At 44.3% G+C, this 115,177-nt stretch overlaps 2 protein-coding genes and 1 long non-coding RNA gene across 4 annotated transcripts; 2 read left to right on the forward strand and 1 right to left on the reverse strand.

Moving 5' to 3' along the window:
- Window positions 1–2,448: 2,448 nt before the first annotated feature.
- Window positions 2,449–43,505, forward strand: LOC143836538 (two pore calcium channel protein 1-like). Its single transcript, XM_077335953.1, has 19 exons — window positions 2,449–2,666; window positions 14,024–14,106; window positions 15,928–16,042; window positions 17,731–17,859; window positions 21,383–21,499; window positions 22,719–22,837; window positions 25,088–25,189; window positions 27,183–27,309; window positions 28,997–29,198; window positions 30,111–30,255; window positions 30,458–30,643; window positions 33,214–33,278; window positions 34,253–34,340; window positions 34,636–34,705; window positions 36,027–36,246; window positions 36,446–36,536; window positions 37,716–37,829; window positions 38,062–38,186; window positions 42,991–43,505. Exons 1-19 carry the CDS (start codon window positions 2,550–2,552, stop codon window positions 43,134–43,136), a joined length of 2,361 nt encoding a protein of 786 aa, XP_077192068.1. The 5' UTR covers window positions 2,449–2,549; the 3' UTR covers window positions 43,137–43,505.
- A 581-nt stretch (window positions 43,506–44,086) lies between these two features.
- Window positions 44,087–74,954, reverse strand: BUB1 (BUB1 mitotic checkpoint serine/threonine kinase). The gene is made up of 23 exons (XM_077335939.1): window positions 74,735–74,954; window positions 71,349–71,408; window positions 71,122–71,266; window positions 69,034–69,230; window positions 68,376–68,419; window positions 67,597–67,694; window positions 65,648–65,697; window positions 63,204–63,400; window positions 61,000–61,157; window positions 59,972–60,333; window positions 58,957–59,009; window positions 57,585–57,713; window positions 56,960–57,058; window positions 55,157–55,238; window positions 54,405–54,483; window positions 52,888–53,065; window positions 51,389–51,526; window positions 49,671–49,786; window positions 48,057–48,218; window positions 47,076–47,233; window positions 46,809–46,986; window positions 46,332–46,438; window positions 44,087–44,454 (listed from the first exon to the last, which is right to left on the reverse strand). Exons 1-23 carry the CDS (start codon window positions 74,773–74,775, stop codon window positions 44,259–44,261), a joined length of 3,027 nt encoding a protein of 1,008 aa, XP_077192054.1. The 5' UTR covers window positions 74,776–74,954; the 3' UTR covers window positions 44,087–44,258.
- Window positions 74,955–74,961: 7 nt separating this feature from the next.
- On the forward strand, window positions 74,962–84,681 carry LOC143836549 (uncharacterized). Of its 2 annotated transcripts, XR_013230646.1 has the most exons (4): window positions 74,962–75,408; window positions 77,431–77,499; window positions 78,256–84,077; window positions 84,159–84,681. It is a non-coding gene; the product is annotated as an uncharacterized LOC143836549 (long non-coding RNA). The 2 variants fall into 2 exon arrangements; XR_013230645.1 differs by having other exon boundaries at window positions 74,976–75,408; window positions 78,256–84,681.
- Window positions 84,682–115,177: the final 30,496 nt, after the last annotated feature.

A 115,177-nucleotide genomic window follows, 5' to 3' on the forward strand; every position in this document is an offset into this window, starting at 1 on the left:
TTGGCAAACTATCTTATAGTATGTTTACCATCTTGTCTCAGGATCAGTCTTAATGATTCCTCTCCCCCCCCCCAATTCCATCTTTGGTGTCCATTATCTCTAGATTTAAGGATTGTAATCTTGAAGATCCAATGGTGCTGCCTGTTTATATAAAATAGTATTTGGGAGCGCAAGACCTCCACTTTTTTTCATTTTCTAATACCTTTTCCCCTTCCATAAAAATTTGCTAACTGCTATTTGCTCGGATTTAATAACTGTGTCTTCAATATATATATTGGTAACATTTGAACCAAAAAGTTCAGTTTAGGTAATATATACATTTTAACTGTTGATATCCTTCCTAGCCAAGAGATTTTTAGTTTTTCCCATCTTTATCCAGGTTTTCTGATAATTTTCTTTATACTGTATATCACTTTGCTGTATGAAATTCACACTCACGTCTTTGATTGGATTTTTAAACTGTTATGCATCCTGTTGATTTTTCTATTTGGTCTTCTTCCTTTGTAATGTTTACTGACATTATCTTAGTCTTGTTTTTGCTTATTTTGTATCCAGAATATATATTCCAAATCTACAAATTTGATCAATTATGCATTTCATTGAATTATCAGGATCAGTTACTGAAATAACCATGTCATCCGCATAACTTCTCTATCTACAGTATGTCTTTTTTGAACTGCAAACAGTACTCCAGGTAGGGCAGGGGTAGTCAAACTGTGGCCCTCCAGTTGTCCATAGACTACAATTCCCAGGAGCCCCTGCCAGCATTCGCTGGCAGGGGCTCCTGGGAATTGTAGTCCATGGACATCTGGAGGGCCACAGTTTGACTACCCCTGCCCTACCCCTGCATTCGCTGGCAGGGGCTCCTGGGAATTGTAGTCCATGGACATCTGGAGGGCCACAGTTTGACTACCCCTGAGGTAGGGTCTGACAAATGAGGTATACAGCAGGACTATGACTATGATGTCACCTCTCTCTCTCTCTCTCTCTCTCTCCTTGTTGCTTCAAATTTCTGCTTCAGAACTTTCCTCTGGTATCTTGGGTTAACCCTATGTGACAGTATCCTGTGCATATTTACTCCAATGTCCTAAAGAGTTTCCAAGCTGGGGTTTTTTGTACCCTGCTTTTCACTACCCAAAGGAGTCTCAAAGCATCTCACCCTTCCTCTTCCAACAACTGACATCCTGAGAGGTAGGAGAGACAGAGAGATTTGAGAGAACTGCTACTGGCCCAAGATCACCCAGCTGGCTGCATCTAGAAGAGAGAGTTCTTCATGATCACAGGCCACTGCTCTTAACCTACACCAAGCTGGCTCTCTCCACCGCAAAAAACAGACATGTCACAATAGAAATTGATGGTTAGATACGATCAAAATGGACACTGGCCAGAGTATTATTCAACTAAAAGAAGTGGTGCAAGACTGAAAATGCAGTGACAGTTGAGTCATAGGATCGCCAAAAGTCGGGCAAGACTGAATGGCTAACATGATCATCAGCATAAGTCATAGTCCTTGGTGAAGAACATCCATGTTGAGAGGCAGTCTACCTTATAAGACCAGAGGGTGGTGAACAAACAAGAGGGGAGAGCTCTTGCCTTGGACTACCTGCACGGATGCTTTCAGGAACAGGATGCCCCACTTCGATCTCACACAGCAGGACTCTTCTTATGATCTGTAGTTTTAACAGGCACTAAACAATAACACCAAAAACCATTTCCATTCCAAGCAGCTGAAAAGGTCCAGCTCCTCTGTTTAGGAGAGCAAATGAATAAATCGAAGACTGAATGTAGAGCTGGGAGAAATAGGTCAAGTCTACATTTTTCATCAGCAATCCTAAAAGCTTTTCCTTGAAAATAAACTTTCTTGAAAACCAGGCTTGCCATACTTTAAAAAGCAGGGGGGAAACATATTTCCCAACTGACAACTTCAAATGACTGATTACTATGAAAAATCTAATTTTAAATGTCCCTACCACTTAAGCTGAGGCTTGTCAACCGGGGGGGGGGGGCAGGGACTATAAAGTAAATCGGATTGAGGCTCCCAACCCCAAAAGAGAATCCTAAAGAGAACAGGCATTTTTAAAAAGGAGGACACCTCCTCTAAACAGTGGCTTCTGGTACACCGTCGGGGGGGGGGGGGGGACACACGACCATGCATAGAATCGGAGCACCGCTCCTTGGGAAGCGCCCCAGTCCATCTACCTCAGCGGCGGGAGTCCTGACTTCCGAGTCCCATAGAGGATCGCGCTGCAGGACTGCTACAACTCTGCGCGCCTTTGCGTGAATAGGATCGGAACGCACGGTTTAACCCTACGTGGTTGGGGCAGTCTGTCCCATGGAAGTTAATCCTCACTCCGCACGCCTCTCCCGCAGGCTCTCGGACGCTCCAGGGGGGGGGGGCGTGGGCGTGGGGGCGTCGCCCTGCCTGCCTGCCCGCCTGCCTCTCGAGCCCCCCATCCGCCCCGTTCTCCTCGGCCGGCCCGCGCGCCGTTTCCGCTGCCCGGGTCACGTGCGGGCGGGGATTAAAGCTGGGCGGCAGGGCTGGTGCGGGGATGGAGTCTCCACGCCGAAGCCCAGCGGGGACCCAGCCGGAGGAGCTGCCAGCCAGCGCTGCTGAGGCGCTTCCGCCGGCCCCCCCAGCCGTGGCCATGGGCGACCCCCTGCAGGAGGTGACTGGAGGGGGGCGAGGGCCCTGCCCAGGGGAGGGGGCTGCCGCTGCCGCTGCCGCTGCGTCCACGTTGCTCGGCTGTCCCGCTCGGGCTTGGGCGCGCGTCTTGCTCCCTTGGCTCGCCGCTTCTGCTTCGCTCCTTTCTCCCTTCTTTGGACTGCGGGGGGGGGGGGGGGGTTCCGCGGAGGCCCTGCTGCAGGGCTGGCCGGCCAGAGTCGGACGGGATGGGGCGACTTTGGACGGGGGCGGGGAGTCGCTTTCCTGCCAGCCCTGAAAGAGCTGAGCAAAGCGTTTCAGTGCATTCCTTGGCAAGCTCCGGCGCGACCCTCCGGGCAGGCTGGGCAGCTGCAGAAGGAGCCAGTGGGGCGCTGGAAACGTGTGGGCAAGGCTAGGCTTTAGCGCGTCTCCCGCGGGGCCCAGCGTCTCGTACACGTGAAGTGTGTCTTGCAGATGTCTAGGCGGGGAGGGGGCTGCTGGAAGAAGGGGGCCGGGTCAGCGGGGGGGGGAGAGCAGTATTTCAGAGTTCCCCTCACTCCATGATGTGACTCGTTTTCGTAAAATAATTGGGCTTTGGGTCATGGGAGGGAGGCTCAGAGGCAGTCCAGGGCCCTATGGAAGTGCTAAAAATTCCTCCGAACATAGGCATCATTCAGCTTGCCCTCTTCATTCATCCCATGGCCCACCCAGAAGGATAAAAAGAGTGAGCCAGGCCTGTTGCAGGACAGCCCTGGAGCACAACTGGTGGACGTTCTACTCCTGCCCTATGTGATCCTCACTTGTGTTGCGGTCCCTGCTCTCGATCTCTCTTGGGTGGAGGTACCGCACAGTGCATGGTTCCCAAGGAATAGAGGAAACACATTCATGATGGAAAGAGGAAGTGTGTGTATAAAACTGGGTTGACTTCTCAGCCCTGCTTTCCTCTTGTAAAAGAATGTGGCTTAGCTTGGCTCTTTTTCGTTCTGAGATGGGGTAAGGAATCCTGGCTCCCTCAAACCCTGCGAATGGGTGTTTCCTATGATCACTCCAGGGATCAGATGTGTTTGTCCACTTGATACACTGTTCCCTGGACATTGTAGATGCTGTGATGTGGGTCTGTTGCTTACACTGCATATGAGCTTCACTGGGTGGCAGGTGGAGCAATTCCATTTTAAGGTGTTCCCACATGTTAAACCTGGAACTCTTTCTTTATAGAATCATAGAATAATAGTTGGAAGGGACATCCTGGGTCATCTAGTCCAACCCCGTGCCCTATGCAGGACATTCACAACCCTATCACTCATCTACTATAATCTGGCCCCCCTTTAGCCTTCACAGAATCAACCTCTAACTAGCCTCTGTTTAAAATTTTCCAAGGATGGAGAACCCACCTGTTCCACTGAGAAACCACTCTAACTGTCAGGAACTTCTTCCGGATGTTTAGATGGAATTTCTTTTGAATTAACTGAATTAATTTCAACCCATTGGTTCTGGTCTATCCCTCCGGGACAAGAAAGCACAACTCTGCTCCATCCTCTATATGGCATCTTGGAAGGGAACTCATGGGTCATCTAGTCCAACCCCCTGCACTATGCAGGACATTCACAACCCTATCATCTACTGTTACCTGCCTCCCCCTTGAGCCTTCACAGAATCAGCCTCTCTGTCAGATGGCTATCTAGCCTCTGTTTAAAGATTCCCAAAGATGGAGAACCCACCACCTCCTGAGGAACCTGTTCCACTGAGAAACCACTCTGTCAGGAACTTCTTCTAGATGTTTAGAAGGAATTTCTTTTGAATTAATTTCATCCCATTGGTTCTGGTCCGTCCCTCTGGGGCAAGAGAGAACAACTCTGCTCCATCCTCTATATGACACCCTTTTAAATACTTGAAGATGGTTATCAAATCCCCTCTCAGTCATCTTCTCTCCAGGCTAAACAGACCTATAATGTACTGCCTCTTGGGTGGAGAGGAGTAAGTGTATAATAGTTTATGTTTACAGCCTTGATTCGACTGAGTGTGCTGCTCAGGTCACGTCAGTGGGGTCGCTGGAGCACTATGGATACTGTGAATGGACACAGCATTGCTGACCTTTTTGAACCTGGACTCATTCTGCACATGGAGAATAAGGCACTTTCAATGTGCTTTTGCTGCTTGATTTTCCTGTGTAGAACAGGAAAATCTACTTCTATGGTTCATTGAAGGTGCATTAACCCTTGGGTGCAGAATGGGCCCAGCTCTGCTGTTCTGTTTCCAGTGTGGATTTTCCATGACAAACCAAGAATGTGGACAGATCTGTTAGAAAGTGCAAGCAGACCACCTGTGGCAAAACTCATTCCACGGTTTTCTCCATTAAAACTCTTGGCAAGCACAGAAAGGAAGTCTCTGTACCCAAGAAGACTACAATCTGTGTTTTGACAGGAAGGAAGAGAATTGCCGACAGTGGCATTTGCTTTTACTCTAGTCTTCATTTCACTTGGCAACAAGGATTGAAGGTGCTAAGCTGTAGACTTTGCAGCAACTGTGAGTTTAGAAACAGAGAAGCTGCAGCACCGACTGAGCATTCTGGGTTGTCATATCCAGTGTCACTGGCAGGCACAGTAAGGAAACCATTGTGTCAGGAATGAAATCAGGGAGCATAGTTAGCAAAGAAGTCTGTGACACCCAAGGCACTCTTGCATTGTGATGGCTGGGGTTTGAGCCACACAGTGTCCAAGAAATGAGCAGGCTATTTAGCTTGTCTGTAGTGTGCGTGGCTGCATAATGGGCAACCTTTGTGTCCTGGACAGGCATAAAGCATGACTTGTCTGTCTCTGCCCACTAGCACTTGGAGCATGTCGGGACACATGAAGTGGCGCTTTGTTGCGATGTTGTCGTCTCATCCTGTGGCTGTTCCAAGAAGTGGCATTTTGGGTACTTGTTCATAACAATGTTGTGTGCCTTCAAGTAACATCCAAATTTGTTGGGTAGCCAAGGGCGCAGCAGCAGCAGCAGGAGCAGCAAAGCTCTTCTGTGGAAGTCCTACTGTTTCCATCTGCTTCTCTTAGTGGCAAGCTGCTGTGGATGTAGAGGAGGAGATGCTCTCAGCCGGGCTCTCTAGGATTATGCACAGCAGGGGAGGAGGAGGGACTGGCTGTCTAGCAAGCTGTTTCCTTCAGTTTCTCTCAAGGATCTAGTCACAAAATCCTTGCAAAAATATTGATAGCAACCGGTGCTGTTCTAAGCATAGAAGTAAAATTCTGTCTAAAAGGACTTCTGCCTAGTTTGTCCACCGATTATCCTTTCTAACTGGCTTGCTTGTTAAGCAATAAATCGAAGTTTGAGTCCAGTGGCACCTGGATACCTGGATCAACACAGCTTTATTCAAGACATCAGTTTTCATGATATCTGAAGAAGTGTGCTTGCACACGAAAACGTATCATATCACAGAAAATGTGTAGCGTGCTTCTAGAATCATAGAATCATAGAGTTGAAAGGGATCTCATGGGTCATCTAGTCCAACCCCCTGCACTATGCAGGGCATTTACAACCCTATCACTCATCTACTGTAACCTGCCACCCTCTTGAGCCTTCACAGAATCAGCCTCTGTTTAAAAATTTCCAAAGATGGAGAACCCACCACCTTCCGAGGAAGCCTGTTCCACTGAGAAACTGCTCTAACTTTCAGGAACTTCTTCCGGATGTTTAGACGGAATTTCTTTTGAATTGATTTCATCCCATTAGTTCTGGTCCATCCCTCCACGGTAAGAGAGAACTTTACATTTGTCCCTATTGAACTTCATTTTATTCAGTTTAGCCCACTTCTCAAGTCTATCAAGATCATTCTGTATTTTGTTTCTGTCTTCAGTTGTGTTTGCTACCCCTCCCAGTTTAGTATCGTCTGCAAATTTAATAAGTATCCCCTCTAAACCCTCATCCAAATCATTTATAAATATGTTGAACAACACAGGCTCCAGGACAGATCCCTGGGGAACTCCACTTGTCACTCTTCTCCAAGAGGATGCTGAATGACATGCTGGCCCTCTGAGTGTCCCACAAGGGCCAATCAGATGCTGGCACCTTGCAGAGGCCATACCCACCTCCTTGCTGCTGCTGGGGACTGGGAAGTCTGCCTGCCTCCTCCCTGGAAGCGACACTATTGACACCTTCCCCGTTGGCGCTAATGAGAGCTGAGAAGCCCATCTACCTTCTCCGCGCAGGCCACACCACTGCCACCTGCCCTCTTGCTGTGGATGGGGGCTGCAATCCCCACAAAGCTTTCCTGACCATCAGAGGCAGTGAGGGGGCTGGAGAAGTCAACAGGGCCTCCACAAATGAGATGGCCACTTACCTCTTGGCCACCACAGAGGGTAGAGGAGGCTGAGTGGGCATGCTCCAAGCTGGCCCTGCTGCTCATGCCTTCCTCCTGACCACCAAAGGAGGGAACAGAGACTGAACAGGCCACTGGGGGGAGGGATTAGAGACCAGGTGGATGGTTCATGCCAGCCTCACCATTCTTGCAGCTTTTTTAGCCACCGGAAGGGAAGCAGGAGGATCAGTCCCGCTCTGCCCTGTCTGCTGCTCTCACTGGTATACTAGACACCAGGAGAGCTTGGGGGGGCACCAAGGCCCCCAGCCTGTTTTTAAAACGAGCTTCCCTACTAGTCTTGAATAAAACTTTGTTGATCTCAAAGATGCTGCTGGACTCTAACTTTGTTCTGCTGCTTCAGACTAGCACAGATATCTGCCTGAAACTGCTTGTTAAACAGAACAAGCTAAAAATCAAAAGTAGCAATAAAAGAGAATCAGGAAGTGGCTAAAAATTTCATCTTATATCCCATTGAAAGCTTTTTGGGGGGCGGGGGGGGGGGGGGCAGGACAGACTTAAAGACTTAACATGACTCCTAAAGAGCAGGTCCTATTTAGCTGTGTTTGGAGAGGATGTTTTTGGCAATTAGCCTTTTAATCTCTGGGTGTGGAATATACAGAATGGCTCAAGCACCTTAACCAACAGGTATAGAGGAGTATGTAGTCCTTCACACAGATGGGTTAGGACCCATCAGTGGAACCAGCACTTAAAACTGTGCCCACAAATAAATCTTCAATTTTGATGTGCCTTTTTAAGATTTCACAAAAATGCCTTTTCTTTGTTTTCCCTTCCTTTGCTATTGCTCTTCTAAAAGTTCTCTCTCACAGTTATATCCTTTATTCATTGACTTTGTAACGGCTTTGTAACAGCTTTGGCATCTAAAGCAGGGTGTGTTTGTTGAACTGACAGATGGCTTCTTCTCTGCCCCGCCCCCTTTTTATGTGGCTCTTTAATCTTGGGGAGGATCTGGATGCAACTTTTTTGTAGTGGTTACTGCTCCAAACCCATCCAGGAACACTGGGGGACAGCAGAGGAAATCATGCAATGGAAATTCTTTACTTGGGCAGCCAAAAAACCATTGGCGTAGTCACAGTTCTGGCTCTAGAATCTCAAAGCAAAGAGTGTGCCTTGTTCTTTGTTGCTGAAAGTGATTCTTGAAAAAGATGTGATTCCCGCCGCCCTCTTCTCAGCTACACCATTATGAAATGATGGATTGTTCCCTCAATGGTGATTTAGTATTCACATGCCTGTGTTTACCGCTGTGACTTTTGTGTGCAAAGCTGAGGGGCAATTGTGATCTTTTTCGAATGAGAAAAGGCTGAAATGGGAAGAAAGCTGATTCCAGAATAGAAATTTGTTTGTTTGTTTGTTTGTTTGTTTATTGGACTTGTATACTGCCATTCCTAGCAAGCTGGCTCACTGCAGTTCACAAAAAAGAGACAATGTACAGCAAGTCACATCTAAAACATAACTTAAAACAATCCCCAATAACCTTAAAAAAATCCTCAACATCATAAAAGGCGGTATACTCTATATACTAATAAAACCTCTGCTCACATATTGGACCATCGGGCCGGTGATAATGGTAATACTGACAGGCAATACAAACAGATGACACAGGATCCCTAATGCTGCCTAATACCGTGCATAGGGACCGAAAGGGGGGGGGACCAGATTGTACACCCCCGTGTTACCACCCTACCTTAACCAAACGCCTGGTATAAGAGCTCTCTTTTACAGGACCTGCAGCACTCAAGGGGTGCCGACAGGGCCCGCAGCTCACTCAGGAGCTCATTCCACCAGGTAGGGGCCAGGACTGAAAAGGCCCTGATCCCAGGGGCCCAGGATTTCCAGCAAATTCATACCTATGGGGGCATAAGGAGGTAGGCGATCCCGTAGATAAGCAGGGCCCAAGCCACGTAAAGACTTAAAGGTCAAAACTAATATCTTGAACTTGATCTGGTAGCAAACTGGCAGCCAATGGAGATGTTTCAGCAAAGACTGAACATGGGCCCTCCAGGGTGACCTGGGTTTAGTCTGCACTGAGCTTTTATTCCAATCCCAGGTAGATTCAATCCCTGCCATCTCCACTGAATGCGATTTCCATTTTGATTTTGTCCGATTTAAATTTTCCCTCTGCAACAAGCATTATTGATCCAGAGTGACTCAACCTTTATCCTGCAATATCCTAGAGTGGATATAAACCTCAATATTTGAAGAATCAAATTGAGAAAGCTTGAGGAGCTCTGGCTGTTTTGAATTTTTTTCCTGAACTCCATGGTAGAGAAGCCCTGATTGGCCAGGGCGTCAGTTCCTGGTTTCCAGGCTTCAAAGGGGAAGCTCTAACTTGCCTTAAGGGGGGAGCCCTAACTTTTCTCAGCAGAAGCTCCAGAAGCCTAAACTTCTCTCAGTAGAGATTTGCCTCTTGTGTTTTTCTCCCTCCTCTGCTGTCTCCAATTCCCCCCCCCCTCGATCAAGAAAAGAAAGAAAGAGGCTCCTGCTGTACATGGCTCCCTCCCCTTCTAAGCTTCCCTAACCACTTTTCTGTTTCAATGGGGAGCGGGAGGGAAGTGGAAGACCCGAGTTTAAATCAATCTGGATTCAGCAGGATCCACAACGGAATCAACAAAGTAAGTGTAGACTCTGCCCTGGTCAGGACCTGCACAGCCGTATTCTGCACTAGTTGTAATTTCCAGGTCAGAGACAAGGGTAGGCCCGCGTAGAGCCAGTTACAGAAGTCTAATCTGGAAGTGACCATTGCATGGATCACGGTGGCCAAGTGTTCTGGGGACAGGTAGGACACTGGTAGCCAGGCCTGGCTTAGATGGAGAAACGCCGTCCAAACTACCTTAGTGACTTGAGTCTCCATAGAAAGGGCGGCATCAAAAGTCACTCCCAAATTCCTGGCTTGTGGTACAGATATCAGTTGCATCCCATTCAGGCAGGGAAGACATGCTTCCTGCTCCTGTTCCCTTTGACCCAGCCACACAACCTCTGTTTTGGTGCGGTTGAGTTTCTGGTGACTCTTCCTGATCCATCCGGCTACCGCTTCCAAAGAAATGGTGAATGTCTCCGGGGGGGGGGGGAATATCCAGCCGGTCATCCATCAGGAGATAGAGCTGGGATAGCTGCTTTTGCTGTCCCTGTCATAGTAGGTTACAAGCTTGATTACTACAATGCATTTCTTTGGGGCTGCATTTGAAGACTGGACATATGAGCTGGTACAAAATTTGATAGCTGGATGGTTAGGCTGTCTGAGGGACAGAAGTTATAGAATGACTCTACTGACATGTAAGCCCCATGCCATTTGGCCTCTTCAAGGTGTCAAGGCCATCAGCAGTCTTCCTGCGTCTCAACTGAGCAATGCACTGCTCTCCCGAGTTCACCCAGCTCTCAGGAGGAGTTTCTAGCACTAGATCTTCAGTGCCTTGCCACCTGCTGGTCCATGTCAGCTGCTCAAGAGGGCCGGCACTCCTAACTTCCCTTCCATTTGTCTAAATGACAAGGAGAGTCTTTAAATTTTGTGCCCACATCTCTGGCTGCCTAATGATGGTTTTATTGTATTTTTACTGATTTTGAGATTTTAGTGTTTATTAATTGTTGTTACCTGCCCTGAGCGTAGAAAGGGTGGGCTAAAAAAATAAAGGTGATGATGATTCCTGCACTACCACCATCTTCCTTGTCATGGCCAGCCTGTTTGACCCATGCAGAGAACTGAGGGGCTTTAGAGCTTTTTAAAAACTGGCAGTTAACAAATTATTGTAGACTGAGAATGCAACCATTTATCTACTAGGTCACTCAATCCCCAGGGTTTTTTTGATTTTAAAAGGTAAGGCATTGGATCCTCTCATTGCAGAGATAAGGGGAAATGAGTTGGGAAAGGGGCTGGGGGCAGATGATCTGGTTGCCTTCTGATCATACAGGGTCTGAGCACCTTGTTTTAAATCCAACCATTAGCACAAAATGTCTTTCTGGGCTCCAGTTATCATGTTCAGGGTCTCATAAATCCACCCAGACAGAAATAAAGTGAAAAAGAACATGGTGTGTGTGTGTGTTGTATCGTTCTGGCAGTTCTCTATAGCAATGGGGCAGTGTTGATTTTTATTAAAAATACATCTGTGTTGTGGCATTACCGCACAGCAACGTGGAAGTGCTTTTAAAAAAAAAAGAATTTCGGGGCTGAGGGGGGAATTTTTCAGTCCACAAGAGAACTGCTGTGTTGTGATTTGTGTGGAGAAGTTCATGTTGCTTTTCCTTGTAGGCTAGTCAGGAGGCAAAAAGCCGCAATGGGGCAGAGGAAAAATGTGAGAAGGGTCTCCCTGTGAGGGCTGCAACTGTGAGATTTACCATCCCATGTTTGTAAGCAGGAAGCCACTTGCAGTTTACCCTTCCATGCAGAAATGGGCTAGGTTTTCCAGGCCAAATTTTCATTTCTGTCACCACAGTGAAACGGGTTCTTATCTATAGCTGCCTCCCTTGTGTTCTGGGTTAACTGTAGCTCAGCAGATAGATGCTGCAGAAAAGGCCTTCTAGGCCTATGGTGGCTTAGTTGTATGTGCTCCATATAGATCTGATAAAAGGGCTGGAGGTATTTGCTTGCCCAGAGGCGTGTGGTAGAATTATGGTCCAAGTTAGCCTGCTGGTGGTCCCAAATAAAGCCCCATATCAGAAGTGCAAACGTTGGCTTAGTGGGAACAGTTCCGTCCCTGCAGCTGTGATACCTTGCACAAAGACTTGGCACAGTACATTTGGAAAGTTGGGCATTACCCATGTGAAATCTGCTGCTCATACTGTGCTTTGTTAACACTGCCCCCTCCACTCCTCCTATGAAGTCAACAATATAAACAATTGCCTCGAGATCATGTTGTGACTATAAAACATAAAAGTAGGGTTGTGCTAGATTGGTTCCCATTGTTCTTTGTTTCTGTGAGTTCATGAGAGATGATCGCTTCATCATAATATCTCAAGTGCCAGGAAAAAGGCTCTCCTGCAAAACCTCATAAGTAAAAAGTTAACCATTACATGAATAACTAAACAGTGCCCTTAGAATAATCCTCTGACTCGCATACTGCATGGAGCCTGCTGGCATGCACATTGAGAAGCCCTCCTGGCTTGGGAAGTGCATCTTATTTCTGGGCAATTTTCTAAAGTACTTTGGTGATGGATCGCAATATATCTACTAAATCAGTGGGTCAAGGAATAGAGAGGCACTGCATTCTTACAGCTCTTTATTGGTGATCAGCTCATAGTAGAAGGGAGTACCAAAATGACACAAGAAAACCCACAAACAACCCCCCCCTAATATAGACACACATGGGTCTGCCCACAGCTGCAGGTGATTGGATATGCAGCAGTTTGAACTGATTGGATCCACAGAGGATCCTGCCACAAGTCAAGCAGTCAGGCAGCGGCTACTAGATATGAATCTACTGGCTCCTGTGGGGAAGCCAGCCAGCCACAAGCCAATCAGTGGCTCCGAATTTCAATCCTGCCTTGGTACTCAAACTCGGTCCTTGGCATGAATGCATGCCCAACAATATATGCCCAACAATATATTTCTCCTTATGCACTGAGAGCCAGTACAGTGCAGTGGTTAAGAGTGTTGGAAGACCCAGAATGAATTCTACACTTGTGCTATGGAAACTCACTGGGTGACCCTAGCTAATTGGGTCATGATTGAAGGTAAAATGGAGAATAGGAGAATGATATAAACTATGTTGAGTCCCCATTGGAGAGATAGATGAGGTACAAATGAATTAAATAAATGCCTTTTTGAAGAAAAGAAGTTCTTACCACCAGGGATGACTTATCCATTAAGCACATTGCCTAGGACCTATGGTACTTATAAGGGCCCACAAAAATGCTTTAATTTCTTATAAAATCAGAAGGAAAAACTGAGCTTTTAAAGTTGAAGAAAAATTTTAAATGTTTAATTTTTCTTACATCAGAAAAAATGAAATTTTAGAGCCCGTGGAAATCTATTTAATTTTGCCAAAAATAGGGGGGGGGGAGTTGAAGTATTTAAAGTTATATCAAACTTTTAAATATTGATATTATTATGGTGGGAGGTAGGGATGCCAAGGAGGACCTGAGGATCATTTGGAATTACAGCTCATCTCTAGACTTCAGAGATCATTTCCCCTAGATTAAAATGGATGTTTTGGAGAGAGGACTTCATGGCCTTGTACCCCACTGAGATCCCTGTCCTCCCAGGGCTCCGCCCACAAATCTCTAGGAGTTTCCTAACCTGAATCTACTAACCTTACCTCCCCATCCCCCACCAGTGGCCAGGGGGGACCTGTCAACCCTAGGACCCACAAAAGTCATAATTGGAATTGTCATGCCAGTCAAGCAGGCTGATCCCATATATGTTGATTTAGAAGTAGGTCATGCTGAGTTTCATGCTTGAATAGACAGAGTGATGTAGTATCTGAACTGCTGGTCTGGGGGACCCAGGCTCAAATCCTCAGTCAGCCATAAAGCTCACTATGTGATCTTGAGCTAGTCTCTCCTCAACCTAAGCCTACCTCTCAAAGTCCTTTGTGAAGATGAAATAAGGGAAAGGGCTTTCTTGTATTTCCTCGTGCTCCTTAGAGCAGAAAGGAGATAAAAATACAATAAGTAACAGGACTCTCTAAACAGCACACACAGGATTGCTGTGATGTGTTTAGAAATTTTTCACAGTGAACAGTGACATCCATTATGAATTTGGGAACAGTTGTCCAGAAGGGCCAGAGTTGGATTCTGGTTTGGGGGGGGGGACATCATCTGGGCAGGAATTGGGGTCACTGTGATGGGCAGTTATGAATTTCTTGCATTCTGCAGGTTGGGCTCGATGACCCTGGAGGTCCCTTCCAACTCTGTGATTCTATGATCCCATTCAAGTTGACCCCTTCAATAACCCAGGAATGTCTCTAATGGAAGAGAGACCATAGAAAATAGAAATATACCCAGTAGGGGGGTTGCTGAGGTAAGTGAAGGGTAATTTACCCTATAACTTTACTGAAAATGATCTTGTTCTTCTTTATCAACAGAACCTTCTCCTGGCGGCAGCTTATGTCTATGATGCTCAGTATAACAGAAATATACCCTTTGAGACCTCATCACAAGCCGTCAGGTAAATGCATGTTTGAGTTTTGTTGGCTACACTGATGTGTGGTGAAAAATGTGCAAGAACTATGACCCAAAGACTGCCTTTTTCCCACACTGCCCCATTCATGCCTCATGCAAGGTGCCACACTTCCAACGGGATTTGATTCTGACACAAGAAGTATGGAACTGCAATAAGCTTTCGGTGCTGTGTCTGAAGAAGCAGCACGTTCATACCCAGTTGTGACTAATCTAGGATTGTGCACTTTTTAAAGTGGCTGATAAATCAGTTGTGGTTCGAGGGTTTAGTTCTGCTTTCAGTAGGAAGCTGTATGATAGCATGTAGGTATCCTGTTGGAAGAGGGATGGAAGAGTATATTTCTGGATGCATCTCTACATCATTGGATATTGTGCTTCTGTTAATCTGCAGCAATTAATCACCACCTTGGTTGTCATCACAGGGAAAACCCAGTTACCATTTCTGTTGCTGCTGTGCAGTATCCAAAAATACGTTGATTCAGCCCTGTTGGGGTACTAGGTATTGGATGATGGCAGAGGAGAAGGCCAAACAAAAGCCAAAATTTCTTGTTTCCCACCCCACAGAGTTGAATCCAAGCAAATGATAAGCTTGCAAACTTAGCTTATTATTTGTCCTTGAATCTGTTAAACATCTTCATTATACTTTTTGCTAATTGATTGCTTACCTTCTGCCTACATGTATGGACTGGTAAATTCCCATTTTATTCAGTCTGAGGAAATGTGCCTGCACTTTGAATAAAACTTTGTTGGTCTTAAAGGTGCCCCTGGACTCAAACTTTGTTCCTCTGCTTCAGACCAGCACAACTTCCCACCTGAATATATCATTATGACATTATGTTCATGCATTTAAAAAAATGTATTAATAATTTCAATACAGATTTTTTTAAAGAAAAAAGATAAAACAGAGATAGAAAGAATAAAAGCACAAAGAATTGACATACCAGACTAATTACAGTAAATTTTGAATTTCTAGCCTTCCATGCTGCTTATTAATTCAGATTTATCTTTTATACTAAATAGCTTTGTGATTCTTACAGCAACTATCATTCTTAATCTCTAAAACCATAAATTATCAAATCATTGTTATCTCTATGTTGCAAGAAGTCCATAAGAGGTTTTCAATTAGGAAGGTATTGTTTTTTCTCTGATCAACGAGGTAAGTTTAGCAAGTTCTGCAAGTTCTCTCGTTTTCATCAGCCATTCTTCTAAAGTAGGAATATTTGCAGCTTTCCAGTTCTGAGCATACAATATTCTCACTGCTGTTCTCATATATAAGAACAAAGTTCCGTGTTTTTTTCTATCAAACAAACCTAGCAAAAATATTTCTGGTTTCGTTTGAAGGTTAGTCTTTTAGATCTTTTTTTTTTTTTTTTTGGGGGGGGGGTTGGCCTCCCTAACGCTATTGTTCATATATTGGGGAAAACTGGCTTGCTAATGGTCTTTTCAGGAACCTGAAATTCCTGGTTCTATAGCAGAGTGGGGAGGAAGCCTTCAGGGGTCCTCTAATGCAGGGGTAGTCAACCTGTGGTCCTCCAGATGTTCATGGACTACAATTTCCACGAGCCCCTGCCAGCAAATGCTGGCAGGGGCTCATGGGAATTGTAGTCCATGAACATCTGGAGGACCACAGGTTGACTACCCCTGCTCTAAGGGAGGTGCCTTGAGACCGCACACTTCTACAGCTTCCAGATTCTTAGAATGGTCATTTAGAGTGGGTCAGGTGTCATCTCCACCAACCTTATGACATGTGCTTGAACTAAGTTGCTGTCCTATTGATATTTTGAACCACCTCTATGGCATCTCTTCCCAGGCTTTACTATTTCTATAACCACTGGGCTATGCAAGCGGCCACCTACTTCTTTATTTTTGTTGACCTCTCTCTTGCCCTGTTTGAAGAACCGGCAGCATACCCACTTCCTTTCTTGGTAAGTGCGTGGACATGACCCAGTCAGTAATAACTGCATCCTGATGTTGGAGCTACATTGTGTGCATGTAACCTAAAACTTTGAGTTCAAAATGCAGTATATTGAACAGAAACACTTTTTAGTTTTCTTTGGCACCATTGCAGTGTCTTGCAACCTGAACCCATATTCATATTTTCCTGGAAGCAAAGCCCTCTAAAATAACCACATGTAAAGTTAGTTGCTTGCAGTTACTGGAATTTGACATAATGTCACACCTTACGCTGTCCCAGTTTCAGATTTCCAACTGCTTTTTTTCTTGGGTGAGGGACAACAAAGGAAATTTCTGGTGCAGCCTCTCTCAGCCTTTATAGAATTGAGAAACCCCTGAAACATTATTTAGGCTTCAAAAAACTCTAGACATGATGTCAGCAGGATAACCTCCCTGCCATGCCCCTGGAAGTCACATGTTGCTAGAAGTGACATCACCAAGACACTCCCACTGGGTGTGACTTCATGCTCTGTCACCACCCCCCAATGCTGGATATGGCTCAGTTGCCTACTCTGCTGGGCCGGGAAAAGGGCTGGGGCAGGCCTCTGCTGCCTTCCACCCTCAATGAAGGGCTTCTCTCTCTGGGGTGCCCTTCCTGGCCTTGGCACTTGCCTGCCTGTCTGCCAAGCTCCAGGCACACTGGCGAGAAAGGCAACTGTTGCACGCAACCCAGCTGGCTGCTGTGGTCTCTGAGCTTACCTAGGCTGTCTCACACAGGGCAGCCATGAACAGTGCTGCACTTCTCTCGGCTTGCCCAGGGGTGGCCAGCTCCAGCTCAGAGGGAAAAGCAGAAATCAGGCTGTGGGGGCAGGAATTCGGACCCCCTTTCTTGCAGGGAGCTTCCTCTGCTTTCAGGACAAAAGCTGCAGCGATGCCCCCATCCCCCCCGGGTGCTGCCCCCCCCCACTTCTCTTTCCTCCCCTGCAACGAATGAAAAAAAGGAGGGCCAGGCTCCATGAACAAAAGTCAGCCAGGCTTGTCACAAATAACTACCTGCCTAGCATGGCTCTTAATTTTTTTAAAATGCAGGCTCACGACGGAACATGCCAGGAAAGGGCAGCTGCAGTGCTCCCCCTTTCACTCACCCCAAGAGGGGCTGGAAGGGGGCAGGATTGTGCCCAAGTAGGCACAGCTCTCCATCCTCACCCAAAAGTGGACGGATGCAGTGTGGGAGGGGCCCGTCACCACCCACACACATGCTAAAAACAGTCCAGTGGCCTCCACTGCTGGTCTGGGAACAGGACGTGGGTTGGTATCCACTACTTCATTGCCCCCTGCTACCCCCTCAACACAGCTAGGTTACGATGAGAGTACTTCCCTCTCTGGCCCCTCTCCTTTCCACCCCCTCCGGACCCATCATTAGCCGTTGAGGGGGGCATGTTGACATATGGTCATTTCACTTGATACATTTTCTTTAAAATGTATTTATAAACATTAACTCCCACCCAATCGGGAAGCTCTGACTGCAGGCTTGCTGTGGCAATTGGCGTGTTTGTCGGTACTGCCTGTTTCTCCTTATCAGACATAAGGAGTTTATCCACCCGAAAGGAGTTTATCTGGCTGCAGTTGGGGAATGTTTTGATATCCTGCAAGCAGGACAGCCCGGATGTCAGCTCCCACTCCTTAATCTGACGCTCCTTTGTTTTTTCCGCTTCCACAGGCTACCTCATTGGTCGAAGTCATGTGCCTTTTGGCGTTTTTCGGACGACTCTTCCACTTCGCAAAAGTTACCCCTCGCAATGTGTTTTGGAAGGATGCAAAGAACATCTGCATCATGATCGCCATCCTGGTCAGTTGCAACTCAAAGCTTTCCTCTCAAGCTTCCATTGCATGAATGGCGATAGAGCAGCCAAACACTCTGGTTGCACACACACACACACACACCCCGGTGCTCCAACCTCTTGCTCGCCAGGTCACTGGGTGCGGGTCCTGCTTGGCGGCCCAGTGCAAACCGTGTGTGTATTCAAACCATGTGTGTGAAACTAACGAATCATTTAAAAATTACAGTGAAATACCAATTTCCTTGGTGCTTCATAGAAGGGGAGGCAGGTTGTAGTCTAGGGTAGGGTACCGTTCCATTTGCACATGTGGTCTCTGCCTTAATGACCAGGTCACCTTGGCGTAGGAAGGCCATGGGCCTTATGTATTGTATTGTGTGTATTGTATTCACTCCATATCAGTTCCACAGTCACTCCAGGGGATTTGGCTGTTCCCATACACATGGATTACTCCCCTTTGGTTTCCCTACTGCAGTGCTCTTTTCGGGAACAGCCACATGATAAGAGTTTCAGTTCATCCTGCTTCTGGGTTTTCTCCCTGTTTATTATATTCTTTCTGAAATCCGGATGGTACAATGTTTTTGGAAAGATTGTCAAACTGACTGAAGAAATTCCTCTGGTGTGTGTATGTGTGTGTGTGTGGGGGGGGGGAGGCAGGGTGTGTGCCTGAGGCAGTGGGGAGGGATGGTCTCCATCTCTTGGTGTTTTCAGTGGTGATGAAAGCTATGTAAAGAGTCTGGAAGCAACCTTGGAGCATCTAGTGGGGGCACGTATTAATTAGCCCCTGTGGGAAGCCTGACCTGGTTACCCAATCTCACCACATCTCAGAAGCCAAGCTGGGTCACCCAGGATAGTACTTGGGTGGAGATTGCCAGGGAATGCCTGTGCTGTGAGGCAGAGGCAGGCAGTGCCTTGAAAACCTCACGGGTTAACCATCAGTCAGCAAGAGGCGCCCAGGAAACAGTCTTGCCTATCTCACACATACTCTGGATCGAAAAGTGCTTGATTTGCTGTTAGACTTTTCCGTAAACAGCAGCAGCTCTCCCCCTTCCCTTTTTTTACCCATTAGCCACTGTGATCTTTTTATATCTCCAATTGTAGAGCTGTTTGCGTGGCAAAGCATTTTCCCCTGACATCTCACGTTTACTGTCTCTAATTTAGTGTCTTCCTCTTATTTCTCTTTTTGTGTGTGTGGGGGGAGCCCCTTTCTTTTGCTTAATTGTATGACTGGCCCTCAGATATTGTAATGTCAGGCCTCACTTGGGAGCAAGTTAATATGGGTTAACTCCACATATCCAAGTGGGTACTTGATGAGTCTGGTCTTAGATTAAAAAAAACAAAACATTTCTTTCACATCTGTTTTCAGGCAGGCTAGTAAATCAGACAGTTCTGTCCACCCAGGACGTTGTGCTCCCATCTGTTAAGCATGCTGTATGCCAGACAGCAACGAGAAGCTTTAGCCTGCAACCTTAAACAAGGTTTGCTTTTGAGAAAACGTGGCCCTGATTGCATTTTGTCTCTAGTATCCTTCAGGGCAGTGGTTCTCCTGACAGGACTGCTCAGTCAGAACAGCACTATCAGGGCTGTGAATAGCCCAAGGTCACCCAGCTGGCTTCATGTGGAGGAGCGGGGAATCAGAGCTGGCTTGCCAGGTTAGAAGCTGCTGCTCTGAACCACAACACCACACTGGCTCTCATTAAAAGACTCTAGTGGGGGGGGGGGATGTGCAAGACCTCAGGCTGAGACCCTGCAGCAGGGGTGCCAGGCCCATCCCAGCTACCAGCTAGGCTTGTCAGATCCAAGTTAGGAAACTTTATATTTATAAATATTGAATGTGAGAAAAACAAAAAAAATTGTTAACTAATTTTGGAACTTTTTTTTTTGGGGGGGGGGGATAGACGAAAGGGAAAGATGGGGCCTGGGGAGGACAGAGACCTCATTGTGGTACAAAGCCATACAGTCCCCTCTCCAAGGCGTTCATTTTCCGCAGGGGATCTCTGTAGTCTAGAGATCTGTTGTAATTCCAGGGGAACCCCAGATGCTAGCTGGAGGCTGGCATCCCTACCCGAGAGCCCTTGCCAGACTGAGTAGGAAAAACCATTGGTCAGATTTCCTATAAAGCAGCTTCATATTGTATGGTAGTTTCAGAAGGGGCAGCAATGCTGGTCTGCACAGTAGACGGGCTAGATTTGAGTCCAGCCCACGACCACACAGCCTGGAGAACCCACAGCAGCCCATTTCACAAAGTTACTTGGATAAACTACTAGGGACTAGGGCCGATACTTTTGTGTATGGTGGCTGAACCCAGGGTCCTGCTGTGTGATTTCTGCATTGTTTAATGGATCGTCGTGTTAAGACTTACACTCTGGGCCAGGTCTGTTCTTAAACATCTGGTTAGTTCTACACCTCTAACCCCTAATGCATTGGTCACTGAATGTCTCTTCATTGTATTGTATTGACTCACTCTGTTCACCTCCAAATGAGAAAGATAGACTATAAACAGCCTATGTAATTTTTGACTGGTTGAGTCACCAGAGAAAGGACCGGTAAGAAATGCATTATTATTATTATTATTATTATTATTATTATTATTATTATTATTATTATTATTATTATTATACAATAAAATAAATACATCATCACCATCATAACCGAAGAAAATAATGAGGAGTTGTTTTTTATACTTTGCTTTTCACTACCAGGTGGAGTCTCAAAGTGGCTTACAATCACCTTCCCTTCCTCTCCTTCACAACAGATGCCCTGTGAGGTAGGTAGGGCTGACGGAACCCTAAGAGAACTGCTCTGTGGAAACAGCTCTAACAGGACTGTGACTGGCTCAAGGTCACCCAGCGGGCGGCTGCATATGGAGGAACAGGGAATTCAAACCCAACTCGCCAGAATAGAGGCTGCTGCCTTAAGCACCTTAACTGCTCTTAACCACCATGCCACACTAGTGTTTGACGGGGATAAGCTTTCCAGATTCAAAGCTCCCTTATCTGACAAAGGGAGCTCTGCCTCTTAAAAGCTTATTCCTGGAAAGTCTTGGCCTCAAAGGTGTTACTGGACTCAAATCTAATGCCTGTATTGTATGAGCATTCAGTGGTCCTCCAGATGTCTATGGACTACAATTCCCATGATCCCCTGCCAGCATTTGCTGGCAGGGACTCATGGGATTTGTAGTCCATGAACATCTGGAGGACCACAGGTTGACTACCCCTATAGACCATTGTCATCTGATTTGGAAAAGCAGGAGATAGATGTGTTTACATAGTAACTTTGGGGATGAGAGCACTTCCAGGCTATAGGTTGAATGTCTGACAATCAGGACGGGTAGCTGAGGTCCTTGAACTGCATTGCGACTTCAGACATTGAAATCCTGCAACTGATTGGCTAACAGCCCAGCCATGTGAGCGCAGTCCATGGATGTAGCTTGTCATCTGCTTGTCAGGAAAACTAGATTATGCTGTCTCTCGGCTCTTTCCAGAGTATGGTGCCTTTATTTTCCTGGTTTACAATCTGTCTTTTTTTCACCAGATGACCTTGGTTGATCTAATTATCTATGGATCTCTTAGGATTTTGAACATTCAGAGTGTCAGATGGTCAAGACCTATGCGGCCCATCTTCTTAATAAACTTTGCAGAAAGTCGACAGGTAAAAAAAATGGCCTGTATTTAGGGTTGCCAACTCCAGCCTAGGAAATCCCTGGAGGTTCGGGGCAGTCTGTGGAAGGGGGAATTTGGGAAGGGATCTTTACTACACTGTAGACAGTGGTCCCCAACCTTTTTATCACCGGGGACTGGTCATCACTTGACAATTTTACTGAGGCCCGGATGGGGGGGTTAGTCTTTTGCTGAGGCATGTCACCGCCGCCTGAGCCCCTCCTTCACTTGCTTTCCCGCCGGTGCCCCTGACTTCCCGCTGCCCGCTGGGGGATGCTGCTAGCAGCAGCTGTACAGTGCCATGCCAAGGGGGAGCCCCTGGCGGCCACTGGAGAGCACCAAAGGTCAGCTGGCGGCAGAGCGGCAGGAGATCAGTTGTAATTCTGAGATCTCCCAACCCCTGAAGGCAGGCAGTCAACTTGTATTTTTGAATTAAGCATGCTTGTCAAATTAATTGGCAGCTGGTCAGTGGACATTCTTTATGAAGTGAAAAGGGCCTAGCTTTAGCTTTGTATTATGTTTTTTCCAAAGATCTCTCTCTCACTCTGAAATTGCTTTCTACTTTTTCTTCTCTCTCTCTCTCTCTCTCTCTCTGCAAACCTGCAGGCTTTAGCCTGATCTAGCTTGAGGAAGCTAAAAGCATGAGGTAAGGTATCATTAGGTCCCTGGAAGTAGGAGAACGTAACTTCTGTTTACAGGGGAACATCTGGGAGTTCTGCACGTAATAAAGATAGTAGATTCTGGGTTTAACTAGATCAGTGGTTCTCAACCTTCCTAATGCTGTGGCTTTTTAATACAGTTCCTCATGTTGTGGTGACCCCCAACCATAAAATTATGCAAGTGTTCTTTCACATAAATTAAACTGAAACTGACCAGTGGTGTGAAGATCCATTGTTCATGATTGTATATAATTTTTTCCCCCAGGGTTTCTCAGTTCGGTTCATACCGATCTCGCTCTTTTCCACTGCTCCAGACAGACGAACGCTCTATCTCGACCACCCAGGTTGAGAACCACTGAACTAGATAACCTAACAAGATACTGGGGGCATGTGTCCAAAATCAGACCTGCCCTGAGGTTTTAAAAATGGAATCACTGTGGCCACATACAGCTGCACACAATAGAGCCACACCAGGGGGGAGAAGAATTTAACTCTGACCCCTGCACAGTTTGCTCTTCCTTCTCCTGACGAGTAGCCACTGCTTCTTGACAGATCCGAAGAGCATTTCGTAGCATCCGTAACACCCTGCCTGAGATCACTTATGTCTTTCTGCTGTTCATGTTCAGCGTCCTGATGTTTTCTCTTATGGCCTTGAAACTCTTCGGAGACAGGTAAGATTTATTTCTTTCATGTCCCACTTTTTCTTTCCCACTGATTGTTTTTGGTCCAAGGGAGGGAAAGTGGTAATGCTTTCTAACACAGGTAAGACAGTTAAGGGGGTTCCTTTTAGAGTCGCTTCCTTCCTTGTGTTCCTCTCTGACTTCCTGGATGATTGGCTAGGGCCCCCTTGTGACTGTGGAGGCTCAGTGAGTTGGGGATGGATGATGTTGGTGGCCCTGAGGGTCATGCCGTCCCTTCCCATGTGAAATCTCCCTTTCCTCTCCATCGCTTGACTTCAGTGGAAGCCTGGCTTGTGGGGGGGGGGGCAAGCTTACACGTGATGCTGGAAATCTTGAGAAGAGCCTCCCAGGTGAAGCATAGATACAAAAAGCAGCGTCAGCATCAGCAATTGCTGTGTTTGTGTTGAGACTACAGTTTGGGACTGCAGTTCTTGATAAGGGCATTAACCTTTTCTCATTCCCCATTTTCTCCAGTTGAACATGGCCCACCATCAGTATTTGACAAGGCTGCCTTGTTTGTCTTCTCTTTCTTCCTCCCCTCCCAGCTAAAAGCAGCCAGGGGAGGGCATTTTAGCTTGGAGAAGTTGTGCATAGGAGGAAATAAACTCTGACCCTCAGCACCATGGCCACACTGTGTGGCGGGCATTGCTTGTTTTTGTAGCCAAAACGCATGCTGGGGATCCAAATCCCCAGTATTGGACTCTCAGAAGGAGCAGTCTTCAGCTTTGGCAGAGATGTCTATTTTCTGAGGTCTGACATTTTTTTCATGATTTTAGTTGACTGCTGTGGTTTAGTTTAGTTTAATTATGTTTGTCAGGTTTATGTGGTATTTGATTTTTTAAAAAATTGAACATCTATTTGCTGTGAAAAAGAAGAGTTGGTTCTTATATGCCGCTTTTCTCTACCCAAAGGAGGCTCAAAGCGTCTTACATTCTCCTTCCTTTTCCTCTCCCCACAACAGACACCCGGTGAGGCAGGTGAGGCAGAGAGAGCCCTGATATTACTGCTCGGTCAGAACAGCTTTATCAGGTCACCCAGCTGGCTGCATGTGGGGGAACGCGGAATCAAACCCAGCTCACCAGGCACTCCTAACCATTACACCAAGCTGTGCTCTGGTGTTCTTTAGTACAGGGGTAGTCAACCTGTGGTCCTCCAGATGGCAGGGGCTCATGGGAATTGTAGTCCATGAGCATCTGGAGGACCAGAGGTTGACTACCCCTGCTTTAGTAGGTGGGATAAAAATATTTTAGACTATCCCATCAACGTCCATTTTATTACGTAATGCTACTCATGAAATATGAACAACCATTTGGCAATAAATAATATAGAGGGAGAAACAGGAGCTCTGTATGATAGAGCACTGTAGCCAGGGCAACTAAAGTGCTTACTCTTCTCCTTAGTGTAGCTCAGAGTTGGTTGCAAAGGGTTATGTAATTTCTCAGCCCAGATGTTGAGAGAGTAGCTGGTCAAATAAAATGGCCTTTCTGTCTTCTCATCAGCCTAACACAAGAACTCTTATCTGGGAATTTGGGAAGTCTGGAGACAGAGAATTCTTTGGCCGGCTGTTGAGTAGCTCGTTGGTGATCTTTCTGAATGGTGAGAAAGAGGGGCATCCAAGTGCTAGGCCAGGGGTGGCTAAACTGTGGCTCTCCAGGGGCTGGCAGGGTTTCATGGTAATTGTAGTCCATGAACATCTGGAGAGCCACAATTTGGCCATCCTTGTGATAGGCTCTTTTCTATGGGCTCTTTTCTTTCTGGGATGCTGTTTGAAGAAGAAGAAGAAGAAGAAGAAGAAGAGTTGGTTCTTATATGCCGCTTTTCCCTACCCGAAGGAGGCTCAAAGCGGCTTACAGTCGCCTTCCCATTCCTCCCCCCACAACAGACACCCTGTGGGGTGGGTGAGGCTGAGAGAGCACTGATATCACTGCCCGGTCAGAACAGTTTTATCAGTGCCGTGGCGAGCCCAAGGTCACCCAGCTGGTTGCATGTGGGGGAGCGCAGAATCGAACCTGGCATGCCAGATTACAAGTCCGCACTCCTAACCACTACACCAAACTGGCTCTTGCAGGTATAGGGTAATGTATGCTGCCTCTTCCATGGCTGTCATCTCTGCAGCACACTACAGAAGAGGGACAAAGAGCCAAAAGTTTATGTGGAAAGTCAGCTTTGGGAATAGCTCCAAACAGACTGTTATGCGGTTTGCCTTGACACCTTTTGGCATTTGTTTCCTTTGGCATTTAGGAATCTGAAGACGGTGGAAGGCTTGCCATATTTTACAGATTACCTCAGCATTGTTTTTGATATGTATGTGCTGGTGACCACGGCAAATAGCCCTGATGTCATGTATGTATATCCTCTCTTCAGGCTCTATATTCTTCCTTCTAGTATAAACTGATCAAATGTCGATTTCTTTTCAAGCCCATGAATAGCTCTTTCCCCTTGTTTACCTGGCCATCTAAGGGTGCCGTTATCATTTGGTTGGCTCTCTGCAATGCCATACTCTGCCTCGTTAAACTCTAGCTGGCATGCAGAAGGGCCCACATTCAGTCCCAGGCATCTCCAACTAGAAAAGTTTCAGGAGGTAGTTGCTGTGAAAGATCACAGCGTGAAATAGGAGCCTCTGACAATCTGAGTTTTCCCTGTTGTAACTGGAAAGTGGCAATGCTAGTGTCGCGACATACTGTGCTCAGCCATGACTCTGACAAGCTGATGAGTTGTGAAATAAGAGAGCTCAGAAGGAAGGATTAATTTTCCCTTGGTTTCTTTGAGGTAATTATTGTTCAGGCGTTTTGAGGTATCGCTGAATGCTCAAAGAAACACAGCAACCCTTATTCCTGAGGGAGTTATTTAAGGCAAAAAGTAGAAAGGCACAGATGAAGTCTGGAATAAGTTCCTCTGACTCAGGTAAAGCAAAATTTTTATGCCTAAGGTAAATCAGTTTCCTATAATAACATAATATATATCATAGAATCATAGAGTTGGAAGGGACCTCTTGGGCCATCTAGTCCAACCCCCTACACTATGCAGGACACTCACAACCCTATTGCTCATCCACTGTAACCTGCCACCCCTTTGAGCCTTCACAGAATCGGCCTCTCTGTCAGATGGCTATCTAGCCTCTGTTTAAAAAATTCTGAAGTTAGAGAACCCACCACCTCCCAAGGAAGCTCATATGCATTGTAAGCAACAGACCCACATCACAGCATCTATAATGTCCAGGGAACAGTATATCGAGTGGACTAACACATCTGATCCCTGGAGCGATCATAGGAAACACACATTGTGCAGGGTTTGAGGGAGCCAGGATTCCTTACCCCATCTCAGGACGAAAAAGAGCCAAGCTAAGCCACATTCTTTTACAAGAGGAAAGCAGGGCTGAGAAGTCAACCCAGTTTTATACACACACTTCCTCTTTCCATCATGAATGTGTTTCCTCTATTCCTTGGGAACCGTGCACTGTGCGGTACCTCCACCCAAGAGAGATCGAGAGCAGGGACCGCAACACAAGTGAGGACCACATAGGGCAGGGGTAGAACGTCCACCAGTTGTGCTCCAGGGCTGTCCTGCAACAGGCCTGGCTCACTCTTTTCATCCCTCTGGGTGGGCCATGGGATGAATGAAGAGGGCAAGCTGAATGATGCCTATCTTCGGAGGAATTTTTAGCACTTCCATAGGGCCCTGGACTGCCTCTGAGCCTCCCTCCCATGACCCAAAGCCCAATTATTTTACAAAAACGAGTCACATCATGGAGTGAGCGGAACTCTGAAATAGTGCTCCCCCACCCTCTTCTTCCCGCAATCCCCTCCCTGCCCAAGCATCTGCAAGACACACTTGATGTGTATGAGGTGCTGGACTCCACGGGAGACACGCAAAAGCCTTGCCTTGCCCACCTGTTTCCAGTGTCCCACTGGCTCCTTCTGCAGCTGCCCAGCCTTCCTGGAGGGTCATGCCAGCGCTTGCCAAGAATGTAAAGCCCTGAGGGGAGCATAAGGCAATAGGTAGTCCCTAAGTTAGGTGGGTCCCAGACCACAAAGGGCCTTAAAGCTCAAGACCAAAACCTTGAACTTTATCTGGGCTGCAACTGGCAGCCAATGCAGCTGCCTCAGCACCAGCTGGATATGGGCCCTCTAATGTGTTCCTGTTAGGACCCTAGCTGCTGCATTTCGTACCAGCTGCAATTTCCAGGTCAAGGACAAGTGAAGGCCCATGTAGAGTGAGTTACAGCTCATCCTCTTGGTCACTACTCTAGGGAAATCCTTGCCTGGAATTCAGTAGTGCCTTGAGCACCAAAGCATTTTCAGGAGTCCTTGTCTTAACTGCCACTTCTGTCCTGCAGGATGCCAGCTTATAATTTCAGCGGGTGGTACTGCTTGTTTTTCATAACCTATGTGGTTATCAACACCTACATCTTTATGTCCGTCTTCCTGGCTGTGGTGTACAACAACTACAGGAAGCACTTAAAAGTAAGTTCTGCCAGAGGAAAAGAAACAACTTCTGGGTTCACTTCATGGCTTTATGGCAATGGTGTCAGCCAGTCACTGTCTAGATATGGAAATCTCATGGACGGGGCCCTGTGATATGCTTCCTTTACCTCCTGATTATTGCACCATCAGGAAGCAGTGAAAGGGGGAAGAGCCATGCATTTTGGTCCTACCTCACAGCTCCTCCACTTGAGTGATGCCATAGTGGGGGGAAGGGGGGCTGAGTCAATGGCTCTTAGCTATATCACACCTGGGAATATCCAAACTGGGGCATATTGCTTTTCAGCTTTGTTAACTATTTTTCTTGGTCCCGTTCAAACTAGTCCCTTGGTCTGGAATTGCCCTAGCCCATTGATTTATGAAACTTCTGTGGAGACTACTGATAAGGTTGCTGCCAGATCTTGACTGGGCAAACTTAAAAGCCAGTGTGGCATGTTGGCTAGGCTCCTGGGAGACTTCGGTTCAAATCCCCACTCTGCCATGGAAGCATGCTGGGGGTCTGTGAGCTAGTCATTCTCAGCCTAACCTTCCTCACAGGGTGGAGATTAAAAAGCTGAGGAGGAGAAAACAATCTTCTAAGGTGTTTTGGGTCCCCATTGGGGAGAAAGGTAGGATATAACTAAATGGAAACTTTACCGCTTTTAAAAACAAAAGTGTTAGTTCATCTTGGGGGTTTTCACCCTTTGAATGGAATCTCACCTGCCAGATTAGAATGACACAGCATTTTTGATGCAATAGTAGGTGAACTGAAGGAGTGTCTCAGCGTTGGAGCATCTGCTTGGCAAGCAGAAGGTCTCAGGCTTTGTCCCCAGCATCTCCAGATGATAAGGACTGGGCAGTAGGTGACTTGAAATTAGAAAACAGCTGCCGGTTATAATAGAAGTACCGATGAACCAATGCTCTGATTCATGTGGGCATGCAATAACAATTCTGTGATCCCTGGACTCCCAGTGCGAGGATAATCAGCCTTGGATGCTGTTGTGAATCCTTTCAGAGATCTGAATGATGTTCTTCTTCCACCTTGTGTGGGCATGTAAACTCACTAGCCTTTTTAGAGTACAGGCGAGTTTGCAGGGTGGATATCTTCCTTGGTACCCCTGTAGAAAGACCTCAGCTCAGTAGATATCATGCTGTTTCCTTTAATTCTGGCCTTGCAAAACTATCCTACAACAGCGTGATACACCATTTTAAGATTTTACCATGGGGAAAGATTATATGTTGGAAAGCATTGCTAACTTTTCTTGTAAAGCCTCTTTGTGATGTCTGTGGTTCCCACACTAAGTGCTCGGGCATTTTGGTGAGTGACAAGAGGAGATGAAGAATGCCTCGAAAGATGAGACTCTATTATGTCACACTGTGTTTTTTTGTGGAATAGAGATGCCCCCTGCTCCTTGCAACCCAAAGACAAATATGGTTTGACCTCTAAGCCATAATTATTTGGCCTAGGGGAGGGAGCCACTATTAACTACCCTGCAGTTGCGAGAAGGATGCCAGCCAACTGTTTTGGAAGCCTCCCTAGGGAATGCCTCTTCTTCCACTTTTGATCTAGAAAAATATTTGCAACTTGTGTATCAGAGGTCCAGGCAATGTTGACCTATGTAGACCTCCTGAGAAACAGTCTCCCTTGGCTTCAAATCTCTTCTAAAGTGATGACTTTAATGTCCTCCAGAATGAGATCCGCAAACTAGTTTACATGAAACGCCGCAAGATGGTAGAAGCCTTCAACCTCTTGAAGGTCAAGGAGGGAACAGAGTTTGTTATCAAAGAGGACCAGTGGAAGAATCTGATCAAACTAGTGGCTCCTGATATCAGCACGTCTCACCGAGAACTTCTGTTAAGGATATCTGACGAAGAACAAAAAGGCCATGTGGGTAAGCAGCGCCAGACTGAGGCATCACCTGAGCCAGCTAGATAGAAGGTGGAGTTGCCAGGACTGAGGGGAAGCAGAAGGGAGACATGTCTCATTCAAGGAAAAACAAATCCTTGGAAGAGCTTCATATCCTAAAGGTAGTCCTGTGCTATTACCTGGCTGATCAAAAAAACTAAGCTCTGGAATCAGGAGTAAGGTAGAGGGGCAGGAGCAGAGGCCTCCCTCTGTGATACACCCAGGATGTGTACATAATCAGTTTGTCGGGACTGGTATGATGCAGGCAAAGTCCTGAGGTTTTAGCCTGGACTATAGCACTTAAAAATGTGGAACAGGATACTATCTCCCCTGCATGGGGGAGGGGGTAAAGCATCAGGCCCAGGAAAGAAGTAATAAACAAACAAACAAAGTTTTTAAAATATCTAGCCCTTCCACATTGCTCAGGGTGGGTAACAGTATTTAAAACATACAATTAAAAATTTAAAAATTTACAGATTCCTCATACCCCCAGCTAAAATTTCCCCAGACAGCTGTGTTTGTAAGTAGACGACCTTCCAACTCACTCCTCCTCCAGCAGTGAGGCCAGCCTTTACTGGTGAGTGTTATTTTAGGCCTCAAAAGCCAGGTAGCTCAGGCTTCTTTCTATTATACGAGGTTTTTTAGCTTGTGAAGCATATGTTGGTGACTGTTCAAAAATGTTTTTGCTTCCTACAGTCTGGAAAGCTCATTTTAATGAGGATACTACTTAATAAAACCCTGAATTATAACAGCAGCAAGCTGCAAGTCAGCTCTCCAGCTATAGCCATAGGTTATAATATTTTGCTGGATCTGGGCTACTGTTAGTCGAATCCTGCAAAAGGACTGGTCCCAAGATGCTTGGTAAGTTCTGTTTAACCTGTCTTTGTGTGCATTGCAGACAAAAAATCTTTTGTCCGCCTGGCTGATCTTCTGAATATACAGGTGATTACAATGAAGCTCCGTAGTCATCCCCTGGCGATCTGGTTCCCACATATGTACAACTCTGCTTTCAGCCTCTTCATCCGCAGTATAGTTCAACACAAGTAAGTTTGTCCCCATGTTCTGGCTTCCTTTTTGCAAATCGCTCTTGATGGTCTAGGGCAGATTTCTCCTCCCTGTTCATGTGAATGTTGGGATGGCAGAGAGCTGAGCAACTACTTGGATTTAAAAAAAAAAAAGACTAATGTTAAACATTGATAAAATATTTTGCAGGTTTTAACTCCAATCTCTCTCATTCTCTTGCAGAGGATTTGTTTGGATGTATGATGTAATCATACTTATCAATGCAGTCTTCATAGCTCTGGATGAGGAAAACCCACTTATCTCTTATGCAGAGTGGGTGTTCCTTTCTCTGTACATAGCTGAGATCCTCCTGAAGCTGTACACCTATGAACCCAGGACCTTTTTTGCAAGGAACCAGTTCTGGAACTGGTGAGTATAGCCTTCACCTGTCCAGCGGAGGTGCCATGGCTCAGTAGCAGAGAATCTGCTTGGCACTCAGAAGGCCCCAAGTTCAGTTCCTAGCATCTCCACTCAGAAGGACCAGGGATGCAGGTGATGAAAGACCTCTAGCCAAGACCCTGGAAAGCGATTCCAGTCAGACAAGACAAGACTGATATTGATAGACCAGAGGGCTGATCAGTGTAAGGCAGCTTTCATACCTGTTCATCGTTGGGAGGAACAGCATCCAGGTACTTAGATATTTACCCTGCATTCTTTGTGCATGTGCCAATGGACAAGGACCGTTTGGCCAGCCATGTTCCTCTATGGCACCAGCCATCTTGGGGCAGGCCATTGTGGACAGGAGGGGAAAGCTCTTCTTTCTCTTTCCAGTCTACTTGGAGGTGATGCCAACTTTAGGCACAGGTTAAATACATTGGTTCTTGTTTTTGTATAAATATATACTTTGTCTTAACTCCTCTGTCTGAAGAAAAGAACTCTTTCAAAGTAACTACACAATATAATTTGGCAACTCAGCCAAAGAAATGCTGCCTCTTTCTACTGCCAGTTGCAGGCTGGGTGAAAGTTGAGGCCTCTGCTTGGAGACGGGTGGGATTGGGCTTATTTCTCTCTTTTTTTACTGTCTCTAATGGAGGTCCCAAATCAACTTACTTTAGTCTCTGCTTTATTTTATCCTCACAACAATCCTTTGAGGAATGGTAGCCTGAGTGTGTCTAAGTGGTTGATGCCAGAGTGAGGATACAAGCCTGGGTCTCTCAGATCCTAGTCCAACACTCTAACAATGGCACCAGAATAATCTTCCCCATATAAAAATCTCCCAAAATGATTGACAAGTTAAAAATTGAACATAACATCTAAATAGAAACCCACACAAAGCTTAAAATAGCTGCTCTTTGTCTTATAACATGAAGAAGTCAGTACATCCCACAATCAAGGGGGGGAAATTGGAGGTCCAGGTTAAAATCCCTTGGAGAATATAATGTTGCAGAAGGATGATTTTTGAAGCTGGACGTGATGAGTGTTTTGAGCTGGAGGTAACCAAAACCAAAGCACCAGTGGGGTGCAGTGCTTCTTTTGAGAATCTGGTGTACGACTGTGGACTTTACGACTTGGCTTTTACTGCACTTGACAGTGTCATTCATTTTCAAATATTCAAGCAAAAACTCAGTTATCCAGTGTTTTTTCCCTCCAAGAGAAGGGTAAGTCTTTTTAGGCTGCCTCTGGAACTTCTCACTGCTCAAGGGATGCCTAGGAGTAGCGAAGAGTTCGCTGATTGGTCAGGAAGGGTCTCTGTGTCTGATGCAGCATTTTTTCTTGAAACCAAAGTGATCATGAATATCAGACTTTCTCCCCTATTGGCTGTACGTGGCCTTCCTTCCCCCTCCTGCCAGATGTTTTAAGGATTAAGTAACATTCCAACTCAATAAATAAACCTAGGCAGGAATCAACTAAACGTCTTGCAAAACTTCTAAAGCATAGGGATAAAAATGTGAATGTCACAACTGTTCTCCTGCAGAACTGTGTGGAACTTGTTGAATGTGGAATTTGAGTTTCTGATATGCAGAAGGGGAAATGGTTTGCCAGAAAAACGTTTTGTTTCTTCCCACCCACATCCAGCCCTGGAAAATCTTTCTCAATTAATCATCAGTATTTCAAGAGTAGACATAGTTAGTAACTTCCTTCCCCTCTTTTAAGTATAAGGGTTGGGGGGGGGTGGAGAAGGATATTTAATAGTTGGGTGTTTTGTTCTTTTGGGATACCCTTTTGCTAAAGGGCAGGGGAGAAGTGCAAGGGCAAGCCAAACAATTGTGAGGTGGTTACCCTTGTACATGGCCCAGGCAGGGACTGTGTTTGCACTCACTTGGAGCCACAAAACCAGGAGGGTTGTTGAGCACCAGGCCAGCTGCAGTCCAGGAGAAGCATCCTGCATTCACCCAGCTTGTCCTAAGTTAAGCAGGCACTTTGCTGAAGCTTGAACTCACTTGCCGGGAGGGTGGCATATAAGCCGAATAAATAAATAAAAATAAATGTTATGTGTGTCACTCAGGCTAGAATCACATTTCCCTAAATTGTCAGTTGCCATTTGTACTCTGCTAAGTAGCTTCAAGATGAGATGCTTTGTTGGGAAGAAAGGAGCCTCACCGTTTCCCTCACCTGTTGCTTTCCTAATCTTCACTGCACGAGCTCTGGGGTTCTAGACCCGTGTTTCCTCTCCAATACTGGTCTGGTACCTTAACTGAGAAAAAAGCAGCAGATGGGGGAGAATGTGGGGGATAATTGCGAACAGGGGAAGGATGGAGCACTGGCCCCTTGGAAATCATCAGCTCCACTTTGCAGCTAAGCACTGGCCAGGTAGCACAAGGGTGCAGCCTGACCAAGGGTCCCGCCCATGGAGCCAAGAGGAGTCTGACTTGAGACAACCTTCTTTCCCAGCCCTGCATCCCACTAGCTAGAAACATGGTTTTCCCTGGATTGCTCAGGCAAGGGCCTCAAAATAGTGTTGCCTTGTTTTCTCTAACATGTCATCCCCTCCTTCCTAGGTTTGATACTTTTATAATTATTGCTGCCTTGATAGCAACAGTGCTCAACACTACACTTAAATCTGGTAAGTCATGCATGTGCATCCAGATCCTTTCTGTGGGGAAGTGTGCAGTGAGCGAGCTGAAAACTCCCTCTGTTCCCAGTATGGTTGTGATCTCTTTGGCCTCCCCTGTTTCACCAAGGGCCCCAAAGTTTGAGCCATGTGTTTCCAACAATATCAAGATAGACTTAAATCTATGAAACCACCTTACACTGAGTCAGAGCACTGGTCAGTCTGGCCCAGATCAGACTCCTGGAACTGGCAGCAGCTCTCCATAGGCAGAAATACCTTTTTTGATTCCCCACTCCCTCCTCCACATGCAGCCAGTTGGGTGACCTTGGGCTAGTCACTGTTCTTAGAGTTCTCACTGAGCTCTCTCAGTCCCAACCTTCCATTGGCTCCCTTCTTCCCATGAAACCTTTTCCTTTATTCCTTCCCACCTGTTTCCTTTTCCATCTTGGTGATTGTACAGGCAAACCATTAACCAGCCTCTGAAGCAGCCTCTTACACAGTAGGGGTGAGACATTAGTATCCCAATAATATGCTTGGAATAATTTAAGAGCAGTTTTCCCCCAAAATTTATTTGTCACCAAATACAGTACAATCTAACATAACATAACAGACAGCTTAATATACCATGATTCCATCTGGGCCCCAGAGTGAATTAGAAAAGATGCTGGGAGCGGGATTGGTTAGGGAGCAGAGCAAGCGGGGCAAGGGATGTAGTGTCTCTGGACATCTGTCTGAGGGCGAGGAATCTTTGCTCTGGGGTCCTAGAAATCCTCTTCTAGAATATGCCAGGCATTTGAATAAGAACAGCCATTAAAATATGGCAAATTGCATGGAACACTTAAAATACGATAAATTAGAATGTCTAGCTATAAGGAAATGGGCCTCTTTCCATGAAACTTTTCTCACTGACATTGAGATAAGGTTGGTCAAATATGTGGGAGGACCTCACCTGGTGGCTAATGCCTTTTTTTCTTTTCCCTCCTCAGTCTCTGTATACAACAGCCAGCAAGTACTGGACATTGTGTTCATTCTGCGAGTTCTCAGGCTCATTCGGATTATCGACAGTATACAAAGGTAGCTGTTGGTTAGTTGGAAGCAAGAGCTGTGTGCAAACTCAGAGTGTCGTTAAATTGGGGCTGGGGCAAGCTTGGTAGGAATAACTGGATTAGTTACTTTTAATAAGACACAGCTGAATGAATAGTGGTAGGGGGATGATGTCAGCTAGAATTTTTTGCCATGTATTTCCTCTTGCTGTTTTCCCATTTAAATTGCCAACTGTACCTTTGCAACAGGAATTTACACCTGTGAGGTGTGTCTTTTCTGGGACAAAATACCCTGGGCACATCTTTTCCATTGTGTTTTCTTTTAGGTTCCGTGTCATCATGAACACACTCATCAACATTGTACCTACAATGCTGACCTTTGGTGGCTTGGCTTTGGTGAGCAGCTTATTTCTGTCCTTTCCAAACTTGCAGGTGCTTTGGACTCCATCCTTTTATGACTTCAACACATCATCTTAGTAAGCCCTCACTGTAACTCATGTATAAAAAGTTCACAGTTGTTTTGGTTTTATTTAAAGAAATGTGCTGGGCTTTCCAGAAAGCTGAATCTCCTCAGTACCGTTCTTTCCTCTTCTTGAAAGATAAATCTAAAATACTCCTTTCCCCTCTGAAGGGTCTTGCTGATTAAAGTCCTAGAGCTATATGAAGCCTTGACAGGGGGTGCTTCAATCAAGCATTCTCCAAGTGGCAATGGCTGTTTCCAGCCTCAACCAAGCAGCCCTCCTGTCCAATCCCTTTTCAAATTCAGATGCTGGGAACTGAGCCTCAAACTCTCTGCATGCAAAAACATTTGCTCTGCCACCAAGTTATATAGAAGACAAAGAAGGGTTGGTTCTTATATGCCACTTTTCTCTACCCGGAGTCTCAAAGTGGCTTACAATCCCCTTCCCTTTCCTCTCCCCACAACGGACACCCTGTGAGGTAGGTGAGGCTGAGAGAACTCCGATACCACTACTCAGTCAGAATAGCTTTATCAGTGATGTAGTGAGCCCAAGGTCACCCAGCTGGTTGCATGTGGGGGAGCACAGAATCAAACCTGGCTTGCCAGGCACTCCTAATCACTACACCAAGCTGGTTACACCCCCACATGCAACCAGCTGGGTGACCTTGGGCTCACTACATCACTGATAAAGCTATTCTGACTGAGTAGTGATATCAGAGTTCTCTCAGCCTCACCTACCTCACAGGGTGTCCGTTGTGGGGAGAGGTAAGGGGATTGTAAGCCACTTTGAGAGGTACCGTAGAACTATTCTTTCAGATTAGGAAGCAGAGACTTCTTCTCCCACGATGGATAGAAATACCTCAAGAAGGAAAAGGGCCATACATCCATAGAAAGTGCCCACCTCAATTTCTGTGACATTCACACAAAGAAACTGGGGAAAGTGGTGTGCTTCCCATAAAGTAAATATGCATTGCATGCAATGTGTGATTTTCAACACTGTAGCTGAAGCGACCAGCATCCTGAATTAGGATTGTATGCAGTTTTGTTGGTACCTAGAATGGTCTATGTGCAGATTGCTGGAGTGGCACCCTGGGTTGGTAGAAGCAGAGGGTGATCAGTGGTTGACTTCTTGGAGCAGATAATAAGAGAAGTGGCCAAATATAATGTGGACTTGCTTTAATAATTCTTGACTTATCTCCTGTATATTTAATAAGTCGTATGCCCCTGGTAAGCAGATGTCCTTCTCCTTTCTATTAGGTGGTATATTATATCTTTGCCATTGTTGGGATGGAAATTTTCCATGGGAAGGTCCAGTTCTTTGCCGGAAACACCACTGCACAGCATGCCTCATACTGTGGAAACCCCGCTCTGAAGGACTCTGTATTTGCCCATTCCAAATATTGCAAGAACAACTTCAACAATGTTGTGTCATCTTTCATTGTCCTAATGGAGCTCACTGTTGTCAACCAGTGGCATGATATCCTTTTTGTAAAAAAGGATTAGCAAAACTACACCCATCCACCCTCAGCCAAGCCACATGTGCTTGATCCACTGCTTTCCCAGAACAGGTGGGCTTTAGAAGTGCTGTTGGGGGAGAATGGGAGGCAGGTGAGAGTCTTTGTACCTTCATCCAAACAGCACCTGAACTTGTGTAGTACTTGACCTTGACTTTGTACTCCTTGCCAGTGGATTTGCCCTTGTGACTCATGAAGCTGCAAAGCTATACTTCATCACCTTTCATATTGTTGTGGTTATTATGATTATTAAGTAAGTCCTGTGCTGACTTTTTTTTTTCATTAGATGGCATGCGGTGTGTAATGCTGTGTATGTCCTAGTAGTTGCTGACTAGGGATCTGGCCAGGAGGGGGAGGGAGAGAAGCAGTGCTCTTTGCTTCCTTCACTCTGCCACATCTTGGGAGGAGAGGAACAGATCAGCCTCACTGCCCCATTTGCAGTACGGAGAATAGAAGCCGATCACTTCTGACAGCCATAAGAACATAAGAAGAGTGCTGCTGGATCAGACTAGTTGTCTACCTAGTCCAGCATCCTGTCCGACACAGTGGCCAACAGTTCCTTTGGAGGGGCAACAACGGGGCATAGAGGGAGGACAAGACCTTCCCCAGATATTGCCTCCTGGCTCTGGCATTGAGAGGTTTAGTACCTCTGAATGTGAAGGTGCCACTCAGTCACCCACCACTCCACTGATAGGCCTATCCTCCATGAATCTGTGTAATCCCCATGCTTGCTGGGGGCAGGGGAAAGGAGGCTGGGAGATGGAAATCTAGTTGCTTCTCATTATTTTGTCTAAACCCCTCTGTGTTTTGTAAACTTACTTGAATAAATGAATGAAGCTGAGCACTAATGGTCTATCCCCAGCCTTAGCTAAAAGAACAGAACCCATTAACTTCACCTGGGCATGGAATTGGAGTCCCCGTGGGTGGGTAGGTAGTTGTGAGTTTCCTGCATTGTGCAGGAGGTTGGGCTAGATGACCCCAGAAGTCCCTCCCCACTCCCTGATTCTGTGATTCTTTTCTCTTGACTCCAAACATCCTGTGTTCCAAGACAGGGACTTGGGGAGACTGATCAGCTGGGAATCAGCTTTTCTCCCCCACAAGCTTCTCCCTTTGTCTCTGGAAGGCTTAGGAAGCAGGCACAAGCAGCCAGTCAGAAAGCTGGTTCTCTGCTAGCTATTAGTTAACTGAATTGGTGGCTCTTTGAGCATCCCTTAATGTGCTTGGGGTTATGGTATCATGCAAACATAGGGCACCCGTATTCTGTTTTTTTCTTTTCTTCCTAATCTGAGGTTTTGATTTCTACTATGTGAGTGATATTAACTGTACGGGCTAGGAAATCTTTCATGCATTTACTGTGGGATTGGGGAAGGGAGGAAGTACAGGCGGATGTTAAATACTACGCAGTGTACCACATCTCGACTTGATTTTTCAGCATCTTTGTAGCATTTATTCTGGAAGCATTTTTTGTGGAATACTCGCTTGAAAAGAGTGAAGTAGAAACTGCCATCGAAAAGAAAATCCAAGAACTTGGTGTAGGAATCCAGGAGTAAGTAAACATCTAGTGATTGCTACTGATGGTTGAGGAATAGCATCTCAAAGAGCCAGGCATTATTTTTAAAAAATACTTCTGCTACTGACTTTGTTATGAGAGAAGAATGTGAATGGGAGAGTGGGTAACACCAAATGGCAAAAAAATAACCTGCAGTCTTTTGGGATGAATATGTCAACTAAGCTGGTATATGTGTCTCATACTTACTTGATGGATGGCTTCTTTTCAGGGAAGAACTACTGAATGGCAACCTGATAAACAACATGGAAACCAGTGAAAATGACCTTGGAGGTGAAGAAGGGACAGTAAGAAAGAAGAAACCTAAAGGGTTGATGTTCAAAATTGCTTCAAAAAGTGAGTGTATGCTGTCAAGAAGCCTTCTTTCCCATTCTGTAATTTTTAAAGAGAATATATCAAAAAGAACTACTTTCAAGTTGCTGATAAGCCAACATCTGGTAGCCATCTTTGATACAATGTCAGGATTTAAAAAAAATACAACTGTTACAGTAAGCCATCTGCTCAACTGGAGCCTTAATGCTCACCGTATTTGTTTCATACCCACATTTCTTTTTAGTGACCAATCCAACTTGGTGTATCTTCTGCAAGAATGGTTAAGGAGAGAGAGTAGCAACCTTCTTTTTATAGCATGGGGATTCATAACTGAGTCCTCCAGATAATAGTCTGATTCCCTAACTGACATTTTACACTTAGGGCTATATTTTTGGTGGCTCTATCTCCTTTTAACTACTACAAATAGGTGTAAGACATTCTCCTTTCCCCCACAATAAAAGAAAAGTAGACTCACTAAAAGGATATCAGGCAGCATAGATCTGCGTCTTGTACCTCCTTTCCCTCCCACTCTCTTTTGCAGTGCAGGCCTGTTGTGTGTCACTCTTGCGGTACTGCTGGGGCTGTCGACATCCACATTGTCGTGGATACCACTTTGTACTGGTAGTAGTAATTGTCATCTCTGCTTCCACAGATCTTACTTTTGCAGTGAAAGGATACACTTTAAGATAATAGTTATTTAGCTATTTATAGTCCACCTTTCTCACTGAGAAGACAGATTACAAGTCAAGAAGATGGGACATATGGGACAAGAAGATGGGACAGTGAATAGTAGAATAGGGCTTGAACTACAAGAATCTTGTACATAGCTGAAACAATATGTACATGAAGCTGCCTTACACTGAGTCAGGCCCTTGTTCCACCAAGTTCAGTATTATGTACTCAGACAGACAATGTGAAAGACCTCTCCCTGAGATCCTAGAAATCCATTATCCTTTTTACCTGATCTTTTTTACTACATACTATGGATTAAACATGAAATTTTCCACATGCCAAGCAGATGCTTTGCCTCTAAATCCAATCCCCATAAGCCTCTAAATGGCCTATTATGCACTGCTGCTGAAACAGCGGTTGGCGGTCGCATGGAAAATGCGGAGGAGGAAGTGAAGCAAACCGCAAACGTACAGGACGAACGCAACGGCGGCAAGACCCAGAGCAGCCGCTGACTGCGGCCGATGAGGCGATGATGTGGAGCAAACAGGAAGGGAGGCGAGCACGGTGCTGACCGAGGCTGGGACGCCAAGCAGGGCGCCCACGGCACACACAGGCGCAGGCCCTGCCGGCAGAACTGAAGGGCATGCAAGGGAAGAGAGCAAGCACACCCAGAAGCCCTGTACACCACGGGCCTCCCCGATTATGCATGCGGCCACTCCGGAGCCGCTTCTGGTTGCCTGGGAAGCTCCACTTTCTTCCACATCTCACTAACGCAGCTTTTTCAGTGGCATACATCAACTCTGCGGCCGGCTGCTGCCTGCGGCGTGCATTATTGGTGATTTTAGCCGCCATTCCACCTCGAATGTGGACCTTCCCCTCCGTGCATATAGGCCAATGTGATCCATTAAGTGGCTTAGAAACTACCTAGCCTAAAGCATACTTAGTGATAAATAGCAATATGAGGTATAAGTTAGTCACTATCCCTTTATCAATGCAACTTTCTATTTAATTACAGTACAGTTCTATTGACCTGTACAAAAACATTTCTTGAATAATTCTACTTTACATTGTGGAAAATCCAGGTGCCTTCCTAACCTCAGGAAGGCTGCAAGAGATGCAAAAATACAGGCAATTATCGAATTGCAGGATTTTACCTGCAGAAGGCTGTGCTGTGAGATGAGCGAAGCTGCTGTGATGAAGCACAGGGACAGAGGAGGTCATGCAGATAAGGAGGACTGATGCCATGAAGGGCTTCATGTGATAGCCCAGTGGTCCCCAACCTTTTTATCACCGGGGACCACTCAACGCCTTTTACTGAGGCCCGGGGGGGGGTAGTTTACTCCCCTACTCTCAACCACTGCCCTAACACTCTCTGATCGCTATGGTAATGTTTAAACATCCCTTCAAAATAAGATACAGACACGCCACAACAATGAACATAAGGAACATTTTATTTTCATGGAAATTTTAACTCATGACAATGACAAATCAATGGGAACCCTGAGCTTGTTTCTCTGCAACGAGATAATCTCATCTGGGAGTGATGGGAGACAGTGACACCCGAAGTGTGTTGTAAAGGGCCGGGGGGGGGGGGGAGAAGGCGTCCTTTGGGGCCCACCTCCAATTAGTAGAAGGTCCACATGTGGCCGGCGGCCCACAGGTTAGGGATCACTATGATAGCCAATACCTGGAACTGAGCTTGGTAATTAATGGGCAGCCAATGAACTGACCACAGAATGGGAGAGATGCATGTTCCAACTAGCTGCAGACCTCAAAGTTGACTTTGAGGGGACACTTACATAGGGTGCATTAAAGTAGCCTAATCTTGATGTTACCATGACATGGATCTAGAGCTGAATCTGCACTTGCTCTGTTGTTGCTCCTGCCGAAATCTGATCAATCAGAACTCGGATCTTCCAATAAATCTGCAACTTTCCTTTTTCCCTTCTCAAAACAGGTCTCACTAAGATGGTGCCTTGTGCATCTGAATTGTTCCAATTGTCAGTGTCTTCTCTCCTTCCTTCTTGATTAGGGAAGCTAGAGTGCAAGGGGGGGAGAAGTGGGGGTTGCATGAAGCTCCAAACAGCACTGAAGGAGCACAAGGCTGGAGAGGGCTTTATTTCCTGCCTTTTGTTTCTTGACTCTACAGCCAGACCAAGCCAGGGAATGGGCAAGTGGAGCATGAGGCTGCTTGTTTATTTTTCTTTCCCAAAGAAAAGTGGGATGGTTTGTAGTTATATACCAAGCAGAAAAGTAAACCTGTCCTTTAGTAACAATGTCAATATCTTGCAATAAGTAAAACTATACAAATTGAAAAACTTGTCTCTTTTTTCTTTTCATTTAATGTGAAGGTTCCAACCAAAACAGTCTCTAGATGTGTCCCGTTTTCAAACTTTTCCTCAATGGTTGTCCTGAATACAAATAATATGAATGTACCACTCAAAGTTAACAAGCTATATAACAATTATTAGATCAGTATAAGTGATTCCAAATAGTAATGTATAGCACCTGTAATTAAGTACATTCAATAAGCTTATGTGTAATTCAAAACTTAGAAGTTAACCAAGTACCAACCTTCACATTAAATGACAAGAAAAACAGGCAAGTTTTTCAATTTGTATAGCTTTACTTATTGCAAAATATTAACTATTACTTTATTGTAAGCTTTACTTTTCTACCTGCTGTATTTTTATTTTCCTGCAGCCTGAGTGAGTGGGAGGGAGTGGAGGCAGCAGCCTCAGAGAACAGAGGGAAATAAAATCCAAAAGGCAAATGTCTACATGTAGAAGAGTGGGCTTTTGGAGTGGTCACTTAAACTGATCCCAAAAATGAGGGCAAAAATGAAACTTGCGAGGGAATGGCGATGGTGAACCAGTTTTCCTAGTCTTTGAATTCCTAGTTTTTTAATTGACACCCTGACCAATCAGTGACAACCTACCACACTACATAAGCATTGAAGGCACAGAAAAGGGAATGGAAGTTAATCTATAAAAATACCAACACTCCCAATTATCCGGAAAAATGCCAACACTTGCAGTACTGGAGCTTTCAAAGTGCTTTTTTCAGGTGTAGTAATATCCACTCCTAGATATCCCGGAGGAAAGATGTCACCGCAGACTCAATCATGGACATTGCAGTGGGAAAATTTAAAGCTATCAATATCAAAATAGAAATTGAATAAGGTGCAGAATGATTTTTTAATTTGGGCTGAGAGTGGATAAAAAGGCCAGAGCAAATTCAGCCCAGGTTACCAGATTGGCCAATTCAAAGAAGGAACCATCTTGCAAGCTAGACTAAGTTGGAAGAAAGTGTTGTTGCTTTTTTGCTGCTGTATTAACTTGCTTCTCCAACAGCAATGTTGGATGCAATATAACGCCCCAAGGCTATTTACTGAATTTGCTGAACCCCATCTAAAGTGGGAAGCACAAGATCCTTTACGACAGTGATCCCCAACCTTTCTGAGGCTGGGGACCAGCAGGGCATCGGACCACGCCCGCGCATTGGGCCGCACCCGCGGGCCGCGCGGCCCGGCCCTGATTCCCTCTCCCCGCCCTCCCGCAGTAAGAAGCTTCCCGGGCCGCAAGCTTGCGGCCTGGGAAGTTTTTCACTGCAGGGGGGGGCAGGGAGAGGGAGCCGCGGCCCGGCACCAGGCCGCAGCCCGCAGGTTGGGGACCACTGCTTTACGACATCTGCCTTGTCAACTAGCATAACTTCTGTTGTGTCTGGGTTTAGATTTGCTTACAGTTGTTCAAACACAGCAGTCAAGCAGCAGCTCAAGACGTTTACTGTATCACCAGGGATTTTGATCTAGAGCTGTAAAGCCGGATGTTGTCTGCCTATTGATGACATCCAGTTCCAGGGCTATGAATGATTTCTCCTAAAAGCTTTACAGAGGTTGAATAACATGGAGAGCTAAAACTGCACCTTGTGGAACTTGACAAGAACTCCCAAACTAGGAGAAAGAATTAGACTTTTCTAGGCAGCTGAATCCTATATATTTCTTATCAACTTTGAAGCACAGCTTAAAGCTGAATCATGCTATATGCATGGTATTAGTGAAGACAGTGACTCCTTAAAGTGGGAGGCACATCACCCCCCATCAATTTACGGTTAGCCAAACAAAAAATGAGAAATTCATGTTGTTGTTCTTCCCCAGGATACAGGACAGTGGATGCTTTACTCCAGCGCATGTTTGAGGCTGAGATATCCCCAGAAGAAGAAGGTCCTTCACTCAATGCGATCTTAAACCTTTCTGCAGACGATATTTACCTGAAGAACCCTAACTTCAACAATGCTGCATAAACTAGAGAATGAAGGGAATTACCAGACATGGCTGGACCAGTTATCTAGGCTCCCTGGGTACAAGCTTCAAAATCTGCCACTTTCAGTGGAAAGAGGTACTGCTGCCCTGGTCCATGACCTCTCTCCCAAGAATCAAACATTCCAAAGTGATCAATTTTTTAAGTGTATAAATCATGGAAAATATGGTATTTTAATAAAGGGAAGCACATTGAATGTGTCTGAAATGCTTGACTATTTAGGCTGTTGGCATGAAACATAGCATTAACGTGTAAATGTTTTGTACTTTGTAACCTCATTGTAACCAGCAACTTTTTTGTGGAAACATTATGAAACAAGATGTGGGGAAATAATAAACGACATATGGATATAGTGCTGTGCATGTTTGCTTACTGATAGATGAATTGAACAGGAATAGGGTGCATATCTTTCTTCCTTGCTGGCATACACTACATATCCGTGTAATCAAGTGTATATGAGCTCAGCAGCTATGAGATGTTTATCAACTGCACGCTACAAGTTCCCTGCGGGGAAACTACTCTGCAGTGAACCAGCCTGAGAGGATGCAGTTGTTCCTGTCTTGCTGAAGAAACATATATACATATATATAGCCTCTGGGTACATGAGCTTGCAGCTCTCCTTCCCATGATGGAACCAATTCTCATTTGTGTTTATTTTTTAATGACCATGCAGGGTGGGATTAGCTGCCCCCACTCTGGCACATGGAGGGCTTTACTAACAATACATGGTTAGGTGGGTTCTTCAGTTTTGTTACTGTTTCCTTCATTTAGCTGTATCTTTCACAGCAATTGCCCTGGCTTCTGTTTATCCATTTCCTCACAACTCCCAAGTGGTAGTGAATCCAGAGGGGTAGTTTGATTAATCTGTAGTAGCAAAATTGAACAATTCCAATGGTATCTTAAAGACTACCAGCAAGATCTTTGAGTCAAAGCTCTTCAGAAGGTTGTTTTTATTTAAATGATGATGCACTTAATCTTTTGGATTTAGTCTTCACCAGTTTATACAATTTTTCAGATTTTATCCAAGCTGCAGCTTGGATAACATCTCTTCACAAGAAATGTACAAGACTTTGTTTCTCCAATGGGGGTCTGACAATATTGGAGATTATTTACGGGAACGTTTATTTTCCACAAGCAACACTGCAAGCCTGTTACGGAGCACCTTGACTTTGTTAGCATAGGTACTCAGAAATAAGTCTCTTAGTCTTGCCCGTAAAGCTCCCAAAGAAGGCAAATGGCTGCAATCTGGTATGTTCAGCAAAGTGTGGAAGAAGTCACTCCAAAATTCAGCATGTGGAACCCTGGATAAAAAAGCATAAGATTAAAAAGAGTCCACTTAATTACCTCTTAAAACAAAAATTTTGTTCCCACAATTAGCATATCTAGGGCAAGTGGTGGTCCCCCTCTCTCTGCGGTAGTACTTCCATGAGTAAGTCTGACTGCCTTCATCTATATGAGCCTACCTGTCAACCGCAAGTCTGCTGTTGAGGGCTTGCTTTGGGTGATCTTGCCACCTGAGGCTTAGATTGGTAACAGCCTGAGAACAGGCATTCTCTGCTGTGGCACAGAAACTTTGGACCCCCCTCCCCCTGGGAGATTTGTGTATCATCCTCTATTGTCCATTGCCTGTTTGGTTTGCCTCCATCCTGGTTTTGGACAGCTGTATGTATTCAACTAGTTTTAAACATTTTGATGTTTGCCACCTAAGGGAAACTATTGGGATAGAAAGGCAACATAGAAATGTTTTAAAGAAATATAATAGAAGGTAGTTACAAAGTTACACTCCCTTGAGCAAGTGTTTTATCCTGATTCTTCAAATGCTAGGCTCAGAGAGCAAAGCAGGGCTATCTGCTGTTCTGAGCCCCCCCCCCCCTCCTTTCTCAAAGAAAGCCTAAAAATCTGCTGCTACTGCTTTAGGAGAGGAACTAAAATTTCCTATGCAGGTTTTCACACCCCTAAATTGGAAAAGACGACTCACGAATTGGCAGATATAGTCCAGTTACTTCCTGATTCCAAAGTTTTAGTTGAAATTTGGCGTTAAAAGACTCATGAGGATGCCAGACTTGTATTCCTGGTAGCCTTGCAAATACACCCAAACAGTGAGATTCTCTAGTCTATACAATCCCCCCCCCCAAACCCAACTTCATGTGAAGACATGAAAATAAGGCTTAAAAGAAAAAGAAAAACCTTCCAGCTAACTAGGCTGACTAGAAGGCGTCTTGAGAATCCATCCTGCTCCAAAACGTAGCAGTTTAAATCCATGCATACAGCCTCATTTTCATCCAAAGAATAATTACACTGGAGTGAAATCTACCCAGGTGCCTATTTCCATCTGAAGTAATTCTTGATTCAGAGTTTCACTGCTGCAAGGCTAGTTGTGTGAGCAACCTGATGGAGAGTGGGCCCTCCCTTCCCTGGCTATTTCATTTTGGAACACTTGGGAAGTTGGTCCAAATGCTTTAATTTTATCATCCCATTAACACTTGGGAGATACAGGTGTTTTGTCACTACGCGTCTACTTTAGGCTCATGTAAATCACAGCATGGAGAATCACTCATTGGATTTTTAAGTATCTGGTTGTATAAATCTGGTTTGTATGTCCCACTTAGTATCTTTTTGCATCTGAACTGATAATTATAAATCGGAAACCCCAAATAGACACTACTGAGGTGCAAGAAGTAAGACCTTCCTTAAAATGGTTAAACCCATCCTACAGCCCACGTTTCTCAGTTAACGGGGTGAGGTCCAATGGCACTTAGCACCAGTGTTGTCAAAATGTTGGGAGGACAGGGAGTGCCAATTTCCCCTACCTGCTGGAGATCCCGACTTGACCCTGGTGGAGGTCATAACATTTCCCAGACTGCCAGGGGCAGAATACTTGAGTAGTTTGGTGAACTGCAGCTGGACAGTGGAGTAGGAAATCCTGTCTTATGAGATTTGCTCTGCTTGTACAATCTCTGCACCACTGTCAAGCTTCCTCTGATGTATGGAGATGCAAGAGAGTATGAGGTATGCTACAAATAGTGCTCTCACATTCACGTAGGTCAACTGAGGCTTGGCCAATACCTCGTAAACTCTACTTCATAATCTTCTGCAGTACTCAGGGAGTCTTCAGCAAAGACAGTGTTGAAAGTGTTACCAGAAGAGAAGAAAGATTAAAAAGCAGTTGTAAACCAACCTCCTGAAGATGCCCTCAGGCTTCCATACACCTTCCTCATTTCTGACTTTCATGTATGTGCCAAATAGCAGGCAGTACACTGTTCCAGCAATTCCAAAATAATCAGTCTAGAATAAATAAATGGGAAAAAGGGACAGCTGAAGAAAGCTTTACAGTTTGGAGAGAGGAATGAAACATTCGTTGTTGGGGCTCATACTCATGCATTTTAATTCCTTGTACAAAGCTTATCAGTGTCAAATATTAGTAGTGATCAGGCTCAACCGTGAGAAGTGAACCCTATTTTTCCACATGAAGTTTTAGCACTTTGACATGCCATCTCTCATAAGTGGACAGTAATAATCCCAATAGGAATTATTTTCCATAAAATTAATATTGAGGAAGTCAGTGTCATCACAGTCACAAAAATATTCTGCTAACAACCCAGTTTATATGAATTTATACACAGAAACAATCTTTGTACCCCACATGTATGAGTACCTGATAATTCCATGGCTTGCATGCCAACATTTCAACACACTGAAATCCAGACGTTTCACACTTTCCTGTGAATACAGTTCCTTCAGGAAACAGATTCATGTCTATACTTTGACCCAAGTCAATGATGGTCAAGCCATGAGACATGCTGTCGACATCACATGTGTCATCGTCCAAAAACCTGAGTTGGAAAGAAGGATGATTATTACCAAAAAGGGTAAAGCAACAAAACAAGATGTTATTTTCATTTTTTTACAATGAAATACTTACATTTCACCAAAAATAAAGTTGTCCGGCTTAACGTCACCATGAATTATTCTACACTTATGAAGCTCTTCAACCATATGGAGAATTTTTATGGCAAAGTAGATGACCAGTGCCTGGGGCATCACCTTCTCGGGCAGTTTTTTGTATATATTTACGGTGTTCTAAAAACAAAGATGGGGGGAAATTGCTTGGACAAAATGCAGCCACTGGACAAACATAAATATTTCTATATTCCAATTAGACACCTATTCTAGGAGTAATCCATTCAAAACAATGGCACTTTCTTAACAAATATGCATGGAATTCAGCTGCAGAAAAACAATTTATTAGGAAGTTCTCTTGCATCTAAACCCACTAAAATCCATGGAAGCTGTACATGAACACGATGTAAATATTTAAAACATTTTGAAGCCACCTTTCTACCCAATTTACAAGTTGGCAAACAATAAAAACATTAACCAAGAGTAAAACAAATATAAATAAATGCTATACAAAACACACAGCCAGGAGGACGGGTTAATGAGAATCAGTGAGGGAACACCAGACAAAGTCTTCAGCTACTAGTGGAAGGAAATGATAGATGGGGACAGAGGAATCTCCCAGGGAAGGGAAATAATTGGGTGGCTATGACTGAGAAGGTCCTTTCTCCGCTTCACATGCATCTAGATCAAGCTTTCTCAACCCTGGCTTCTTGACAGCTCTAGAAGGGTTTCCCAAATGAGTGGGAGGCCCCCAGGTGGGCATGTACAGAACTATGCTTCCCAACCATATTCTGCAGGAATGTGCCACTTCTGGGGCTTCTCGAAGCCTGAAGGATGCTCCAGGGGTTCCTCATTGGTAAAAAAAATTGAGAAAGGCTGACCTAGATTCAAACAACAAGGGCACTCAAAGCCAGCCCTCCAAAGTTGACTGCAGAGGTTGGATACATTCATATGCAAGTAGGCAGTCCTTTCAGACCCAGACCGGAAGTTCTTCTATACTTACCAGCAAAGTGCCATAACTGTAAAGTTCTCCAACTAAAATACTGCCATTTGGGAAGAAGTGAGCTGAATAGAAATGGATAAAAAGGTGACGCAGGCTTGGCTTAAGCCTTTCTGTCAGTTGAGTTGCTATGTAGAATTCCCAGGGGCTTGCAGGCTTCTGTACCTACAAAACAAAAAGTACACCTATGAACTCTAGAGGGTATCAGTCCTGCTGGGTTTGTACTGCCATGAGGGTGCTGGTTCTGCTGGGCATTCTGAACACTGCCTTTGGTTCTGATGAGTTTGAAAAAATGTCCTAGTTCCCCAGAAGAGCCTTATGCTTTGCCAATGCAAACAGGCTGGTGGTCCCTGGCCACAAAGAAATCAAGCTGGCCTTAACCTGGTGGCATGATCTCCCAAAAAACATCAGGGCCCTGCCAGAGATCACTGAGTTCTACAGGGCCAGTAAAACAGAGCTCTTCCACCAAGCTTATAGTCAAAGCCAGTAAAACAGTTCACATCTGTACCAATATCAAATTGGCCATCTTCTAGTACCGCATCCCACAGAGTTCTGGTCTATACTTTGGGGGTTGAATTATAGATTTTAGAATAATTTTAATCTTCTATCATAAGTATTATTATATATTGCTGATGGAGATGGAGGTTTATGAACTTAAAATTTAAAAAAAACACAGGTTCCACTGCAAAAATTCTCTAGTTTGATTTTGATTCTGTTTGGCTTGGCCTGTTGGCTTGTGGATCTACTGCAATTACTGGGTTCTGCAATGGTTCTGCTGGACTTGCTGTTGATTCTCAGTGACTGCTACTTGCAGACATGTTTTTTTGCCCTGGAAGCAGCTTGCAAGTTTTTTCTTTCAGCTGCATAGGAAATAATAGAGAACAGCTGGGGGAACCCTTTTTGGCAGTCCATCAAAGCAGACCTCTTGGTTCAATCCACTGAAAACTTGGGGGTTATTCAAAGGATAGACACCAGCAGCTCCACTGCAATTTTGGTGTTTGCATTTTTAAACAGACCCCTCAAACTTTCCCCATAGAGAATAAAGGACCCCAAAAATGCAGAACCCCCCCCCCCCAAAAAAAACCCAAATCCAAATACCACATGGTGTTCTTTTGCAATGGCATAGCATAGTTTTACCTTGGCCCTGGCCTGGCAAAACACTCTGTTTAATGAGATCAGGGCCTTCCGTGATTTTAAGCAATTCTGCAGGGCCTGTAAGACAGACCTGCCAGATCTACTGCTGAGGCCAGGAAATTAACACCCAACATAATACTGGCCTCCCTACCTGAAAGCGTTCCAGTTTAAAGAAACACACCAAGAGCCAACTGATCCCCCCCCCATTTCACCAAGATTTTTAACTATAGTGATGAGACAGCTTTTTAACCTAAATTACTTTTTTAAAACCTAATTTAGATTTAATTGATTTTATTGTTATAATTTATTTGAATCTATTGTCTAATTTGAATGTTACCTTCCCTGAGCCTATGGAGAAGGGTGGGCTATAAGGTTAAAGTTCATTAGTAGTAGTAGTAGTAGTAGTAGTAGTAGTAGTAGTGGTAGTGGTAGTAATAGTAGTTTTTAGGGAAATGGATCAAAATTAGAACCAGGCTCACTTACTTTCAATATCACTTTCTGATTATTTCTCGTATTGTTCATGTCAAGGATAGAGGCTTGATAGACATTTGCAAAAGCGCCTTCTCCAAGTAAACACTCAATGTGGAAAGATGTGGATCCTGATGCAGTTTAGGAAGAGGAGGAAGGCAAGTTATAGAATGTCTTAGAACACAGCAAAATTATTTACTTCAGCAAGGGGCAGGTGTTAACATTCCAGCCCTTCTCAAGTATTCTCAAAAGGAATTCCATGGAACACAGGCTAAATTGCTTCCAGATGCTCTGCCTTGGTTCATGTATTATAAAGTGTTTGTCAGACAGAGAGTATAGGGGGGAAGTGGTAGCCATCTACTTTATTTTTTTTAATCTAATATTACATCTAGTCTACACAAGCAACAGAAGGAGGTGGTAGAAAAGACTGCAGAAATTCAGACAAAGAATGAGGTAATTTTTTTAACATTCCCCATGTAAAACTTGCTACAAGTTTTTTTAAAAATGTAGCACATCACGGATCAATGGCCTCTTCTGAGTTACTAGTTTACTCTCTCTCTCTCTTTTGTTCTACTTGTTTTAATGTAGGAGGAACATTCCATATAGGGCAGGTGAAGCTTTTTAAGGCATAGAGGTAAATTATCACTTGGTGAAGGACATCTCATTAAACCTGTTTTAAATGTGACAAAACATTTTTCTCTAGGCCAATTAGCAACCATATTTCCGTAATGACATCCCCCCTTTTTCTGGAGTGGTATAGTCCATTCTACTCTTTTTAAGAACCTTCCAGATGGATAGTTATCCAACATCATGTCTTATGGAACTTCAGGCTTAGGTTTATCTCCTGGAAGCATAACAAGCTACTCACAAACAACATAAAATACATCCTTTACATATTCAGTAATAAAACATGAATGATAAAACCCTATATTCTAGCCAGGAGTGCATGAATTCAGTTCTTAAATGAAAATTCTGTGCCTGAGCAAGCCATATTCCATGCCAGGAAAAACTGAAGCTAACTAAATTATCATCACAATGGCCAAATTTGATTAACATCATAATTTATTATGCAATTTTTACTATTGTGCTAGTCTTGGGGTAGGGTAACAATGCTGAAGACCCAACAAATCTGTCTTTTGAGATTGCAGCAGGTAATGGCTATTTATTTTCAAACAGATCACCACAGCTGTAATGGTTAGAAACTTAGCTTTATACTTATGTTTCAGCAGTGATTCATCATATTTAGAATTCTCCACCCCTTACTACAGAGGTAGTCAACCTGTGGCCCTCCAGATGTCCATGGACTACAATTCCCATGAGCCCCTGCCAGCATTTTCTGGCAGGGGCTCATGGGAATTGTAGTCCATGGACATCTGGAGGGCCACAAGGTTGACTACCCCCTGCCTTACTATATTATATGTTCCTGCAGAGATCGCACAGCCCTGATGATAATTTCAGCATTGTGCAACACACGCAAATTGGTACATGCTAGGCCTTACCCCAGGCTGGGCCTAACTCTCATCAAATTTACTTTGGAGTAACACAAGCAAAAACTTTGCCAGCCTTACAGAACACAAACAAGAGCAATGTCGGACTTCAGTTGCACTCCCCTCCTGCCCCTTTGCACCTGGAACACATTCAAGGAACCCAAACAGATCAATTTTCATCTTTTGTATCGCCCACCAAAACAAGCTTATAAAAACAAAATGAGCAGGCACCATCATGCATCTTACCCAATCTGAGTTGAGCCTTAGGCTTCAGAATCGGCAGGTTTGGTTCCCATTCAAAAGTATTTGAGTAAGCACTTATTGGCTTAGGCACCTCAGACAGAAGTTGGCGGATTAAGCCTTCGTCCCAAGGGTTTTCAATTACTTCAGGCAAAAACAAATAGTAAATCAGAGACAAGAACCAGGGAGGAGGGGAAACAGCAAGATTTCACTGACAGGTATTTTCAATTGTTGAAAAATCAAGATTAACAAATTAGTTTAAGAATGGGCTGATTCTCAGCACATGATATGAATGGTCTGTAAAACTGGTTTCAGACTTAAAAAGCCAAACACACACACACACACACACACACACACACACACACTAGAATGGGGGTATGTAAAAATTTCAGCCTCCAGAATCATTGGACACTCATAATGATTATGTATTTAGTAGAATTTTACCAGTCTATAGTAGATCCCCTAGCTGGATGACATAATAGTGCTAGACTACAATATGCATCCCTGTATAAAACCAAACTTGACCCTGAAGCTCGCTGGGTAGCCCTGAACAAGTCACTCTCTCAGCCTTCCTCAGTTGTTGAGAGGATAAACTGATGGGGGAAAGACTACATAGGTTGCCCAGCATTCAGCTCTAATCACTATCCTTCCATACAAAATCATCTAGTTCTAGTGGAAGCTGGCATGATATTAAACAGAATCCAAGCATGTTTAGCTCATGAAATCTTCCTCAAGGGACAGGGGCTAGTGAGAATGGCCACTGCAAACATCCTTGCAATTTGGTGTAGTGGTTAGGAGTGCTGACTTCTAATCTGACGAGCCGGGTTCAATTCTGTGCTCCCCCACATGCAACCAGCTGGGTGGCCTTGGGCTTGCCACGGCACTGATAAAGCTGTTGCGAGCAGTAATATCAGAGCTCTCTCAGCCTCACCCACCTCACAGGGTGTCTGTTGTGGAGAGACTAAAGGGAAGGTGATTGTAAGCCGCTTTCAGACTCCTTCAGGTAGAGAAAAGTGGTATATAAGAACCAACTCTTCTTCTTCTAAATGCCTACTCTTGAAGAAAGTTTGGCTAATTTATTCACCTCACTGAATAAAACATTGCCCAGGCTCAAAAGGAATATCTGCCTGTTTAAAATAAAACAGTGGACATCCACCAGCATTTATTTTTACCTATTAATGTTGAATCCTCCATGACTGCATAACTGCAACAGTGTTGTATAGGAGGACAAGGACAGACAGAGCAGAGGGTACCCATGCTGGCTGGTTTCAAGGAAAGAATTTTGGGTGATGGGGTGGGTTGTCCTAGCCAGACTCTTCTCATTACAAGGGTCTCAAGACATCCTTGCAATCCTCTCTCTTCCTCCCCCCCATGTCCCCCCTTTTGATGTCTCAATGCTAAGTGCCCCAACATTTTAGTAACAGTTCCTATGGAGTCCTACAAGAGTCATTCCTTAAAACTATTTTGCAGTGCTGGACTACATATTTCCTGCTGCAACACTTCACCTTTGTCCCGTGTCACCCGGCAGGCATGTACTGGAACAGAGCCAAACGGCGTGGAGACGTATCGTGCCGCAATAGCGAAGTCTCTTGTATCGTTAGGATTGGGAGCCAGGGTTTTGTTGCAGTGATTAGCCCACACAGTACAGTCGCTGGTCAGGCACTCAGTTGGCGGACTCCCTTCCTAAAGAACACACACAGAGACACACTCAAGCAATGTCCATCTTTCGTGGGAGGGATTGAGGAGCCTAAAAGCAAATTTGGATTTCACCTATTCCATTTTGTTCAGCCTTGCCAAAGTTACTCCTCTCTGATGTAGGCTGTGTGCCCAGTTTAGATGCACGGCCAAGCCACGGTTTGACAATGGTGGAGCACAAATCACAAGACGCAACCCCAAAAAAAGGGGGGAAGAGGCAAATCTCGGGAAGGTTCTAGGGGTATTTTCTTTCACGCAAAATGTTCCAAATTCACTAGAAACCATTCTCTTTGGAACAAAATCAGCAACATGCTCTAACAAAGATTATCGACACCACAAATCACAACAATTGTTTTATTAAAAACAAGTTGGGAAGACCAGTGGCCTCAACAGGAAAGGAACAGCTCTTACAAACACGGAATGAGAATAGCTGCTCTCACTCTCATCGTGCTGCTTGCACAGAGGATCCCTCAATGAACCACAGTTATAGTTTAAGTGCAAGCCTGTTTTCAACACTGTGGTTTCTATGCAGCCCCACATTGGGAGACTGGCAAGCTCACCGAGGTGGGCGTGAAGCTCTCAAAGGTAAAGACTGTGGACTGGCAAGCGAGTCCAGAGCCTCTCCTGGGAAGAGAGAATGTCCTTGTTCTACATCCAGCTATGCCTCATTTCAGGAAGGCCTCAGTTGGGAAGATCACACAACCAGACGTGCACCATGAGAGTGAAGAGGCCTGAAGAAACAGCCCTCAGTGCAGAAGTTGCTCACCACATCAGTCTTGCACTAATCTGGCCTCACCTGATGAATGTTGGGACTTTTTGGCCCGCCCACCCACAACCCAGTATTCAAAAGCCATTTCTATCAATTGCTACACCTTATTTTTATAGTGTACAGATTGCATAGAGAGGGAAGCTGCCTTATACGGAGTCAGACTTCTGATGTGTCAAGGCCAGTGAGGTCTGAGTGCCACTGGTTCCCCCCCCCCCCCTGGCTCTCAGACAGAGGTCTTGTATCATCTAAAACCTGATCCTTCTCTAACTACTGACACTTGGGATTTAAACCGGACCATCTGCATGCAAAGCAGGCACAGCTGCTGAACCACACACAGACCTGCCCCCAAAAGTCATCAAGCTGTCTGGAATAGGTACCCTTCAGGGATGCCACAGCCTGACCCAATGAAACCCGAGCTCAGTAAGGAAACATCTGACAATAGTATTCACAGCTACCAGTCTCTCAAAAACATTGCTGTATTCACTAGAATTCATTAGAAGAATGTCTCTGTCACAACATCTGTTAATCACACCTCTATTATAGAAGCCCTCGACTTACTTCTGGTTTGGCTGCACAGTCTGTGAGGCGTTCTCTTAAGACTTTGACTTCTGTTGGCTTTGGAGGGGGTTGCAGGACCCTAGAAAAAGAGTGCTTCCATTCAGATCATGCCTTCCGTTGAGATGACTTATGAAGAGGTCTATAGGCCCAAGGTGGTAAAACCCAGCTTGCAAATTATGGAACAGAATTCAGAAAAGAAACAAATAGCATTGTGCAGACTGTGACAAAGGCCCAAAAAATCCTCATCTAGGATAATATGTCACCCTGGTGTAGGGGTTAGGAGAGCAAGTTTCTAATCTGGCAAGCCGGACTTTATTCTCCGCTCTTCCTCCACATGCAGCCAGCTGGGTGACTTTGGGCTCACCACAGCACTGATAAAGCTGTTCTGACAATAAGGTAGCATTATCAGATGCTCTTCAAACCATTCCCTGTATTCCTCCTGCCCACAGTGATGCCCAATGGAGGGATGTGTATGCTGTGAAAAACAGAAGGTCAGGCAAGCAAGTTTCTGTAAGCTGCATGTAGAAAGGCTGCTAGACTAAGCTTAGGGAGCAGTCTGTTGGTCATATGGTAATGCGAAGCTCAGGAAAAAGAAGGGTTGCACCCCTCCCATGATGTGCTCCATCGTTGCTTTCATCTTGCCTCCTATACTTTTCCGAAGGTGAAGGAAGTTTAAATCTTCTCACAAGGCCATTTAAGATGAAACCTTTCAGTTATTTCAACAAATCCAGTGTCTTTTTGCTTTGACTTACTCTGCATTCTCATCTTGAAAGATTGTGAAAGCAGGCCCTGCAGCAGGAGCAGTGGACTGGGCCCTCTCAGTCTTGCATGGCCCTAAAGAAAAAGAAGGCAAAACGGAGAAGAGTGACTTTGGCTTTTCTTAGAGGGAAGGCTTTTAAAGACAAGCTGCATGTTTTTATTAAGCAAAGGACTCTGAGTTCTTTCTCAGTTGATTTGGAGACCTGGTTAGTAGTACCTCGGGGAAGAAAACAGTGGTCAGGACTGAGGAGACTTCAGAGGCCTACTTAGCCAGATTCGTCCTTTCAGAACATGATAACCTCACAGAGATGTGTTGCTTCACCGGTACTAAGCAAAAGGGGACTCACGTTTTCTAGCACCTATTATTTACAAGCAAGCAAATAACCATTTGCAGTAGACCCTGTAGAGCAAGTCAGAACTTCCCCCCAGTCGAGCAGGCCCTGACTCCGGCCTAGTTCTCAAATAAGGTGGTAACACTGGGTGTGAGCTCTGCCACTTGAGGCTGCAGGTGGAGCGACACAGGATGAAACATTCTTCCACAGGGAAGAATTCTCATATGTTCAAAAGAAATTTAAAAAAAAGCTATCACAGCAAGGAAAACACTTCTCCCTGATACCCAGTTTCTTATATAGAAATTTATTATTGTGCATAGCAGAACACTCAGTCACATCAAACTCTACCTACAGTCTGAAGTGATACATGTCAGATCCCTCTAGGAGTACTAGGCCCCAAAGTTCTTGCGCCACATTGTATCTCCAGCATTAACCTGGTGTCATGGTCGCCTCTGGGTCATACCAAGGCAATTTAACCAGTGTTCCAAGATTTCTCTCAGGTAGCTAGCTGGCTCTTTGGAGAACCCAATCCTGCTTCCTCAAGCTCTCTCAGGCCTTTGGGCCACTTGGGGTTTTTATCACATTCTGGATAATATGGCTGCCTCTTCCTGCCTCTAGTGTTAAGTTGTAAATTGTGCATATTCTTTGACTATAAGGGGGTACATTCTATACGATCACAAACTGTGGGAACAAATGACATGGCAGGGAGGGGCAAGCCGGGCTCCATATCTATCTCAAACTTCAGTATGTGGTCAGCAATGAAGCATTCTATGTAGCCAAATCTCCAGTAAACTACTGAAAGTTCTTTCTAAGGCTTGCTGAAAGCTTCTTGCTTGTATAACAGCCAACCCCTGCTAAGTGTGCATTTCCTCCCCAAAGAAACTTGCTGTCACCTAAACCAGCTCTTTCTCCTTAGATTTCCAGATGTGCCTGGGAAGGAATGCATTTGCATATGCTCAGAGGTTCTGTTATTTCATTTGCCTAGCACTGAAAAGAGATTCTATAAGTAAACCTTAGCAAGCCCAGCTAAAGGTAATCCTGGGGCCTAGGGGAAATGTTCTCTTACGAATTCTTGTCTCCAAAACAGTGATAAAATGTTCCTTTCACTGCCCTGGCACATTAATTTGGAAGGCAGAAGTGGGGAAAGCTCTGTCTTGTTTTACATTTCAACCAGGAGTGCTTTTGGCATCAACTGTCCAAGAAACAAAACAGTCCTTCATTAAAAAAAAATTTTTGTCTCCTCTTCTTCCATTGCAAAGCATGGAATTAAGGCATGCTTAATTCCCAGATCGTTAGAGCATCCTAAGGAATTAAAAACACACCGCATTGCTGCTCAGGACACTGACTCTACCAAAGGCATATACTCAATAAAGTCTTTGCATTAAATTATCATCCTCACCACAAAAACAAAGCACTGAACAGCAGATGAGAAGAACACACATACGCACAATCAGTTTGCCATACCTTGATTTCTACAATAGGAGTCAAAGTCATCCTCTTCTGTTTCAGAGACCATTGTGGAATCTTTAGGTGAAGGTGCATGGAACTCATCCATTATAAAACCTAGTTAGACCACATAAAAAAGAGTATTAAGTGGTCATATGTAAAAGCCAACTACACAATCATTTCAAAGAGGACACAGCATTTCATGAGGCACAACAGAATTGCTGACCATATTCTTCACTAGAACTCCCCTAAACTGGTCTTGGGAGGGCGGTATATAAATTAAATAAATCAGAGAGGGAGACTATGGCTCATTGGTAGAGAATGCATTTTGCATATGGAAGGTCCAGTTCAAACCCAGTTCAAATCCTCCTCCACCTCAGAAGGGTCTCAGGTTGAAGATCCCCATCTGAGACTCTGGAAAGCTGCTGCCAACTGAGGCAGACAAAACTGACCTAGACAAACTCAATATGAAGCATCTTCATGTGTGTTTCACCCAAACAGAAGCCACACAAACACCTGAATACCCAGTTTCTCACAGCAACCTGGAACTAAGCAGAAGGCTGGCTTCAGTCACAGTTGTGTAATCCATGTTAAGTCCAATGAAGATAAGATTCTGAATTCTAAAAAGAAACCACATACTTACCCAGGGCTTCTTTTGTGTGAACAGTAGGAGATGGCTGCACTAAAGAAGTAGCCATTTGGATTGTAGTTGATGTATTTGGGGTGGCTTGTTGATTGCCAAGTAAAATAGAAGAATTCCGGCCACCTGACACTGAACCAATAGGAAAAGCAGTAAGAATTTGACTGCAAGGTAGGCGCTTTCAATTTTTGGATTCTATTCTATGCACACATTCTATTACTATGTGCAACTACCACAGAAGATGCACAACAGTTGCACAAAGAAGTGCTAACCATAGTTAATGTCAAGATTTACACTTCATCTTTTGCTTAGAGTTTTCAAAGGAACTAAAAATGAATATTGACGCTACAATTTTCAGTACCTGCTGTTAGCTCAGAATTAGTATATTTTCCACTAAGGAACAGAAGTATTTAATCCCAAGGAAACATCAAAATTATTGCATTAACCGAGGCTTTAGGCGGATAACATGTTGCCAACTGACGGCACACGAACCAGATTCAAACCTTGGCAAGTTTTCAAGTTCTGAGGTTCTGACCTATAAATCCTGAAAGGCCTGGGGTCAGAATTCCACAAACAATGATTGCTCCTGTATCAATGTCACCACCTGCTCAGATAGAGTTCTGAAGGCAAGGCTTCATATTCCTCCTCCATTAGAAGTGAATCATTACTAAAAGCAGCTCTCAATGAGGAGCCAAGGTGCAATGATAGAACAGACTCTTTGCACACAAGAGGTCCCAGATTCGCTATTTGGCATTTTCAGCTACAGGATCTCAGACCACAGATGCTGGGAAATATCCCTCTCTGTGTGTGTTTGGGATCCAGCCAAGCCACAGCCCGTACCAGCAGTCAATATTGAGCTAGTCAGACTAATAGACTCTTGCTATAAAGGGGAGCTTCCACTACAGTAGCAGAGCATCATTTTTAAGAAGCTCCACTGGCACGTTGGACTGAAGATAGGCAAAAGCTGCTTTTCTCCCAAAAACCCTGGCTTTATTGGAAGAGGATGAAAAGAAGGGCTACTAAAAGTTTCTTTCTACTGTTTGCTGTATTTATTTTATTAATTTGTTACAACTGTCTTTGTATTTAACAATATATTTTGTTATGTAAACCCCTTAAAACCTTTTAGGGCAAAAGTGTTAGGAGAATTTTAATACTGTTGTAAGGAGCAAATGTTCCACTTATTAACATTACATTTCATTTTGGAATTTCCATGCTTGTACAGTGTGTTATATGCAGGCCCAAATCCGCTCTTTGGAGTGATGGAGCCCACTTTATTATAGAGCCTGACAGTTGGTAATTCCTGAGAGTACAGAATCTTGGAGAGAGAGAGAGAGAGAGACAGAGAGAGAGAGAGAGGAGGACAGTGATTAATTACCATTTCTCATTTCTGCAGAACACGGCAGCCTCTGTTCTGAAGAATTCAGCTGCCTGCAAGGAAAAATCAGCATTGAAATTCTCCAGCATCAATTTCATTAAAAAACAACAACACTAACTCTTAGACTAAAGTTAAAGAATACTGAAATATGATCAACAAATATCCTAGTCCAGTGATGGACAACCTTTCTTGGACCCCAGTGCTAAACAACATGCAAACGTCTTCCTTAAAGATTATGCTGCACAAGAAAATATTTGACCAGATAACACCACCTGTACTGTATACAGATCGTTTGTTTTGCACATGGGAATAAGGGACTAAATTAAAACCACTTTTAAAATGTCAACATGACTTTCACAGCACACACTTAGAAATACAATTGCATTGCAAGAAATACCACCAGCATGGCGTCTGATCACAAAAGATTATTTGTGAGTGGGGCTCTAGCAGGGCATCAGGACAGCAGTGGAACAGCCTTATTCTAATAATAACAGGGAGTTTCCCACACAGTCACAGACCACTAAACCCATTAAAATTGCCTTCCTGGGATCAACAGCAGTGAGAGGGGGGAGCCCTCCAGAGGGATAGGTGAATCAGCAGAAATCACACACCTCCTTCAAAGATGGAAGTGCCCTTTTGGTTTTAGGACCAAGTGGTAGAGTACAAGTTGAGGAAAGTGCTACTTCTAAGTTTTAACATTTAGATGCTGTCGACCAAACCCAGGACATGAACATAGTGCTAAGGTGATAGCCCTGTTCACCCAAATTCTTAGCATCTATACTCTAAGTGTAGTTTCACTGATCTCCTGTCTTCGGTCGGAAATGGGGTCTGAAGTATCCAATGCTAAGGAATAACAAAGGATTGAGATGATGTGCATTAGACACATCGCTCTTATGGATATCACATCATACATGAGGTGTGTGCCCAGGTGTATGCAGCATATAGACAGTACGCCAGTTTATGTGAATGGGCAAAATGTATCAACAAAGAACGAAAAAAGGCAACTTTTACTTACAGCTCTATGTGGTGGTAGTCATGGGAAATGGCAGAACGTTTCTGAGGAGGTTGGACAACATCTTCTGTACCGACCTTAAGTCTACAAAGACTTCTCTCACATTCCTCAAGATCGAGCTTGGATTTGGAACTATCCTTTTCAACCATGGAGACTGACATAGACACCTGTCGTTCCTGGAAATGTTCACTAGACTGTGGAGCTGAAGCCACAGCTGCTGAAATCTCTGCTGCTGTGCTGAAAGACGCTGATGAACTCCGATGCTCTGCCCCCAGGGTCAAGGAATGCTGTTGATACCCAGCTGGGGAAGGTGCTGGTTGCTCTGGCAGACAAGGAGCTTCACCAAACTGTAGATGTGGGTGACCCTTTCCAAATGCAAAGGGAAGAAATGTGTGTTTTTTGACAAAACCAACTTTGCAGTCTGATTGTAGCTATTTACAACTTCAAAAATGGGTAGACTTTGATATCTCACCATAACTTTTGACTTAAAAAATGATTTGTACAAAAAACTTCTGGGCATTTCAAAAAGTCAGCATGCTGCGTTTAAACTGTTAATGAGTGTTCCTTTATTTTAAATTTGCATCCTATCTTGTCATAATTACCTCACATACACCACAGATATTTAAGGGACTCAATGTGTAAATTCAGATAGTACCCCTAACTGACAAATTTTATTTATTTATTTATTTGTTTGTTTGTTTATTTATTTATCATACTTCTATACCGCCCTCCCCGGAGGCTCAGGGCGGTTTACATTATAACAGAGAACCATACATAAAACAGTCTGTAGAACATGTACATCGATAACCAACAATTGCAACCAAACACAACACAGTATAACAGTAAACAATCGTAATACAAACAGGTCCAGGGCCTGTTGATGAGATTCTGAGGGGGGTGACTTTGACCTTACAAATTGTCAGCAAGACTTCTAAGCTAATTTAATTACTACAATGCCACCACCTGAGAGTGCTTGTATTGCCATAAAGGAATTCCACATTGCATTTCGGTTTATAGCACCATTAACTTACCACTGTGGTGCTTAGCAGGGACTGATGAAGGGATGGCCCTTGCATAGTTTTCTGGGATGAGGAGGGTGTCTGAGAGAGAAGAAACAGTTTCTGTTGCAACGTCTGCAGTTCAAGAAGATCATTTTCCTTCTTTTTCATGAATTCTCTATCTTCATCCTCTGTATGTGTAAAAAAAAAATACTGCACAGAATGTAGAATATTTCTCACGGTCTCCCATCCCACCCTACAGTTCACTTTGCTCTTGTTAAAAGCTGGTAACACACAATGATCTCGGTTCACTTTGGTTTGTTGCTATGTCTGCAACAGGAAAGTCTGAAGCCAATCGAGCATCTCCAAAGACGAAAGGATTTTATCTGTGACTGCAGCGGGGGTGACGATGGAGGCAATCAGTTACACTACATTGGTGAAAATCCTTCCATCTACAGAAGTGCTTCAAAAGAAACGATTCAAACCATCACTTCTCCATGGTTTCTCCACCCCACCCCCCAAGACAACCTCATATTTCTTCAAGATTTTTCTGCAAACTTAGAGACTCTGCTTTTATAACAATCCCACTAATCCATACCTGGACCCATCATGCAGATGTTTTGATCTGCACACTTAGGGTCAGGTTCTGAATGGATCAAATCCTGCTTACTCTGTACTTTTTGATTTGTGTACATAACAAACCAATATTGCGTATTAAAAGACTCCACAGCCTTTCTGAAAGACTGAAAGAAGCTTTATATTGGGAAAGACAACAGAGAGATTGTACTCTCCCCCCCACCCCCACCATGTGACTATCAGTACAGCACTCTTCCTGCTTATGCAGTGCTTGGCCATAATTGCCTTCTGGGTATTCAACCCACAAATACCGCTGAATGCATACAAAATTCAAACACGAATTGCCAAGTAACACAGAAACAAGAAGCACCTTAGTCCTGTCCCTGCACCAGGAATTCCCAGTTAAAGCAGATGCCAGAAAGGTTTTTGATTAGTCCCATCAGATAAGATTGTTGCTTTTGAACAAATACAGATGATGCACATCTGAAACTGTCCACACGGGGCTGTCCTTGATGAATGTTTGGAAGTTTCCTCCCGCACACAATGTCACTTCTTGTTATCCTGACAGGAGTGGGCTGGATGGTGTGCATTAGCACTATGTTGTACTGTGTTTGCACTGGTTCCTTATTACCTTGTATGCACAGTTCCAGGTGCTGATTTTGGCTTAAAAAGTCAAGCTATGACTTGTTTGGGTTATGAGCTTATAAATGGAACCATGTTTATTTTGCCAAGTGCATAGACGTTTTAGGTATTTGTTCGTTCTTATTATAAATCCCTTAATACCTTGAGAGCTCACACCTAAGATACCGCCTTCTCCTTATGTCTCCCCAACAATCATTCAAGTGAGTCATTTAAACTGTATAGTTTACATGAACGGGATTCACAGGGACTTGCAGCAGAGGAGAAAAGTCATTTTCCCCCCACCCCAAGGCCTTTCTCCTTGCTTCCCCCCTTCACTGCATTCCCCTTCTTCTCAGCTCCCCTCTTGTCCCCCCTCCTGTCAACTGGTTGCATGGACCTGTGACACTGCAAAGTCTTCACTGGCAATTTCAGGGGGGTGGGGGTGGATAAAAGGTGATATGTACGCAAGCACACCCATTGCTTTGCTGGTGTATGTGTGTGTGTGTGTGTGGGGGGGTTTAACCCCATTTTTTAAAATTGGGGTTTTCTTACTGTAGTGTAAAATTTGTAAAAATATCTCCTTTTAATGTACCTGGCCCTGTTGGCTTGGGTCCAGACCCCTGTTTTTACAGGAACAAGGATTTCTTCCCATGGAGTGTAATATTCTCTCCCCTCCCACCAACAGCCCAAAAAGCAACTGAGAACCTGTTCCTGGGAAAATCCATTGTGTGGATTTTCTGATTTACGGTCTGAAGCCAAGTTTAGAATGATATATATTAATACAGGCAGGGGTGGTCCACAATCCTCTTCTAATGCAAAATTATTGAGGTCCACTGTTTCTGAAAAGAACCTTATGAACTTTTTATTTAAACCACCTTTCAGTGGGAACAATTAAAATGAAATTGAGAAAGGGCTTGATGTTACCCATTTACCAAGCAGCAAGCAGACAATGTGCATCAGTGGCCATTAAGTACACTTCTCACTTGTTGCTTCACCAACCTTAAGTCTGGGGGCTACTGGAATTAATAAATAGCAATTACCCCATTCTTTGTGCCTTCTCAGACGTTCGGCCCTTTTCAAGTATATTTTGGCTCTAACTTCTTCAAAGCACAGCTCAGAGTCTTCGCAATAAAGAAGATTCTTGTCATACATAACCCGCTGCTCATGAGTTGCACTGGAAGATGACGCTGGTAAGACTTCAGATTTTGAAATGGAGGTTATATATTGAGGCTGTTCCCTAAGTAGGAAAGTATGGCAATACGCTTATTTACAGCATTTACTGACCTTGGGTACAGCAGAAAGGCATACAATACAATACAACACAATGATTTAAAATGTCAATATAATTTTTTAAAAAAACTTCTATCCAGTCCATCAGCCAGCACATATTAAAAACATAAGGAGAACCCTGCTGGATCAGAGCAATGATCCATCTATTCCAGAATCCTGCCTCAAATGGCCAACAACAGGGTATAGAGACTGAGGCCTTCCCCTGGTGTTGCCTCCTGGCTCAGGGATTCAGAGGTTTAGTGCCTCTGAACGTGGAGGTTCCTCTCAATCATCATGGCAAGTAGCCACTAACAGATCTATACTCCATCAATCTAATCCCCTTTTAAAACTGCTTATTCCTGTGGTTATCACTACATCATTGGGCAATGAATTCCACATTTTAATCACTCTCTGTGTAAAGTAGTATTTTCTTTTGCCCTTATTTAACTAACTGCCTATCATCTCTTAGTCATCTCTTTTCTAAGCCGAGAAGTCCCAGACTCTTCAGCCTTTCCTCATAAAGAAGGTGCTCTCATCCCCTATTCATCTTAGTTGCTCTCCTCTATACTTGGTCCAGCTCCGCAATGTTCTTTTGGAGATATGATGGCAAGAACTGTACACAGGATTCCATAGGAGGCTGCACCATAGATCTATACAGGCAGATTACAACACTGGCCAATTTTTTCTTAGTCCCTTTCCTAATAATCCCAAATATCAAGTTGGCTATTTTCATCATTGCAGTACGTTGGGTTGACATTTTCATTGAACTATCCACTATGACCCCAAGATATTTTCCCCTTTCAGTCTCAGCAAGTTCAGATCCTATTAGCCTATACTTGAGTGGGCATTTGTCTCAAAAAGCATCACCTTACACTAGACTTTCTCAATTTTTTAACTATTGAGAAACCCCTGAAACATTCTTCAGGCTTTGTGCCAGAAGTGGCACAATCTTGTAGAATATGATTGGGAAGCATAGCTGTGTACATGCCCACTTGGGGCCCTTCCCATCCCTTCCAGGCCTATCATTGGCCATTTTGGGAGGGAGGAGGCAGGTCAACATGACCATATATGGTCATATCACCCATTAATGTTTAACAAATTTTAAAAAATATATGAAACATTAATTAACTCCTACCTATTCAAGAAACCCTTCCAGGGCCATCAAGAAACCCCAGGGTTTCACAAAATCTTAGTTGAGAAAGCCAGCCTTACACTTTGAACTTCATTTGCCACTATCACCCACTGATCCAGTTTGCAGAGGTCCTCTTGGGCCTCTTCAGTCAGCCTTGGTTTTCACCATCCTGAATAACTGTCATCTGTAAATTTTGCCCCTAGACCAGTGGTCCCCAACCTTTCTGAGGCTGGGGACCGGCAGGGCATCGGACTGCGCCTGCGCATCGGGCCGCGCCCGCGGGCCGCGCCCGCACGGCCTCGCGGCCCGGCCCGGCCCTGATTCCCTCTCCCCGCCCTCCCGCAATAAGAAGCTTCCCGGGCCGCAAGCTTGTGGCCCGGGAAGTTTTTTACTGGGGGGGGGCGGGGAGAGGGAGCCGCGGCCCGGCGCCATGGCCTTCGCGGCCCGGCACCGGGCCACGGCCCGCAGGTTGGGTACCACTGCCCTAGACTACTCATCCCTAGATCCAGATCACTTATAAATAACTTAAATAAGTAGTGGCCCCAATACCAATCTTTCTGGGACCCCATGGCCTACTGCCCTCCACTATGATAAATGTGCATTTATTCCTACTCTTTGCTTCCTGTCATTTAACTACTTTTTAATCCATAAAAGAACCTGTTGTCCTATCTCATGACTGCCCAATTTACTCAGGATTATTTAGTGAGATCCCTTGTCAAAAGCCTTTTGAAAGTCCAAGTACATAATGACTAATGGATCACTGTTGCCTAGATACTTGCTCATCTGCTCAAAGAGCTCCAAAAGATTGGCAAGGCAAAACCTCTATTTGCAGAAGCCATGCTGATTTTTCCTCTACAGGCTTTGTTCCTCTATGTGCCTAACAATTCTATGTTTGATTACAGCTTCTAAGATTTTACCTGGGACAGACAGAGTTATGACTTACTATACTGGCCTGAGCCAAACTTCCCTCCTATATTCAATAGACAAGGAGGTATATATAGACCAAAACATTCAATATTAAAATAATTTAGTTGTGTTAATTAAATGCTCCTTAAGTACAACACTTTTCAAACAGCTACTCACATTTTTTCCACTCCACCATAAGCCGGACACAATTCAGAATTTGCTGAACCCTAGGAAGAAAAATAGGAAGTTTAGATGAAGGATTAAAAAAAAAATCAGAATTCAATTCCTGAGCCGGAGTGGGGCGGGGAGAGAGTAAGGACAAGAAATGTGGGAAGATGGATACCAGATGTTTCAAATCTAGGCTGATCTTTGGTTTCAGTCGTGTTACCAGTGAGGTGTAATCTTTTGGGCAAGTGCCAAAGACTCCTGGCCCTTAGCCCAGGGCTCACAGCTTGACGTCTTGATGGACCACACCCCAGTGGACCCTAGTGCAGGATGTTAGTGTACCATTAGAAAGGTTATTTCTGTTTCTCTACATTGTATTTTATTTAAATTCTATTGACATTTTTGTAAGCCATTGTGGGCCCTAGTAGGGTAAGAAATGCCTTTTATACTCTGCTTTTCACTGCTCACGAGACTAGAACAAAGAACTGTTGGGACCTTTATATCACTCATAAACCATATTATTTTATGGCATTATGTGGCGTCACACCATCTAAAAAATGGGCAGAAAAATGGAAGAACAATGTGGAGAAAAGCAAAACTGTCAACTTGGTGAAAGGATTCAAACTGGCCCATGCATCCAGTCTCCAGCAATAGGCTCTATAAATTAAAGGGCCCTTCTCGAGCAGCCCAGGGAGGAAGGTATGAGGGGACATCAATGGTTCGCTGTGCAGGAGAAATACCTTTGATCCAAGTAGCAGAATCTTTGGATTACAGACTATGGGTCCATTACACCAATGGCTACTTGTCTACAGGCCCTGGGTAATGGAACTCACATTTTAAAGTTGGATTTAAATCTTGATTCTCTAACAAAACTCCCAAAGCAAGTTATTGCAATACCCGTGGATCTCCAAGAAGAAAAACAAATCATACAATATTCCAAACATTCAAAAAGAGATTTGGACACAGTGGACAACTAGACACAACAAGCAGGAACCCACAAGGGAGAGAAAAATCCACCCTCTTATGCTAGTCCCTGCTGCCTCTCTGCCAGCTTGCCCCATTCCACCACCACCCATGCGTCTGCTGCCTTCTACTGCCACTCTTGCTCCCCCCAGCCCTTCTATGTTTCATCCCCTGTCCTCCTGAGCCTTGTGCCCCCCCCACACCTACCAGGTTACAGGGGGAACTTGGAGCAGAAAGCGTGCAAGATGCACTTCTTGTTCCCATACTCCTCCTCCTAATCAGTTGATTGGAAAGAAAGTCTGAATTTGAAGCGAAACGTATGCTTGATATGCTTTCCACTTTAAGCCCAGGCTCCCTCCATCACCTGTCCAATGTTGGTTGTGGAAGGGTAGGCTGGGAGCTAAAAGTTTCTGCTGCAGCTTTCCCCACTACCATTGGCCAGAGTTGGAGTAAAAAACTCTTCTACTTATTCTGGTTATCAAGATCTTACAGTATATCATGAGATCCAGTTTTTTGAGGATTCTTGTATTTTAAAAAGCTGCTCATTTCTGACTCCAAAACATAGATTTTTTTGATCCACACACTGGGGCCAGGTTCAGAATGTTTAATTCACACACCTTGGCCAGGTCCACATTTTGACATCCCACAATGAGAACTAGAGTTTGCAAATGGTAACACAAGCATACTCAAGGGGTTCACACAGCATTTCAAAAGGTTAGCTGAGAATTTTTAAAGTTCAACAGAATTCATAAAGAATTCCTTCAATCCTTATCCTTCTACCATTTCTACTTTCACTGACACCGTGGACAAGCCAGATCTTTTATGGGGTACAAGAAAATAAAGTATTTAAAAATTTATGACATAATTTAATAAAATTTTGTATCTCGATGTTTTGGTAGTGTTAAAAAGTAAACAGAAAAAAGTTTTTCCCATGTCACAAGAAAGTGAAAGTGAATCTCCAAACCTGCTATTTCAAAGAGGAATGGAAGGCAACCCACCATGTCCTTAGGTATCTGATTTTGATGAACACTGCCTGGGTCATCTTCAGATGTCATTTGATTGAACTGCTGGGAATTATGCGGTTCCAATACTCCAACTAAAAGAAAAAACATTACAAGTCAAAATGGGGTCTTGTTTCTCGTCACAAAACTTCAAGGCCAAACCATCAAACCAGGGCCAAAGACTCATTGGGGGACTGGTAAAAGCTAAACAAAGAATCAAAAAAGGCTGATGTGTGAGTCATTACACATCAGTGTAGTGCTGCCACCAATCCCTTTCAACTATCCAGATGGCCAGAGACAAAGGGACAAAATCTCATGCCTTCTGGAACTAAATTCAAGAAAGTCTTCCCTTGCAGACTAGGGCACCTTCAAGCTGAGTTTCACAAACAATTACTCTGGTAGTTGTGGCCAAAGAGGACTAAAGTACTGGGTTTAGACTGAAGCCACCTGAATTCAAGAATCCACAAGAACGTAATTAAAGTGATTTATTTAAAATTGTGCAAAAATAAAGCAGAGTCGTGAACAGTGAGGATAAAAATAACATAGGCTAAAAGGACAGCTCTGTACTTCTACAAATAATGGTTCAAGGTTTCAGGTATTATTCAACAGAAGGCTGACCACTGAAATCGACCTTCTGTTTGAAGATAGGATCACTCATCAATACACTCACTCCTTCCTTAAGGAAGAGCAAATATATTGCTGAAATCTATTTACAACCAAACATGTTCATGGGGGTAGATTTTTTAACATACTGATAAGTGTAGAATAGGACCCACCTTGACTGGAAATTTGATTCTGGGCTAAGCAACTCTGTAACAACCTAGCTTGGAAAAAAAAGAAGCAGTTACTGATACTGAAAATCTAAAGGACCCCCAGGAAGCAAACCAGCATAGTACAGTGGTTACAGTAGTGATGACACTTAGCCAAGGGTCCTTGCCTAGTGTGAGTTACCTAAAGACATGCCAGAGTGGAAAACCTTTTAATGAATTTTTAGCTGCAGCAAAAAAATGTCACAGGGAACTCTTGTTCATCAAAAAACATGTGCAAAGAATAGAGGTCTACATAGGATTTTATACATCTACTTCATAGGGCTGGCTTAGAGTCCTGGATCAATGCAATAATGCCACTCCTTCAGAGTCCTCTCCAGGACCACCCAGTTTCCAGGCCTGGAGCCCATGGCATGGGGTCACTGGGTAAGCACTTATCATTTCAAGCTTATATTGACCAAAGCATATTCTCTAAATAACTCCTGTCATCCACTTGTACCAAGCTATCAAACATAGTCAGGACATAATTTGTTTAGATCTGGAACATAAATAAGATGGGAAAGGGGTGGTGGGAGGAGTTTGGACTCCAACAAATGGCCAATCAGATAGGCCACTCCGGCCCTGGCTGCATCCCCATCCACTGCCAGCCCATTCCACTCAACTGTACCTGTAAAGCTGATGTAGATTTTCAACAGGTTCTGCTCCATTGTGAATCCCCTTCTCAATGACAGTGTTTGCATATGACACATTTCCTTGCATGCCAAGTTGCTGAGCCCACGCAACATACAGGTTGGATGACTTGGTGCCAACTCCTTGGCTGTACATATAGTCATAAAATTGACTCGGGTCATCAATCAATGTGGCCTACATAATACAGGAATTAACATTAATATATGGCCAAGCAGAGGGACAGTTTAACACAGCAATTGATTTTTTTCACTATCTTACAACAGGCAATTCCACCACTGCAAAATAACCTATACTAAATATCCAGCAAAATCCCTTCAGATCATGTTGTATCTCTGGTCAGCAACTTTTTTTTTGTCTGTTTGTTTGAACAGGCTTCAAAATCTGAATTGAACACATGAACACAAGAAGCCACTTTATACTGATAGACCGACGGGGAAATGGCAACTGAACAGAAGCATAAAGGCTCCATACTTATATTGCTGTAAACATATTACACCGTGATAGAGAAAATTTATTTCTCTATCCTTGCCTCTCCCCCCCCCCCACATGGGGGGAGATCCAACTGACACATGAATTCTGGGAGGGGTGGTGGTGGCTAATTTACTAAGGCTCCACTTGGGTTTTGAGAACATCAAGGTAAACGGAAAGTAAATGGGCTTTTGCCTGCAAAGGTTGTTCTTTTTACCTTTTTAGATACAGAAACCTTTATTGGCATAATGAGCAATACAAGTAAAGAAATACAATGTAATAAAATTTAAAAAGTTTTTATTTTATTTTATTACTTTGTATTTCCTTACTTCGAAACTCAAATACTTTGGCCACCTCATGAGAAGGAAGGACTCCCTGGAGAAGAGCCTAATGCTGGGAGCGATTGAGGGCAAAAGAAGAAGGGGACGACAGAGAATGAAGTGGCTGGATGGAGTCACTGAAGCAGTAGGTGCAAACTTAAATGGACTCCGGGGAATGGTAGAGGACAGGAAGGCCTGGAGGATCATTGTCTATGGGGTCGCGATGGGTCGGACACGACTTTGCACCTAACAACATTTCTTGTATTGCTCATTATGCCAATAAAGGCTTCTGTATCTATCTTTTCTACCTTTTTATAGATCTGTAATCTTCTGACTTGTTTTTAAAGATCTGCCCTGTTCTGGAAGACTGGCAGACTATCAGTAGTGTTTGACTTTATCTGTCAGAAATTCATTGGGCCACCTTCTTGGCAGGCTCTGTTGGAGTCCAGGTTAAGCTGGGCAGCCCAGCAAAACCTAGCCAAACCTGTAAGGAGTTCTTCCTGCACGATCAGCTCCTAGGTGGGATCTGTTGATCAGTTCAGCCTAAACTGGGCTGCCCAGCAGAGACTGCAAGGAGAGTTCTCCTTGCAGGATCAGCCCTTTGGCAGTCTCTGTTGGGCCATCTGATTTAAACTGGGCTGCCCAGAAGAGCCTCAGTTGAGCTTGCGAAGAGAATTATCTTCACAGATTAGCTGCTTATCAGCTTAGAGACCCAAAAAAGCCTCAGTTGAGGTGCTGGTCAGCTGTTTTTAGCAGATTTGGCATTACTTTTTTTCTATTGGACCTGAAAAATTTAGGGATTTGATTAAGTTATACACAGCAGTATCGACCACGGTCCCTAATAATTTACCCCAGTAACTTTGTGAAATATTTAGTACAGTGCGATTCTTTTGCCTGCATAGTAAAGCTGTCTTGTCTAATTCAGTTTTGCATAGTTTGCAGTTCGACAGGAGAGTGGGAGCATTCCTGACTTCCTCAGGTAGGCCATTTCATAAAGTGGAGCCCCAACAGCCCATGTTAACGTGCAGGAAATTCCGAACCTTGTGCCTATGCCTCGGTTTACCCAGGAATAAATTGGGAGACACATAGGAAGGTTGTATGGCCAGAGAGGGTTACTTAGATGCCTATATGCTCCTGCGCTCTGTCCGAAATGAAAAATCTAAAAATCCTGGCAAAGCACTAACTAGCCAAAAGAAAAACTGATCAAAAGAAAAATGGAGCTCTTAAAAATATGCTGTTAGTACAGACCAATTTATATTTCAAACCTGCATACGTACAAATTTCATGCAGTAGCTGATGAATCTGCTATCATGCTGGTACCTCTTGTCACCTAAAAAGACCTTCACAAGCCGCTCCAACAAACTTGATAGGTAGTTTTGTCTTCCATCTTCTTCCGAAATCCTTTCTACCCATTGACAGTATCTAGAAGCAAAAGAAATCAATCAGGCAAAGTTTCCTGCTGTAAATTTATAGAATAAAGAATGCAGTTAACGCAAAGCCAAACCTGTCCCAAGGATCAAGTGGATCATCTCCATTGTAGCTCTGTATGTGAGCTTCAAATAATCTGTAAAACAAACATAAGTTTGTATAGTATTTGCACAGACCAGGATATATAAAATGCAATAGAAAAAGGACTACAGGCTTCCAAACACAAACACAGGGGTTGTTTTGACCATTAATATCTCACCAGGCTAGGGCATTAGAAGATATGATTATCAGAACCCACTACTTTGGGGATTAGGACTTCGTCTAGATAAGACTTTTGAGAAACATATATATCAAAGAATATTTCCCATCATGAGTGTACCTGAGGGCCACAAAGCCCTGTCGCTGCCTCTCTCCTCGTGGGCGACAATAGAGGCCGCAGCCACAAGGTTTCTAGCAGGCAAGGAAGAAGGGCGGGAGCTGGAGGCAGAAGGCCAATCAGGGTAGACCTGGACTGACAGGGCCACGGACAGTCCCCTCCTAGGAGGCTTTTTCCCAAATATATAAGGGAGCAAAATAGTGTTAAGGATTATCAGTAAATGTTTGATTTGTATACCTATTTTATATACCTTATACACACACACACACACATTTGGGTTCATGTAAACATTTCTCAGGCGAGAAGCAGTCCTGAGTAGAAAACCTTAAAGAAGTTCTTCCCTGAACAATTGAACTAGGCCTGAGCTTGAAGACACAGTGGAAACATTTCTTGCTGCTTTGTTGTAAGTTTTCCTCTAAACTCACCCAGCTCATTCAACAATGAATGGATTTGTTGTACTGTTTAAGGTTACATCAGGATCACATAACATGGTTTAGCTATGCAACAGTATATTTGATACACCAATACAAATTATTTTTAATTCAAAAATAAATTCCACTGGATCTATGGGAATTAACTGTAGTTAAGTAGGCTTGTCACACCCACAAGCAGGTCTTCAAATCACAGTTGATTTTTTCCTAATCTTCCACGTGTTGCAGTTTTAACCGTCCATGATGTTTATACTTTTTAAGCTGCCACAAGCATTGTAGAAATGCAGGATATAATATCTGAAACAAATAAATGTCTGGCTCTAATCTGTTTTAGCAACTGAGAGCCTTCTATGTGTCATTGGTATTCTGAAGGGCTGAGTCTTGAGCATGTTGTGAGAGTTTAATCCACAGGCCTGTTAAATGCATTAGTCTTTCCATAGGCTCCTTGAATTGTTGTGAATTGATACACTATGATAGACACTGGCGGTACTAAAGGAGATCAGGGCCTGGAATGACAGCTCCTGGGAGTACCATACACCTGAGAGCCCACTCTGGGGCTGTCATTCCACGGCCCTTCTGGGTACTCCCAGGGGCTCTCATTTTAGTCTGGGACCTGTCATTCAAGGCCCAGATCCACCATGACACTCCCAAGGGTGCCAATACACTTGGGGGGTTGTCATTCCAGGCCCAGATTCCCCTGTGGTACTCCCAATGGCTATCATTCCACTCTTTGTCCTGCCCCTCCAGCCAGAGAGTAATCTATCCAATGGAAAACCCATTCCACGTTTTCTGTTCAACTGCTTGCCCACTGTAATGTATTTCAAAGGAGCCCATGAAAGTCAACTGGCATTTTTGCCTCCCATCCTTTCCAATGGGTCTTCTAGTGTCTCCCATGGTTACCAGTGGGCATTCTTGTCATTCGTTTTAGTATATCCCACTTCCTGTGAATTCCCTTATACCTAACAACGTAAATTATCAGGCTAGGGTTAGGGTTAGCTTACGTATGGGTCCGGTTGGGGTGTTTGATGGTTTGGCAGGAGCGTTAGGGGTGGAGAAGATGTTGTGACGTGGTTAAGAAAGGCTATGGAACATTTAACTATTTTTTTACATTATTGTACATGTAAAAATAGGGAGATTTATCTTAGCGTAAATTCTCAGGATAGGGTTAGGGTTAGCTTACATTTGGGTCCAGGTAGGGAGTTTGTAGGTTTAGTGGGAACATTAGCTTTGGGAAAGCTGTTGTGAAATGGTTAGGAAAGGCAATGGAATCCATAAGTATTTGTTCAGATTACTGTGCATGCAAAAATACAGAGATTTATATGGCTCTGGATAGGGTCCAGAGATTTAAAAATAGGGAGATTTATCGTAGCATAAATTCTCAGGCTAAGGTTAGCTTATGTATCAGACCGGGTAGGGTGTTTGTTGCTTTAGGAAAGATGTTGTGACATAGTTAGGAAAGGCGATGGCATGTATAAGTACTTTTTGACATTATTGTACTTGTAAAAATAGGGGGATTTATACTAGCATATATTCTCAGGCTAAGTTTAGCTTACATATGGGTCTGGATAGGGAGTTTGTAAGTTTAGTGGGAGCATTTGGGTTGAGAAAGATGTTGTGACACGGTTATGAAAGGCTATGGAATCCATAAATATTTTTTATATTATTGTACATGAGAGCTAGCTTGGTGTAGTGGTTAGGAGTGCGGACTTGAATCTGGCTAGCAGGGTTTTTCCCCGCTCCCCGACAGGCAACCAGCTGGGTGACCTTGGGCTTTCCATAGCACTGATAAAGCTGTTCTGAACAAGCAGTGATATCAGGGCTCTCTCAGCCTCACCCACCTCACAGGGTGTCTGTTGTGGGGAGAGGAATGGGAAGATTGTAAGCCGCTTTGAGACTCCTTTGGATAGAGAAAAGCGGCATATAAGAAAATTCTTCTTCTGAAAAAGAAATACTTATACATTCCATAGCCTTTCCTAACCCTGTCATAACAACTAATGCTTCCATTAAACCTACAAGGTCCACATCTGGGCCCATCAATTTATGCTAATATATATCCTTCTATTCTTACATGTACAATAATGTCAAAAAATAGTTATACATTCCATAGCCACTGCCAATCATGTAACAACACCTTTCCCATCCCTAATTCTCCCACTAAACCTACAAGCTCCCTATCTGGACCCATACTTAAGCTAACCCTAACCCATCTCTGCACAAAGTAGTCCAGTTTCTGGCTCCTGGGAGAGCCGTTTAATTTAAAGGCAAGGAAAGAGCAGCACTATATTAGGAACGGGGAAAGGGGAACAGGAAGAAAGGAGCTAGAAGCAAAGCTTTACTGTCGCCTATCCTGGAAAAGGGACGGGATCAGCATTGCCAGGGCACCCATAATTCCCATGAACACGCGTATCCCGGGGGTCGCTCAAAGCTGGGACCACCATCTGAAAAGGTTCGCCATTCAGCATGTCCTGCCTCACTTCCCCATGCAAGCAAGGCAGCGAACAGAGAGTGTCTGAGCATGGACGGAGAGCCCTGCTCCTTCCCCTAGGGCGAGGGAAAGCCCAAAACCTTACAACGCCGGGGGGGGGGTCGTCAGCTCGCCCTGGGGGGTACGGGGGGGACAGGGGCACTACTTGGCCGGCCGGCCCCGTCACTCACTGCGCGCGGGTAGAGAAATCCATAGCCGCCTCCGCCGTCATCTTCGCCGCAACAGGCGACAGGCGTTCGAATTCAAATCATCCCGCTCAGGCGCAGTGGCCTCCCTGCTTCTTCGGGACTGGGTAGCGTCACTCGTAGGGAAAGCCAATCAGAACGAAGAGCGACGGCGCTCTCGGCCTGCGGCGTTCATTGGAAGGGGCGGGGCAGAGAGGCGCCCGCAGCTCTCACTTCCGGATTTCTTTCAGCCGTCGCCGAGTCCAGGGCGGAAGGAGGGAGACGGGCTACCCCGCGGCCCTCATCTCTGTGCTCGCTCGCCTTGTCCGGTGGCCGCCTTGAGCGGCGTGTCTGTGGGCTGCAGCCCTCCCGCGCCGTCCAGTGGCCTTCCTCGGCCTTTCTCTCTCGGCCCTTAAATGGCCTCTGCTTAGCAGCCCGAGGGTTGGGGACGGAGCCAGAAGCGCTTCCTTCTGGGTCACGGATGGGGAACAAGCACCCCGCATAGTCGCAACCTTGGTGCTGTTTTTCCGGTTCCCAGGCGACTTAACCACCGGTGCCTCTTAAAGGAGCTCGTCCCAACCGTGCCCCGCTGTTTTGTTTCTCCCAAGGGGCCGATGCCGCAGGGGTGCTTCAGGAAAAACAAAGTTGGCAGAACGGGGTTGCCCCGCTTCAGGATGCAGGTAAGAGGCGTTTAGGTAGGTTAGCTGTCAGTCTGCAGTGCTCAGTGCTCACACTTTTGAGTGAGTCTGTCCCTACTAAGAGAAGGGTATCTCTTCAGGGGGGTAATAGCCTCGTTCCTCCCATTATGGTTGTCTGCTTCTAGGGAGGTTCTTATCTTGGGGTTTATTGGTTTGTTTGTTGGCACAGACACAATGATCAACTCACTGCATGCAGGCAGAAGTGGTGTGGTCCATTTGATCCACCTTATTCTGTTACAGAACAAAAGTGCTGCATAAACTAGTTTAATCATGAGAAGAGAAATGCATTCTGTACATGCTCAGAGGTGATTTGCATACATTATCTTTCTTGCTATGATGGTTATATAGGAATGAAGCCCACTCTGATAGGATTCATTAGTGCTCTGCCTGAAAACATGAATATTGTCTTCATCACTTGTGACTTTTCAGGCCCTCCAGGTGCTCGCTTGCCATGCATATAGACACACTAACTGAAGACACCAATATTTGAGCATTGTGGCCCTTGCCTTGCAGTCTTCCTCAACTATTATTGTTGTTGTTGTTGTATTTATACGAGGCGGCTTACATAACCCCATCCCCTAAAAACCATAAAATAACAATAAGTTCCAATGAATTTACAATAGTTGGTAACCAATTGGTCACAGTGGCAACAATGATGGCTTAGTCTTACTCATTTAGTCTCCGCATCCTCAACTACGGGAGGTGGGGTGACACTCTCTACCGCCAGTTTGTGAGGGGGGGGCTGATCTTCTTACCGCCCGGCCTCAACTATAAGCCTGGTGGAAGAGCTCTGTCTTACAGGCCCTGCGGAATGCTGGTAATTCCCGCAGGGCCCTCAGCTCTTCCGGAAGCTCATTCCACCAAGTTGGGGCCAGGACCGAGAAGGCCCTGGCCCTGGCCGAGGCCAGGCGGGCTTCCTGCGGGCCGGGAACGACCAATAGGTTAGCCCCCGCAGATCGTAAAGCCCTGCGGGGGATATAGGGCAAAAGGCGGTCCCTCATATATGCTGGGCCTAAACCATGAATGGCCTTGAAGGTCAAAACCAAAACCTTGAACCTGATCCGGAAGGCAATCGGTAGCCAGTGCACTACCCTTTGCCTGTGTCCAGAGCAAATGCATTTCAAAATTGGTATCATATTTAACAGCATAACCTGTCTTCCTTTTCCAACCCAGACTTTTAAGATTTCAGTTGAAGTATGTCACATGACTGCAATGAGATCCTCCCACCTTGTTTCCCAGCAACTGATACAACAATGTGTACTGCCTCTGATGCTGAAGGGAGTAAATATTCATCATGATTTGTAGCCATTGACAGGCCCATCCTGCAAGAATTTATTTTATGTATTTTATTTTATTGAATTTCTATACCACCCTCCCATAAGGCTCAGGGAGGTTCACATAAAACATCATGAGTATACATCATAATCTAGTGACAGCAAACATAACAGTTGTTCCAAAATTGATCATAACATTATAACAAAATACTACAACAGATTCATAGTGCAAGTTTTAATATGAACCTGTGGGAGGTCAACACGGTTCAGATCATGGAAGGGGGTGTTTGGGGGAACCAGCAGATATTGTGGAGTCGGCCAGCCTCAACCAAATGCCTGGTAGAGGAGCTTTCTTTTTAAAGTGTTTAAAGTTTGACAGCTGTTCCACCACCTGTGGCAAAGAGTTCCACAGCTTAACTGTGCACTGTTAAGAAATCTGTCCTGGGAGACGACAGAAAGATGGCACTGTGCCAGCTCGTTCTGTAATGGGCTAGCAAACCAAGCGGAGGGCCAGGAGCAGAACCTGAGCAGACCTGAGGGAGGTGCACAGATCTCGCTCGCCCGGTCGCCCCAGGAGCCGGGAACAGCATCCTGAGGGTCCTAGAGATCCGTGGAGACTAAGTTCTCCGGATCACCGCTGCTTGTGTTCGGGGCTTTAATGGCGCTGCTGTTGAAAACAACTTTCTAATCTTGAAACAACCAGCTGCATAAAATCCTGCATCTTTCTTAGGCTATCTCTTCCCAGCTTGAATAATCCACACAAGGAGTGGCAGTCTGACGAATTACCAGCATAAAGACTGTGAGTTTTCTGTTTGCTTTTTCTTTTTTTAAAGCCAGGCACTAGCCCCCCTTCTCCGCCCCCCTAACCAATTCTCAAGGGAATTCTTTCTTCAGCCAGCTAAATACACTTGTTAAAATAAACAAAAGAAAGAGCTTAAGATCGACAGAGACAGAGAGCCCAGCGGGAGTTGTTGACAAAACACAGAGATTGACTAACTGATAACTCCTGAAATCCTGATCTCTCGCAAGACGCCCTGTCCGTGATCTGTGGTGTATGCATTCTGCGGAGGATGAATACGGCAATGGAGGAAGGACCCATCTTAGACGTCTAACTGGCGCCTGCCTGATTGGATTCTAATTTGCTGATTTTGCCTTTTTTTCTTTCTGTTTTTTCTATGCCCCCAAATTTGTTGACACACACCTCCCACTATCCTTTTCAGTATAATATTGCAGGATTTAATTTGTTGGGCATCAAACTTTTTGGGGGGATATTTTAATTATTTTTTACACATTTCTATTTTTATCTCCACCTTTTTGGGGCCCCCCCCTTCTTCATTTTTCTCTTTTTCCTACGAAGATGCTTCTTGTTTGTGGCTGCTACTTCTAAAATATTTTTAAAATTTTTTAATATCTCCTGTCACGTTCTTGTACGCCTGGTGGATTAACCTATTTTTGGAGCTACAGTCTGTTTGGAAGGACATATTGTTCTATCCCTTCTTGCCCCCTCCCTCATTCTCTCCTATGCTTTTTTGTTGTTTTGTTCTGTTACCTGCAGGTTCTAAAGAGGGAGCCGGTCCCACCAACCAGAAGTTTGATGGAATTAACGAATTAAGCTCATCTCATTGGTTGAAAAGTTTAATAGGGTTCACAGATAATAGGTGAACAGAGTGTATGAATGTTTAGGCTGATATTCTGTTATAGTATTGATTTTATGATTATAGTAATGTGTTAAAGCAAGTTTTCAAATTTGATGGAATAATAGCAACACACTTTAATCTGTAACTCTGTATTTAAAACTCGGTTTATTGTCTTGATACTGTGAAAGTGGTCTTAAAGTCAAATTACACTGTAGGCCTCTGAGCAAAATAAAATCTTTGGTGACAGACAGACTAAGACCTCGCCCAAAGCAAACCAGATCTCCTAAATCAGAAGCCACTATAACAAATTTCTGGAAGCAGAAAAAGGAGATGGCTGAAGCAAGGAAGGAGGCAGAGGCAGAAAAAAAAAAGAAACAGATTGGCGGAACAGACGTAGGAGAGAAGGAAGGTGATATTGAAAACTTAACCAATGCACAGATGTATCGCCTATTATGTAAGGGCAATTCAGAGATATTGGAAGCAGTTAAAAAGGTTGAAAAGTTGCTTCAAGACACCAAGAAAGAGCTCTCAGGTGGTTTGAAAAAAGTAGTTGATGAAAACACAACTCAGCTGGCAACACACCAAATGAGAATCCAACGTCTGGAAGTTAATCAGGAGCGGGAGAGAGTGGCAGAAGACAAATTTGAAGTCTTGGAAGTAGAATCCAAAGCTAGGAATGTAAAAATCAAAGGTGAGGGCCTGCTAAGTTTTCATCCAAGTGCTTTACCGAGTGCTTTTAGAATCCTCTTCTTCCATGCAACTACGGCGGCGCGGTTGGTGTGGGCGAAGCACTGGAAGATGACTGAGACCCCAACTATTTCTACATGGCTAGACAAATTAGCGGACTTAGCAAAAATGGCAAGGCTCACTAATATGGTTAATAAGAAACCACCTGAAGAATATGATGAACAGTAGAGCAATTACCTCGACTTTCTTAAGAAAGACAGCAGTAACTTTTAGGTTAGGGTTAATATGCGATGGGAACTGACTATTTACTTTTTAAGACAATATCAGACTATATTCTCATATGTATCAATAATTACTTTGCTAGTTAGTCATTCTTTTTTTTCCCCATCTTTCTGTAAACACCTTATATATAATAAAAATAAAAAACACCAAAATGTAAGAAATCTGTCCTGATTCTCCTGCCTTCAGTTGATTATCCTGGGCATTGTGAAAGGGGGAGAAAAATGTCTTGTCCTTTCTTTCCACACCATGCAAAAATTGTATCGATCTCTATCACATCTATCCATACTTGCCTTTTTCAAAAGTTAAAGTGCCCTCTGCATTTTAACCAATAGCTTTATCATTTTGTTGCTCTTTTCTGCACCTTTTCTTACTCCACAATATCCTTTTTTAGGTGCAGTGACCAGAATTGTACACAGTATTCCAAGTGTGGCCTCACCATAGATGTATATAATGACAGTTTGATTCTGTATTCCTATTCTAATTACAGCTAGCATGGAATTTGCTTTTTTTTCCCCACAGCAGCCACACAGTAAGTTGACATTTTCATCACGCTATCCACTACCACCCAGAGGTCTGTTTTTGGGTCTCTTGTTGCCAGCTCAGATCTCATTAGTGTATACGTGGAGTTGAGATTTTTTTTACCCCAGTATGCATCACTTTAGACTTGCCCAAATTGTGTTTTATTTGCTATTTTAATTAATGCCCATTCCCCCATTTTGAAGAGCTCCGTTTGGTGCTCTTTGCTATTTGTTTTTGCCTTAACCACCTTAAATAATTTAGTGTCATCTGTCAGTTGGCCACCTCACTATTCACTCTTAACTCCAGGTCATTTCTGAACAAGCTGAAAGGCACCAAACCTAATACAGATCCTAGAGAGGTTCCACTGCTTCAGTCTTTCCCTTAAGATTCCCCAAACTGGCCAGTTTCCTTTGAGAATGACATCCTCTGTTAACAGCGTCAGGCAGAAACCCTTTGGGGGCAGCCAAACAGCTTCAACTTGCCCTGTGGCTCTTTGGTCTGCTTGCCTGGAGAAAATCATGCTAAAGGGAAGGAGTCTTTGTATTACAAGGACTTCTGTATCAGTAGTCAGACTCCTCTGGCAAATTTTAATTTCCATTTTTTTCCACAAGAGGGTGGCAAACAATAAGGGTTTGTTTGTTTTCAAATACCTCATCTTTTCACGCTGCTGTCGTCTTTCAATAAGCTTAGCAGTTTGCGAAGGATCTGGTTGAATTTTAAGAACTGCTTGTTGCAGATAATGGGGGAGTTAATATTCCTTTTCCTTTCCTGAATGAACTTTTTAAAAGATGCCAGTAGCAATGTAGGATGCTTTTACAAAATATTATAGATGGAAATCTTAAATAGAAGAACCTTATAATCTCTGCAATTCTAAAACGCTTACTAGCAAGGTAACCCAAATGGCACTCAGTGGGACCTACTTCTGAGGAAATATGCTTATGAGCTTGCTATACGTCTAGAAGTTATCAAGGCCACAGTCCAACAAAGGGTTGGGCACTTTTATGCCCAACAACTTTAAAAGCACCTGATTAACTGCTATATCAAGATCTAAATCTGTAGCTGTGAGCTAGATTTCTATTGTTTCTTTTTTTCATTCCACAAAAAGCACAGAGCAGGTGACATCTTTTGAATGTATCAGAACAATAATTATTGGTTGTGCTACGGTTTAAACACAAGTTAGATTTTAATAAACATCCTCTGATTCTTGGGTGGTATTACAATGCAGTATAACAAAGACCAAGAGGGGACTGCTGGTTCATATCTCATCTCAGCTATAGGGAGCAATTCTAAATAGGTCACCTCAGAAGGAGGCCCCATTGTATTCAGTGAGGCTCGTTCCCAGGACAGTGTCATTCAGATTGCAGCCACAGACTCACCAGGATCACTTCTGCACTGGGAACTTTGCTGCCCTGACTCCCGGGTGGGAATGCAAGTCTGGGGCAGACAAGGGATAAATGGCAAAATACTCCCCCATGCGGGGGCAGGTAGAGGTGGGGCAACCTGCCCCAGCTCAACTCCAGCCTGCAGCCTGGTGCAAAGCCTCCAGTGTGGAAACGATCCAGGTCACCTTGGCTAAGACTCTTTCTCCACCTTCAGTATGTGGCTAATATTGGTCTACTGCACAAGATTATTTTAGGCATTATTCTAATGAAGTGCTTTGAACACTGTAAACACTATTATTATTATTATTAGTTGAGTGCAAATTTTTCTATTTTCTTTCTCAGCCCCCCCCCCCCCCCGCAACCCCATCCCTTCCCATTTTGTTTGGTGGTGTTTACACTATGTGACCTCTGTCTTATTCATTCTGACATTAACTCTGCCTAGAAGCACAGCATATGAATTCTGACTGTAAGATATATATCTGATGAACTTTGACGGTGCAGTCATCAGCTTTGCTTGTGTTGTGTTTCAGAGCAGAGCTAGGGCACATAGAGTAGCTCCTAATGTTGACGTTTCCTCTCCTTGCTTATGTAATTTAATGCACATGTTCTCTTCTGCACTGTTTTGCTGTTTCATGTTAGAGATGTTTTGTAGAATCAAGATTCCCTTCTATGGAGTAATTTAATTTCATTCAGCTAGTTCAAAGTAGGCGCTTAAGCAATTAAATATTCTTTACTTGGTTAAGCATCCTTGTGGCAACATGTTGTTATAAGGAAGTGTTTCTATTGCTTCCCCTTTAATTTGGAGGAGAAGTCTTATTTTTAGAAATTATGGCACTATGACTTTCAGGGGCCACTAACTACACCTGAGACCCTTTGGGGGCATTCTCTGACAATCTTCCCTTACTCTTGAAAGCAGTCTGACCTGCTCATTTTGTATGCTGTGTTTCATATGGAAGTTCTTCAGGCTTGATGTGAAACATCTGGCTGCCCCATAGGCTGTACCAAATCTGACCACAAAGTTGATCAGGTAGAAAAAAAGTGTCTTGGCTCTCAACCACAAAATTCTTACTTTTTGCATATAAAAAGGTTGATTCTCCATCCACCAGGTAGAAGTGTGCTGTTTCTCACTGCTCACAGAGCATCTCATGTTCATCAACACTTCATCACATCCCTTTGTCCTGTATACATTTAAAAAACAAATTTCCAAACGGTGTTGAAAAACAGCATGTTACAAAAGAACTGCTAGTGTGCTGTGGGAAACACAAGACACAATTAAAGGCTCCTGTGAACCTAAAAGTAACTACCTACAGAAGAGCTACATGTGTGCTTCTGTGTAAGTAACAGCTTCAGATCTGCACTCATTCAGATCTGTATCCCTCCTACCCTTGTGGCTCAAGGAAGCTTACATATCAACAAGCGTGATGTAGTGGTTAAAAGCAACAGACTCTAATCTGGAGAACCGGGTCTGATTCCTCAGTCCTCCACATGCAGGCAGCTGGGTGACCTTGGGACAGTCACAGTTCTCTCAGGACTCTCTCAGCCCCACCTTCCTCACAAGGTGCCTGTTGAGATGAGAGGAAGTAAATGTAATTGTAAACTAATTTGAGACTCTTTCGGATAGAGAAACGTAGGGTATAAGAATCGACTATTCTCCGTAATTAAAAGCATCCCAGTTTAAAAAACAACTCTCTCCAAAAAAAGCCCCAGTGCCCCCCCTCCCCCACATATGCTTTCTGCTGCTGGACAACTAGAAGGAGAAGGGGGTGAAATCTGGGAAAGGTAGCAGAAGCTCCTTCCCAAGCACCATGGCCCTGAACCAATTCAAGGACTTCTCTAGGTGCAAGGGGATTCAACTGTAAAAGAAAATCTTCAGGAGATTTTAACATCAGAGTCCAGGAGCACCTTTAGGACCAACAAAGATTTATTCAGTGCAAGCACTCTTCCTCAGACTAACAAGGTTTGTAGTTGTTTTTAAGGGGGAAAATCCCCAGCCCTGGGGAGCCTAGTCACAAATGACTTGTGTATCATCCAGTTTAGTGCTGAGAAGAGATTACTAGCAGGCTAGCCTGAAGGCATATGAGGCCACTACTGCTGAAGCCCTGCAGGTCTTGCCCTGAATGCTGCCTGCATGAGAGACCTGGGAACCAAGTGGTTAGGAGTGGGATCTGAGTTTGAATACATTCCTGGTGACCTCTCTGGGAGAGGCTCTAAGGAAAGGGCTTATGACCTCTAGGGTTTGCTTCTTGATTACATTTTCCTCCATGGAACAGGCATTAATCCTTGTGCAGAAAATGACTATTTTCTATTTTATGATTTTCCAACACAGGTAGGCAAAAAAACGCTAATGGGAAAAGACCCTGAAATCATGGGTTTTGTAACTTAACATGCTGAAAATAAATTTATGATTACTTCATTGCAACCCCACTTTTCTCCCCAGCAGACACTGGAAGTGGCTTATCACATTTTCCTCTCCTCCATTTTATCCTCACAACAACCCTATCAGGTAGATCAGGCTACCCAGCAAACTTTCCTTGGCAGAGTGGGGATTCAAACCTGGGTCTCCCAGATCCTAGTCTGATTCTAACCACTACCACCACCCTGGTGTACAGTAAGTGTTCAAAGAATAGCTGTGAGTCCTTTTTAAATCTCATAATTAGATTTATTCAGCGCTGAGCCCTGTTGGCAAATGCTGTGCTTGCTGCTGCTTCGAATGACATCTCAGTTTAATGCATGATCTTGAGGTCGTGGCAGGTAACTTCTATTATTCTTTCCAAGCCGATACAGTTGACTGCTGAGCCTGGAAGAACACCTTGGCATTTTGAGAATGGAGATGATTGAAATGACCCTTTCGAGTGTTTTTTTCCAAACAGGTATGTGTGTGTGTGGGGGGGGGGTGTTCTTCAGTGACATTAAATTGGCATCAGTGTCGAATTTCCATCTCTTCCCTTTAGAAGCTGAAAGATGATGAGCTGTATCTGCACATGAAAAAGAGGCAATGAGGCATCCCCAGAGTTGCCCTTTAGAGATAACACATCTCAGAACCTCCACCTACGCAGTCAAAGAGAGATTTCCTGGAGTGTAGGTGTTGTCTGTTTTGCACAAGGCTCAAATAGTTTATCTCCCTCCTTCACACACACACACACACACACACACACACATCAAGTCTACTGTTATGCTGTATCTTGTTTTTTAAAAAGGTTTAAGTTTCTAAAGGAACTTAATTTTCTCATGCTGGCTTTAGTCCTGTTTGTCCAGTTTTTCACCCATAAGAGTTTGTGGCTTGGACCCCCAGAGCTAGAAATTGGGGGTGGGGTGAGAGTGAATAGGTTCTTTAGGAAAATCATAAGTCCATGGGGAGCAGTAAAAACAAACAAACTTAAATGTAAGTAACGTGAGATGTTTAAAGCTATTTATATAACATTTAATAAAGTAAAAATTATGTTATAATAAAAGTTCTTTTTAAAAAGTGGCAAATGTGTAGTGACACTTTTGTATTCACTGGCTGAAACTACGGACTTGAATCTATTTACAGATGTGAAGACAGAACTTGGGCGGGAAGCCCTAAAGTGATTCAGATTCTGCCTGCTCAATCAGCAATACAATGGAGTAGGGGAGAAGGCAGTGCAGGATGTGTTGCAGGGTGCACCTGTCATGTCAGACCAGTGCCTTTGGGTCATGCTGAAAAGCAAATGGGATCTGACCAAGCTTGTGCTCCAGCTGACCAGGGGATGTGATGTCTGGCTTGGCATAACTAGGCTGCTGAGGGAAGCCACGGGTTGCCGGGCACTGTGAGCCAGTTCAGCAATGAGGGGTCCCATCTTATGTAACAAGTGCAGCCCTGGCCATGAGGGGCAGCCCACAGTTTACCCATTTACTTTGAATATTTACCTGCCACCTTCACCCTTATGGGACTTAAGGCGGCTTAAAGGTAAAGGTAAAGGTATCCCCTGTGCAAGCACCGAGTCATGTCTGACCCTTGGGGTGACGCCCTCTAGCGTTTTCATGGCAGACTCAATACGGGGTGGTTTGCCAGTGCCTTCCCCAGTCATGACCGTTTACCCCCCAGCAGCAAGCTGGGTACTCATTTTACCGACCTCGGAAGGATGGAAGGCTGAGTCAACCTTGAGCCGGCTGCTGGGATCGAACTCCCAACCTCATGAGCAAAGCTTTCAGGCGGCTGCCTTACCACTCTGCGCCACAAGAGGCTCCTTAAGGCGGCTTACAATATAACTATTATGAATAACACAAATAAAACAATTTTAAAAACACAGAAAAAGTTGCCATGAATCCCAAGTTTCCACGTACTTGGAATGGTATAAAATGGTATACAAATCTATTAAATAATAATTTAATACCAGTGGACTAAAGCAATTGCACAGGCTCGTACGGTGTCTGTTTATCACTTACTGTGAGATATCATGGGTGTGGCTTCATTAGAAAGGATTTACAACAGTCAGTCAGAGTTTGGACTGCTGCTGTGAAAACTTGATAGATTATTAATCACCGTGTCAATTTCAGTAATGTTAAGCTGAATATTTTCAATTATGCAAATAGAATTTCTCGCTACTGCCTCTTTTTTGATCTCTTGCTGTGAATTTTGATGAAGTTGGCTCCTTAATTATAAATGGTAGCTGACCCCTGATCTGATAGGAAGTTCCTGGTTTGTTTTATCCATCTGTAGAGTTCTTACAGCAATCAGACATATAATTATATCTCCAGTTGCTTCAGTACTAGGAGACTTTTGTGCTGTTCAATAATTCTTTAATTATCATAATTATGTAATTGCACAATTGTGTTCATTCAGAAATAATGAACAATTGCTTTGGCTGCAACTGCAAAAGCAGTAATTAAAACCCATCCCCTAGATAATGTAAGTTCATAGGTTGATTGATGAATGCAACAACTGCGTTAATGAAGAAGAAATAACTAATTAAGTAGAAAAACAAAACTGAAAAGAACAAAGGCCCAACTTAAAATTTATAGTAGCATGAGAAACCACAATCGCACTTCAATCCAGACTGTAGAAAATGGAACTGCAATTTAATATTTCTTTTGTGTGTGAATATAACTCATTTGGTTAAAATGTCTTCATTTTCTAAAAACAAAATCTGACTTATTCCCATTCCAGGCAATGGAAGCAATCTCCCAAGTCTATTGTTCTGAAAATAGATATCCCAACTTTAGGTGTGAAGTGCTCAAGGAAGTTTATAAATCAAAATGTATGAAGGTAGGCAGCAAGAAACAGAACAGAAATAAGGCCAGGCACTAAATAAAACTGGCAGCAATTGATAACAGCAGTATATCTTAGTAAAAGCATCTTAAATACCATTAAAAGCATGATAGAACAGGACAGACTTCGCCTAAATATTAATAGTGAAGATTCAATCTAGGTAAGGGTATCCATTAAGAGAGATTAGGAGCCACCACAGAGAATGATGTTGTAAGGTGCTTTGGGCACCCATTGGGGAGAAAAGCAGAATATAAATATCCAGTACCTAAAATTTGATATGTAATATCACCCATTTCGGCCATCAGGGGAATTTGTTCCACAATTAGACATGGAATTTCTCCTTCTAACATACAAAGGCAGTACTTCTTTACACAAGACTGCTTTCTAGATGAAGTAGATGGCTTCTGGACAGAGGACCTTCTCCACTCCTGCATTTTATTCTTACAACCCCCACACTGTGAGGTTAGTAGTCTGAGAGAATATGTGTGACCCGAGGTCTCCCTGCAAACTTCCATGGCCAAATGGGCACCCACAGCACAATAACTCATTCTTCCCTCTGGTATCTATCTTCTTACTAGGCAATTAGACATTCTTCCCCTGATATCTTCATACATAAAATAGCCTGAATATTGCTTTTAGAAAAACAAAACACTGGAGAGGGTATCTGAAAGGACCTCCAAGAAGCCGTGATATGTTATGCCTCTGGCAGTCAGTCTTAGAAATCAACCTGACAAAAAGCGTTGGCATTTATTTGCTTAGATTTACCTATTGTTGTACAATTTATTTGCCACCCGACAATCCCTGATAGAGGCCACAAGCAATGCAAGTATAGCTAGAGCATAAGCCCTGTACAGTGCACAGTGTGCACTATGCACATACAAATTCATCTTTTACATACAATCTCATACATCATGGCGGTGATCTGCTTTCTTTTGAAAAATAGAAATAGCCCATGTAAGGTTAATGTACTCTAGCTGCACCGCTGGGCTCTGGTACAGTGAACCTCCTTTCTCCTCTAGGCTTGTATGGCCTGAACCATTGGAAAGTCCGTATATTCCCCAGTCCCCTTCAGAGAAGCAGGGCAGGGTTTTTGTACTCTGTTCTTTTTTTTCTGCCCAAGGGAATCCCAGAGTAGCTTATGAACACCTTTCCCTTCACCCTGTGAGGTAGGTGGGCTGAAAGCTCTGAGAGAACTGTGACTGACCCTGATAGGACACCATTTACTGATTGGCTGTAAACCCAAGGTGTTTTGACCAAAAAGTATTTTTGATTGGTAGGTTACTTTCAATAAGCTTGACTAAAGAAGGTTGCCTGGAATATTATAGTGTTTTGAACGCTTTTAAGTGTATTGTATTGGTGTGATGATTGGGTAGTATAATAATGCATGAAACCACCATCTGAAGCTTGGTACACCATCTTTCACAAGCAGTCTTTCCCATGGAAATGAACAAGTACCACTTTTACATTTGCTTCCGTGATCCTTCCATGGAAGTAAATAGACAGTGTGTAGGTTCAGATCCCAATGCAGCCCTTACTACTACATGAGATATTGAAGTGAACTGTCTGCTGTTCTAGTTGCTAATGCCAGGATCATGTTGATTTCAGCAGTTATGCAGACAAACAGCAACATTTGAAGATGTGTTGTATGCATACAAAAGCTTATATCTTGAATAAAACTTTGTTGGCCTTATAAGTGCCAACTGGACTCAAATTTAGTTCAGCTGTATCCCATGTTTTGGTTCAATATGGCAGTTCAGCAGAACTGGATCCAGATTATGGAAGGTTGCCTAAAAAGCATGTTCCAGTGAATTCTGATGCCTCGTGACTCCTGGACGCAGAATCAGGGCATCACCTTTTTGTACTTCCTTAATTGTTGCCAGGAGGGGTCTAAAGCAGCATGAAAGCACCCACTCTCTCATCTAGGTGCCACTCCAACAGCAAATGATGGGGCCTGAGATTATTTTCATTCAGGGTAGGAGTGGATGGGCCAAGCATTTTGGATCTGTGGTGGACCCTTTGCCCAGGACCTGAAGTTCATGCTGTGGATCAGTTAGTGCCCAACTTGGTGTAGTGATCAGGAGCACAGACTTCTAATCTGGCGAGTTTGATTTCCTGCTCTTCCTCCACACACATCCAGCTGGGTGACCTTGGGTGCTGATAAAAGTGTTCTGACCAAGCAGTGATATCAGGGCTCTCTCAGCCTCACCTACCTCACAGGTGTCTGTTGTGGGGAGAGGAAAGGGAAGGCGAATGTTAGCTGCTTTGAGACTCCTCCTGGTAGAGAAAAGTGGCATATAAGAACCAACTCGTCGTCTTTTTTTAATCTCATAGGGGACTTCTTGAAAGCAGATGAAATCACTAGATCAGAATGAAAATGTGCCAAAGGGAACAAGCAGTTCATCTGTGGAGTTGTTCTGCTGCAGCCTAAAATGACCTGGATAGGTCATTCCCAGGTCAATAGCTGACCAATAAACCTTTATCCCACGCAATATAATGGAACCCCATATTTATTTACTTCTATGGAACAATTGGACTTTACAGTGTTGAAAGCTCCAGGCATTCTGCCAATCTGCCTTATGATAACACAGCAGCCAGCAGTATTAAATACTTTCCTATGCTGATAACATGTTGTCAATTTATGTGGCAGTAGTATTCAAGTATCACAGACAGAAACATACCCAGACAGAAGCCTGAAACAATCATGCAAATGAACTCAGCCAGCCAGAGAATCAAAGCAACAGGCAAAACCATCCACCCACTCCAAGCACAGACATTGTTCTTCCTCAAGACATAACTTCTGCAGTGGCACAAGGTCTTCCAACGAAGATCCTGATTTTGACGAAGATGAATAGGCTGCCGTCTCTAGATTCCCGGGTCTTACTGAGACACAGTTGTATCTAAGCAACGGTGTACAAATTACACATTTTCAGAGAATTGGAGGTGACATCGAAGAGCCTGTATTCCCTGTGGTACACACATTCTTTTTTGTGTTTCCTGTCATGGCCACATGCTGAACCAGTTATTCAGGTTTCCATATCATTTTGAAACCCTGCAAAGGGGGGGTGGGGGGTGGCCACAGCTGGCCCACTGGAAGTTCCATCAGTGCTGCTGCTTTGGAGCCTCTTGGATAGTGCTAATCTTGTTTAACATAACTTTGCAGACCATGTCTGGAGCAGGTTTAGCACTGTTTTAAAAGCTATTTTATCTCCTTTTAAAATGTATACAAGGAGTCCCTGATTCATGTCCTTCAAGCATAGCTTGTGGGTGTTCCAGAGAAACTTAGCTGGCCAAGTTGGAAACTGGATGTTACATTAGATGGTCTTTTGGTCTGAACCCAGAAATGCATGTTTATGTTCTTAGATATTCATAGATAGGAACTTGTGTTCTTGCCGCTCTTTAAACAGAGGAGTGCAAGATGTTCAGTCCCAGGAGAGTGGCAGAGGAGCTGGAAAACAAGGCTCTGGGAAGCTAGATGGAAAATTTGGGTTTGCCTCTTCATAATGGGTGAAGTGGACAAGAAATACAGCTTATTAGTTAATATCTAATTTTCATGTATGGGCACATTTTGATCAAGACACGAGGGCACCCAAGACAAGATGGGAAGAAGCAGGACAATGGTTGAGAAAGTGAAAGCAAGCAAAAGGGGGAAGAGTAGACAGCGATTGTGCATCAGAGGCCTACAGCAGAGGGAACAATGGGCTTTCCCATCACCTGTGAGACATTGCAGGCTGCCAACTTGTATCTTTATTATTATCTAATTCGGGATACTTAAATCTGGAAACTATGGTCATAGACACACTAGACAGGATGTTTCTACAAACCCGAGAAAACCCTCAGGGGTAAAGAAAATTCTGAGATCTTTAAAGAAATACTTTGGGTGATTACTGCCCTCCTCAAAGAAGCAGTGCCTGTAGCTTTATGAAATAAATATTATTAGTGGCATTTTCTAGACAACCTCAGCAATATTGGCAGCCTTCAGGCCTTGGTTTCTGTTGGTAAAAGGCAGAGTGAGAGGGAGTATATTTTTTTGCCTACAAATAGTTTTCCTTCAGTCACACAGTGAACATCTTTGTGTTGTGATGGCAGCTGCTGCCAAAGCAACTTTCAAAAAATCTACCCATCTAATCAGCTCTCTGATTGCCAATCAGAAGTTCTGCGGGAGCCTGGCCTTACACACTTTCCATGGACACTTCTGAGCAGGTAGCACATTGGAAACCCTTGTACTAGAATGTCAAAACACTATACATAACAAAATCAGAGTTCAATGGCATCTTTAAGACCAACAAAGATTTATTCAAGGCATGAACTTTCATGTACATGCACACCTCCTCAGACAGGTGTCACTGGACTCAAATTTTGTTGTGCTAATACAGACCAACACGGCTATCCACTTAAAAACACTAAATGGTTTTATAGTAATGTACTGCCAAGCAGTATCAAAAGCAAAAGTTGCACCAGTAGTGGTGGCAGGTGGAAAAGGCACAGCATAAATCTCCACATGGAAACACCATTGCTGCCACAAATGCTTTTACATTCATAGTAGCAATCAAATCAGAACTGGGAATCATTCTGGCATGGAAACATTTTTGCTTTGCCATATTTACTTTGGCTGGGGACAAAATTGCTTTGAAACATCTTTATACCAAGTCAGACCACTGATCTTTCAAGGTCCATATTCTCCATGCTGATGGGCAGCAATTCTCCAACATCTCAGGTCAGTGCATTTCACATTGCTTACTACTTGATCCTTTTGACTAGAGCTGCCAGGGATTGAACCTGAGACCTTCTGCTTCCACCACAGATCCATACCTCTTGAAACACAGACCCACTTTGGAGCAACGAGGTGGTCATTGATATTGATATACTGCCCTGCCCTGAAGGCTCAGGGCAGTTTACAGGGAACAGGAAACAGATACAGATAACATGAGGTAACACGTGTGACAACAGCAATAACAGTACAACAACAATAACCCCAACATGATAACAGCAATAATAATATGATAGAACTGCAAAGGAGCCTTAGCTCAACTCTTACTGGGACCCAGTGTGTTAGGCATAGTGGCGGTCATAATAGGAGGAGGGGGCCTGAAGGCCATTTATAAGCGATGGTCCGGGTCAACCTCAACCAAATGCCTGGTGGAGTTGCAGTTTCTGGATCAAGGATAAGGGTAGGCCAGCGTAGAGCGACAGCAACTACAGCAACTACAGGAGCACTTCTCCCATATACCCTCCCAGAGATCATTATGATTTGTAAGTAATCTTCTGGTCATCCCTGACCCCAGAGAAATCCAGCTGGTCTCTACTAGAGCCAGGAATTCGCTACCGGCTGACATCCAGGCCCTGATGAAGTTAACAATTTTCCACAGGACCTGTAAAATGGTGCTCTTCCACCAAGGCCATGGTTGAGGTCCATGATAAAGGTAAGAAAACTATGCCTCTCTCCTCTTTTCTCATCCCAGGTGCCTTCCCTGGTTAATGCCAGCCATTCCCACACTTCAGAATATCTCCTGCCACTGAATAGCTTGGAACAGAATGATCGGTGGAGCTATGGTGGAACAGTGATGTGTTAGTTTTAAATGTATTGTGTTTTAAGGATATTTTTAGCTTAAATGACATGGAAGCCATTCCAAACCTACTTAAATATTATTAAAATATATAATAATTATTATAATAACTGATATTACAGAATATCAAAGTTGGATCACAATATACCTGTACAGTGCTATAAAATACCACACTATTCCTGAAGTTAGTGTTACACATTGAAAGAGTTTTGTTTCTGATATTTTAAAGCATTTTTTAAAATCAAATTTTGCTTACATCGACTTGTTGAAAGCCTTGCAGGTGACACTTTTGCAATGTCTTGAATTTTTTTTTAAAGATGGCATTTCTGATACCCTGTTTTAGTCTGGTACTACAGTGCCTTAAAGGTCACACTGCAAAAACAGGAGCAGATTAAAAACTTGCAGCTGGTACATGTGGCTTAAACTGATTCTTATCTACAGAGACAGGGTTGAGAAATGTGTTTGTGATACCACCATGGGTTAGAGAAGCATAAGTCACTTGCTCTTCTGTACACATTTAGGGTTCCAAAATAAATCTGTGTATGGTGGTTCTTAAGGTGGTGGGTGTATCACCCTGCTGGGTTTTTTTTCCCTTTTGAAACTTGTAAATGCATTTCCATTGGCGGCAGTGCACAGATGGAGATGTATCCCATCAACCCAAAAGAAGCCACCAATGAGATTTGTAAAATCCAGATCAACTCATCTTTAGCTTCTTTGTAGTGATGGGGCAAAAAAAATGTGTGAAAGATGAAATTTTAACGTGAAGAGCTCATGCAAAAGGAAAGAGAGCCCAATAAAGGGAAAGAGCCAAACAAATGCTATTGCAAGAAAACAAAGAGAAATACTTCTGCAGATGTCAGAACTAGTGTGAGGGATTGTGCCCACCCTATGCAGATGTGGACTGTCCCTTGCCTCCCCCTGTAGAAACAAGATGAGCTGATTCATGGTATTTTGTTACCCTGCAAAAGTACACCTCTTCCTCACAAGCAAGAATGCCCCAGTGCAGAAGCATCACCGTGACAAAGCATCCATAAAAAGAAGAGGCCCAGCAAGCTAAGCAGTTGTGCGAGTTTAGCCACAGGGTGAGGAAGCCAGGGCACCAGAGCCTTACTCCCTCAATACCAGAGATGCACAAGGCATAGAGGGCAGGGCACTCAACCCTTTTTCATCTCCTGGTAAACACATCAATGTATATGATTTTAAATATGAAGGTAGAAAGTTGCCAGGTTTGGGTACTATCCAGTGTTTTGCATGGAGTCTCACATGTATGACTGCCTTCCTGGTTGACAAAAGTTGTGCGGGGGGGGGGGGTGCTCAGTGGAAGGAGCTCCTGGCCTTCAAGAAGCAAGCATGTTCCCTTGAAGCCAAGATGGAAAAGCTGAAAAAAGGCAGAAAGGGAGCTGGATATGACAATGGCCTCCCAATCTCAGTGTGATGTCTCCTTGTAATTTACAGATAACGGGGGCCTGGGGAAACAGCATCACACTGAAGATAGGGGATGTAATACTATAGGAGGGAGCTCTTCCTTGGTAGATGAACACCAAAGATATGTCTCTGATAGGAAGGGATTGTCACAGTGAATCAGCCATATAGGGAACTGGGTTTGTAATAGGCATGTGGACCACAGGGTGAAGAGCCTGCCTAATGCAAAGGTTGTGGTCATCACTTATCTACATAACTTGATGACAAATAATGCTGGGAAGAAGTTGAATTGGGGTTGCTGATGTGGGGAAGCAGAGTCATGAGGTCCAGGAAGTGAAAGTTAGGTGGCTTAAAAGCCTGTACTTCCAAGGTAGCTCCACTTGAACCTGGATGAAACCAGACTGCTGGCATAGAGCATTTTAAAAGGTGGCAAAGCAGCTTTAAAACTGAACAGGGGGTGCGGGAAGCTGAAAGGAGATGAGGACCTTTGGCACATTTGTCCTAAAGGGGGGAATGCTTCTTACTGCCCAAAGGGGGATGGAGAGGATAAAATAAAGCAGGATAATGAATCAGAGAGGTCAATGGGCCCTAGCGGAAAAGGTATACGCCCAGGTATCTAAAGAAAAACAAAGCGTGGGGGCTTTCTGTGCTAATAGCAGGAACCTATGAACCAAAATGGAGTGCTTAATTTTCAGGGGGAAATGAAATGAGTGTAAAAGAAACCTGGAGGAAGAGGGAGAATTAGTAGGACAGTCATCCTTGGGTACAAGTGTTTTTTCAACCTTTGGACCATGGCAGACCCCTGGAGTATTCTTCAGGCTTTGAGGTTCCCTGGAAGTGATGTCAGCTGGCCACACCCCTGGAAGTCATGTGCCACCAGAAGTGATATCACCCTGACACTCCTACTGGATATGACATCAACAGACCACTCCCACATTGCAGAAAGTGGTGTTACCAGGCCTCTTCCTGTGTCATCAGAATTTACATATCTATTAGACCAACCCCGACTCCTCCAGAGAATTGCTGTGGGTGAATATATTAGTAATTTAGTCCTGGGGATGGGTTATCAGACTCCTGACCAAAAATCTCGGGATGGGATGGAGGATGAAATCAGAGAGGCAGTCAAAGGAGAAGGAGTTGCAATAATGGGTGACATTAACTACCCTTATATTGACTGGATAATTCTCAGTTGTGCTGCCTAGAACCTTCTGTAAGATACGTTATGACAAGAAACCAACTGTACTTGAGCCCGTGGGAAACCGTGACCACAATGGCATCAAATGTAATATACATGTATGTAAGAAACTCCAACACAGGAGTTTCTCCAACACAGTCATTTTTTTAACTTCAAAAGAGGAAACTTCTCTAAAATGAGAACTCTGGTAAAAAGAAAGTTGAAAGGAATAGTCAAAAGGGTCATACCTCTCGAAAAGGCTTGTGAGTTCCTCAAAACCTCAATACCAGAGGCTCCATTAGAATGTAGATAACGGATCAGAGAGGTAGTACAAAGTCCAAGAGGTTACCACCATGGTGCCATGGTTCAGAGCATGGCATAGTGTTTTAAGAGAGGTGCCGGTAATCTGAAGCACTGGGTTTGATCCCTACTCCTCCAGTTGCAGCCAGCTGGGTGACCTTCGGCTGGTCATTGTTCTGTCAGAGCTCTCTCAGTCCCACCTATCTCACAGGGTATCTGTTGTGGGAAGAGGAAGGGAAGGCAATTGTAAGCCGCTTTGAGACTTCTTCACATATTGAAAAGTGGGGTATAAAAAGCAACTCTCCTTCTAACAGGTGAGGGAAGGTATTGCATTTTAAAAGGTTTCCCTCAGAAACTTACCCAAATAAGGCAAATGAAAAACTGCAAAGTTGCACAAAGGAAATGCAAAATGACAATTAGGGATGGGGGGGGGGGCTTTAAGGAATATATCACTAAAAGCATAAAGACCAGTAATCAAGGGCATTTCTGCACATAGGTAAAAATAGTGTCATGCCAGCAGAGCGGCATAAGGCTAAATAAAATCGCGCCTCCTGGCACCTCCTCACCTTTTTGCTGTCTCGCTTTTCTCTGCTGCCATTTTGCACTTCTCCCCCTCCACAAGTGCTGCTGGTAATGATGAAAGAAAGCAATGCAATTTACATGAGACTCTATTCCACCTGTCACTTAAGCCAGGCAGCCAATCCCATCTCTCCATGCTATGAAGGGCCCGTTATGCCCGCTATTTTTTTAAAAAACAACAGTTCTCCATTGAAATGCCTGTGCATCTAATCATAGATGCATAGTGCTTCTTTATTGCCACTGCTTATGGCATGACGAGGCTTGCTTCTTTTAAAAATAAATCTTGTTCCCAATTGTGGAAGGGAGCTTAGAGAGGCATGCTTTGTGCTACAACTTTGGGGATAATTTTTTTTTACCTTTGCCATGTTCAATTGAACAACGAATTGTTGCTCCAGGCAATTCACTTGGAAAAAAAAAAACGCCATTCTGTTGCCACTGCCTCTCCCCTTGTGCATGCATACACTGAGGGCTCGCTGCTACTGCCTCCCCTCTGCGCATGCACATGCAAATATGCACACACACACTCCGTGGAATTCCCTTGCTGCGGGCAGCAGGGGTGCCTGCTTGGGGGCTTTTCTCGCTGGCCGGCTGCCTCGTGCCGTGGGCTGGCAGCTCCTCACCCTGCCTCTCGAGAGAGAGGGAGGGAGGAGAGAGCACCCGGTTGCCCCATGTGGTCCGACGGGGAGGCTTCTTCAAAGACGATACATTTGGAAAAAATTCTGTCATCACCTGCATGCTTGTCCACCCGAAGACGGAGGGCAGGAGCAGGGGCGGGTTGAGGCAGGCGCCTTGTGCATCTGAGCCTCCATACCTTTCTTTGGCTGGTGGGCTGCTGGCTGCTCTCTATTAGGTAGCACAACATATGTTGGTGAATCCACTTTTTGGGATTCACCAACTAGCGTTTTAAAATGGAGGAAGTAACTGGCCAAACACTGCCCAGATGCTGGATATTGGTGACGTCATGTGGAGGGGCTGAAATATAACAACTTAAGTTACACTATATTTAAAGGGTGTGGACATGCTCAAAGAATTCTTTAAATAAATAAATATCAGGAAACTGGGTATGACCAGTATGACCTTGATACAGTTGATCTGGTTACCTTGATCCATACTGCAGTAATATCAAGACTAGTCTACAACAGTACACTGTACATTAATCTCCCCTCAAAATCAGTTTGGAAAGTCCAGTTGTTGCAGAATGCTACAGCTCAGCTAGATGGAGCACACATATTTCTCCCATCCTGCTGGCACTTCCTTGGCTGCTCTTTAGTTGTGGTGGTAGAAAGTCCCATCGTGGCACAACTGACTTATGGTGACCCTGCAGGGTTTTTAAGACCAGGGGAGTTCAGAGGTGAGTTGCCATTGCCTTCCTCCACATCACAACCCTGGTGTTCCTTGGAGGTCTCCCATCCCCTGCTTAGTTTCCAAGATCTGACGCTAGCCAGGGCCATCCATGGCTGCTCATCAGTTATAGGGGTCAATTTAAGATATTAGCTATGACATACAAAGCCCTTCACACCCTTGAACTCTCATGTCTGCGCGGCTACCTCCCCCTCATTCTCTTCCATGACAGCTTTGCTGATCAGAGCAGGGTCTTCTGCAGGTGACAGCCTGCAAATGGGCAAAATTAACACCTGCTCATATGTGTACTTTCTCTGTTACGGCCCCCACCTTGTGGAATGGCCTGGCTGAGGAGATCAGGAAGACTCCCATTCTCATGGCTTTCCACCAACTGCAAAACTGAATTATTCAAGAGGGCTTTTCTATGCAGGCGACAGAATTAACACTAAATTAAATGATCTGCAAAATTACTTGGAAAAAATCCTTAGGAACTGTGGCCTATACTATTGTGTATAGCTTGCTGAAACTAGGATCCTGCTATGGAATTCTGCATTGTTTCATGTGTCATTTTAAGGCTTCAGTTCTGTTTTTTTAGACTCCTGGTTGGTTTTAGAACCATCAATTATATTCACTCACTCAGCATTGCAATCATTCCAGATACGAAACGTAAAGGTAAAGGTAAAGGTATCCCCTGTGCAAGCACCGAGTCATGTCTGACCCTTGGGGTGACGCCGTCTAGCGTTTTCATGGCAGACTCAATACGGGGTGGTTTGCCAGTGCCTTCCCCAGTCATTACCGTTTACCCCCCAGCAAGCTGGGTACTCATTTTACCGACCTCGGAAGGATGGAAGGCTGAGTCAACCTTGAGCCGGCTGCTGGGATCGAACTCCCAACCTCATGGGCAGACAGCTCCAGACAGCATATCGCTGCCTTACCACTCTGCGCCACAAGAGGCTCATTGATACGATACGAAACGTAGATTATCAATAATGTAAATAAATAAATAAAATGGCAAGCTCTGCTGAATAAAAATCAACATGGTTTTTGTAAAAGTAAGTTCTGCCTCACTAACATTTTAGTGTTCTTTCGAGGTGTTGATAAATGGGGGTGGGGGCAGGAATAAGCCTTTTGATATTGTTTATTTGGATTTCCAAAAGTCCATTGACAAGTCCCTCACCAAAGACTCCTGAGCAAACTTCAGAGTCATGGGATAAGAGAATACATCCTCTTATGGAATGGTAATTGATTGGTAAAAAACAAAGCAAACCAGGAAGCAGAGAATAGGAATAAATGATCTGTTCTCACAATAGTGGGATGTGAGCAGTGGTGACCTTCAAGGATCTGTTTTGAGACCAGTGCTTTTCAGCTTGTTCATAAATGACCTGAAGTTAGGGTGAGTAATGAGGTGTCTAAGTTTGCAGATGACACCAAATTATTTAAGGTGATTAAAACACAAAAAAACTCCAGAAAGATCTATCCACATTATGGAAATGAGCATTAAAATTGCAAATAAGATGCAAAGTTGGGAAGTGTAAAGTAATGCATATTGGGGCAAAAAGCCCCAGGTTCACATATACACTGATGAGATATGAGCTGCCAGCAATAGACCAAGGAACAGACCTTGGGGTGGTAGTGGACAGCTCAATGAAAATGTCATTGCAGGATGTGGCTACTGTGAAAAAGGCAAATTCCATGAGGGATGTAATTAGAAGAGGAATAGAGAATCAAGCTGCCACTATCAAATTGGCCTCACATAAATCTTGGAGATCTTGAAAAGAGCAGCCACAATTATCAGCAGCTACCCTTTGAGGATTGGTTAAAATGCTTAGGGCTATTTAGTTTACGTGAAACACGAGTATGATAGAGGTCTATGCAATTCTGCATGATGTTGAAAGAGTGGATAGGTAGATGGTATTAGAATCCAGGGTTATCCACTGAAGCTGAAAGGTCCAGGTCAAGTGGAGATATTTCTTCACACAGCACATAATGAATTTGCGGGGCTTGCTGCTGCAGGAAGTGAAGATAGTTGCCACTTTGGAAGGCTTTAAAATGGGACCGGGCAACTTCATGGAGGACAGGGCTGTCAATGGCTGCTAGTCATGATGGACATCTACTTCCTTCAATGCTAGGGCATATGCCTCTTCAAATCAGTTGCTGGGGAACGTGGGCGGGAGGATGATGTGGCAGTCATCTTGCTCGTGGGCTTCTTAGAAGCAGCCAGTTGGCCACTGTATGAACAGAATGCTGGCCTTGATGGGCTTTTGGGGGAAGGCCTTTGGCCTTTTCCCTGACATGTTAATATTCTCTGCGTAGTATGTTCCAGCTTGGTTGTCATCCCCACCACCTGCAGTCTGAAGGTCCCCAGCCTAGGAACAGTTTTACAGCCTCACCTGCTGTGTGTGAAGACCAAGCTTGACAGTCATCTTTAAACTGGAAGATCAGTACAGGGAAGCCACCTGTAGTACCTCGTCCCAAGATGGGAGCAGCAGGAACTTTGTTCAACACATACCTGCCCACCGATTTTGTTGTTAGGTGTGAAGTCATGTCCGACCCATCGCAACCCCATGGACAATGATCCTCCAGGCCTTCCTGTCTTCTACCATTCCCCGGAGTCCATTTAAGCTCGCACCGACTGCTTCAGTGACTCCGTCCAGCCACCTCATTCTCTGTCGTCCCCTTCTTCTTTTGCCCTCGATCGCTCCCAGCATTAGGCTCTTCTCCAGGGAGTCCTTCCTTCTCATGAAGTGGCAAAGTATTTGAGTTTCATCTTCAGGATCTGGCCTTCTAAGGAGCAGTCAGGGCTGATCTCCTCTAGGACTGACCGGTTTGTTCGCCTTGCAGTCCAAGGGACTCGCCTCAATTCTTTGACGCTCGGCCTTCCTTATGGTACAACTTTCGCAGCCATACAATGCAACTTGGAATACCATAGCCTTGACTAAACGCACTTTTGTTGGCAGGGTGATGTCTCTGCTTTTTAGGATGCTATCTAGATTTGCCATAGCTTTCCTCCCCAGGAGCAAGCGTCTTTTAATTTCTTTGCTGCAGTGATCTTGGAGCCCAGGAAAATAAAATCTGTCACTACCTCCATTTCTTCCCCATCTATTTGCCAGGATTTGAGAGGGCCGGCTGCCATGATCTTTGTTTTCTTGATGTTGAGTTTCAAGCCAACTTTTGCACTCTCCTCCTTCATCCGCATCAACAGGCTCTTTAGTTCCTCTTCACTTTCTGCCATTAGAGTGGTATCATCTGCATTTCTGAGGTTGTTGATATTTCTTCCTGCAATCTTGATCCCAATTTGTGACTCCTCTAATCCCAACTTTCTCATGATGTGCTCCGCATACAAGTTAAATAGGCAAGGCGACAGTATACAGCCTTGCCTAACTCCTTTCTCAACTTTGAACCAATCAGTGATTCCATGCCCGGTTCTCACTATTGCTTCTTGCCCTGCATATGGGTTTCTCAAGAGACAAATAAGATGCTCTGGTATTCCCATCTCTTTAAGAACTTGCCACAATTTGTTGTGCTCCACACAACACCCACCGATAGTGAGTGTCTAATTGTGGGCATCCTTGTCTCCAGTTGTGTACACCCAACTGGTAAGGTGGGAGGGAGGACTGCAATCACAGCAGCCATTTCTACAGGCAGTATCCCCAGCCAGCTGTGCTGCTCCACTGCACCTTTGTCCCTGACTGAATTGGGCTCGCAGCATGTGGGGATGGGGACATTTCACCTTCCATTATCTGTTTCTCACTCTGGAATCTCTGAAACACTCCTGAGGAACCTCGTGTTCCTGGGGATATACTCTGAGAACTGCTCTGCCAAGGTGAGGGAATTTGGGGGCAGTGCTGGTTAACAATCAGTAAGCAGAAGAGCAAAAAGAGGGGAAATGCTGTCTCTGTGCCACTTGCAGTGAAAGTGGTTTTTTAAGGTATTTAATTAGCATGAATAACAGCAAGATAGGAAAATGGTTTCCTCTTGGATCACTTTGTCTTCTAGTCATGATCACATAGCGTCCCCATGGCAACTATGGAGAAATATGGAAAGTAATATTAAGGAAAGCATTAACTGTTAGTTTCTTTTAATGTTATGTGGCAGCTGGAAACAGAAGTCATGTGATCAGCCTAATCTCTAAAGACCTGTGACATGCTCTGAGGAGCGCTGCTTTCGATATTAGGAAAAACTGCAGTGGCAGATGGGGTGGGGGGAGGTGGGGTGGTGTGGGGCGGGGGGAGATCCTGGGACAGCAGACTGTGAGCTTTCAAAAGAAAACATTCTCCCGGCCAAGCAGGGGCAGGGGAGAGAAATCACCTGTTAGAAATTTTTCACACTTCATAATGGAAGTACAAGTAGTGTGATCCAAAGCCTTGCAGAAAGCAGAGGCATTTGCTCGGTGTGTGCCCAGAATATCCCCCGACTTAAGGCAAGAGGGAGCTTCCCGCAAACTGGGGGCACGACATCGCAGTCAGGGCAGGGGGTGATTGACAGGCAGGACAGAGTCGCCAGGCCTGGTTGAACTGCTAGCGGCTTGGCCTTTCACTTTTGCTGAGTTACCTGATTGGTATCTTCTGTCTCCTGGGCTCCAGCCACTGACCCCAGGCATGCCGAGCTGAAGAAAAGAATCCCGAGGGCCAGCCCAGTTCCCACATTACGAAGTCCTTGTGTGCCCCCCCTCCCAATATGTCTGTCCTGATCCTCTTGATCAAACTTATTTTGGAAGTTCCATGCTAGGAACATCATTTGCATGCATGTGTGGATCCAATTTGGATCAGGGCCACAGAACGTGTGGAGAAATGCCTTAAGCCCTTCCTGGTCCATGCTGTTTTCCTAACCTGAAATGACCCAATGGAGCCACTGTTTTTTCTGTTGAAGGTTACCTGGGTACTAATGGGCTCCATGCAACTTTCCACAGTGAGGTAAATAACTTGACATTCAGGCAAAAACAGGAAAGAGTTGGAGGCCCCAGTTACTGGATTCAGCCTGATTCGGAGTCCAGCAGGCATGCAGGAAACTATTTCATGGACTTGGATCGGTGTGGAGTCAATGGATGCCATAGTGCCTGTTGATATCTTTTCCATTCTTTCTCATCTTATTTCTTTCTCAAAACAAAAACTAATCCCAGGAAGCACTATCTTTGTATCTGCAGTGAGCATCCACTCGGAAACAGCTGTCCCCTTAATTAATTAATTAATTAATTAATTAATTGTGTTTTTATGCCGGTGGGAAAGAGAGTAAGCTTTAACTCCCCCCCCCCCATCACCTTCCTCATAAGTGAACAGACTAGGCCCAGTAATTTCTTGGGACAGGCTCATAGTCATCATGAAGGCCATGAAATTCTGAGCCACTCCTGACAACCTGGCCATGGCAGGTCTAGGGGGGCTCACCAGCATTCTTGAGACCAGCTCACCAGCTCAGGAAGAGAGACAACTGGGCAATGGGGTGGATGGCATGGCAGCAGAATCCCTATTCTATCCTGGTGAACAACCTTCAGAAGCACACACTCAAAACTGGCAGACTGTTGGAGAAGCCACCTTCATAGATGGATGGAATCATGAAAGACCTGGTGTGTTCCTGTACAGAGAAACCTGGAGTGCCTAGATGGGTCAGATTTACACCCCTAGCCTCCTCCACCCAGATCTCTGTTGTTGAGAGGTGGACTTGAAGGCTGGCCAAACAGCAGCTAGGCTTCCTTCTCCTGGAATGGCCACTCTACATATGTCCCTCTGCACAGGACCAGGAGTATAAGAGCCTCCCTCCACTGGCTCTATCCCTATATAAGGAGACAGCTGAAGACTAGCAATTCCACTCCCCCAACCATCCAACAATCCCCTTAGTCTTCCCACTACCAGTTTCTACTGACTCAGTAACATGTCTTTGTGTCTCACCAAAGTGGTAACCTTCTTTATTATGACCCCACAGGTGGCAATCCCGCCCCCACAGGAGTCCTGGCTTTATCCCAGAAACACAAGGAGAGGTGATATTGAAACCCTAGACAAGCACTGCTGCCTCAGGAGCTTGCTCCAGCGCAGAGACACAAATATCAAGCAGGAGTCCCACCAGTGAAGTCCTGGGCAGGCCAGCAGGCAGCTGGATGATCTAGCTCCATCTTCATCAGCCATGTAGTTTCTACACTCCCTTCTCTTGGCTGCGCAACAAAATCTGAATTTTAGAGTCAATATGAATGTGATAAGCTTACATCGATGCTCAAGTGTGAAAAATAATAATTCCCAGACTACGTCTGAGTTTAGGAAGACTGCTGTCTTACTTGCTGGCCTGGCTGGCACTTTCCCTTACAGATGAAACCTGAAGATGTTTTAGAATGTCAAGGCTTCAGCTCCCAGAAAACAAACAGCCTTTTGAAGAATCCGCAGCTTCTGAAGTTTTATTTGACATGATCACTTGGGCAAGCCCATGTCCAAAGGGGACACTTCTAATTGGCCATTAGCTTGTGTATTCACTTTGAAATCTGATGGTAAGCGTCAAAGAATACCCACTTACAGCTCCATAGTAGACTTGGTGGCCAACCTTGTGTCAGCCTCATCGAATGAAAGTTATAAAAAAAAAGAAAGTACAGCACAGGTTTCTTTGACACCATGTCTGCCAGAAGCTTGAAGGAAACAGCTGTGGTATACTGCAATTCCCAAAGTGTTCAACTCAGCCACCTTCCCTCTCTGTAATTGACACGGTGAATCTTGTAACATCAGTCAGCTGTGACATGTTATTCCCCATTCCCATCAAAAAAATACCCATCTTGGCGGGTCATACTAATATAACAGGTAGCCAGAAAAATGACTGAGAAGGTGCCACTGGAGAGCCATTTGGTAATGTAAGCCTCGAGTGACAGGTGGATTTTTACTTATGTGGATTTTAATAGGAATACAACTTGATGAACAAGGCTTGGGGATACCTCTTATATGCTTGGATTCTTTTAATATTAGGAAATGTTCATTTTATAGACCTTTAGTGTTATAATATTTAACACTGATTTATAACTTTATGTGTTGTTCTTACAGCTGTCCTGGAAATGTGAAACTGTCTTATATGGAGTCAGACCAACAGTCCAGCATTTATGCTGATTGCTAACAGTTCTCCAAGGATCCGGTTTGGGTCTTTTCTAGCCAACATCTTTTAGATAGTCCAAGGTCCAGTCTCCTGGGTCTCTGGTTATACATAGTTTTGATCTGGGACTTTGGGCATGGCAAAACCAGTGTTCTACCTAACCCACTTTGGTGTAGGGCCAGTGTGGTGTAGCAGCAGACTCTAACCAGGGCCAGGGCCTTTTCGGTCCTGGCCCCTACCTGGTGGAATGAGCTCCTGGGTGAGCTGCGGGCCCTGCGGGATTTACCAGCTTTCTGCAGGGCCTGCAAGACGAAGCTCTTCTGCCAGGCATATGGTTGAGGCCGGGGTCAGCGAATGAGTGCCAGCATTCCCCCCCCCCCGGACCTAGTAAGTCAGATCTCCTCCCCACCCTCCCTGCCGCTCTGATAGCAGGGGTGGGAATAATGAGAGCTTCCGCCATGTTGGGATTGTTTCTAAAGTCTTTTAATGGGTATTTTAATGGGGACAAGACTATTGTGACCCGCCACGAGCCTATGGGGAGTGGCGGGAAATAAATTTAATAAATAATAATAATAACAATCTGGAGAACGGGGTTTGATTCCCCACTCCTCCACATGCAGCCAGCAGGGTGGCCTTGGGTCATTCGCAGTTCTATCAGAAATCTTTCAGCCTCACCTACCTCACAGGGTGTCTGTTATGGGGAGAGGAAGGAGGGGTGTTGGTAAGCTACTTTGAGACTCCTTCAGGTAGTGAAAAGTGAGGTCTAAAAACTTTTCTTTTTCTTCTTCTAACTCAGTACTAAATATTGTAACACCAAGGATCTATAAAACAAAAGGCCCCTGCTTGCAAAAATACATATATTGTTATTAAGTTCCTACTGCATATCAGGGCTGAAAGATAGTTGCGTTGTTTAGGCCAGGCTGCCGATTAAATCAACAACTCTCAGATCAGAGCATAGTTTCTTAACTATTAAGCTATACCAATGTCTGTAGAGGAATTCACCTTTCTGCAACTGGGACCTACTTTTAACCCAAGGCAGGATCAGATCCACTGATTTGCAAGCACATGACTGTGTGGTCACATGACAGGAAGAAGGGGACCAACAGCTATTACCTCACCAGTGGCAAGGTTAGTGGACAATTGACCAAGAGAGGTGGGGACAGGAAGCACAGAGTGAGCATCAGGAGATGAACCAAGGGTAGGAGTGACAGAAGAATGCTCTTCACCACTGACAAATCTGCCTCCTTGTCCTGCTACTCCTCTCAGCATGAGTGCAAAGAAATACAAGATCCATGGCACCCTTGCCCTCAACATGTATGCACTGGCAGAAACTCTGCCCAAAAGGAAATATGGCAGTCCAGTGGGGGCTTGTGGCCCAACAAATAGAGCTGTACGACCTACCTGAGGGTCCCAGCCTATCCGGTAGAACCATAGACCAATGTGGCAAACCTAACACATCCCAGGTCAAACCAAAGAGTCCAAGCCAAGCCAGCTGAATCAATGGAAGAGAGTCCTGCCCAACAGAACCAATATAAAGCCACAGAAGCCAAGAAGAACTCTGGGCTAGGGTGAGAGCTCAAGCCCAACAGAACCAATGTCAAACAAAAGAATCTCAGCAAAAGCAAGCCTGCAGGTTCCCTCTAATGTGAGATCCCATTTGCTCTGACAGCTGCCTCCCTCCCCACTCCTTCTTGTTGACCAAGAAACCTGCAAAAAGTAAATCCCTCCCTCCAGTTCGGCACTTGAAAATGCAGGCCCTGGCTATTCCTGAACATTTCCAAGAATACTGGGGTTTGTGATACCATACTAATATTGACTCTGAAGTCATCTAGATTCTCTACTCTGTATTCAGATCTGAAATGTACTAAAAATACAATAAAGTGTTTTGGATGATATATTTTATGGGCAGTAGATTCAGGACAGACAAAAGGAAATACATATTGAGTGATTGCAATGTTGAATTTGGTGTCAGAGGATGCAGTGATAGCCACAGGGATAAACAGCTTCAAAAGGGGATGAGACAGAAGGATAGGTCTATCAGTGGCTACTAGCTGTAGTGACTGAGAGGAACCTTCACATTCAGCGGCACTAAACTTCTGAATCCCAGAGCCAGGAGGCAACATCAGCAGAAGGTCTCTGCCTCTATGCCTTGTTTTTTCCCCTCCAGCAAGACTGGTTGGCCGCTTTGTTAGGATTCTGAACTGGATAGACCCCTGGTCTGATCCAGCAGGGGTCATCTTACATTCTTATGACCAGATATATCTGAGTGCATATCCCTAATTGAACTCCCTTCTGGATTCAATTTAACCTTTGCAGATAATATATATGGATTCATGTGTGCGTTTGTGAGGGATCTGCATTGTGTGCCCATAAGAACAACTGCTAATTAACAAGATATTAATTTTAAAAAGAAGCACCGCTTTTAAAATTATTAATTAATTAATTTGATTTTTATTCCACCCTCCCAGTGGACCGGCTCAGGGTGGTGTACAATTTTTAACTCACAATAATACAGATTAAAAGCATACCATTAAAATTAGATTTAAGATGAGAAATAAACTATTTAGCATATGCAGTGTCAACATTAACAAACGGGTATTATATTGCTTCAGCTCTCCCAGGACTAGACGTCAGTCTGGCGGTGACTTTGATAGGGAGCCCAGCAGATGTTATCTGATTCACGGGCCCAGGCCAGAAGCCTGGTGGAAGAGCTCCATCTTACAGGCCTTGTGGAACTGCACTATCTCCATCAGGGCCCAGGTGTGTTCTGGGAGCTCAGTACCTTAAAGTGCCAGTATTTTAAATGCCAGTACTTTAAACTTGATCTGGAATTCAACCAGGAGTCAGCGCAGCTGTCAAGGCACAGACCAAATGTGGGTCTTCCAAGATGTTCCTGTGAAGATTCTGGATCAGTTGCAGTTTCTGGAGCAAGGATAAGGGCAGGCCTACGTACAGCAAGTTACAGAAGTCCAGTCTAGAAGTCACCATCATGTGAATAACTGTGGATAGGTGTTCTGGACCTAGGTAAGGCACTTAGTTTATACTCTAAATATATACTATATATTTATGAGCAACGAGAACTGACAGAAATCTGTTTGGCTCAATCGGTCCCACCTCATTATCATCTGTCTCTATGTGCTATCCCCAGAGGGAAAAAATAAATGTGTTTAAGGAGCATCTATGGCACTAGTCACTGGTCACATGACACAAAGGCCATTTGGAGTGGTGGAGTCTAGAGTCTTGGTCCATTACCCAACGTTTACTTCCTTTCTCAAAGGGCAGCAACAATGATTGTTTTAGAACTGAAACTATAGGGCACTTGCATTCATAGTCCTTGTTCAGTTCCATCTTTAGTTACCTGAAATTACTGGAAATGGGCCTCTGTACGTTTAAGGTCTTTGCTCAGTATTTCTAAAAGTAGAATGAAGAAGCCTTTAGCTTTTCTGCTTAGATGTGCCAGGTATCATGTTTTACAACTAATAGTTCATTTTGGACCGTTGAAGTCTATGAGCCAGGAAACCCTGTCAAGATTGGGTCAAGATATACCTAAAATACAAACTATGACCAGAAACCCTCCAGGAATATCACTGCAAGGTCCACCTTGTTACTAAATAAAAACAAAGGAGCTTTTTTTTTGCCACATTGGTTTCAGTCATGTGACTCTTCAGATGCCATTTCAAAATAAACACTTGACTTCATATCTGAACCAGTTCCCAACAGAGATGAGGACACCATCAGAATAGATTTGTTTCAAGAGAATAGTTACTGTGAGTCACCATGGAAAAATGTGGCTAGAGAATGAGAAGTTCAAACAGATGACTCGTTTGACTCCTTACAAATAGGATGCAGATGTGAGAAAAAACCAGTGACCCAGTCTCACTGTTTCTGCTCCTAAATTCAAAGCACAGTGAAAGTCTACAACCATCGTATCTACCAGCCCCATCTCTGAGAAGACAAATGCATTGCCCTTCTGAGATGCTAAAGTTGTGATTGGGCTAGATGACTTCAGAGTGATTGGGGTGATATGACAGCTTTGTTTAACTACATAAAAGGTAGACTTTTTGAAGAGGGGGCCAACTTGTTTACTGCAGCTTTAGAATTAGAACAATGGGTTCAAATTACGGGAAAGGAGGTTCCACTTAAATATTAGAAAGCATTTTCTGATGGTGAGGGCTGTTTGCAGAAGAAATATGTTACCTTGGAGGGTGGTGGAGTCTACTTTGGAAGTTTTTAGGAAGAGTTTGGATGAGCCCTGCCTGGAGTGGGTGATTTTTAAGTCCCCGAGAAGGTGGGGGGCTGGACTGGATAGCCCTTTGTGGTCTCTTCATAGAATCATAGAGTTGGAAGGGGCCATACAGGCCATCTAGTCCAACCCCCTGCTCAACACAGGATCAGCCCAAAGCATCCTAAAGCAGGATGCTTTGGGCTGACCCTTCCAGCTCTGTGATTCTGATTCTGAGTGCAGGTAGGGCTCATATGATGGACTGCTTCTCCAAATAAAAAATAATGGTCAGGCTGATGGGTAGATGTCAGACTGTCAGTGTGCTGGAAATTATTTTTTCCTAGGAAGAACATGGAGTGTGTGTATGGCAGTGCTGCAATCACCTTCAGGTCATTATAATTCTTTGAATCCTCCATATATAAAAGGAGCCTCTTGTGGCGCAGAGTGGTAAGGCAGCCGTCTGAAAGCTTTGCCCATGAGGCTGGGAGTTCGATCCCAGCAGCCGGCTCAAGGTTGACTCAGCCTTCCATCCTTCCGAGGTCGGTAAAATGAGTACCCAGCTTGCTGCTGGGGGGTAAACGGTAATGACTGGGGAAGGCACTGGCAAACCACCCCGTATTGAGTCTGCCATGAAAACGCTGGAGGGCGTCACCCCAAGGGTCAGACATGACTCGGTGTTTGCACAGGGGATACCTTTACCTTTACCTTTTAGCATGAACTTTTTTCTCCTCTTTTCCTTCCCAACTGCAATGAGTTTTTGTTTTGTTCTTTTTTGCTTTATGATCTTGTGGCTTGCAGGACCAGAGCCCATTTAAAAAATCACCCCTTTTACTCCAGCTGGAAGGGGAAGCAGCATAGATGTTGCAGGCAAGGGGCTGTGTAGACACTCAGCCAGGGAATGGGACAGAGCTGAGTTCCAATTCTACCCCTTCACCCTTTTAAGCATGCTTTTAATCTGAGTCGCTGATCAGCTGTTAAGGGGGGGGGGAGGCAAAATGACAGGCCGTGAGTAGGAACAGCAGGGTTCTCGGTGCATTGACATTTCTGCACCGATGCAATGAAAGGGCCAGAGCGAGGCAGCAGCAGCAATGAAGAATGGTGTGGGGATGCGGCATACACATACCGCCACCATACACCTCCATAGTGTAACTCTATCATTTTGCACCTCCTGATGCTAACTGTCCTGGAAGGTTCAGAAAGCCAGTAAGGATAGATCAGTGAAAGGAAATAGAGGTCCATCCTATCTCACTATCAAGGGCCACTTTTATACATGTATGTCTTTTGATATCTAAAAATGTCAGCGCAAGAAACATCACCAGAAATTATAACTGGCTGGAGGGTACATTTGGAGTCAACCCCAGCTTCGCTTCTACATAATTTGTGAGACCGCCCTCAAGGGAAAGGAGAGAAAAGAACCTTAGTGTATTGGCTCCAGCAGCTAATTTAGAGAAACCAGTGAATAGCTCTAGTTCCAAAAACGATTCTTTCACCTTTGCATCATTGCTTCATATAGAATTGCAATCCAGTCCTACGATGTGGGCAGATCACAGAGTAGCCACTGACAATATAGTTAAAATGCAAATTCTAAATTTCATCTTGCAAAGGACAACGTGTTCTGCACTCAGAAAACATTTACCCCACAACAGTTTAGCTCACATGAGCCACCCACACAGAAACCAAAATAAGCTGCAAGGGGAAAATAGAAAGAATACCGTTTAAATTTTAAGAAGGAAAAAAAAGGCCTCTTTGCACTGGACCAGGGCTGTCTTGCAAGCTCTGGAAAGAAAAACAGGTTTAGGAAACACTAGGAAGTATTACTGTCATACAGACCTTCTCAGTCTGAATTGATCTTCTCTCAAACCTCAGAAGTGCTAGATAGCAGTTTAGTGGGTTAATCTGTAGCACCCTTGATGGACCCAGTCAATTGGAGGCCTGATCACTGTCTTGGATGGCACAGCAAGTAATATAGAAAAACAAGGCAGAGTACACAAACTGGGCTGAATATACAAAAAAAGAAAAAAGAGGAGGAAGGGCACCAGGAGATCCTGGAACCCAAAGTTCCCTGTTTTAAGATGTGAAAATGTTATTATTGCAAACTACCTACTGAAACATGAAGTTTTACATAACAATCAATTGAAAAGCACATTTTGTAAATACAATACTTTTTTGAGCCCTGTAATTCCAAGTCCCATAAACTAAAAGTGGATGGGAAAGCAGCAGAAACCTCATGCCAGAGCAGGCAGTATATATTTTTATAAGGTGGCAAATACCATGATTGAATATAATTTAAAGCATGCCCCTCAAACTGCAGTTTTACAGGCAGGGTCTCCCAGAGAAGTGGCCCTCTTATTTTCTATGGCCCCAAAGATTCCTCATTGCATGCCCAGTGCATTCTCTGCCCAGCAGAGGGCACCATTGATGGTTTCCCCATGGCCCTGCCCACTGGGTCAAGAAAAACAATGAAAATGGCCAGATAATAGCAGATTACTGAAAGCTTCGTTTTTAAAAGAATACTAACAAGAATTTGTGCTATAAATCTGACTTCTCATTCACTTCAGAGGCCAATCTTTACTCGATAAGGTTGCCAACTTACAGGTGGTGGCTTGAGATCTCCTGGAATTACCACTGATCTCCAGTCGACAAAGATTAGTTCCTCTAGAGAAAATGGCTGCTTTGGAAGTTGGTCTCAATAGCATTATATCTATTGATTTGATTTATAAACCGCCCCTCCCTAGAATAGGCTTGGGGTGGTGTACAACACTTTAAATCTTCTTATAAATATAGCTTTGATAAAACAATAAAACAGTAAGAATAGTGAAACTATAAACTTTAAATGCCCTGTTATCCAGTCACTTGAGCCTTGTTCTTGCCTCCACGTAATTAGGCACCATCAGTGTTATTGAGCAGAGGGGTGGAGATGACTCATATGACCCTTCCAACTGTATGATTCTAGTCTGGAGAAAGGGGGGAAAGCTCATTTGATTTTATTTGTTTGCTCTGGCCTTAATCACATGCCTGCGGAACTCTGGCAGTTCCATCATGGCCTGACTTTCCTCTAGCAACTTATTCCACCAGTCTGGGGTTAGGGGCCCTGGTCAAGGCTAGGCACACTTCCTTTGGGCCAGGGAACACTAGCCTGTGACCATCTTAGTGTTCTTTTGAGGTCATACTGGGAGAGGCAGTCCCTCAAATATGCAGGGCCCAGACCCTGTCATCCTCTCTTCAGGCTCCCCCCCCCCCATCCTACCCAACAAAGTTTTTCAGAACCTTGTGCCAGATCACTGTGCGATTCCCCACAGAAAATGCAACATACCTCATGGTAGCCCTTATTCCTGGGTGTCAGTGACCCATACTGCTCTGAGAACAAGTTGTGGATTTTTGTTTCCTACTCCTTCTTGAACCTTGTGCAGTCATAGCACATGGCATGTTGAAGTTAGCTTCAATGGGAGATGCTGGAACAAGCCCTCTGGAGGGGTTTTCATGCATAAGATTCCTTGATTTGATCTGATTTAATACATTTATAGAACTGTCCCTTTCAGCACAGTTGTTTTTTTATGTAAATAAAAGTTAGAATGCTGTTTACACAGGAGCATTCTGGGCTAGATGGGAAATCTGACAAAACTGAGCTATGCTGACATGTGCCGGACCAGTGGCCACTCAATGGACTAGGTTTGACTAGTCAACTCAGCAATATCCCAGTTGTAACCATAGTTGCGTTCCAAAAGTAATCTCCCTTGTGCCCATGGTCATTTTGCACCAGATGTAGTTATTTTCTCCCTTTCTCTCAGTCAAACTATTACCAGATTTTTCTCTGGTTGACTAGTTATTGCTTCCTTCTGTCCTGGAATTCAAGAACAGCAGATAAGGTTTCTAGGAGGTCACATTTGGAGTCACTGATCAAATCCAGACCAAGCTTACTTGTAGTAAACTCACTTTTCATAAGCTTGCTGTATTGTGAACAGCCCAGCCATATGCCTGTCACTTTCTTCTTAATACGTGACCATTTGTTAGGGTTGCCAACAGTCCTGGATAAAAAAATACCTTGTCTCTTTAATGAAAGCTGAATGGTGATGTTATTTACTAGCAGCAATGAAAAGCTTCAACTGCACAACTGGCCATTCTCTCCAGGTCTGGTGGCAGTCCTGTTTGGAGCCTCTGGGAAGAAATCACATCATTCTTACAACTGGGCAATACCTCATGGTATATGTAATTTTCATTATTTTATTTATTGAAACATTTATATACCATCATTCCTCATGGTTAAAAGGTGGCTTAGGATAATAGTTCAAAGCATATTCAGTAAAATGCAAAAGAATAAAATAGCAGATTTCAAACCTCTTTCCTCCTCCTTCCCTTAAAAAGATGCCTGCCATTCAGAGCCGCTCAAAAGCCCTGGCTGGCAGGCCATGTAATGCCTCCTGAAGGTCTCTAAGGAGTGGATGCCCCTCACCAGACAGCCCATTCCACAGAACTGCAGCCATGATGGAGAAGGTCCAGGCTCTGGGCGATGCCAGGTGGACCACTCTGTGTTGTGAGATAGCAAATAGATGGATACCTGATGACTGAATTTGGCACATAGGGACATATGGTGGTCCTCCAAATGGGTCCTAGGTCATGAAGGGTTTTTAAGGTCCTAAGTAGCTCTTTAAATTGTATTTATTTGTTTGTTTGTTTGTCTGTTTATTTATTTATACTTGGAAACAGACTAGCAGCCAATTCAGCCATTTCATTTGTGAGAGTATTGTGTGAGTAAATTAGTAAATGTTGCAGCTGGTGGTACCCTTTAGACATAGCTACATCAGCGGTTTTCAACCTTCCTAATGCCATGACCCTTTAATACAGTTCCTCATGTTATGGTGACCCCCAACCATAACATTATGCAAGTGTTCTTTTACAGAAATTAAACCGAAACTGACCAATGGTGTGAGATCTATTGTTCATGATTGTATATAAATTGGGTTTTTTCCGGGGTTTCTCAGTTCAGTTCTGCCTCTTGTCTCATCATGCCGATCTCGCTCTTTTCCGCTGCTCCAGACAGACAAACGCTCTATCTCAATCTACCTGGCAAGGCTGTTGTGTAGATGCCCCCCCAGCCAAGCTGCTTGCTCTGCCACGACCCCTGTGGAAGGGTCGTTTGAACTCCAAAGGGGCCCTGACCCCCAGGTTGAGAACCACTGGGCTCCATGAACCTCCCAGGGTTCCTTAATTTTCGGGCCACTACTATGTGTGGCCACTCAGCACACCTCACATAGCGGGGCCACGTGCAATGGAACTTCTGAGAAAGAGTTCAGACTCTGGGTAGATTAATATGAGCAGAGGCTTGATAAAGCCTGAAGTAGGATTGCCAGCTCTGAGTTGGGAAATACCTGGAGATTTGGAGGGTAGAGCCGAGAGTGGGCGGGATTTGGGCCAGGGAGGGACCTCTCCACCCTCCAAAGCAGCCATTTTCTCCAGGGGAATTGATGTCTTTAGTCTGGAGCTGAACTGTAATTCTAGGGGATCCCCAGGTCCCACCTGGGGACTGGCATCCCAAGGCCCTGAAGCCAAATCACGTAGGCCTCTATTTTTAAAAAATGCTTCCAACTAGGCCCAGTAACCAGGGGAAGTGATGCTACACCAGTGATCTCTTCTGCCAGCTCCAGTGCATTATTTGGGGGCAGCATTTTGAACCTACTGCCAGTTTCAAACATTTGTCAATGGCAGCCCCAAGCAGAACACGTTACACAGTCAAATCACAATGTCAGTGCTGCAGCATGATTTACTGTGTTTCCTAGGAATGAGGGTCCCCTGGCCAACCTGATTTAGTTGGTAAAAAGCTCACTTGGCCACACCTGTGTCCTGGGCATCCAAAAGCAATCTCAGATCCAAGAGTGTTGCAAATGAATAAAATGTGGCTTGAGCTCACTTTTAAAAAAAATATTGGTGGGGTAACACAAATTATTTAAGTAACTAGCTTGCTTATCTTGCAAGCTCCTATTCTTGTCACAACATCCCAGGGCAATCAGAAGCTGCTGCCTTAATGTCAAACCACAAACCTAGGCAACTGAGATACCCAAATGACAAATATCCAGACTTGGGGTTTTGTTTTGCTTCATCAGATGAGAAATACACACCAGCAATACACTCACACGCAGATATTCTGTTAGGCTTAAAGCCGCACAGGGTCTGAGCATTATCAACAAATTGAGATTATCATATAAAAGGAGCAGGTGATTGCTAGGGTTGCTAACCTCCAGGTGGTGGCTAGAGGTTATAACTGATCTCCAGGCAACATGTAGTCAAATCACCCCTCACAAAACTGTGTCTCTTTACCCTAACCCCTCAGACTCTCACTTTCAAGGCCCACCAGCCCTGATGGTGTATGTTTGGTGCAAGGGGATACCATTTTGTTACCTGAGAAATTGCTCCCTTCCCTTCTAACGGCCTGTGTTGTCCTTAGTGTGAAGCTTGTCTTGCCTCAAGATTTTCGTTCTCTAAGAAGAGGAGCTGTTAGCATGGGAGTGAGATTTATTTCACTTATAACCTTCTTTTCTCTCCAATGGGGACCAAAAGCACCTTACATTATTCTTCATTTTATCCTCACAACAATCCTGTGATTTCGGTTAGGATGGGTGACTGGCCAAAAGTTACCCAGCAAGTTTCCAAGACAGAGTGGAGATTTGAACCTGGGTCTCCCCAAACCCTAGGCCTGGACTCTAACTACTACACCACACTGGGTCTTCTGCACGCCTCTCTGTGTAGCAGGTTCTACTACAGGGTGAAGAGGGGCAGTGGCTTCAGGCTTTTCAAGGGAGGGGGCAGCAATTACCACCTAGCCTTATTACTGCTCTCACTGGTGATCCAAATCTCAACTTTCCCCAGATGTCTTTAAAGACAACACAGCAAGCTGAGAATGGCTTTCCATTCTCTCAGGTAGGAGGTGGCAAGAGGTAACAACAGAGGCAAGGGGGTGGCTGGGATCCACAGCCTCTGGTGACACCATTGCTAAATTGCCCCACCCTGCACACAGACCTTCTACAGGTTAGCTTCAACCTGAATTCCCACGGGGATTGCCAACCCAAAACTGGCACCCAGTAGGAGTA

Source organism: Paroedura picta, chromosome 1 (assembly GCF_049243985.1).
Source record: "Paroedura picta isolate Pp20150507F chromosome 1, Ppicta_v3.0, whole genome shotgun sequence".
NCBI lineage: Eukaryota > Metazoa > Chordata > Lepidosauria > Squamata > Gekkonidae > Paroedura > Paroedura picta.

Coding starts and splice junctions, on each gene's coding strand:
- LOC143836538 (XM_077335953.1), top strand. CDS start 2,550: ATGGAGTCTCCACGCCGAAGCCCAGCGGGGACCCAGCCGGAGGAGCTG. Junction 25,190..27,182: donor GCAAATAGCCCTGATGTCAT/GTATGTATATCC, acceptor TCTGTCCTGCAG/GATGCCAGCTTATAATTTCA. Junction 34,341..34,635: donor ATTATCGACAGTATACAAAG/GTAGCTGTTGGT, acceptor GTTTTCTTTTAG/GTTCCGTGTCATCATGAACA.
- BUB1 (XM_077335939.1), bottom strand. CDS start 74,775: ATGACGGCGGAGGCGGCTATGGATTTCTCTACCCGCGCGCA. Junction 60,334..60,999: donor CCCTGCTAAGCACCACAGTG/GTAAGTTAATGG, acceptor GCATTTGGAAAG/GGTCACCCACATCTACAGTT. Junction 59,010..59,971: donor GACTACCACCACATAGAGCT/GTAAGTAAAAGT, acceptor TTTTCCTTGCAG/GCAGCTGAATTCTTCAGAAC.